Below are 144,179 nucleotides of genomic sequence, written 5' to 3'. Positions count from 1 at the left end.
GAAAATACTAGTCATTAGGTGGTATAGACTTGTCCTTCCCAGAATAGGCAATGAAAACATCATATAGCTTACTCTATTCAGAAGCTAAATTTTATCCTCTCAAGAGAAAAGGAAACCCGACTAATTCCTTTATAGCTGTAGCCCTCTGCTTTATAAATGGGTCCTGACAGCAAGGAGGTTAGAGGGAAAAAGTTTTAGCAAATTTCCTTCAATGAAATGGGATGAGATCATTTCACATGTGTTTTTACTGACTTAAGCTTCTTTGAGGAATAGCTTCATCTACTATCCAGAGAAGAAGCTGAGATTGATCAAGTAAAAACAGGCAAAAACAAACCAGGAGGCCTAATTCAAGCCGTTTGTACTAAACAAATATGACCCACAGTCAAGTAGCATTAAATACAACTCCAACAACACACATAACAGATATTCACTGGACACCTATGTTCTGGCTTTGTGCTAGGGGCTTGCAGCATGGAAGTGAGTAAGACAGACATATTCCTGCACTTTTAAGAGTCTGACCTACTGTGTAGTTCCATGTACTGTATACATCAGTTCAGTTCAGCTGCTCAGTCGTGTCTGACTTTTTGCAACTCCATGGACTGCAGCATGCCCGGCTTCCCTGTTCATCACCAGCTCCCAGAGCTTGCTCAAACTCATGTCCATCGAGTTGGTAATGCCATCCAACCATCTCATCCTCTGTCGTCCCCTTCTCCTCCTGCCTTCAATTTTGCCCAGCATCAGGGTCTTTTCTAATGAGTCAGTTCTTTACATCAGGTGGCCAAAGTATTGGAGCTTCAGCTTCAGCATCACAGTCCTTGCAATGAATATTCAGGACTGATTTCCTTTAGGATTAACTGGTTTGATCTCCTTGCAGTCCAAAGTGCTCTCAAGAGTCTTCTCCAATGCCTCAGTTCAAAAAAGCATTGATTCTTTGGTGCCCAGCTTTCTTTATGGTCCAGCTGTCATATCCATACATGACTACTGGAAAAACCATAGCTTTAACTAGATGGACCTTTGTTGGCAAAGGAATGTCTCTGCTTTTAAATATACTGTCTAGGTTTGTTGTAGCTTTTTTCCCAAGGAGCAAGCATCTTTTAAATTTCATGGCTGCAGTCACCATCTTCAGTGATTTTGGAGCCCAAGAAAATAAATCCTGTCACTGTTTCCATTGTTTCCCCATCTATTTGCCATGAAGTGATGGGACCATATGCCATGCTCTTAGTTTTTTGAATGTAGAGTTTTAAGCAAACTTTTTCACTCCTCTCTTTCACCTTCATCAACAGTCTCTTCAGTTCCTCTTTGCTTTCTGCTATAAGGGTGGTGTCATCTGCATATCTGAAGTTATTGATTTTTCTCTCAGAAATCTTGATTCCAGCTTGTGCTTCATCCAGCCTGGCATTTAGCATGATGTACTCTGCATATAAGTTAAATAAGCAGGGTGACAATATACAGCCTTGACATACTCCTTTCCCGATTTGGAACCAGTCCGTTGTTCCACATCTGGGTCTAACTGTTTCTTTTTGACCTGCATGCAGATTTCTCAGGAGGCAGGTAAAGTGGTCTGGTATTCCCATCTCTTTAAGAATTTTTCACGGTTTATTGTGATCCACACAGTCAAACGCTTTTGGCGTAGTCAATAAAGCAGAAATAGATGTTTTTCTGGAACTCTCTTGCTTTTTTGATGATCCAGTGGATGTTGGTAATATGATCTCTGGTTCCTCTGCCTTTTCTAAGTCCAGCTTGAACATCTAGAAGTACTTGATTCATGTACTGTTGAAGCCTCACTTGGAGAATTTTGAGCACTACTTTGCTAGCATGTGAGATGAGTGTCATTGTGCAGTAGTTTGAACATTCTTTGGCATTGCCTTTCTTTGGGACTGGAATGAAAACTGACTTTTTCTGTATACCTTTTCTTGTATACAACAAGTTGGGATTTGAAGAGGCAGAGGAACCAGAGATAAAATTGCCAACTTTCATTGGATCATGGAGAAAGCAAGGGAATTCAATAAAAACACTTCTTCATTGACTATGCTAAAGCCTTTGACTGTGTGGCTTGCAACACACTGTAGAAAATTCTTAAAGAGATGGGAGTACCAGACCACCTTACCTGTCTCTTGAGAAACCTGTATGTAGGTCAAGAAGTGACAGTTACAGTTGGACATGAAACAACTGACTGGTTCTAAATTAAGAAAGGAGTACGTCAAGGCTGTATATTGTCATCCTGCTTATTTAACTTCTATGCAGAGTACATCATGCATGATGCCAGGCTGGATGAACCACAAGCTACAATCAAGATTGCTGGGAGAAATATCAGTAACCTCAAATATGCAGATAATACCACTCTAATCGTAGAAAATTAAGAGAAACTAAAGTGACTCTTGCTGAGGGTGAAAGAGGAGAGTGAAAAAACTGGTTTGAAACTCAACATTCAAAAAACTAAAATCATGGCATCCAGTCCCATCAATTCATGGCAGATAGAAGGGGAGAAATTAGAAGCAGTGACAGGTTTTCTTTTCTTGGACTCCAGTATCACTGAAGATGGTGACTGTAGCCATGAAATTAAAAGATGCTTGCTTCTTGGAAGGAAAGTTATGACAAACCTAGATGGTGTGTTAAAAGCAGAGATATCACTTTGCCAACAAAGGTCCATCTAGTCAAAGCTATGATTTTTTTAGTAGTCTTGTACAGATGCGAGAGTTGGATATAAAGAAGGCTGAGCACTGAAGAATTGGAGCTTCAAATTGTGGTGCTGGAGCAGACTCTTAAGAGTTGTCTGGACTGCAAGGAGATCAAACCAGTTAATTCTAAAGGAAATAAGTCCTGAATATTCACTGGAAGGACTGATGCTGAAGCTGTAGCTCTAATACTTTGGCCACCTGATGTGAAGAACTGACTCATTGGAAAAGACCCCGATTCTGGGAAAGATTGAAGGCAAAAGGAGAAGAGGGCAGCAGCAGAAGAGATACAATAAAAGACTTAATGGAGATAAATGTGAGCAAATTCCAGGAGACGGTGGAGGATAGAAGAGCCTGAAATGCTACAGTCCTTGGGGTTGCAAAGAGTTGGACATGACTTAGCGACTGAACAGTGTACCTCAATACAAAATAAAAAGTTAAAGAAAAATGAGTCTATAGGAAAGATGGACGTGGAATTCATGTTTATAAGCAAGAGCATCACCAAGGGAAAGGGCACAGGAGCAGGTCAGGAAAGGCCTCTCTAAAACACATTTTTTTTTTTTTGAAGCTGAGACCTGAAGAATGAACAGGGGGAAGAGCCTTCTAGGAATAAAGTTACTATTTAAAGAAGGGGGTAGCATCCTACTGTATTTTATGTGATTTCTTTGTGCCTGTAAAACTCCATGCCCAACTCTGCATGGAGCTTTCTCAAGAGTAAGACACTCATGTTTTGGAGTAGTGGTGGTTTTTGATCACCTTTTTATCCTCTGCAGCAGATGCTGTTGGTGCTGGTACATCAGGCTGCTGTGGGACACCTGCAGACAGCTGCCTGACAGGCTGTGTGACCTTGGGTAGGAAAATTCCATTCTCTGGGCCTCAGTTTCCTTATATAGAAGTGGTGAGTTAGGACTAAGTGGTCTTCAGGGTCAACCTTCTTAGTGCTCTCTGAATGTATTTCATTGGATTCATGGTGGGGAAGTTCTGCTCCAAGGCCTCCCTCTGGGTCAGCCAGGGACAGGGGAAGGAAGGAGAAGTAGGATGGGACTTCATATATATTCATCAAATTGTGCTTGAAGTGCGCTGGGTATCAAGGGCTGTTCCAGGCACTGGGGATAGAGGTGAACAAGGCAGAATGTCAGTTGCCCACTCTGAGTCAGTCAAAGGACCATGAATGAAGGAAAGTTTGGAAGTTATAAAAGGAGAAAACAAGTCTATTCCTCACTTTGTTATCCAGTTGGCACCTATTGATATATGAGTGCAGGTTTTTTTTTTGTTTGTTTGCTTGTTTGTTTAAAATTAGATTACTCATTTGCTCTCTAGCAAGAAACAGAACGCTGTGGGAAAATGATATTTAGGGCAGAGATATTTTAATGAGAAAAACTTGGGACTACGGGTGCTGCCCTGGGGAGTGAGGATAGGATGAATAATTACAGCAGGGTCTGAGGGCAGCCCAAGGATGTGAATGTCTGGCTGTGGGCAGGAAGAAGGGTCAGTTCAGAGGTGGAGGAAGGGCCCTCTATCTTAGGTCTCTCAGTTTTGCCAGTGGCTTGTCCTAAAGTTACCAGTTAGGTCACAATGCTTTTTTTGTAATTGGGGGGTTGAGGTGGGGAAGGGATGAAAATAGAAATAATTTATCTTCCTAAAGCAACAGATCTGGGCATAAGCCCAGTGCTACTGAAAGGGTCCTTTTCATGATGCGTGGGCAACTCTCTCTGCTTCCTAAGTCATCAGAGAGGCGATAGGAATGACTTTCAAACATGGACTCTGTCAAGTGATGCAAAACTCCCATGATTTACAACCAGAAGAAGTTTATCTTGCTCTGGGAAAAAAGAAGACCTTGGAACCAAAGCTTCACATTTAGAAGCCAATACAAACATCTTAAAATAACGCCCCCTCCTCCCTCCTGCTCCATAATGAGAAATGGAGAGATTAAGCAAGAAGTGGAGGTCTGTGGGTAAGACCATTGCAATCACCAGTGATTGAGCTTCAAGGTCCAAGGCCTTTGTTGTGGGCATTGGAATCCTAATGATTTATAATTAACTGCAACAAGAAAACCAAATGCCATGCACTTTCCTAACAGAGCTACAAAAATAACCACATTCACAGTGTTTGTAAAATTGGAAACAAATGTTCTAAGGAACATAAATGCTCCATGCTGTCCTCCACAAGCTTTGGAGGAAGAAAAATATTGGCACTCAGTCACGACCATAAATGATGAGCCAATATCATTTGTCATGGGAAATTCATCTAGGCAAAATCAAATTGCACCATTAGCCCTCAATGACTCTGAGAAATAACCATACTGAAATGCTTCAAATTAAAATCAGTCAAGGACTGGGTCTAACATCCTTTTTCCTCTTCTCTGCTGAATTTTAGAATCTTTATCCTATGTCTTTACATGGAAGCTAGAAGGGGAAAATAATGTCTAACTGTACCCTTGTCCCTGAAATGGCTTAGACCTATGTGGTTCTTTTTTTTTTTTTTTAAATGGGTATGGAAAAGGGTAATAACCATGAAAAGTATAGAGAGACTACAAAGTATCAATAGTACAGAATAGCATGGTGACCTTACTTCACTGGTGAAGGCTGATGGGGAGGGGGGCTCTGGTGATTGGCAACTGGATTAATAACATATAACCTTAGTTTGCAAAATTTTTTTTTTAGGATATATGAATTCTTCATAAATAATCTTAGTTCTTGTGCTAAAGTGGAACATGAAAGTTTGATTATGGAATTTTACTAAGAGAAATTTTCTATCTGTAAGGACTCCTTTGATGCTATTAAACGTCAAAATCATCAGCAGAGGATAGAGGTTATGATGCTAAAACAATAATGAACTAAGTCTAGGCCTCCCTCCTTTAATTTGCACATCTCTATGAAGCAGTCTTCAGCATAATTCCCATTTTACAGGTTGGAAAATAAAGTGTCTGAAATCTTGCCAGATTTCTGTTAGCAGGAAGCAGAGCTGGGATAAGGACCCACTATTATTTGACTCAAAAGCCCAAACTCGAATTCACTCTGTACATTTCCCCCTTTAAGGTTAATGTTTTCCAAATTGTGGTTTATCAGCTCTGAGGGGCAGTAGCAAAATTTCAGATGACCTTGCCTTTCTGTCCCTAATTCTGTATGTCAGAGAGGTAGAGAATAAAACACTTTCAACTCTCCCATCTCATAATCTTGCGTCTGATTCTGTGAAATAAGTAATGTGCCTCCTCTCTGGGGACCCAATACAGTAGTATTAGCTGAGTGAGAAGAAATATAGGTAAATGAACTTTCTAATTGACTAACTTGAAGGTAGCAGGTAGAAAATGTCAACTTGAAAAGTGCCTGAGAATCAACTGTACAGACATAGTCAGTTTATATAAACTTTGAGCAATGAATATGTAAATATCCTACATATTTTCATGCTTATACACTTCTAACAGACATGGTTGTGGCCTCCTGGGAGAACTCTGGTTTAAGCCTTTCTGCAAAAGTCACCTATGAGACTGAGAATTTCCATTGTCTCTGTCCAAAACATGGATTAATTGAAGAAATTCTCACTCCAGGTTTTTTTTTCCTTCAGAGAATTTAATTCTTCCAATGGGAAATTTTTTTTTTTAATGCCCTAAACCAATCTGAACTTTAGGAACTTGAACCTTGCATTGTAGCTGCCTCTAAGGAATGTAATTTATTCAAGCTGTTAAACTGTTGAGAACACAATAAATAGGACATTTTTATAGTGTTCAGTATATGAAGCTAAAGCATATTCGGCTGTGGTGTGTATGTTTATTTGCTCACGTTTAATAACTAGTTAAACATTTCAAATCTCTTTGGATTTATGCAGGGTTATTTATTACGAGGCTCCTGAACTTTTTAGAGGCAACAGTCTTCCGGTGATCTTTATCAGGTTGTTCTCCTACTTGGCTGCTTGTTTGGTTCTTTCTTTTTTCCTTCTCTTTCCTCCTTTCTCTTTTTTCTTTAAAAAAAAAAAAAAAAAAGCTTAGTCTTAACAGGGAAATAAAATGTCAACTACATCAGGAAAAATATCCAATGGTAAAATTTACAAATGGGAGTACAATTGGAAAGCAACACCAATGTTAAGCAGCCAGGTTTTATTATTTTTTCTCTCTCTCTGCTAATTAGGCTGCACGTTTTAAATCTTAAACATGTGCAGAGTTGTGAGGGATCTGGCATGTAGAGAAGGGCTTAATTCCAGCAGCTCTTGATAGCTGAGTGTTCAGTGTTGCAATGCTCACAATAGACACCATCAACAACTCATATTTTTGGATGCCTTTTGCACAAACGATTGTATGGAAGGAAGAATCAGAGAAATTTAGAGCCTGCCTGAATTCCCAGTTGTTTCCATTTTTTTTTTTTTTTTTTTTAAGGTCAGAAAACAAAGAGGATCTTACCTGGAAGCCTGATATATAAAGCAGGTAACCTTGAGTGGCTGTGTATGTGAATGTGGGTGCATGCGTGCCTCCCATTCATTCCTCTGTTAGGACAGAGCATTTGTCAGCTGGCAGCAAGTACACAAAATTCTTAGGATTACAGTTTGAAAGTTACAGATCTTAGACCACCTCTTCTATTCAGAGAAAACCCAAGTTCCAGAAAGCTGCACTGAGTGGTTCAAGGTCACACCACTAGAAAGAGGTGGCAGGGGCACTTGAATGAGATCTTGTTTCTGAGCACCCTGCTGTTTTTTTTTTTTTTCCCACCTGTTACATTTATTATACATTCTTTTACTTCACATTCTCATGTATATTTTAACAAATAAGTTCACATTTGCCTTTCTGTTAGCTTCTTTGGAAGCCACACATTTCAATTTTATTTTCTACTTTGTCTAAAGAAGGACTGAAAAGGTACTGTTTGTATGCTTGTGTAATCTCTTGTCTGTTTATTTTTAGTTTTGTGGAGATTCAGTTGACATATAACTACCCTTTCTTTTTCCATGCATTGTTTCATGAAATGTGGAGAAATTACCCATGTTTGCTAGTGAGAAATTCAGTGAGATATATGTGCAAAGTTAATGTGTACGTGAGGCTAAGTTTAGATACTTTGTAAAGGCTCATTAAGGTGATCTTTAAAACTATGTATATTGCTGTCAAATTTGGAATAAAAGAAATAACTGCAAAAGATTGGTGTAGCAATGTTGTAAAAACCAAGAAGCATTCTTTGTAAATGTCTTCAAGCTGTCAGCACTATTTAAGGGAACCTAAACTGGAGATTGGAGACATCACATTATGAGTTTAGTTTATGAAAAAAAAGAAAATGACCAGTTCCAACCAACAGGCCTATTCTCAGTGAATGAGAATATATGAATGAATGAATAATATACATTTATATGTGTAAAGTTAAAAAATTGTTATCTAAATACTATTATTTGCAGTTATTTATCATTAACTGGCTTAAAAAAATTGTTTGGTCAACTACCAGTCTCAAGTGTATGAAAATGAAGACCTTTTTCTTTAACATAACCCTGCTATATGCCCATATTCAGTGATACCAATGTAAATTTTCTAGCCACTTGAATTATAATTTCTCAAAGTTAACAACATATTGCTTCAAACCCAGAATATGTACTTTCCTGCTGGATTCTAGTATATAATATGCTATATTTATTAAACAAAGCAATATTATCCTCTGTAATTACAACTTAGAGTTACTTTTAACTCCTATGTGATATTAATAATATGATTAAAAGATTTTCCCTTGGAAAATCTCTATGCAAAATATTCAGAATATCTCTGCAACTCCTGTGCCAGCAAATATGGTAGTTTCTGCCTTCACAGAACTCACTATTGAAAATCTCTTCTTATATTATCACCATTTGTTTGGAATTTTGTGTTTTCTTTGTCAAGAAGAGAAATTTATTATGTGTATATATGGATGGTTTTTGAGTTGTCTTGGGTTTCCCACCAAGCAAACACCTGAGGTTTGGGCAAGTGTGAATCTAGTAGGAGATGGAGTAGGCTGGAAGCATAGGTTGTCCAAAATTCAAGAAATCAAGTTGCTAGCAAGAGTAGCAGAACAGAGCCTCATACTCTACCCTGTTTAATCCCTTCACTTAGATGATATTGAGGCTCCTAGGTCTTATTTCTTTAGGCAGAATGGAATCAAGGGATGCTAGGCTAGGCAAATTCTTCCCACGATTAAGGCAGGGGCAGAGATGCTAGAATTTCCTTACTGCCTCCAACTTAAGTCACCTTTGCAATGGACTGACCAATACTACAGAGCCAAAGCATTGATTTGTAGGTAGGATTTGGTTCATTTTCTTAAACTGTCTTTTTTTTTTTGAACATGAACATGTTAGTTGCTCAGTTGTGTCTGACTCTTTGCAACTCCATGGATTGTAGTCTGCCAGGCTCCTCTGTCCATGGGATTCTCCAGTCAAGAATACTGGAGTGGGTTGCCATTTTCTTCTCTTGAGCATCTTCCCGACCCAGGAATCAAACCTGGGTCTCCTGAATTGCAGGCAGATTATTTACCGCTGAGCCACCTGGGAAACCCTAAAACTGAACTATGCAAGGACAGGTAGGCTTCAGGGCTTGGGTGCTCCAGTCTCTAGTCCTTTGTTGAAAGTTCTGCAGCATGCTGGTAATAGCCAAGTTGTCCCGGCAATCATACATACTTCTCCAGGCCTTTGAGAACATGTAGATTTCAGCAAGGATGCCCAAAACCACACACTTTTCCACTTCCTCTGTTACCCTTGCAAATAGAATGAAAGTTCATCCTAGTCAAAATGAATTGGTAGAGCATGGCCTTAAACATCTCATAAGTTCTAAGAAGCCACCCTCCACACTAACAATAAATACCACTTTTTTTCCCTATCATCTCAGGCCTATATTTTTGTTATTAAAAAAATCATTGCCTCTCTGATTTTAAACAAAGCATTTTGGTTTTCTTCAAATGTGGAAAAATCTTGCTTTAACTAGATTATCGCCTTCATGGAAATTACTTCATTTTTTTGATTCTAAGATACATTTTCTCCCACATTTGAACATTCCTGAAGTGCTGAATTAGTGTACAATGTATGTGCTTTATGTGATGTTTCACTTTTATTGAAAAGTTGTTATTAAATTGATGATTCATGGCAAAAGGATGACATTGTAGAATGAGGAGAATACTGTAAACTTTTCAGTTAATTTCTAGTTTTGAATCTGAATTTGTGTAACCGCAAGATCATGGTGGGGATGACAGAAGAGAAAGAAATGTGAAGAGATGGACAGATTCTTGAACTGGGAGAAATACTATGCTAGAGAAACTTTGCTGTCTTATTTTTACTTGGGATTATGGTTTTGACCTCCATTCAGGGGCCTTTCACTGGGCATTTCCCCCTTTGACTGGAGTGGGAAAATTTGGACCTGCTTTATCAATACTATTAAAAGCCATTTATTTACTGTCTGCCTTATAACATTACAAAGAGATATAGAGCACAGCCTTTGAACCTCAAGATATGTTGATTATGGGAAACAGAGGTTTTTGTGGCTTCACTGGTGGGGAAAGTTTTCCATTAAATGTTATTTTTGGTAGCATCTTTATTATAAAATAATTCAGAAACCATATGCAATTCAGTTACTTAAAGTATATAATTTAATGGATTTTAGTATATCCCTCTAGTTGGGTAAACATCACCACAGTCAACTTTAGAACATATTCATCACCCCCCAAAAGTTCCATACTCTTTAGGAGTCATATCTCATCCCTCCCATCTTCCTCAACTCTAGACACCACTATTCCATTTACATTAAAAAAAAAAAAGATTTATTTATTTTTGACTGTGCTGCATCTTTGTTGCTATGTGCGGGCTTTCTCTAGCTGTGGTGGCTGGGGACTACTCTCTAGTTGCGATGCATGGACTTCTCATTGTGGTGGCTTCTCTCGTTATGGAGCATGGGCTGTACGGTGTGCAGGCTTCAGTAGTTGTGGCACATGGCCTTAGTTGCCCCGCAGTATGTAGAATCTTCCCAGACCTGGGGTAGAACATATGTCCCAAGCACTGGCAGGCGGGTTCTTAATCACTGAACCACCAGGGAAGTCCTCCATTTACATTTGAAGAACAAAAATACAGCATGATGGAATGGCTGGATCAGAGTAATGATTTAGGAGTTAGAAGTTTTAAGAAGATTCCAAATTTTGACATTGCTTCTTAGAAATTATACAGTTTCTTTGAGCCACATTTTCTTCATGTGTAAAACTGGTATAATGACACCCACATCACAGGTAGTTATTATTAATGTAGTGGTCGTGAAGATTAACTAAGATAACATATATGAAAGCACCAACATAAGGCATGTCACATGGTAGGTTCAGGATGTGATTTTCTTCATCTTTTCATCTCTCTTCAGGATGGGCCTCAAGTTGAACTGCTGAAAGATGACTGATCTCTCTCCTCCCTTCATGTGAAGACTGAATCCTCTGTAGGGGCCTACTCAGTGTTCCCTCCTGGAAATCCCCTTTTGGAAGTGTTTAAGGCCCTAAACTGTTGCTGAGGACACCTCAATTCAGTAACTGAATTGATAATACAAAACAGAAGGTCTGGTTTCCATCTTTCAAGAAAAGTTGCATCATCCACTTTATTTAGGTATTGAGAAGTCAGTCTAAGCTCTCAAAATTTCTACCAACTAAATGGTTCTCAGATGAATACAGAGTCCAAGGACCCAAAGTGGCCAACAAGGGTGGCAGATGTGGAACAAAAGCTATGATCCTCTTAGTGCCCCTCTGTGAACCTCCATGCAGTATAAGGAAAAAGAGATGAGGGTCATTGGACTCCAAAAATCTATCCCATTGGCTTTTGACTCTGGAAAACCCCACTGAGCACTGCCAAGACTGTTCTTTGAAAAATCTCAGAGAGGTCTGATTCATCTTTAATTATCCACCCTTGAGTAGTAGAGAGGTGAGGGACATTTCTGTCTTAATGTGATAGATGGTGAAATTGAAGTGTTGGGTAATTTCTGTGGTCTGAGGACCTGAAGTCTTCCAAGGAGAACATTTATGATGATCTTCTCATGGTTCTAAACCCTCTGCTCCTGCTTCTGCCAGAATCAGAATGCTCCTGAGAGCTTTGGTTCTTCCTATGTATCTATTAACTTCTGCCAACACAAGCTCCAGGTTATTAGACTGAAAATACCTTAGTAAAAAATAAGTTGATCCACATAACTATTTGGTAAGAGAAAAAACATAAAACAAATATTCTTCAGATATTATTCTTTGATAATTTTGGTCCATGATTGTGGCTACTTTGCACTCTTTATTCACCTTTAAAGAATTTTGCTTATTTAAAATTTAACTTTTTAATTTCTCCCCATATATTTACTATTACTTTTCAAATTCATTTCAAGTCCATTATTCTTATTCTTTGATGTTTACTGAAGTAGAAAGTTGAGATGATAGGATTTAGTTGAAATATTCAGAATATCCAACAATTATGTGGTGGTAAAATAAACACACATGTTCAAACATTTTCTATATATATATATTATATTTATGGTATGATCCTATATTTATACAATTCAGTAATTTATAGAAAAGTATTTGAACAACAATACATCAAGGTTTGAATACTGTTTGCCTGGGTGGAATTATTTTGCTTATTTGTGATTTTTTAATCCATTCAGAATATTTTATTAAGGCCCTACTAAATGTCAGCCATATTCTCTCCATTGGGGAGAAAGCAGTAAAGAAAAAAGACAGAAAGAACTTGCACTCCTGAAGGTACATATCGGTTGGGAGAAAGGGTAGCCAAATAAATTAAGTAAAACAAGTAATAGGTTCAATGGTGAAAAGTACTATGGAGAAAAATGAATCAGGGAAGAGGGAGAGTGTTGGGGAGGGGTCTCAATTTTAAAGAAAGCCATCAGGGAAGGTCTGACTGTGGATGTAAATTTTGAGTAAAAACCTAAAGGAGATGAGGGTGTGAGTCAGGTAGATGTCTGGGGAAAATGTATGCTAACTAAAGGAACAGCAAGTGCAAAAGGCCTGCTGGGGAGCATGCTATGTGTGCATGGGATATGAGATAAAGAAAGTAATCATGAGTCGATCCAGGGTTTTGGCCATGGCAACTGTGAGGATGGAAATGCATTAATTGAGATGAGGAGACCTGCAGGCCGATGGGGTTTTGGAGGCACCATCAGGAGCTTGGTTTTGGACATGTTAGATTTGATTAACATGATTAGATTAGTTATCCAAGATGTTTCTCTAATGAGAATGCATTGTTTTTGAAATGTGGAAAACGACAATAAACGACATTTTAAAAGATATTCTACTGTGGGACTAGGTTGTTTCAGTGAATTCTCTATTGCTACTGTAGATTATTCAGTTAACTAAACTTCTGTGGCCCAATTGTTTTTCAGTCAAACCCTCTGGACCTGGTGTATGCAGGGGCAACTCTGGGTAGCCACCAGCACACTTGATCCTAGGGCTAGCCTCTTAGAAGAAAGCTGAAACAGGCTCTGCAATGCTTTGCTGTCTTGGCTTTCAGGGCTGTTGACTCAGCTGACTTCCTAGATGCTTGTTTTAACCCACCCTTCCCACCAAGTAAGCTCTGCCTGACTTCCTGGACATTTGACTCTTTCATCAGTTTTTCTTACTTGAAGTTTCAAGGGTCTGGGCCCTCAATTCTTCCTGTCATCTGATGGCCTTTGCCTAAACACACTGATCCTGCAACCATCATGCTCTCATAAAGCAATTCACACTACATTTCATGAACACCTGTTTTATACAAAGTACTATACTAAGCATTTTGGGGATGATAAAGAACTTGAGATGTGGCCTTGATAATTAGGAGGTTTCAGTGTTGTGGGGGATGTAAATATATATAATGAGGTGTTGATGACAAACATTTATGAGTGTGGAGGGAAATCTGGGGCTCTGATTTTTGTAATAATGACCTACTTGGTCCCACTAGCTCTGGTCTAGCATTTTATAGATTTTTTTTGTGCTATTCAATATTTAGCCTTTGTTGTTTTTTTCTGATTATGAAGTAATAGATATTCATTGTAGAAAACATGGGAAAAGTAGAAAAAACATAAAGAAGAAAAAAAAACTACTCATAATCTTATCATCTAGAGATGGAATGTTTCTATTAACGTTTGAGTGTATTTTTTCTTATTCTTTAAAAAAAGTTTTATTGTTGGCATTTCCCCACATCATTAATATTCTTTGGAAGAATGTTTTTAAATAGCTGAATGGAATTGCTGTTTCACCATTTATATACTGGCCCCCTAATGTTGAGTCTTTTTCTATTTTAATAGCTAGATTCTTCCTTGCTTGAGCTTCACAGGCCTAGAGTTGAGACTGTTCTAAGATACCTGGGGTAGAGTAGTGTTTCATGAAAATGGATCTGTGCCCACATGGGGTACACTTGGGTGAGAGGGGTGCAACCCCCTGAGACATAAATGACAGCACATAATCTGTGCTCCTCCTCAGCTTGCACATGCATAAGCATAGTAGATACCACACCTAAAAAGTCAAAGAGGCCCTTGTTATATATTTGAAAAGCTGCTTACCATTAGTACTAGACCAAGGAACTTTGAAATATAATTTTAATATAGTGAATCTTTTTTTATGATCATTATCAGTAGTCATATTTGTCAGGAGAGCTGTAAAATAGAAATGACACAGGACCTTTCTTTTCAAAAGTAGAGGATGACCAAAGTAAGATGGAAGAAAGTGGCATTATGGGTCCTCTGATAAGATGAATATTCCTGCTTCAGTGAGATTCCTTCAGGAGAGTGAGCTTAGGAGCAGAGAAAAGAAAAAGAAAAAAGTGGAAGGACAATATTGCATTGATTTAGATTCTGAAAACTGATAATGCTTTCCAAGTCTGGTATGTGAAATTTGCCCTTCTCTTTCAGCTATTGCAGCCGCAGATGAGTATTTTCTTGCCAATGAGAACATTCTTGAGGTGTTTTCCTTTTCTTCACGTGATGTTGGTTGCAATCCCATGCTTGCCATTACTTATAAATTAATTTCTGGCATTGTAGTAAATTCTAGGAAAACCAATAAAACCACAAGTGTGCAGTTAAATCCTTCTGTACTTTAGAAAAAGTACTTTATTTATTTATTTTTGTTTATTTTTTTTCCTGTGGGAAGGACATGAAAGTTAAAAACAAAGTTTCCATAAGTGGATGGGTAGTTTATAGAATACATTTCTAATCTCCTTTATTCTTTAGTCTTTTCATTGCTACAAACTTGTCCTCTCATTTGCTTAAGGCTATTTGATTATCTTCCTTGATAGGAGTAGTAAAGAAATTAACTGTGAGGATCTAGGCTGATGGAAAGAAATTGATGGAGTATCTTTTTCTTTTGACAAGAAGTATCAAAGCTGATAATCAGTACTCCTTTAAATATAGCCAGACCAGGAAGTCAAGCAGAGAACTGGCGACATCAGTAAAACAGTGATAAATGGTGTATTGAGATGATATAAAATGTCAGACTTGATTGTTTTTAAAGTGCACTTTCAGCCTTTTCTGAGAAAGACTTTCTCAAGAATTTTTGGGGAAGTAGTTGTGAATGCTGTAGAATAACGTCTCTCCAGGTGAGTTCTACAGCATGTCAAAGAGTGGAATGACCTCCTGCTATATGCACTCAATATGTTAGCAAATTTGGAAAACTCAGCAGTGGCCACAGAACTGGAAAAGGTCAGTTTTCATTCCAATTCCAAAGAAAGGCAATGCCAAAGAATGCTCAAACTATTGCACAGTTGTACTCATCTCACATGCTAGTAAAGTAAAGTTCAAAATTCTCCAAGCCAGGCTTCAGCAATACATGAACCATGAATTTCCAGATGTTCAGACTGGTTTTAGAAAAGGCAGAGGAACCAGAGATCAAATTGCCAACATCCGCTGGTTCATCGAAAAAGCAAGAGAGTTTCAGAAAAACATCTATTTCTGCTTTATTGACTATGCCAAAGCCTTTGTGTGGATCACAACAAACTGTGGAAAATTCTGAAAGAGATGGGAATACCAGACCACCTGACCTGCCTCTTGAGAAATCTGTATGCAGGTCAGGAAGCAACAGTTAGAACTGGGCATGGAACAACAGACTGGTTCCAAGTAGGAAAAGGAGTGCGTCAAGCCTGTATATTGTCACCCTGCTTATTTAACTTATATGCAGAATACATCATGAGAAATGCTGGGCTGGAAGAAGCACAAGCTGGAATCAAGATTGCTGGGAGAAATATCAATAACCTCAGATATGCAGATGACACCACCCTTAAGGCAGAAGTGAAGAAGAACTAAAGAGCCCTCTTGATGAAAGTGAAAGAGGAGAGTAGAAAGGTCAGCTTAAAGCTCAACATTCAGAAAACTAAGATCATGGCATCTGGTCCCATCACTTCAGGGCAAATAGATGGGCAAACAGTGGAAACAGTGGCTGACTTTATTTTTTTGGGCTCCAAAATCACTGCAGATGGTGATTGCAGCCATGAAATTAAAAGACACTTACTCCTTGGAAGGAAAGTTATGACCAACCTACACAGCATGTTAAAAAGCAGAGACATTACTTTGCCAACAAAGGTCTATCTAGTCAAGGCTGTGGTTTTTCCAGTAGTCATGTATGGATGTGAGAGTTGGACTATAAAAAAAGCTGAGTGCCGAAGAATTGATGCTTTTGAACTGTGGTGTTGGAGAAGATGCTTGAAAGCCCCTTGGACTGCAAGGATATCCAACCAGTCCATCCTAAAGGAGATCAGTCCTGGGTGTTCATTGGAAGGACTGATGTTGAAGCTGAAACTCCAATACTTGGCCACCTGATGCAAAGGGCTGACTCATTTGAAAAGAGCCTGATGCTGGGAAAGATTGAGGGCAGGAGGAAGAGGGGATGACAGAAGATGAGATGGCTGGATGGCATCACTGACTCAATGGACATGAGTTTGGGTAAACTCCGGGAGCTGGTGATAGACAGGGAGGCCTGGCGTGCTGCGGTTCATGGGGTTGCAAAGAGTCGGACATGACTGAGAGACTGAACTGAACTGAACTGATGTGTACCTGCTCTGAAGCTACTTCTGATGGCAACACCCTGACTTGCCTTTGAGGAAATACCCCTTCCCATGTTGGCCTATGTGGTTTTGGTGTGGCTGAGTAGATGTGGGCACATGGCCTACGACTGTTCAGTCAGCACATTCAATCTCACCTGTCTTGAGAATCAGTGCAAAGATGACCATGTGACCAAACACAGTCCAGTGAGATTCATTCTGAATCTTTTTAAGAACTATTGCGAAGGAGAAGCCTCTTTTTGGGGTTGCTGGGAAGAGAGACTTTGAGCTCAGTGCTATGGTCATCCTGCCTTATGGGAAGAGCCTGCTTAAATGAAGTCAACAAAAAGAATGTAGAACCCAGAAATGGAGAGAGCCATGACATTGTCCAAGATCCTGACTCTTGCCAGGCCTGAAGCCAGCCTATCCTTGGACTTAAATAGAGTCATATATTGTTGTTGTTTTAGCCAGTTTGTGCTGGGCATTTCTTACCTGCCACCAAAAAAAAAACTTGGGATATTTGAAAAAAGTTTTATGTGAAGACCGATTTGTCATCAAACAGGTGTGAGAAATCTTGGGCACATTAGTTTGGTTCTCCCAGAAGTAGACTCTGTGATAGGATTTGTGTCCAAGTATTAATAGTTTATTTGGTAAGTGGATAGTAAGGAAGTAAGACAGTGAAGGGAAGGCATCTAATAAATGGTAATTTATCAAGCCAGCCAAACACCATGGATGGCTACAACTTAATCCCATGGGAAAGCTATGGGAATCAGTGCAAAGCCCCTGGCTCATAGCTATCCCAACAGGCAGCAAGGGCACTGGGATGGTTATATCCCAGATCCCATCAGTTATTGTTTAAGGGCAGTTTTTTTGGGGGTGTGTATAGATTTCTTGATATTTCAGTCCTGCTCTGCAAGCAGGCAGAACAGCCTTCTGAGGAGACAGAGAGAGAGAGAGAGACAGAGAGAGAGAAATCAGTCCAGACAAAAAGTTGTAGTTAATGACAATTGAAAAGTCAGCTGGACTCTAGAGATATGGGCTAAACATAACAAAAGTTTCTTTACTTTAAGATTTCCTAGAGTCTTTAAAATACTAATATAGATACTGAATATCCAAAAATCAGGTTATGGTATGCCATGTTTTCAAAATTTATTTTTTTAATTTTAGTTTTTTTTACTTATTTATTATGCTCAAGATCTTTTGGGCTTCTTGAATCGGAAGGTTTACAACTCTTATGGGTTTTGAGGAAATCTGAACCTTTTATCTCTTTAAATGCTGTCTCCCATTTTCTGTTCTCTCTCTGCACACCTTTTAGACTAACACTGGAACTTTCTCTTATTTTTAGTTTTTGTTTTCTTTTTTTTTCATGGATGTGGGATCTTAGTCCCCCCAACCAGGGATCTAACCCATGCCCTTTGTATTGGAAGCTTGGAGTCTTAACCACTGGACTGACAGGGGAGTCACTCAAAACTTACCATAGAATCTTTTCTGTGGGATTGTCTTTGGAACTTACAGTTTATAGCACATGCTTTGGGTAGTGCTGTTTCAAAATATCCTAGATTTCAGGTGTAACCTAACTATGAAAACTTGCATGATTCAATAGAATCCTCTCAAAACTTTGAAGGAATCAATCGATAAAATTGTCAAACTTTTGGTCAATGTTATGGATTGGATGTTTATGTCCCCTCAAAATTCATATATTGAAATCTTAACTCCCTATTAGGAGGTGGGGCTTTTGAAGGTGATTAAATTATGACAGTGGAATGTACATGAATGGAATCGGCATCCTTATGTGAAGAGACATGAGAGAGTTCTCCTTTGTCATTCTTTGCTCTCTGCCATGTGAGGACACAGTGGAAAGACAGCCACCTACAAGCCAGGAAGTGGGCTCTCACTAGACTTTGGATCTGTTAGCGCCTTAATCTTGGACTTCTCAGCCTCCAGAACTATGGGAAATAAACTTATGTTGTTTATAAGCCACTTGGTCTATGGATCTATGGCATTTTTGTTATAGTAACCTGAACTAAGGTTTCCAACAAGTGTTAATTGTTACATTTTTTTAAGCTAGCAAATGACTACTGTAGATGGTTCTACAGTTTCACTATCTTTTGAATGGTGAGGCAACAAAGGCCAAGAGAGTTTTAGTCACTTGCTTAAGGTTGTTAACTAGTTAACTAGTGCAGAGTCAGGACCGGAGTCAAAATTTAGGCTTTTCCTCTCTGTGGATGAAGCATTTTAAGTTAAGACTATGTTGGAAACACATTCTCTCACCATCCAAGTAGGCTGCCAGTCTTCTTTAACCACTTTTCTTTGTAAGTTTTTGCTTTAACAGGTGGCAGAATCTGGGGTTGTTTTTCAGGACAGTTTTACAAATAAAGATCTTGGGCACTGTGTACTATCTTCCAGGGTGCTGCTTGGGGAGGCAGCCTTCATTGTCTCTAGACCTGGGATTTGTTCTCACTTTGTGAAGAAGACTTTGCATTCTTCTACTTGCATTTCTAGGTGGTGCTAATGGTAAGGAACCCACCTGCCAATGCAGGAGACTGAACTCAATCCCTGGGTTGGGAAGATACCCTGGAGGAGAGCATGGCAACCTACTCCAGTATTCTTGCCTGGAGTGTCCCATGGACAGAGGAGCCTGGTGGGCTATGGTCCATAGAGTCGCAAAGAGTTGGACATGACTGAAGTGACTTAGCACACACTTGCATTTCTAGATTATAGTCATAAACGCACTCAAGCTCATGGACACCAATGCATCAGAGAGACTAGTTAGGTCAAGAACTGCAGTCATGACCAGCCTGTGCTATTATTAAGCATGATGAGAAACGGTGGTTATAATGTATAGCTTTATCTCTTATGTAATAATAACATTCTCAAGGTCTTGGCAAATGTACACACAATGGGTAGATACCTACAGAAAGGCTTAGCACACTGACTTCTGACTGCCCAGGATGTTTTGCCAGAGTAAGTGGATTTTTGCATCCAGGAACATGGCCTTCTTCTCAAACTGAGAGAGATGATGGGGAGGTACTTTGCAGAATACAAAGAACAGGAAGTTATTATTTGTTCTTATCCTCTGTTTCTGGAGTGTTAAATGGCAATGAGCAGAGTTTCATGCTGGCTGTTTCTGATCATCAACCTTTTGATGCTGTCAATTATTTTTATTCTTATATATTGGTGTCCACATATTTGAGGTGTAAATCACTGGAGGTCTCTATGGTACAGACAGTAGTAAAAGATCTTCCAATAATCAGTAATATCTTTGTCAAGCATGGCCTCTTCTATCCATTTCTACTCATCCTCCAAGATAAAGGAAAAGATATGTACAGTTAATTAGGTAACAGAGTTGTCAAATAATTCCATTTTTCTTCAAATAGTAATATATATCTTGAGACTTATTTTCATTAAAATTGCTAGGTGGAAATGTCTGCAATATATATTTATTATTATTGGTTGACATGCACTGTGTATAAATACCAAATATTTAACAAGCCATCTTTATCTCTCATTTCTGAGATTTCAAAATTTAGTAGTAGATACTATCTACACAAATATAGTGAAACTGTCTTTTAAACATGCATCTTTCTTATGTAGCTCTGGTTATGCAATTTTTTACATGGTTTAAAATGTGTGTGCTTAAATATAACTCTGTAGAATAAAATCTCAGTACAATGTGATAAGCTCATCAGTGGTTAGTTTATCCTACAATACTGATATTGGGTTGGTCAAAAAGTTTGTTCAGATTTTTCTAAAAGATCTTATGGAAAAACCCATATGAACTTTTGGGTCAACCCAATATTTCAGGTGGAATGACTATTAACATCAGAAGAAATATCCTTCAAGTTTCAGTAATCTCATCTGGGCCCTGAATGATGCTCATTTTATGGTGGATACAAAAGTAAAAGGAAGACATGGTCTCTATGACTAGACATGTATTTGTGATATGTAGAAGATAGTAAATCCCAGCTATCATCAGGTACTAGATTGTGAGAGACTGTGAGAGAAATATACCTTCACAAGAAGGAAGAACCATTATGGCATGAGGAGTTGAAAAGGACTTGCTGGAGGAGGGAAGTGACACTGTCCAGTGTTTTATGCCTCTGGGCCTTGAAATTTGTTGCTGAGTTTCCTCTTTGTTCAACATTTGTGGATCTTCTAGTCCAAGTTATATGTTCTCAAAAGTGGACATGATAGAGCTGATTCCAATGGAATATTCTATTCTCCCTACCAAAGGAAGGACTGTTTCAATTTGACAGTTCAGACAGTATTTTGTATCATCTTTGTATTTTGTAACATCTTTTCATGTTACTTTTGGGTTGACTACTAAAAAGTATGAAGATATGCTCCAAATTTAATTTTTTGATTCAGTCCATTTTCTTCAAATAAAGTGGCCTTCTCTGAGTGCTTTGTGAAGCTGAATAGTGTGATGTAGTGGAACAATGAGATTGGGAATTAGGAAACCTGGATTGAGCCCTGGTGGGCTTCCCGTGTGGCTCAGTTGGTAAAGAATCTGCCTGCAATGTGGGAGACCTGGATTTGATCCCTGGGTTGGGAAGATTCCCCTGGAGAAGGGAAAGGCTACCCACTCCAGTATTCTGGCCTGGAAGATTTCATGAACTGTATAGTTAGTCCATGGTGTCGCAAAGAGTCGGACAGAACTGAGCAACTTTCACTCTCACTTTCAAAATCCTGAGAGATGTTGATCTTCTTTTAGCATCAATTTTCTCTCTCCTAAAAGGGAAAAACATGACATGCTCTATCTACCTCCTATGTTGTAAGGATCAAATGAGATAATGCAAGTAAAATTTTTTTTAAATAATCTGTCGTATGTGATACAAATATGAAATATTATTAATACAGCCTTAACAAAGGCATTAGTTTGCCCATCTGTTAAATGGAGACAGGAATTGTCTATCTCACTGGATTATTTTCAGGAGTAAATGGAATAATACGTGTAAAGCCTTTTAGAATAGTTTGTGGGAAATAATACATACTCAATAAATCTAGAGATTGTAGGATAAATATACTTAAGAAATAAAAAACTCATCTTAAAGCCAAAAAAGGATTTTTGCTTGTAACATATTCATTAGTCAACATTTGCTTTTACCTTCAGTGTTAAAAATGTTATCGTTGCATGAGGTCGATCATTCACAAAATAGTCATTTCCTCTTTTAATCAGTGCTGCTCAGATGGAGCAGGCAAACTAGCCATGTGGTTCTGCCTGGATGGGGCCAGCTGGGAGTGGGAATCAATTATATTAGAGATTCTCAAAGTGTGGTCCAAGGTCTGATCTCTTCTATTATTTATGCTGTAAGATGACAGTGTACATACTTAGTTTCTGGCATAAATTAATAATTTGATATTGCATTAATAATTATCTTATTGAATACAAACTAGACGTCACTTCACTGGTGTCTCATTGAAAGCAGTGAGTATCCCTCCAGGCAATTAGAAAGTTTTCTGAGGATGAAGTGGTTGGACTTGGTGGTGGTGAATATCTCGAAAAAGTGATCCCTGGATCAAAGAGTCTTTATAATCCTTGAATTAGTCCTCCTTGACTGTGGCTTTCTGTGAAGTGACCAATCAAACAGAAATGCTGTGGGCCCAGAGCAGAGAAAGCTATTCAGACTCAAGGGGTGGGGTTTTCAGAGGCCTATGTATTTGCTTGTTTGTTGTTCTCAGACTTTATGTATCCATGGATATATTTTTTTGGGACCAGAGCAGAAAACTCCTAAGGGGAATTTTTTTTTCTGGAAGGTGTATAATTTTTTTCAAATGGAAGATAATTTTTTCAGAAGAATCTATCATAACTGAGAGTACTACCTTTATCTCCTAAAGGTCACACTTCTAATCTGCTAAAGAAAAAAATATTTGTTGATACTTGTTAAAGGTGGTAAGGCAGACTTTATTTTGTTTTAATTTAATTTTTATTTTATATTGGTCTATAATTGATTTACAGTGTTTCATTAGTTTCAGGTATACAGCAAAGTGATTCAGTTATACATATGCATATATCTATTCTTTTTTGGGTTATTTTCCCATATAGGTTATTACAGAATATTGAGCAGAATTCTCTGTACTATATAGTAGGTCCTTGTTTATTATCTGCTTTATATATAGTTGTGTGTATATGTTATCCTAAACTCCTAATTTATCCTTCCCCTACCTTTCTCCTTTGGTAGCTGTAAATTTGTTTTTGAAGTCTGTGAGTCTGTTTCCATTCTGTAAACAAGTTAATTTGTATCATCTTTTTAGATTCCACATATAAGTGATATCATATGATATTTATCTTTCTCTGACTTAAGTCACTTAGTATAATAATCTCTAGGTCCATCCATATTCTTGTAAATGGCATTGTTTCATTCTTTTTCTATGGTTAAGTAATTTTCCATGTGCCACATCTTCTTTATCCATTCCTCTGTCTGTGGACATTTAGGTTGCTTTCATGTCTTGGATATAAGTGAGTAGTGCTGCAATGAACATTGGGGTGCATGTATTAATGTCTTTTCAAATTATGGTTTTCTCTGGATATATGCCCAGGAATGGGATTGTTAAATAATATGGTAGTTCTATTTTTAGTTTTTTTAGGGAAACTCCATACTGTTCTCTGTAGTGGTTGTACCAATGTATATTCCCACCAACAGTGTAGGAGGGTTCCCTTTCTACACACCCTCTCCAGCATTTATTGTTTGTACATTTTTTGATGATGGCCATTCTGACTGGTGTGAAGTGATACCTCGGTGTAGTTTTGATTTGCTTTTCTCTAATAATTAACAATGTTGAACATCTTTTCACGTGCTTTTTGTCCATTTGGATGTCTTCTTTGGAGAAATATCTATTTAGATCATCTAAAGATAGTCAGGCAGACTTTATTCAGGACCATTGTGACAGTATAGGGACCACTGAAACAGTATTTTATAACTGGGGAGAGACATTGGACTCAACTTAGAATACAAATTGGGCAAATGGGAATTGATAGCAAAGGAACAGGGTAGGGGTCAGTGGGTGGAAAATGATAAGAGGAAACACCAGGGATAAGAGTGGTTTTGGCTAAACTGATCTAATATGATTCTTGCTGAAGACAGGCCAGGGTGATCAGACATCACCTGAGGGACCGCGGAATATGAGGAACTTGATCCAATATTGAAGGTGATCAGATATCACAGGTGAGGCTTCTGATTAAACTAACTTAGTGCTCTTGCTAAAACTAGATTTTTCAAGGAAGTACCCATGGGCCTTGGAGAAGGTTCAGGAACCTGAATAAAGTTGGGTCAAGCAAAGAATCTTTGTGAAGTCTCAGAAACAGAAACCCATAGGAAAAGCTGTTAAAGACAACTCCACTCTGGTCAGATGCAGTCATCTGCAGCTGTGGGTCAGTAATAGGCCTGTATGGAGTGTAGTTATCAGTCCTTTAAGTTGTGGGGTGTGGCAGATACTGCTTTCTATACTGTTACTTTGTTACCATGCACACAGCTAAACTACATTATCCAGCCTCCTCTGCAGTTTGGTGGGCATGTGACTGAGTTCTGGCCAATGGCATATCGTTTAAAGTAATGTCATTTCCAAGCCTGGTCCCAAGATCTCTCTTGATTCTGTGTTCCTTCTGTGTGTCCCTGGCTCAGAGGTGAAGCCCAGGGAGCTTTGTCAGCTATGGATTACAGATGACAGAACCCCAGATAGAAGGATCCTGGGTTTCTGAATTGTCTGTTGTAGGAGTGCTGCTCAAATTTTATGTGTAACAACACTTCACTATTTTAAGACTTTGGGATTTTGATGTTTTTGTTACTATGGTTAGTCCACCTGTTCAATATACAGTGGAAGGTTGTCATTGTTAAGCAGAGCATCTTCTTGCTTCCTTAACGGAAATGAATGTCTAGACTCAACTGAAGAGGGCTTTTTAGAAGTGTCACAGTCCTCAGCTTGTAGCCAACATCAGGTGGGTACGGAATCTTCTGGAACAGGACTGTTAACATGTGAGTTGTTTCATAGAAGCATCTCAGGTGACTGTTTGGATGAACTCAGGAAATGTGCATGTGCGTATGCTCAGTTGCACAGTTGTATCCGACTCTTTGTGCCCCATGAACTGTAACCCACCAGGCTCCTCTGTCCATGGGGTTTTCCAGGCAAGAATACTGGAGGGGGTTGCCATTTCCTTCTCCAGAGGATTTTCCCAACACAGGGATTAAACCTGTATCTCCTGCATCTCCTGTACTGGTAGGCAGATTATGTACCCGTTCAAGAGATGACCAGTCCTAAGTAAATTCCAATGACTTGCCGGTATGCTTTTAGGAGTAGACCTCAACTCCCTTCTCAAGTTTCCCAGGGTACTTAAAAATCCTCATTATTAGAATCCTTAACTAGAGGGCTAGAATATTATCTTGGAAGGTTTATGTAAAAAATGCATCTAGTTTATCTAGGACATGTACCAGATTAACCAATCCATACCCACTAAGAGCATCTTGCTTCCCAGATTCTTATATTAAAGGGATGACACCCTGGTTAAATGAATTTTTGATGAGGCAGAGTGGGTGGGGAGCGTGGGGAGAATGAAGGGTGCTTATGAAAGCAAGGAAGGTCTGATTTGGAGACTACAATTCAGGGACTGCTGAGTGCCCGGGAGGGTTGCAAAAAGAGCAAGGAGGGCTCTGTAAACAGGATGGTGGAGATTGAGAATAGGAAGGAAGTAGGCAGACAAACTTTGTCCCCATCATCAGGTTTGTCTTAGTAAAAAAAATAAAGTTCAGAACACTATTCATAAATCTTTTGGGTTTTGTTACAGATTAGAGGTGAACTATTAACTTTTCTGTTACTAATAGCAAGGAAGAGTTCCTTTTTCTTTTAGATGGGATAAGTAAGATATATATTTTCTCTATTCTTAAATTGATCATACCCTTTACTGAAGAAATTCAAAGATATTTAAATTTCTGTTTTGGGTCAGGCCTAAGACTAACTGATGGCATTGGTTCACTAATAACTCAATCAAAAAATGGTGAATCAGAAGAAATTACCATGTAAGAAGCTTTTCCAGAATAGTCTTTATGCCATAGCCAAATATTCTTCCTCATCTTTTTCCTCATCCTCTGGCATTCTCCAACTTGGACAGCTTTAGAAGTTCAAAAATCAAGCTTTAGCTAGTGGAAAACCTCTGTCTCAGCTAAAATAAAAGTAACAACTTATTCCCTTAACATAGAGCTGCTGATTTCAGGCACATATATTGGTTGGGGAGGGGGGCTTGCTTCCCTGGTAGTTCAGCTGGTAAAGAATCTGCCTGCAAGTCAGTAGACCCTAGTTTGATTCCTGGGTCAGGAAGATCCCCTGGGGAAGGGATAGGCTACCCACTCCAGTATTCATGGGCTTCCCTGGTGGCTCAGATGGTAAAGAATCTGCCTACAAATGTGGGAGACCTGGGTTCGATTCCTGGGTTGGGAAGATCCCCTGGAGGAGGACATGGCAACCCACTCCAGTATTCTTGTCTGGAGAATCCCTGTGGATAGAGGAGCCTGGTGGGCTACAGTCCATGGGATCGCAAAGAGTCAGACATGACTGAGCGACTAAGCACACAGACACATAATGGTTGGGAGCCAGTCAATGGTGTGTTTTGCAGTTTTGTGTTTGGCAACTACATGCATGAATCTTTCTCACTTAACTAATGATTGAAGCTTCTATTTTTACATTAACCTCTTCAAGAAACCCACAATCACCTTTCATTAGGAATCTACAGACTGTGAGCTCCTTGAAGACAGAGGCATCTTCAGCTATTCTGTTGTCCTGACAACAGTACTTACACATGACAGGCAGTGAGTAAATATTTATTTCGTGAAACAATCAGTTATGAAGCCTCATCTTTTTTTTTTCCTTCACCCTGAGACAGCCAAGCAACCACCTTCACTAAATGCTTTCCCCCCTCAAATAGATTTTCCTGAAAGCCAAATTTAGTGAATCTGAGAGTCGAGATTGATCATAACACATTGCTCCTAACTCAATTTTCATCGAGTATGTGAGGTGATTTTCACTAGCTGCACTCTGATTTTTTTTTTTCTTTTTTTGAGGGATTTGGCATAGATAAGTGTTTATTTTTCTGGCTAACATACATAATCCTTTGGCATTTGCCATGGAAAAGACCCTACCTAATCTTTAGGCTACAAGGAATCATTCGTTCAGATGGAACTCACTTAAATGTTCTCTGGGTTTCCTAAACCTTGCATTTAAACTTCTGTGATGACTTTGTCCTCACTTCCTTCTCTGTGAACCTTTTCTTATCCATGTTTCTTGAGGTAGACTTGAAGAGTGTGTTAGATCGAATGTTGTCAGCTGCAAGGAAAAAGAAAACCAATGAAATGTGCTGTAAACAATTGGGTATATTTTATGATATCAAATAATAAAAAGTTTGAAGACAGGAAAGTTAAAGAGTTGGTTCATTTGGAGGCTCAACCAAATGAAATTCTTGGTCACTTCCGTCTTTCTGCTTTGCCATCCTCGGAATATTTGTTTATTGGGTTGACATCTTTTTTGTGATCCCAACAAGGTTGCAATAGTTCAAGACATCACCTTCTCACCAGCCATGCTGAGGGAGGAAAATGGACTTCTGTCATCTTGTACATTTGATTTCAGGAGCCAAAAAATCCTTTCTCAGAAATCCTTCTACAGATCTCCCTTTAGTCTTATTGGCTTGAACTGGGTCACATGCCTATTCTTAAACTAATCATTGGAAGGGAATTGGAATTACCACCGCTAGCTTAGATTAATTGGAGAGGAGCCCTATCTTCTTTGAAGTATAAAATTAGGGTTATGCCCTTAAGGAAGAAGGGAGAAAAGGGCTCTCACAAGTAGTAAAAGGGAGATGATTCCAGTCGCTCTAGGAAAGCTTTGACTTCAAGAATGGAAGTGGTGATCATTCAGCTGGAAGCCTCTCTGGGCAGCTCCCAGTGGGACCCCCAATCCTTGTCCTTCCATAGTAGCTTTTCTGCCTTGGACTCAGTGATATTGTGCTGTGGTTTGTCTCACCAGTATATCAACTCTCATTCTGAGCCTCAGGATTTCCCGGTGGGCAATTATAAGATATTTTTTGACCAAACTTTATTAAATATTCAAAAAGAAACAGAAATTCAGAAGTTGGAAATGAAAGAGTCCTGTCTTTTGCCTAGGTTAATATCAATTCTAAGAGGTACCATTGTTTGTTCTTTAAGACCTTATACTGGCAAATTAAAAAAATATACAGCTGTAACATGTTTAAAGGAAGAAGTGAACAATGTTTTTGTAATTAAAGCTACAGCCTGGGCCCTTCTGAGTGACGTTTCTCTGGGTTCTCTAATCCCATACTGTGCAAGTCATCCAGGACCAACCTATAGACATTGGGGATGCCTATTGCTGAACCAGAGGGGATCTTTCTTGGATGTGGCATAATAGCTATTCAACTTCAAAGCGCCAGACAGTGATGATTTTTTCCAGGACATTGCATCCACTTTTTTTTTTTTAAATAAAACATATTACTGTTGTTATAAATCAGTGAACATGGTTCATAATAGCAATAATGCCCTTGGAACCTGTTAATCCTGCCATCAGAGAATGGTATGCCAGAGCATTTGCTGCCCTTGGCTTCACCTTGGGCTATTAACTAACAAATCAGTTATTAGCTGGTGGTAATGACCAATTTTCAAGAGATGATTGCTTAAATATTGCCCACCTTGAAAAGAGAATTATTACTCAACCGAGAACTGAACTCTTATTTTCAACTCAGTAGAGCTAATGATCTTATCTCACTCTGTAGTGTCTCCTTCCCCCAACGGGCCCACCCCCTGCCCCCGCCCGCTGCACTGACCCCCTCACCTCATCTATGGCTATGAGGTGTATAGAGATCACATGGTTACATAACTGCTTCCCTCTCAGCCTCAGTGACTTGAATCCAGGAAAAGTTCCATATTTAATATTTATTCACCAAGCAGCAGTGGATGAAGACAGATGGTAATGAAATCAGTCTTGCTGAAAGTGACCACAATGATAATAGATTCTTTATGATGTCCAGGAATTCTGGACTCTCAGTCTCTGCTTAAATGCATGTTGGCGCCAACTCTGTCGTCTTAAGCTTTAGTGTTCTTGTCATCCTCCTGACCTCTCCTTAGACCAGAGCAGGCAGGCTGTGCTAAAGGCATCAATCTGTCTTTCTCCTCACATAAATGCTTTAAACACCTATAGCCACAAATGACTCGCCAGCAGAGATGTTCCCAAAGAGGAGAAATGAGAAGACAAAGTAAAGGGGCCCCTTCAGAGCCAGTGCAGCAGCTGCTTTTGCTGGGACTCGTGACTGGGCTGGTTTTGCCCGTAGTGCCCTTCACCCGAAGCTAGTTCTTCTGAACGCCCAGGTTACCTAGCTGGGCTTGTTGAGGATTTCAGAATTATTGCAAACTGGGAAAGAGATTGGGGCAAGGAGGATAAAGGGGGAAAAGAAGGTATGTAAAACAAAGCTATATTGGGAAAGAATCAGTGCTCCTGTCAAATGAGTAAACCCAGATTGCTGATTGCACTGGAGATACCAATATCCTGGGTCAGGCAAAGCTTTTTAAAGCAATCTGGCAGCCCTTTTAGTAGTAAGAGGTAAATCATTCTGACGTCCCTTGCTATTCAACGCATTAATCATGTTGAATTCCTTTGTTATTCTGGGGTCCGGATCAAGTATAGTTCTATAGGAATTCCATTGTAATCTAGTATTAATTAATCTCTGTTTTGTGGTGCCAAAAACCTTTCTCTGCATTTGTTTGCTTGTACATCAGTTATTAGCTTTTTTAGTACCTAACTCTAGCTGTGGAACTGCTACTCCCCCTACCCCCGCCCCGCTCTCTCATGTTCTTTTTCGTCTCAATCTTGGAAATTGTCATTTTCTTTGGGTACGGAAGTGTTTTGAGAGGTGGGAGGTGAGGAGGATGAAAGGGCTGATTGCAGTTTCTTTAAGCCAATAAAAACTGAGGCTGAAACTCTAGTCCTGACACTTATTAGCTGTATTACTTTTTTTCTTTTTAAGATTTATTTATTTTAAGGCTGCACTGGGTCTTTGTTGCTGTGCATGGGCTTTCTCAAGATGGCTGCGAACAGGGGCTACTCTTCATTGTGATGCATAGGCTTCTCATTACAGTGATTTTCTTGTTGTGGAGCATGGGCTCTAGTAGTTATTGCACGTGTGCTTGGTAGTTGTGGCTCGTGGGCTCTAGGGCTCTGACTCAGTGGTTGTGACACATGGACTTAGTTGTCCTCTGTTACGTGGGATCTCCCTGGACCAGGGATCAAATCTGTGTCCCCTGAATTGGCAGGTATGTATTCTTAACCACTAGACCACCAAGGAAGCCCAGCTATATTGCTTTTGAGCACATTAAAAAACCAGTGGACATAAGAATCCTTATTTCCCAGGATTTTTGTGAAAATTAAACAACAACCAGTTCTCTCTCCAGTGATGACAAAGGCAGCTCAGGGTGGGGACAGATTCTCTAAACCCATGATGGGACTGTCTTCAGCCAGTGACAATGCAGCAAGAGCCTTTCTTCCAGGATGTATGATGTTGGGGTAGATTATTGCTAGTGTCAGTTTCAACTTGAGAATTTAGAGTGTCTGTATAGAAACCATGTGTTACTGGCTCCAGGAAACACCTGCCTGCCTCTTGGCCCTTCCCAGAATATGCCTAAGCAACAATGGAGGGTCAGAGGCTGAGATTCTTGGCTTTCCAGTGGTAAATAATGAATGTTGCCCCAGCTGCTAGCAGACTCTGAAACCTGTTTTGAGATGCAGAAGGAGAGAAAAAAATATCCAATATGCAATTTATCTGGCCCATCATCTTTAAATAGCTCTCTTCAGATTTCAAAAGGGGTAACTCTATCCTCTTTCCTGGCTGGCTTTCTGCATCCTGCTGCAAAACAGGACTACTGGCCCTAGATTTTTGACCTGGTATAAAAAGCAGTATATTTTTATGACCTGGTAACAGTCACATTTCTACACCATAAAATATTAAAGCAGGCATGACAGTGTCTTTAAGATCTTTGAGGCAGGTGCTATCAAAATGTGCCCCTTTATTATTTATTTATTTGACTCTTTCTGTATAGTGAAACTTTAATGCTTCTTAGGCCAAATAATTAAATTCCATTATGGAAAGTGGGGATTGTTGGCGAAATGAGCTCACTCTGGCTATTAGACCCTTGAGTCCCGAGGGGGACACCATGGAGGGGAGTATAAAATCTGGCTTATGCTTGTATGTAAGATATGCAGTATGACCTATATTGGGCCCATAGGAGTGATGCTATATAAGAAAATAAACAGGGAGGGAGCTGTTAGAGATCCTGCTCTTCTAGCCAGCATCCTTTTAGAGCAGGGATCTCTCTGCTGTGGCCCTTGGACCAAACACTACCTCTTTTTCTATATTCTATGGGCTGAAAATGGTTTTTGCATTTGTAAACTGGTTGAAAAAAATCAAAATAAGAATATTTTATGGCATGGAAAATTATGTGAAATTAAAATCTTATTGTCCGTAAAATTTTGGGGGAGGACACAGTGACGCCCATTTGCTTACATATTTCTGGCAGTTTTTGCTTTCTAAAAGTTGAGTGGTTGCAATAGACACTGTACCTGCAAAGCTGAAAATACTCTCTGGCCATTTGCAGGAAAAGTATATGGACTCCTGTCCTGGAGGAATTTGGACTTGGACTCTGAAAAGGATAAAATTGGTAGTACAAGAGTTCAGAGTGCTTTATGCTGTTGGCACATTTGGATATTGACTTTCAATGTTCGTTAACATTATTTTCTGAAATGGCAGGTTAAGGGAAGAAGATAGGGATTTTAAAAAGTAGTTTTTGGATCCCATAACTGTCTTCCCTAAATGCAGCTCCCAGGGTGGCATACCAGGGGACATCCTTTCCCTCCCTTTCCAGTGCTTCCTTAAGTCTTCTGCTTATCATTTCCAGTGCTGCTACCCGAATCAAAGTCATGACCATTCTTCTTGGTCTTTGACCCCTTAAATTGTCCATTTCCATACTTGTTCAATAACAGTTCACTCTCCACGTAACAGCTGTAGTGATTTTTAAAAGACAAAAATCAGATTATTTAATGTCTTTCAGGTTTTTGTATGAATATTCCCTCCTTAATTTAAGTCTCTGTTCCAGTGACACTCTCTGAGAAAGGCTTTCCCTATCTGCTCTTTCTAGAGTAGTCTCCATCTCATTCCACTATCATTTATTTTATTACCCTTTTATTACTCTCTTAGTATTTGTCACTGTCTTACATTATCTGGGTTGGCTTACTGAATTATGTGTGGTTTCTTCCATCAGAATTGAAGCTTCATGAGGGTAGGTATGTCGACTATCTTATTCATTAGAGTATTTCTAATACTCATACATTTCTCACATAAGTACTCAAGAAAAGTTTCTTGTGTGAATAAATGGATCAGTCCTTCTGGTAGAAGCTCCGTGCAGCATTGGTATCACACCCCGCCTGTTTGTTGCTCCAGGGGCATGATGATTTTCTTAATTTCTTCTTGGTCTCTTGCCTATCAGTATATCAGGAAGCAACATATTGACTAGAGAATTGCACTGAGGGTCAATTTATGAGAGTTTAGTCCTGTGGTTTGTACCTTAGATCACCCGAATAATCTGATTTCTTTCTGGATCCTTTTCATCATCAGGAACATTATGAAGGTGGTTGGAATGTCCAGATGTTGATATTAGCTTCATCTTTCAGAGCTTGGGCCATGGAATTAGACTGACTAGGCTTAAATCCTTAATTTCTTTGTGACTTAGAACCGGTCATTCAAGCTGTCAGTGCCTCAGTGTCTTCATCTCTAAAGGAGCCTTAATAAAAGCACTGACATTATAGTTTGTTGTAAAGTTCAAATGACACTGTAAATATAATACAGGTGCTGAGCATGGTGCCTGCCATATGGCAAATACTCAATAAATGTCATTATTGCCATTATTATTGTCAGCTGAAGATTTCCTACTTAATTATTCTTTCATTTATCTAACAAATTTTTTTAAAAAAAATTGTTTGCTGGACTTTGCTAGATTCTGAGGATGAAATGGTTAAAACAGACATGTCCCATCCTCAAGAAGACAAAAACAAAAACTTACTCAAATTTTTGTTTTTTAGTGTCCAGTTCTGGGATAGTATCCAGAGCTTGAGTGATGCAAGGCACATGTAATGCATACTTCTTTCCTTTGAATCACTGCCATAGACTGAGTGCGTGTGTCCCCCACACATTCATATGTTGAAATCTAATCCCCAGTGTGATGGTAGTTGAAGGTGGGACTCTGGGAGATGACTAGGTTTTAAGAGTGGAATCTTCGTGAATGGTATTAATGCCCTGCTTCCCTGGTGGCTCAGATGGTAAAGTGCCTGCCTGCAATGCGGGAGACCCAGGATTGATCCCTGGGTCGGGAAGATGCCCTGGAGAAGGAAATGGCAACCCACTTCAGTACTCTTGCCTGGAAAATTCCAAGGAACCGAGGAGCCTGGAAGGCTACAGTCCATGGGGTCGCAAAGAGTCAGACACGACTGAGCGACTTCACTTTCTTTCTTTCTTTCAAAAGAGACCACAGAGAGCCTTGTGAGGACACAGAGAGAAGACAACTGTCTATGAACTAGGAAGTGGGCTCTTTCTGCTGCTGCCGCTGCTGCTGCTAAGTTGCTTCAGTCGTGTCCGACTCTGTGCGACCCCATAGATGGCAGCCCACGAGGCTCCCCTGTCCCTGGGATTCTCAAGGCAAGAACATTGGAGTGGGTTGCCATTACCTTCTGCAATGCATGAAATTGAAAAGTGAAAGTGAAGTCGCTCAGTTGTGTCCGACCCCATGGACTGCAGCTTACCAGGCTCCTCCATCCGTGGGATTTTCCAGGCAAGAGTACTGGAGTGGCATGCCATTGCCTTCTCTGAAGTGGGCTCTTACCAGACACCAAATCTGTGGGCATTTTGATCTTGGACTTCCCAGCCTCTCTAACTGTGAAAAACAAATATTTGTTGTTTAGGTTACCCAGTCTATGGTATTTTTGTTATAGCAGGCTGATTGAACCCAGATAGGCACTTACTGTCTGTTTGGGCAGGTCAGATCAATACAGGTGGGGTTAGTCTTTGGCATCAGTGGGTAGTACTGACCACAGGTTACACAGGAGAGAGTATGAACATTACAGAAGAATTAGGATCTAAACAGAGTCTTAAAGCTTTGGATAGGTGGAGGAGTAGCAAAGGACAAATCTAGAAGCAATAATGATATGACAGTGGTAAGGAAGAGTCTCTTAGACCTTGGAACAAAGTAGCCTACTGGAATGGTGAGAGAAAACATAACAGACTCTCAGTAAAACTTGCTCTGATTTCATCTTAAAATAGCATTATTGCTTCTTCATCATGTTGACATAATTCCTCTCGTTGATTCATTGAAGCAATTTTCTCATAAGTCATACAGTTATGAGTGGAATTTTATTTTTTTGTCTTCAACATTAGCTTCAAATTATTTTAGAACATTTTTTATTTGAAAAACAGTTTATAATTATTTTTGTGAAAGCTTCCAAATATACATGTTGACCAGGACAGTTAGCCTCATTTTATGGATGATGTATCAAAGGTGAAGTGTCAAAAAGACAAAGATTCTCACACATGAAAAATGACTTGAGAAGGATGTGAAACAAAGACCCCCCACAGAGTTGGATAATGACAAACACTGGGCTGCTAAGGCTTCGCACCTGGCTTTAAACTTTACTATGAGACCAAGGCAACTTAATGAACCTATCTGAGTCTCAGTTAAATCATATGAAAAGTGAAGATAAAAATACTCATCAAGGTCCCTATGGAAATCAAGTCGAACGGTATTTACAAAGTGCTTGCTGCAGTGTTTGGCATAGGTTAACTGCTTGATACCTGGTAGTTGTAAATGTTATCACTGAGTTTCTTGGTTGCCTTTTGATAGCCATGAGTCTCCCTCACTGGACACATTTTTATTTCACCTAATTTCTAAGTGCAAGAATTGTTAAATTGTGAAATAATAGAATCAACACTTGAGCAAGAAGGAAACTTGATTTCCCAAACATTAGTGTTCTGACAGAAAAGTCTAGATATCTGGACCAGAAGAGTCTTATGGTCAAGCAAATGACAGTTTAGCTGTTAAGTTTGTAAAGGCAGGGCTTTTAGTTTGTTAATGGGGACTTTCAAGAGGAAACTGCAGTGCTCTCTAAACTTTCTGTCTGCAGAACCCTTTGCCACAAACACCTATCAATAGCTCATTAAACTCTAGTGTTTCTTGCAGTAGGCTTTGGAAAGTCCTAATCTGGTCAACTGCAGATGGTGACTGCAAACATGAAATTAAAAGATGCTTGCTCCTTGGAAGAAAAGCTATGACCAACCTATATAGTGTATCCAAAAGCAGAGACATCACTTTGCCAACAAACGTCCTTCTAGTCAAAGCTATGGTTTTCCCAGTAGTCATGTATGGATGTGAGAGTGGGACTATAAAGAAAGCAGAGCGCTGAAGAATTGATGCTTTTGAACTGTGGTGTTGGAGAAGACTCTTGAGAGTCTCTTGGACTGCAAGAAGATCCAACCAGTCAAACCAAAAGGAAATCAGTCCTGAATATTCATTGGAAGGACTGATGCTAAAGCTGAAACTCCAATACTTTGGCCACCTGATGCGAAGAACTGGCTCATTGGAAAAGACCCTGATGCTGGGAAAGATTGAAGGCAGGAGAAGGGGATGACAGAGGGTGAAATGGTTGGATGGCATCACCGACTTGATGGACATGAGTTTGAGTAAGCTCCGGGAGTTGGTGATGGACAGGGGAGCCTGGTGTGCTGCAGTCCATGGGGTCTCAAAAGGGTTGGACACGACTGAGTGACTGGACTGAATCTGGTCAACCTTCATTTTACCAAAGATAAAGCTGAGATGATGAGAGGGAAAATGGCTTGTCCAGAGCCCAGTGAGGTTGCTGGGGTCGAACTAGACCCCCATTTTGGTCTAGTGCCCTTCCCTCTGGTCTTTTCTCCCTCCTTTGCACTGCTCAGTAGCTGTTTCCACAGACGTACGAATGTTATCGGGATGCACCTTGTCCTTCCGCCTCCCTCCCTTACTTAGTCTTCTCCTTTGGCTCCCAATGTTTTTGACTGCAACCCTGCCCCCTCATAGAGCCCTACTTCATTTTACCCAGTAGTATCCTGTCACTTAACTTTCTTGTCATCTCCACCCTCCCTCCTGGATCTTGTCCTCTTCTAAGGTAGCCATTTTGCCCTAAACCACTGAAGGCTGAGAAAAGCTTCATGCATGTAGCAGATGCTTTCATGCTCTGTCAGATCCTCTTAGACCCTTTTCATATAACTTCCTCTGGTGCTTTTTTTTATGACCTGTCCTTGTGATTTTGTGTCTTTGAGGGACACTCTTGTTCTATAGGGGTGGCTTCACCCAAATTCTCAGAGTGATAGAAGTACCTGGGGTTTATTTGCCCAGGGCTGCTCTTGGCCAACAGCTGATTTGTGTGGGAGTGTGAAAGCCCAACTTTCTTGTCTCAAATTGAGGCAAATTCTGAGGTATGTGACTTACATTCCAGAATTCCCTGTGGGATTGGGATGAATGTACTCTTCATTCAGACTTGCCAGAAAGCAAACCTTGGCTTAGCCTTCTTGGCCCTCTCCTCATCCTGCCTTTCTCTTGGGATTTCTTCTGGGAGCATTTCTTTAACAAATCGCTTGCCCGTGAACCCTCCTCCCAAGATCTGAGTCTAAGGAGTCTCACCTATCACACTATGTTTCCACATCTTAGAGAGATTTGATATGAAGGGAGGATATAATGGAAATATCAGCCACTGTGACAAAGCCAGAGTTTAATACATTTTTGAGGTGAATAGGTAGGATGGAGGATAAGTCAGGAGGGCTTTAATGAGCCCTGCAAACTGAGCCATAGGGGTGACTTCCATTTTGTTGTGTTAGACTTAGTAACAGAAGGGGAAGACAAAACTAGGAATGTCCTTATTTGGGCAAATATATGTAAGCATATATTTGGTTTTATGGATTGGAGCAGGGGTCATGGAGGGAAAAAGGATGCTCTTTATTTTGCATTTCAGTTCAGTTCAGTTCAGTTGCTCAGTCGTGTCTGACTCTTTGCAACCCCATGAGTCACAGCACGCCAGGCCTCCCTGTCCATCACAAACTTCCGGAGTTTACTCAACTCATGCCCATCAAGTCGGTGATGCCATCCAGCCATCTCATCCTCTGTCGTCCCCTCCTCCTCCTGCCCCCAATCCCTCCCAGAATCAGGGTCTTTTCCAATGAGTCAACTCTTCGCATGGGGTGGCCAAAGTACTGGTGAGTTTCAGCTTCAGCATCAGTCCTTCCAATGAACTCGCAGGACTGATCTCCTTTAGGATGGACTGGTTGGATCTCCTTGCAGTCCAAGGGACTCTCAAGAGTCTTCTCCAACACCACAGTTCAAAAGCATCAATTTTTCTGCGCTCAGCTTTCTTCACAGCCCAACTCTCACATCCATACATGACTACTGGAAAAACCATAACCTTGACCAGATGGACCTTTGTTAGCAAAGCAATGTCTCTGTTTTTTAATATGCTATCTAGGTTGGTCATAACTTTCCTTCCAAGGAGTAATCGTCTTTTAATTTCATGGCTGCAGTCACCATCTGCAGTGATTTCGGAGCCCAAGGAAGTTCTATTTCAGGATTGGTTCTCAGATGTGCTAAGTTCTCCTGTAGCCATCACCAACATGCCACCAATTCTTCTTTGTACTGCACATGCTGGCAGCATATTTAAAATTGCCATGCCCAAATGACATGGTTTTTATCCTCCAGCAGATGGTTCAATTAGTCAAGATTCTGAAAAAGCCAATTGGAACATTTGTTTGGTCCCATCTATTCAAGTCAGCCAACTCTTCCAAGCTGAGTGGCGATTCTGAGAGCAGCAAATGTACCCAGCTCTAAGGCATCAGGGTTATCACTTTTTGATGGGCTCCTGGAAGCATGGAGTAGGTCACCAATATGGTTTATATATTGAACAATGCCAACACCAGAAGAAAATGGAAAGGAGAGCTTTCTTTTTCTTGGACTATTTGGAATGAACATGTTAAGGAGCTGTGGTGAAAGAACCCATTTCTTGTTCTTCTGCCATGACACACTCAAAGTCAATGCAATCATGCATCATCCTCTAGTATCTTGGTGCTACCTGAATCCCCTTACTTGAAAGATATAGGGAATCATTATTACATATTTCTTCTCTCAAACTTAACATATTAATATGGCAGATTGATAACGCTAGAAGGAGGAATGCTTGAACACACAGACAGACTTCTTCTGAGTGTTCCAACTAGTAGCCTCTTTTTCAGAGTGAATTTCAGTGCATTGGCACCAAGTCACAGGATTTAAAATGTGAAAGGCATTGTCTACTTCAACCTCCTTCTTTTTCCCCGAGGAAAACTAAGTTTTAAATAGATAACAAAATCTGACTCAAGGGAAGTGTGTTGGGCCCATAAACTAGAGATGGATTGAATGAAACAATTTTCTATTGCAATCACTTATTTTAAGAAAGCAGCTTGATGGTGATAGGAGAAATGAGAAGAATCTGTATTGTGTAGTCAGTAGACCTGGGTTCAGATCTTGAGTTTACTACTAGATGTAACTTGGGTAAAAATGCTTAAATTCCCTGAGTTTTAGTTTCTTTACTCTTAAAAACAGAACAGAAATAGCTTCTTGGCAGGGGAATTAAACAGAAAAAATCTTTAGAATGTGTTTAGTCCAGAGTTGGCCTGTAGCAAGAGCTACACAAATATTCTCATGCCTTTCTTTTCCTCCCAAGACACAGAGCTGATGCTTGGCAAATCTGGCTTTTCAGTTCTTCTGACTTTTGGTTTGTTATTCCTTCTACCCTACCTTCATTCATCCCTTGACTCTTACTTAGTATGAACAATTTTCTTCTTGTGACTGGGTTGGTGAATAACTTGGTCTAACTGAACATTTTAGAAAATTAGCAATTGTAAGATGGGGAGTAAAAAAAAGACTTGCAGAATGGAAGGGTTTATTCTAGATACAGAGTGGCAAGCATGGCTGATAATGGAGGAAGTGATATTGATTGATTAATTCATGAACTCAGTAAATATTTATTGAGCACATGCAATGATGTATAACTCAGAGGTGAGGGAAGCAGAATAGGTGGTCTCTGTGCTCACCAAGTCACTCAGGGCAGGGTCTTAGAGAATTTGTTCACTACGGAGATCCTGACTGATCTTTACTCCCTTTGAGCTTGTGAAAGATACAGCAGAATATAGATTGAATAAAAGGACTCCAGAGTAGGCACAGTTTGTGATCAGAATGTGGAACTCACAAGAGATAGCAAAAGCAAAAAATGTGACTTTTAAAAATATTTAGGAAAAAACTGATGAGAGTTGAATAACTTGCTGTAAAGGGAAAGAAGGACATTTTGGAGATATTCCAACCTTAGAGATTGATGCAGATAGACAGAACTGTCTCCATACCTCATTTTTTTAGCAATAAAATGCAGTTATTAATATGATAGCTTCCAGCAGTGAGCACTTATTAAGCACCAGGCATTGGGCTGTGTGTTTTAAATGTGTTATCTCATATAATCTTCGTAGAATGGGCTAGCAGGTTATAATATTATTTTTGTTTTTATAGATAAAGGATTTGGGATACTAGAAAAGTTTGATGAAATGACTCAGGGTCCAATTCATGGTTCAGACTCAGGCAGTCTGAACACTTGAGCAATTATTGAATATCTCTGCAGTTCCATCTCCTTGTCTGTAAAATGTCCCTATCCCAGGGTTCTGCTGAAAATTAAGTGAGATAACATTAATGCAAGTGTGTGATTCATCTGCCAAACAGATAGGTGACCAGCTTTCCTGGTTTTATTGGGATTGTCCCATCTTTAGCACTGAAAGTCTGCTTCCTTGGCAGTTTCTCAGTTCCAGGCAAATCTAGACAGTCAATTGTCTCCATGAACGTATCATATTCTAACCCAAAGACTATTTGGACAGGACAGAGAAGACTGACGGGCTACAGTCCATGGGGTTGCAAAAAGTTGGACATGACTTGTCCATGCACGCTTACTAATAGATTGGGGGAACAGGAAGCAGTTCAAGGAGGCAAATGAATTTTCAGCTGATGTTCTAAGCCTCTGTCAACTCTTGTGGGCTGAAAGACTTCAGGGACAGTCTTGCTGATAAAGCCTATGAGAAAAGTGGGGGAGTTAGAGCAGAGTTTGAGAAACAGGATGCTTGTCAAGTCATGGTGCTAATGCTTCTAATCTGTTAGCCTCCCATGCACAGCCTGTCAAGGGTTCAGAGCCCAGAGGTAAGTTACTGATTACGAAGATTAGAGGGGGTGGTTATGGTGGGGAATTCAGATGGCAAACTCTGCTACCTTTGGCATCTGTAGATACAGACTTCTCCCTTCACCCATTCAGAGAACATGGATCTTGAATTTGAATTTGATTTTTCCATTGACTAATTATGTGATATTGGGTAAGCTATTTCATCTTTTTAATCTTTAATTACTGCATCCATAAAATGGAAATGGTGATAATCCTAACCTCCTGTGATATGGTTAGAATAGAGTAAGACATTATGCCTGACATGAAAGAAATACTCAGTGATTGTTAGTTACTGCTATTGTTACTACTCTTCCTATTTATACTATTATTATTAATTGTTTTATTAGGGTAGGGTTGCCAGACTTTGCAAATAAAAACTTAGGATGCCCGGTTAAATCTGAATTTCAGATACCAACAAATAATTCTCAGGACATACTTATACTAAAAAATTCATTGTTTGTCTGAAATTCAAATTTAATTGAACATTCTTAATTTTATCCAGAAACCCTATATTAGAGTAAACGACAACCCTGGTCTTCTTAGGCCTGAAGGATTTCCCAGGACCTAATAATATAACTTTCAATCTAAAATTGGGACTTAGGTATGATTAGTCACCCCATTAAGAGAGCAATCTGGCTGCTTTTTAGAAGGTCATATTTGAAACTCAAATGGTGGTTACAACCACTCTTCCTTTAAAACACATACACATCCACATGAATGCAATGTTTTATATATATTTTCAGGAATTTCTTGAATGTTTGAACCCTATCCCTGAATTCCTGGTTAAGAATACAGGCTCTGAAAAATCATTCAGACTAAAAAGTTCTTTCCTTATTCTTTTGGCAAAAATCATGAAGATCTTTTGAGGAGATTCAGGAAATAGGTATTGAGGGAGCCGTGGCCCTCTAGTCACTCTGAAAATGAATTTTTGGTACACTAGAACATTGATCAATAGAATGAAAACTAGTACATATGTGTATATAGCAAAAAAACTGAGGTGGTCTCTCTGTTGAGATTCATCCACTTAGTTAATCCAAGGCTTTAGTCTAAATCCACGTTGAGGTCACACTGATGTATTTTGATGACCAATATTGAATGAATTGATTCAAGTTACTTATTTACTGTTTCATTGTAGGGATGAAGCAGGTTATGGTCCCATCAGAATTGGGAGGTATCACACAGAAGATATGAAAGAGGCATATGCTCACCTGGCTCTTGATCCTTTTTCTTTGCAGGACTTGTGAGTTTTTTACTCTTTTAGAAAATATAGTGAAATATGCACATAAATGGCTGAATATAGCAAGATGGACAGTGTAAAGAGTGATGATAAATAAACAACCACATACCCACCATCCAGCCTGAGAAGTAGAACATCTTCAATCTTTGATGACACCTGTGTGCCCTTCATTTTCACTGTTAACCAGTGTTCCAGTGGATAAATATATTTCAACCTATTTAATCCATGATACTTTTGAGGGGGCATTTGGGTTGTTTCAAGTTTTGTTTTTATTTTCCTGTTATAGACAATGCTGTCAACATTTTCACACATGTCTTCCTAGTACAAAAAGACAAGTGTTTCTCTACTGTGTACATTTAAGAATGGAACTGTTGGATTGGAGAATAGATGTGTTTTCTACTTTATGCTCAGTGTTTTCTCAGATGTTTATAGAAGTTGCTGTTCCACCAGCAATGTGTGGGAATTCCACCCCTGCAATGCTTGCTATTGTCAGACTTACTAGTTTTTGCCTAAGATGTGAAATCATATCTTATTGAAATTAATACATTGTTTTCTTATTACTTATAAGACTGAACATCTTGTATGTTTATTGCTATTCATTGTTTCCCTTTATGTGAAATGTCTGTTCATGTCTTTTGCTAATTTTCTATTTTTATTTCTTATATTTGTCACAAATATCTCTTCCGGTTGGTTTTCTTACCATTGTCTTTGAAGAGTGGTTTGTTATCTTGTCATGTGTATAATTGTTTCCCAGGTGGTTCAGTGGTAAAGAATCTCCTTGTCAATGCAGGAGACGCAGGTTTGGTCCCTGGGTTTGGAAGATCTCCTGGAGAAGGAAATGGCAACCCACTCCAGTATTCTTGCCTGGGAAATCCTGTGGATGAGGAAACTGGCAGGCCATAGTCCATGGGTCTGCAAAGAGTCAGACACAACTGAGCAACTAACACGTTCATGTTCCCCCAAAAAAGGCAATTTAAGAACACGAACCATGATGGGGGAGGATATTTGAAATTATAGGGGCAGCTGGGTATTGGGTAGAAAAAGGACTAGGTAAGGGGACACTCAGAACTTTGAAAATATCCCTGTGAACTGTGAATTTTAAAGACTGGCAGGAGTTCTCTAATCTGATATAACAGGAACAGTCACACAGTTAATTAAAAAATAGTTGAATCAGGGTATCATTAAAAAACACATTTATACATTTTATTTTAACTTAAGACACATAATATATTCAGTGAGTCATCATTTGATGTCTGGCCAAGGTCTTTGTTTTCTGGCCAAGTGGCTGCTTTTGGAGTTCCTTGCTTTTCTTGCGCCAGGCACGCCAAATGCATCACCTGTGAATTCCATTTTTAAAAAAATTGTGTCTTATCAACTTAAAAGAAACTTGGGAAGTAATCTCAGCATGGAGTCCTTCCAGAGGTTTACTACTATTCCCTGTCTTATAGTGATCTTTTTTCTCAAAGATTGAACCTGACAATAATTTCTCTATAAGAACACCTTTATCAAGCCTATACAAAACATTTAACTTAGTTTTTTAAAAATTTATTAAAAAAAAATTATTTTTAATTTGAGGATAATTGCTTAACAATGCTGTGTTGGCTTCTGCCATACAGCAACGTGAATCAGACATAAGTATACATATATTCCCTCCCTCTTGAGACTCCTCCCTACCCCCACCCCGTGCCACCCCTCTAGGTTGTCACAGACTATGGGTTGAACTCCGTATTTTGTACAGTAAAGGAAACTATAAACAAGATGAAAAGACAGCCTGCAGAGTGAGAGAAAATAATTGCAAAGGAAACAACTGACAAAGAATGAATCTCCAAAATATATAAGGAGCTTATGCAGCTCAATACCAGAAAAACAAACAACCCACTCAAAAAGTGGGTGGAAGACCTAAACAGATGTTTCTCCAAAGAACACATGCAGATAGCCAAGAAAAACATGAAAAGATGCTAAACATCACTCATTATTAGAGAAATTGAAATAGAAGCTACAATGAGGTATCATCTCACACCGTCAGAATGATCATCATCAAAAAATCTACAAACAGTAAATGCTGGAGAGGGTGTGGAGAAAAAGGAGCCCGCCTACATTGTTGGTGGGAATGTAAATTGATATAGCCACTATGGAGAACAGTACTGGAGATTCCTTAACTTAGTTTTGATAGAAATGAAAACTGTGTTTTCATACTTACATTTTGTCTGTTTGTTTATATTGAATTAAATCACTTGATTACAATAGCAGCACAACTGCCACAAACAACGTTGGGCATAACAATGTTTGGGCATTAGTTATGAGTGGTAGAAAGGTCATGGGAAGCTTGGATCCATCTAATGGACAGTCAGATAGGGGTCATTTAATGTGGTTTCTAATGTAGCTCACTGGAGGGTATGTGCTGTCTTTTTTTCTGAAATGTTCTGAAAAATCCTCATTGTTCATCCCTAGCTCTCTGTGGGTAGATCATTGGAGGAAGCCCAAGGAACGATTGAACTTCACTTTGGAGTTTCTTCAGTGGAAAACAGAGATGGTCCCCCGGACATGGGAGTAAGGGAATAAGAGGCAATTGAGTATTGAGGAAATTACAGGTCTCTTAGCTGTAGAGCTTCCCCCACACTGCAGAATAGGGATTTTGAGGTAATCCTATTTAGATTTCAAGGGTGTGAGAAGATCCAGATGACATGATAAAGAAATAAATGCATTCCAGGAGCTCAAATGTAAATTCAAAACAAAATTCTCTGATATCTTTTCATAGACATTTGTATATTTTGAGAGCACCAGACAGAGGTGATTTTAAAAGTGTCTTTTTCTGTGGGCCATGAATTCTCTCCACAGAAGATCTGCATATTATGCCACCGTTGCCATCCTTGCAGTCTCTTATTTGCCTGGGGCTTAGCCTGGCTGAGAGATTGAGGTGGGAGGAAGGAGGAAGGAAGAAGGAGGCTTTGCCTATACAGGAAGGGGTATCACCTTAGTAGGGACTTCCCAGGTAATGCTAGCTGTAGAAGAACCTGCCTGCCAATTCAGGAACCATAAGACATGGGTTTGATTGCTGGGTCAGAAAGATCCCCCGGAGAAGGGCATGGCAACCCATTCCAGTAATCTTGTCTGGAGAATCGCCATGGATAGGGGAGCCTGGCAGGCTACAGTTTGTAGAATTGCAAAGAATCACCTTCCTGCCTTGGTTTAAGAAAAAGTGCCTAGACAGTAATGCTCATCCCTTGTCTTGTTTATGGAGCACCTTACAGTTCATAACTGAACTTTAATTCCAGTCCTGGCTGCTCCACACCATGTCTTAGTTACTCTTGGGAGTAGACTTAATGCTTGTCTTGGCATGGTTAAGAGCATATAAAAATGCAGATTTCATAAAAATGGTAGTGAAGGAAACCTCTATTCTTTCATAATACTTTTAAATAAATTAGTTTTTTGGATTAGTGGAAAGAGAATACTTGTTTCAAAGGAACATGTGAAAGTTTTTGAGCAGGGGGTATGTTTCCTAAATATTCAGAGTACATAAGAGTACTTGAGAGAGAAATTTAGCTTACTTGGAGACCCTAGGCATTAAAGGCAACATGAAACATTAGGTTCCTAATTGGAAGGATTCATTCTAATATACCAAAAAGGAGAGTAATGGATGAATAAAACCTTGCTTTTCTTAACAGTTTTGTCTGATGTCTCTGGTCCTGATTATTTGGCTCCACTGACTGATCTTGGTTCCTTTCTGTTCTCTGGAATAGCTGACAATTGACCTTGTGAAATTCCTTTCTCATATACCTTGTATGTATCAGCTTCCATTTTCCTTGAGCACACGGAAGCTCTGGTTCTTCCCCTGTGCATAGTGAGGGGCTGATAAGTATTTATCTTGCATTTAGCAGAGGTTTGAGTGGCCATGTGCTGGTACTGCGTCCTACAATTTCTGTAGTGCATATTCAAGAATGAAATCACTAGGCATATGTTAGGTCAGCAGGTTTTATTATCTAGGCTCTGAATTCTCAGAAAACCTGGACTGTTTTTCATTAATAGCAATAATTTTTTAAACTAATTAAAAATTGAAATATAATTGACATACACCATTATGTTAGTTTCGTGTGTACAACATAATGATTTGATGTTTGTATGTATTATGAGAGGATCACAATAAGTCTAGTTAACATCCATCATCATACATAATTATAGATTTTTTTTCTTGTGATGGGAATTTTAAGATCTATTCTCTTAGCAGCTTTCAATGAAGTTACTCTTTTTAATAGCTAATCCTTAGTTGAGTTTTTACTGTGAACAGATATTGAACTAGATACTTTCTATCCATTATCTCATTGAACTTTCCCAACAAAACTGTGGGATGAGTACTGTTGTTTTGAAGAAATTGAGGCTGCCTAAGGAAAAACAAAAAAGCTGGTGAGTGACAGAGCCACGATTTGAATTTGATTTCTCTGACTTTAAATCTGATGCTCTTAATGGGAAGTGTTACTTGCTCAGTCGTGTCTGACTCTTTGCGATCCCGTGGACTGTTGCCACCAGGCTTCTCTGCCCATGGGACTTTCCAGGTAACAATACTGGAGTGGGTTGCCATTTTCTTCTCCAGGGATCTTCCAAACCCAGGGACTGAACCCAGGTCTCCAGCATTGCAGATGGATTCTTTACCACCTGAGCTTCCAGAGAACTGACCCTGTGGAATTATTGCCTCCTGTACAACCAGAGAAGGCTCCACTTTTCTTCTCAGCTTTATAGAGACCACAGGGAGAGTCTTATCACCCCATTCTGCAGACTTGCCTGAGCTGAACTCTATTGTTAGGTAAAAAACTATCCACTTGGATTCTTCTAGTATGTGAGGAATCTGGAAATTGCTGCTCCATCTCAGGATCACAGTGTTCAGGTCAGAGCAACAGAAACTTCCAAACATCTTGGGGCTAATGGCACTATAAAACCCAAGCATTTGTAGGCTGAGGCTAGGGGAGCTCTAGGAACAGGGCAAATAAGAAGGGCCATCTGAGAAACCCAGCCAGATGTATGGGAAAAAAAACCCCCAAAAACAGAACAACAGAGCAAAATCAAGGGATGAAAGAATTTGGGTGGGTATGTTTGTGACTTTCTGGGCCACTTGGAACTTGTAGCAATTCTCAATCTCATATGCTCAAGAACTACTGCACTTCTCTTTCCTTGAAAACAATGGTCCCCAGTCTTTTTGGCACCAGAGACTAGTTCCATGGAAGACCATTTTTTCCATAGACCGGGGGTCAGGGGGAGGCATGGTTTTGGGTTGATTCAAGCATATTGCATTTATTGTGTCCTGTAAATGGCAAACCACTGCAGTATTCTTGCCTGGGACATCCCATGGGCAGAGGAGCCCGACACAAAAAGTCAGACCCGCTTGAAGTGACTTAGCACATATTTCTATTACTATTGAACTTCCCTGGTAGCTCAGACAGTAAAAGCATCTGCCTACAGTGGGGGAGACCCGGGTTCGAACCCTGGGTCAGTAAGATCTCCTGGAGAAGGAAATGGCAACCCACTCCAGTACTCTTGCCTGGAAAATCCCATGGATGGAGGAGCTGGGTAGGCTACAGTCCATGGGGTCGCCAAGAGTCGGACACAACTGAGCGACTTCACTTTCACTTTCTATTAGTATTACATCAGCTCCACCTCAGATCATCAGGCATAGATCCCAGAGATTGGGGACTCTTACTTTAAAACAACTGAGGTTCTCTCTCCTTGGGTTAGAAATTCAACCTTACTTGGTCCTGTGGACATCTCTTGGGGAGGGTCCTGGGTCATTGGCCCTCAGTGTGCCTTGGTTGCTGAGAACCATGAATCCAGTCCACGTGGTATGATTCTTGCCCTGCTGCCTTTAATCCACAAATGGAACAAGATCATCTTTGTTAAAGCAGAGAACTACACAGCCAGTCTTTGCTGAAATCTTGCTATTTTTCCAGAACATTACTAGTCAGCCCCCTCAAGTCTCTGCTGCTCATTGAGAGAATGCAACTCTTTGTCTTCCTCTTCAACTTTTGAAAATATCTTTAATTTTTAGAGAAATTATTTTTATTCTTGTTTTTATCAGAGGAATTCCCTTTAATCTCCAACTCTATTTTCCCATCCCTTTAGGACTCCTGGCATGCGCTCTTTTGCAGATTTAGACCAGGAATCGCAAACTCAAGTGACTGCAGAGGCCGGAAAAGAATGGAGGTGAGTAAAATACCTTGGTAGGTCTGTCTAGAGGGGCTGCTGCCCAGTTCTGGCTTGCTGTCATCACTCATGTTGCCCTGTGTTGCTGAATCTTCTGATTTTTCAAGAAAATCTAGAAATCTAGACTTTTATGAGCAATCTCTTTCCTGTCAAGTGTTGCCTCAGGCATTTAAAATTTTTCTGTGTAGGCCAAAGTAAAATGTCCATGGGCCACCAGGTTGCCATGGCCACTGCAGGCTTTTGAGAACAAAAACCAAGGAAGAAAGGTGTTTTATAGTCACAGACCTTCCCTGGGGCAGGGAAGCACAGACTTTGGTACCTGACTGGATGCAAGGAAAAGAACGGATGAAAAGATGGGAAGGAAAAGAACATAAATGAATTTCTCAAACGATTGTCCTACTACAAAAAAATGCTGCTTTTACTCTCAGTGTCTGCTTTCCTGAAAAGGAAACTTCTTTGGGTTTTAGGCTTTGTTTTTTTCAAATCAGTTATTCGGGAATTGTAACTTAACTTACTTTTGGTTCAGCCTAATCTTAACTTACTTGTCACACACACAGGTCTGGGTTTTGAGTGATCTTGTTTTATGAACATAGAGTTTATACTTGTTGGATGGTGAAGCCAATATTATGTTTTACATTGTTGGAGTTAAGGTTTAGTGAAATTTATTTGGTTCATTTCTAGTTTTTGAGGCAGATTTTGCTCATTTTAGTTTTTCAAAACCATTTCTAACTCTGGAGAGACATTTCACAAGGCTGTGCCAATGATTCAAAGGATGAAAAGTGTGAAAGAATTTATAGAGTCAGTTGCTTCTCTTATACTACTGTTAATGAATGAATTTATATTTATGGAGCCCTCTAGTTAGTCCAGATTAATTTGACTGAAAGTAACACACATCCAGTTCAAACTGGCTTAAGTAGAGAAGGGATTTCCATGGAAGAGTGAAAAATTATTTCACTTTAGTGGTATGCTTCAGGAATCTCATGGCTCAAGGGTGCCACTGATGTCATGAAGACTTGATTTCTCTCCATTTCTCATTCTCTGCCTCATGCCTTATTCACTTCATTCCGAGGTTCCCTGTGATGGCCATGGAAGCTCCAGACTCAGATTCTCCTTACTGCTAGCAGACCCAGAGGAGAACATGATGCCTTCTCCCCATTAGTTCCATGAAAATCCTCTCTGGCTCTAATTTGGTTACAAGTCAACCTCCACCACAGCCCCCAAAGCAATTGCTTGATGGAGAAGTCAGGTTTTTGATTGACTAAGCCTGAGTTAATATCAGTCCCACCTCTATCTCCCATCAATGCCAGTTGGAGCCTGAAATGGAATCAGTTCTCCCCAAAGCATAAGGACTGAGAGCTGGAGATGGGGCCTCTAGAGCAAGGTTGAGATGCTATTACTTGAAGAAGGATCTATGGATGTTAGGAAAAATAATAGATGTCTATGCTGAGTACTTAGAATAGTAAATATACGCTTTTCATCATCATATTTCCAATACATCATCTTCAGAAATCCTAACAAATGTGCCAATGGTGAGTAGTGTTAACTTCATGTAATAGAGATATTATTTGGGGAAGTCAAATATGAGGGGGAATGTTGAATATTGTACATGGAGGACTCTGGTTATATTTGGGAGAATTTAGAGATGGGGTAATAACTCATCAAGTGCCTGTGTCTTTTTTAAACAATGACTCTAAAAGCTCTCTGAAGATGAGATTCATGACTTGTCCTGCTTGGTCTTTTCTCACAGGCCCTGGCTTCATAAAGGTAAGCATATGAGAAATAATGGTTTGAACTACTGAGGAATCAATGACATGAAATAACAGCTACCACTTATGGAATGTTATTTCCTAGGCTGTATAAGACTTGATTTAAAATCCTGACTATGCCAGCAAGTGACTCAATTATCTCAAACATTGTCTATAAGATGGGCTTCCCTGGTGGCTCAGATGGTAAAGAATCTGCTTGCAATGTGGGAGACCTAGGTTCGATCCCTGGGTTGGGAAGATCCCCTGGAGGAGGCATGGCAATCCACTCCAGTATTCTTGCCTGGAGAATCCCCATGGACAGAGGTGCCTGGTGGGCTATAGTCCATGGGGTCGCAAAGAGTCAGACAAGACTGAACGACTAAGCATAGCATAGCACAGCTATAAAATGGAACTAATAGCAATACTTATTCTGGATTCTTTTGAGGCATAAATCTGACATAGAAAGACCTTGGCGTGGTTAGCTAACTCACCAAGTGCTGGCTTTTATTATTTTTATGTTAGTTTTTAATGATTAACACTTGTTAATCATTAAAACATTATCATGCTTTATTCTTCCAAAAAAAAGATTTATCAGGAAAATACTATTTTTATCTCCCATTTACCTGCAAGAAAGCAGGCTCAGAAAGTTGGAGCTACTCAGTCAGGGTCATATGTAAGGAAAGGGTGAAGCTGGGATTGAATACAGTTTTGCCTGCCTCCAGATTCCATGTCCTAAATTACTATTCTATTGTGCCTTCCTATCCTTTAGTACACCAACAGAGAAGTTACTCAATCCCTGAATTCCTGTTTCCTTGTGGGTGGGCGAGGCAAACCACTGGTAATGGGGAAAGAAACCAAATAACTTTTTGCCTTAATTTTTTTCCCACATAGAGTAGTTCTGTAGAGTCCCTACACTTAGGCTTTTGTGTTTGTGACAAGTTCAAGTGAATGTGCAATATAAGACCCTTCTTCAGTTAGACCAGAGCCTCTGATGAATGCTGTGGCCTCAGACACCTAGATGGCAACCCACGCATGGTTCATTTCAAAGCCGTGATTGTTGCTGCAGGGATGACATTGGCTGTGAAGCCCCCTTCCTGTTACTCATGGACAGTCAACAGGAGGTTTCACTGAGCAGCCAAGAAGTGCCTACTCAGTTTGGGGCATTGTTCTGAGCACTTAAAAACTATTATCTCATTGAATCTTCTCAAGAACCCTTTGAGGTAAACCATCACCTGTGCTTTCATTCTGAGTCAAAAATACAATGCTTACTCGGTGCCAGACTCTGTTCTAATTGCTTTGTATATACTGGGTGACCTTGTTTAATCCTCATGAACAACCCTATGAGGTAAGATACTATTATTATCTTCTCTATCCAACTGTTAAGGAAATGAAGTGTGGGAAGATGAAACCTGCCCAAGGTCATACATTTGGTAATTGGTGGCTCTTGGGATTTGAACCCAAGCAATCTGGCCTCAGAAAGCACACTTACCTACTAACTACCCTGGGCAGTCACCTCCCATCCCCCCAATAGCTTAAAGGAATTAACTATTTTATTTTATTTTTTGCTCCTGAAACTTTAATCACATAAACACAGCAGTTCTGCCTAAGGTGACCATTGTTGATCCTCAACATAAACCCAGTGACTGAATTTTCTAGAATATTTAGGTAATTAGAAAAGTAGGAAACTGTGAAGGGTGTTGGCCTTGTACTTAGATATTAGTCATTTATTGGCTGTATGGCCTTGGACAAGTTACTTGCATCTTAGAGCTTCAATTTATTCATCAGTAAAATGGGGTAATAATACGTTTGTCCCATGGGGAGTAGTGAAGATTCTGAGGAAACCATATGAAGACCTCATATAATGCCTGAAATGAGGGAAGACTCCAGTAAGTAGTAGATATTTTTTATTGTTATAGACAGATATTTTGCCATTATAGGGACTGACTTTGTGTAGGTACTCTTTTAAACCTGCCTTATGAACATCATTTAAAATTTGTAATTAATCACTTGACGGTATTGTCAAATGAATCTAATGAGTGTCAGTTTCTCTTCCTGAGCTATAAACTGCACTGGACTGTAACTTTCATGTATATCTTCATGTTGTCCTCTCTTGGTGCATGGCCTTACTGGGGGCCTGGGCATGCAGAAGGAACATCTTGTGTCCAGTGACTTGAACAAGATTTGGCCATTTGTAGAATAAAGCATTTAAGGACAGCTCTGGATATAGGGACATAAGTTTAGAAAATCCAGTCGAGGATTTATTCTGTGCCATTTGGGTCCAGCGTCATCTAATGAGCAGTTTTCTGTTCCAAGTATGGTTCAAGACTGACTTTATGCAAGTTTGGGTTTAGGCCAGTGTCCCCTGGAACATACCTTCTATGTATTTGCAGTGACCTTTCCCTTTGGGGGCACTCCACTGTTGCACCCTACTTAAAATATTCTCCCCCAAAGTGGCCTATCCCTTGCTTCACTTAATAATTATCTGTATTTGGAAGGAAAACATTTATGTGTTGACAGTTTTTCTCTGAGGGTATGAAGTACATAGCATAGATCTTGGCTTAGTTTTTGTTAAAAAAAAAAAAAAAAAAAAAGCAAAAGAGAAGAAACCTAAAGAAGGAGCTAGACTTTTACTTGAAACTGAAAAGATATCCTCTCTCTCTCTTCCCCTCATAAACATTATATATATATATTAAAGTGACATTTTTAGTCCACTTTGAAATGTATTGATTTGTTTCCTGTGAGTCATTGTCTGTTTCTTCTCTGTTAAAAAACATACTAAATATCAGTGTGATGATATAAATATATATGTGTGGGTGGATGGGAGGGTGAAGGGAATTTTCCTTTAGATTCTAAGAAGGGAAATAGCTTTCTTCTAGGTTCCCACATCATCAATCAACTCATCACATCCTCAATCTACTTCATTTTCTCCCTCAAAACAAAACCGAATAGTCACATCCGGCTTTAAAGCTTGAGAAAAACATTTCAGAAAGTTCTGAGATGGTCCATTATTTGGTGGGATCATAGATATTTTTGTAGCCCAATTCTGGACTCAAGAGATGTCCAGGTGCTATTTCCATTTTGGGCAGTAGAGGGCAGACGTCTCCAGGCCTGCCTTCCTTAAGATTACCCTGGCGACATTATGTTTATGCAAACAGCCTTTGACATAATAGCTTTGAAACAGCTGAAAATTGAATTGTGCCTTGAGGCCAAACATCTAGACCACCACCTTTGTTATATTCATCTGCCACAGTAAATTGGGTTCACCATTGGCTCCGGGAGCTGCTTTTTCCTGGATTCCAGTCCCACAATAACTTTGCGTAGGAGAAAGACAAATGTGACTTCCTTACACAAAATGTTGGCTGGGTTTCATTTCGCAAATTCTTATCTGAGGGACTGGAGATTGCAGTGTGGATTTCTCCAGCCATCTGAAGAAAAGAAAATAAAAGGAAAACTGGAAACCTAAACCAAATCCATCTAATACTGGAATCTCTCTGTGTGTTTCCATAGTTTTTTAGCTTCCCCACTTAATCTAATTAGGGCTTTGCCTCCCGAAATAAATACCTAATAAAGAATGAACCTATTAAAAGACTAAATTTACTACACACCCGTTTGTGCAAGCGCTCTGCATGTTTCCTTGAAGCGGTAATGCCGATGAAATTGAACGTTGTTTGACTGGATAATGGTCTCCCGCTGTAAGACGGATTATAGAAAATAAACGTCGAGGGGGGGAAAGCCAGTCACTTTATTGAATTCCATCGATGATAATGCCATCACCTGAAATAGCTGCCTGAAAAGAGTGTAAATGGGAGTGAAGCAGCAGCATCTAGAGCCAATTTTCAACTGGGGAACAGTTCATTTTCTTGGAAGTAATTTTATCTTGTTTTGGGTTCACTGCCCTGGTTTGGGGGGGTTGACAAAAAGTAGATTTTTAAATGAAACCTGTTTGTGGGTCTATCAAATGCTTTTCATAGGAGAGCATTTAGACTTTGACTAATTGAATCATTCATTCAACAGTAAATATTTCATGAGGACCTATTGTGTGCTAGACACTATTTGGGAGCTGAGGGGATGCTAATGACCAAAACAGATGTGTTATTTCTCTCATGAAACTTACAGTCTAGTGGAGGATGTAGAATCCATTAGCAAATATTTATTAAACACCTACTTTGCAGCAAGATCATGATCACAAAATAACTATAAAATTGCAACCCAGATGAGTATTGTGAAGGCAAGGTAGTGAGGATGCTGGACCAGGATGTATGCCATTCTTTTGAAGAAAAATTTTGTGGCTTATCATGTAGTAATCAAAGAGACTCCCACGTCACTGTGGAGATTGGCCTATTAGAGAGTTTGTTAATATGCTTATAAATTTGACTAACGGGTTCATAATCACTCACTGAAGTTTTCTGGGATTCATGTTTCCTTTTCTTGATAGAAATCTATAGTAATTCCCATCTGATTTGCCTTATAGGATGGATATGTGAGAAAAATAAGAGAATATGCCCCAAAGTGCTTTGTAGTTAATGAAAACAACAGATTAATATGGGCTGATGCTTTCCTAGGGCATACCCATATGGGTCTTGCAGAATTCTTCAGGAGACAAGAGGAATGTAGGTTGATTAACAGTGAGCATTTCAAGCAGTTTATAGATAAGTGATGAAGTATATAGCAGAGATGGTAAGATATACTGGGAGAAGTCAGGGAAAAGGTAAGCCTTGAAGAATAAGTGGGGTTTAGAGAGAGGAGAGTGAAAAAGTTGGCTTAAAGCTCAACATTCAGAAAACTAAGATCATGGCATCTGGTCCCATCACTTCATGGGAAATAGATGGGGAAACAATGGAAGCAGTGTCAGACTTTATTTTTTGGGGCTCCATAATCACTGCAGATGGTGATTGCAGCCATGAAATTAAAAGACGCTTACTCCTTGGAAGGCAAGTTATAACCAACCTAGATAGCATATTAAAAAGCAGAGACATTGCTTTGTCAACAAAGGTCCGTCTAGTCAAGGCTATGGTTTTTCCAGTGGTCACGTATGGATATGAGAGTGGGACTGTGAAGAAAGCTGAGCACTGAAAAATTGATGCTGTGGTGTTGGAGAAGACTCTTGAGAGTCCCTTGGACTGCAAGGAGATCCAACCAGTCCATCCTAAAGGAGATCAGTCCTGGATGTTCATTGGAAGGACTGATGCTGAAGCTGAAACTCCAATACTTTGGCCACCTGTTGGGAAGAGCTGACTCATTGGGAAAGACCCTGATGCTGGGAGGGATTGGGGGCAGGAGGAGAAGGGGACGACAGAGGATGAGATGGCTGGATGGCATCACCAACTTGATGAACATGAGTTTGAGTAAACTCCAGGAGTTGATGATGGACAGGGAGGCCTGGCGTGCTGCGATTCATGGGGTCACAAAGAGTCAGACACGACTGAGCGACTGAACGGAACTGAACTGAACTGAGAGAGAGGAGAGCAGGAAGCCCAGGCTAGTCAACGTTTTGGGCTTATGGAATGCTGGTACAGACATTGGCAGTAGAAACACAGTGGGTAGGAGTGGGAGGCTGTCCTAGTAGATGCAGCTCAAGTTCTGGGTGGTGCCACAGGATCCTTACGGACCATTTGTAAGGCTGACACCTGACATTATGTTAGATGGTACTTCAGAGGCTTTTTGCAAGGTCCTCCTCTGCTCATTGGCATCTACCCTTCTCTTGCTCAGTGTCCTGTTCCTCATGTCTCACCCAGCTATTCCATATTCTCTACCACCCCTCCTCCAGGCCTTCCGTGCTCTTCCAGAACCCTGCTTTCCGAAGGTGTGTCTGGTTGTTAATTGGTGCAAAGACACTGATGGGAGAGCATGGGAACATTCACATTTGATTTCACTTTCCTGAAAAGGCAGTGTTTAAAACCACAGCTTCTTAAACATGTGTAATGTATGAACCCCTCTTAAAGGAGAAAAGTTCTCTGAACTGTAGAGAAAACAACCCCTATTTGGGAAATTCTGACCTAGTAAACTTTTGACTGCAAATTGTCACTGCAAAAGAGAAGTTTTGGTCTTGGAGTTGGTAGACACTTTTTTTTTTCTTTTGAAATTATCATTGAAATGAAAACATATGATTGAAAAATGTTTTTGAAACCCTTAGGCCCTTGAGAAAATAGGCCTTCCCTTGCCCATTAAATGAAGCACTGCAGGGGACTCCCTATACCACCACGGCCACAGTGCCCCATCACTTGCCCCATTTTTTCATTATATGTCTTATGACAGCCAAGTGGCATTTCTTTGATGATTAATGATGGTGGGGTTTCTCACCAGTGCCCATACTACCTCTTTGTGAGGACCCAAGAAGGACCAGTTCCCTGAACTCCTGTTCAAAAGTACTGTTGCAGTCAGGGTCATTTCCACAGGCCAGTTCCACATTTAGCTGATGGAGAACTAGCCCTCTCTAGAAGTTTCTTATAAAGTCTCAGAGATTTAGCTTCATCATCTCCCTCAGTGTTCATGTCTTCTTCAGGCCTCATGGAGAAATCTGGCCATTTGGAGAAAATGTCTTAGATTTTGGGGCATGATTTTTGTAAGCTCAAGAGAGCATCTTCATCTTTGAATGATTCCGATCAAGCCAAATCATCCTTGCTTGTGCCTTTGTTATGTATACATTTTGGGCAGCAGGAAAGGAAAATGAGATTGGAAAAAAGGCAAAGATAGAGCATAAGAAACAAAGGAGTGGGACTTCCTTGGTGGTTCAGTGGCTAAGACTCTGTGCTCCTAATGCAGGGGGCATGGTTCGACCCCTTGTTGGGGGAACTAGATCCCACATGCCACAACTAAGAGTTTGCCTGCCCCAGCTAAAGATCCTGCATGCTGCAATGAGGACCTATGGCAGGCAAATAAATAAATAAATAAAATGTTAAAATAAAAAACCAGTGGAGAATTTGAGGGACAAAAAAAGAGAAAAGAAAGATGTTTCCTCATAGTAACATCAAAAGGACATTAGGCAGTGGGACTAATGTATTGAATGTCTTCTATACACCAGGTGATTTACACTGCATCCTGCTATATAGTGTGGAGGAATCTCCACCTACAAAATCAGATATGTGATGTGTGTGTGTGTCTGTGTGTGACAGTTGCTCAGTTGTGTCTGACTCTTTGTGACTCCATGGACTGTGGCCCACTAGGCTCCTGTGTCCATGGAATTCTCCAGGCAAGAATACTGGAGTGGGTAGCCATTCCCTTCTCCTAAGGGATTTTCTTGACCTAGGAATTGAATCTCAGTCTTCCGCATTGCAGGCAGATTCTTTCCCGTCTGAGTCACCAGCCTTGCATCCTGACGGTTGGAGGGAAATCCAGCTTGAATCACTGTGGGAGTTCCTTTAAACCTTTCCTGCTGCTCCCTGACCCCTACCTAGATGTCTATTTGCTAAGGTTCTAGGCTTTTCCTTAATGCAAGATAGTCATGGTGCATTCGATCTGCCTTCAAGACCCCTTTAGAATATGATGAGAGGGTTTGGACATCTATCTAATTTTCTCTCAGCTTTTTAAAAATATCTTTTAAATAGGTAGTACTTGCCCATGGTTCAGAATTCAAATATATATCTTGAAAAGCCACTTCCCCACCCTTATTTCCCAACCACCCAGTTCTCCCCAGAGGCAACCACTATTATCTGTTTCTTTTGTTACCGGCTAGAAATATTCTGTGCATGTATAATCATTGTCTTTGTGGTTGTTTGGTCACTAAGTCAGGTCCAGCTCTTTGCGACTCCATGAACGGTAGCCCATTAGGTTCCTCTGTCCTTGGGGTTTTCCAGGCAAGAATACTGGAGTGCTTTGCCATTTCTTTTTCCAGGGGATCTTCCTGACCCAGGGATCAAACCTGCATCTCCTGCATCTCCTGCATTAGCAGGCAGATTCTTTACCACTGAGCCACTAGGGAAGCCCTATCATATATGAATACAATATGCTATTTTACCCCTTTTGCTTAGTATATATTTGATCTATTCACATAATTATATAAGGTTACTTCTTTAATTTTAGTCACTTCATACTATATTTTACTTTATGCATTTACCATAATTCCTTTTACTAGCCCTCTTTTGACAGACATTCAGAATGTTCCCATTTTTTTCCATTATAAACAATGATACTGTAACAATCTTGGGTATTGTGTACAAGTTGAGGTAAATTTCATGATAAATCATTAGACTTTAATTATTAAGTTGAAGGCTGTGTGTATTTAAAATTTTGGTAAACATTACCAAATTTCCTTTTCAGAGGTTAAGTCAGTTCCCTTTCCCATCAATAAGGTGTTAAAAGCATCTATTTTCCTACCTTCAATGTAAGTAGTATAGTTCCTTTTTCTCTTTGTGAATCTGAAAGGTAAAAGATGGTTTCTCAGTATAGTTTTTAGTGTTCATTTCTCTTATTATGAGGAAGTTGAATATGCTTAAAATTGCTTTAGCTTATTTTCTATGAACTGTATAGTCTTTGCCTATTTTTCCTTTGGTAGTTGGATTTTTCTTATTGATTTCTAAAGACTCTTTTTGTATTAATGATAATAGCTTTGGGCCTATGATATGCATTACAATCTAGTTTTCCTCCAGTTTGTCATTTATCTTTGATTGTTCCCCCCTGACATTTTTTTTCATGCAAAATTTTGTGGAGTAAAATTCATCCATACATCTTTTTGGCATCTGAACTTTACATAGAAATTAAAATTATAACATAAATTATTACATTTTCCCAGTGTTTTCTTCTAGAATCATTATGGTTTCATATTTTGCACTTTAATCTTTGGTTCATCTTTGGAAATGCATATTGGTGTGAGTTAGGAATCAAAAATCATTTATTTTCCTAGCTGATTATTTTGTTTTCAACTACAGTTTTACTCATTTTCAGTTCTTTAACAAAACAAATTAGAATTCTTTGAAATATATGCTGTTTCTGAATTCTGCTTGCAGAATCTGAATAGGAATAGTTGGCAGATAGCTTGATACCCCAAGTACACAAATAATGAATAACTGCCATTGAAAAGTCAGGAAATGAGTCCCAGAGGCAGGAGTTGGGGAGAAGTCTACCTTCATTCCTTAACCCCTTTCAGGGACATTTATAGCCTTGAGAAGAAAGGGTTAGCTTTAGCGTTAATACTCTTGGGGCCAAACCTTGGCAGCAAGTGAAAACCTACTTAGAATTGATAGTAAATAAGGTATAATGAGCCCATGTTAAAAATATACTTTGCTATCATGTAGGAAGGTTATTTGGTTTATAATGGCTTTTTTCCTACTATAAATTATTTCCCAATATTTCTAAGGAATTTTTTCCACAAAAATAGAAAGGTGATTTTTATCTCTAGAGGCACTGTTTCCTTTTTGTTTTTCCCCATAGAGTGATTTACTGTACTGGTTGCATTTTTTCCATAGTAAATTCCGTTATACTGAATTTCTTTGTCCTATGTCACAGTCACAAATCATTTATCTTGGTTATTTTTGGGTAAAGATACTTTCCAATAAGAGATATAGTCATTCCATCACGTATTCCCCTCCAACTGTCCTTGTCTCTCTCTGGGCCAATGTCTCCATGAGATTCTTGTATCATCAGTCAATTTTTGACTGGCCAATTCATTGAAGGAAAGCATTATCCAGTACTTTTGGTTGAGTTGACAGGACATTTGGCATAGTATGGATGCAGTAAAAGTATCTTTCAATAGATAGAACTCAAATCTTCATTGAGAATACATTGATCTTAACATCTTTCAGTGGAAAATACATGTGACAAGGGAGTCATCTGAGGTAAATACTAATCAGGAATTCTCACTTGGGAAAAGATCATATTCTCTAGGTCAGTTCTAAAAATTAGTGGGTGTAAAAAGTACCTGGCGAGTTTGTTAACCATGCAGATTCCTGAACCGCCCCCCCCCCCCACCTCCTCCCTGCACAGGGTTCATGATTTAAGTCTAAGATGATTCCTGGGAATTTATTTGTTAGCAAACTCCTCAGGTGATTCTGATGTAAGCTGCCCATAGAAAACACTTTGAAGTTCTTAACCAAAATACAACTGACTCTTGAACACATAGGGGATTATGGGTACTGACATTCCACACAGTCAACAACCTCTGTATAACTTAAAGTTGCCCTTTGCTACACATGGTTTTCTCCAGCTGTGGTTCCTCTGTATCTGAGATTCCACATCTGTGGTTTCAACCATCTGTGGATCATGCAGTATTTACTAGTGAGAAAATTTCACTTAGAAGTAGACCCAACAGATCAAACTTACATTTATTAGGTAGTGCTGGTTTCCAGCACAGTAGGTGGGAGACCAGATTTGACTTTGGACTTCCTCCTTCATGTTTTCTCCATGCTTTTCTCCTCTTGGTCTGCACTCTTCTGTCATCTTCAATTCCACCTCACCCCAAGTGCTCTAGGCCACTTGGCAGTATGTCTTTGGGTCTCATCGCTTGCCAGAGGGTAAAGAATCCACCTGCAATGCAGGAGACACAGGAGACATGGGTTTGATCCCTGGGTCAGGAAGATTCCCTGGAGAAGGAAATGGCAACTCACTCCAGTATTCTTGCCTGAGAAATCCCATGGACAGAGGAGCCTGGTGGGGTATAGTCCCTGGGTTTGCATGAGTCAGACAAGACTGAGTCACTAAGCATGGCATAATGTGGTAATAAAATTTTATTTACAAAAATAGTCTCTGGTCTATAGGGTATGGGCAAGCAATCAATGACATGATTTTATACTGAAATAGAGACTAGGGCCAGGGTTAGCAGTTGTGCTTCATCTCAGGAGTCAGCTCTGGTCAGTTGGTAGTGACTGCCTAGAGCATTCTGTTCATTCATTCCTGCACTCAACAAATATTTACTTATTTAATGCCCTATGCCAGGTTTAGTGGAACAAACAGCTATTATTTATTAACTGTATTTTCCATGGGTAGGGGAGTTGCAGCACTGGGGCTGTGTATTTGCTATCCATGTGCTATGTCTTAAGAATATAGAAATGAATAAGGAATATTCCACATGTATAAGCCTATAGATTCAATGAACTCACAGTTGCACTAATGTAGTAAAGTACCATTATACTCCTTTTACAGAAGTTAAAGGGATGCTAAGAAATGTACTCAAGATCACCAAGCTAGGGAGCTATGGAAAAGCATTTTAGCCCATGTCTCCTGCTCATAAATTCAAGAACTTTATAACTACATCCAAGCTGTTTTTAATAACAATGATTTATAGTACAGAGTTCATGGTTTGAACTGTAGTGTAAACCAGAGGTCAATGACCTTTTAAGAAGTGGCTTGCCAAAATTCCGGTCCCTTTCCTTCTGACGTGCCTAGACAAGGTCAGCACTGGAACAGTTCTTGACCACCTTGTTCTCAAGGGGTATGAGAAACAGGGTTGTTGAGCTTTTGCTATTCCTCTCTGTGTGTGTTTATGGGTATATACACTATAGTGTGTATATAGTCCAGTCTCAGAGTTCTGTTGTAAAGAACTTAGTAACAATAACAACAAAACCCCAAACAACTTAAGTTTCTTATTTAAATTGCTCAAACATTAAGAAGGGGATACATATACCACAAAAGCGCTCTTAAAGATACAGTCTTATCTACTCATCTAATTACCTCAAGCCTTTTGACCTCTCCTTTTCTATAATTTTATAAAATTCCCAGAAAATCTTTACTTCCATTTCTAGCCTCTGTGCCTTTTGTTGATCTAGCCTTCCCCACTTCTATCACAGAATCTAAAGAACTAGCCTGATGAAAGCAGAATGTGTCTTAAAGAGCTGGGGAGTAAAAGAAATGAAGTGAGCAAAGCCAGACATTTTTGGGGGCAAAGGGGATGGAAAAGCCTGGAAATATTAGAACATGCATGTGTACCCATATCAATACCTGTACATATTTCTATTTCTTTCTGCCATCTATCTCTCTACTGATCTCTCTCTACCTCTCTGTGTCTCTGTCTCTACTGAGAGGCTTGAGAATCAAAGGAGAATAGAGTTGGAGCCCTAAAGGTATCATATGCAAGTCCTGCATCACATCTGAATTTCCACTTTTGTTAGCCAGTAAAATTTCTTATTGTTCAAGCCTGTTGGAATTAGATGTGTTACTTGTGGTTAAAAAGATTCTAACTATTTTGAACTGTAGTCAAATGTCAGGTGTCACATTTTACCTCTTTTCTCTACCCATATTTCTCAGTCTACTCCCTATTTATAACTCTTCTGTGGTCGTCCCTTTTCTTCTCTCTTTGCAATATCTTATTTTCTGGACTTGCTTTCTTCCTATTTTTAGAAACTGCCTTCATCTGAGAAAAAAATGTAAAGTGCGGATTCAGTGAACATTCCCATGACAGACATGCAATGTCTTTCCTCACGTATTTCAGTACGGCTGGTTTATGCTCAGCAGGCAGGTCCAGAGAAAGCCTTCCTGAGCACTCGGTGTAGAGTTGTCCTTCCCCAAGTCTTCCTATTCTATTGCTTGGTTTTCTTCAGAGCCAAATAACATTTTCATCATTAACAAATCATAGCACCAATAGTTTGCTTACAAATCTGTTGTCCATCTCTCTGTCAATCCTCTCCTACACGGTAGACTGTGAGTTTAAAGAGAGCCTTCTTATTTACCCTATTGACTAGAATATAATATGTGCTCAATAAACATTTGTTGGAAAAATGAATGGAAAAATGAATGAAAAAATGGGAGAAAAAATGTTATAATTCTCAGAGCTGCTAATAGTTTTACAGGTAATAATGCCTTGTTACAAAGGAATTTCTAATCATGAGAGGTCTATGCAGAAGATATTTTTGTCATGAGACGTTTTTGGTGAGCCTTTAATCAAATAGGCAGATAGGTGGAGGATATTACTAGTGGTGTTCTGTGGATATTAATATTACAGTTTGTTGTACCTCTGCAAATCTCAGGAGGCTTTGGACCACCCTGCAGTTGTGTATTAAACACATATGTATTTCACATATGTGCTGTCCCTTGGAGGAAGTTTGGAGGTTTCAGCAGATAGTTAGTGGGATTCATGGTGTTCCATGTATTCAAAACTGCAGCTTTCCAGAGCCTTATACTTATATCTAGAATCTTTTATTAACATTCTGCAGGATTCTCATCTTTCAGGGTTTTCAGAGGAGTCAGAAAAAGGATAGCTGAAATCGTAGGAGGATGACTCTTTTCTTTCCTCTTTGTTTTCGCAAGTTGTCCATAATGTGCTCACAGTGCTTGCATCTCGTTTTTTAAAAAAAGAAATCTTTAAAGTGTTTATAATAATGATATATATGTGCTATTAAATAAAACCCTGCAGTGTGGCAAGTATAAATTGAAATTCTCCTAATCCCATACTTCAGAGGTTTACTCCTAGTACTTTGGTGTATATCCTTTCCAACACTGACTACAAATGTTAATAAACTTGTGTTATAATTTTTATAATGCAAGATAATAAAAATGGACAAGGGAGAATTTGCCTGTTGAATGAGTGAATGGAATAATGCTTATTTTTGTGGTCACTTCTGATTTCCAATTCCAAATGCCTTCAGCTAGGATCATGGCAACTACAACTGCAGCAATATGTGTCATTGCTTACTGATGTTTTACTCAGTGCTTTGCAGGCCTAGTTTTAAGCATCACAAGAATCATGTGATTCTATTATAATTTAAAAAATTTTATTGTTAAAATTTTTCATTTTATGATTTTTTTTTATTGAGGTGAAGTTGACGTTCTAATTTTTTATTAACAGGTTAGGAAACTGAGGTGCAGAGAAAAGAATGAACCTGCTTGAGTTAAGCCTCAGATTCAAGGCTTGCCGGCGGCAGGGTCCACCCTCTTAGTTTTTCATCCCAACTCTTGCAGGGTATCAAGATGATACAGGAACGGTATTTGAGAAGAAAAAGGCAATATTTGGCTCTCCCTGAGTTCTTTCCTGGTGTGAGGTCATGAAGTACAGTCCTCTTAACCTCTGACCTTGTCCCTATGCCCTGTAGTTTGAAGAAGGAATGGATTGAACTTGATGCAAATGATATTAATCCAGCTTCCTCCAAACGATAGTCCAGAAAACCCGAAAGGTATAAAATTGAACTGTGCATCTCTGAAATTCTCATATCAAATTACTCTTAAAATAGCTATGTTAATGGCTTCCACAACACAGGAACTTTCCAAGCTGAAGTGGGACCTGCAGCTAGGTCAGGGAGAAGGAAGTTAATGATGCGATATGGTAGTCATGGAAGCTGGGACTTCTATTCTGATTATTCATGATAATAATAATGATGATGATAAATGAAGTATGTTTGTTGGATTTCAGTGAAGTCTTAATTACAGGATGAACATGAAAGAAGACATCCTCTTTCTAACAAAGCCGTTAGTATATGAATGGTGATCACTGAATACCTGTTCATTGACTACATTCTGAACAGATATTTACTCAGGTCTGAGTAAACAGAGGGAGCTTCTCAGTTATGCTCTGTGAAGGCTGGTGAGCAGGTCAGTTCCAGGGTGAGAACCTTATGAATTAGAGGTACTGTTTCAAAATGCCACTCTTAGGCAGTTAAAGTCTTGGGAGTTCATGTATCAGGAATCTGAGAATTTCATAGCATGTAGGGCCCTTTGAAAGTATCTTGTTCAGATCCTTCATTTACAGATAAGTAATCTGAGGCCAAATGGGAAGATATTACTTGCCCAAGCTCATATAGTTACAGGGTCTATATGCCAAATATCCAGACCTCCATCATGTACCTTTTCATCTATTCTGGGCTGCCTCCCTAGGATTTGGTCTGTAAATTGTCTTGCTTCAATGGAAAATACATTGTTTATTGTACATCCTTCCTGGCTGATTGATTCTCACCTTTCGCTGCCCTGGAAATATTTTATTACTTTGAAAATTATAGATAACAGGTAGTGAAGCAAAATGATTCATATTTTCTTGATATGCAAATAAATTCTATCCAGTGGAGGGAGAAGCCTCTCCCGTACACCTCACACCATGAAAAAGTCAGTTTTGTATCTATTTCTACCTTTACTTTAGCATTTTTTAAAATAACACAAATTTGTGCTTCTTCAAGTTTTCCTTTGAACTGGTTATATCATCTACCTTGTTTGCTCACTTAAGTAATGAGTTAAATAAATAAAAATTAACATGTCTTATTTTATGTGTACATGGGTCATAATTTTACCTTTTTTGCTGGAAACTATCTGTAAATACAATCTTTATAGTTTGGTACATATCTGAGAAACATTGTTTACTAAATGTCTTTCTTGAAATTAATTCACTTTAAAATAATCTATTTTAGAAAGACATTGGTATTGATGCTATAAATGGAAACCATTTGACATAAATAGAAGTTAAATATAAAAATGAATACAATGAAAGAGAAGCAATATTTGAGTTCTAGTTAGAAACTGTGATTTGTGAAAGACTCTGAACCCAAACCTGTTTTATCTCTGTTATAAAGGGATATTAGTAAGAATTAAGGACACACTAGCATGAAAGTGAGTCCTTCCCCTTATGCTGGCTTTGTTAGGAGAATGGAAAGAAAATGAGAATGAAATAAACTTACTTACAGAGACAGTCAATGTTATTTAGTCCCATGCTTATGTACCATCTAAAATCATCTCCCACATCACCTAAAAGCATTCTGAGTCCACAGGAGGGCTACGTGTTTACATTTTAGGAAACACTGCTTTAGATAATTAGCTTTTTTGCTAATCTTATAGATGGAGACAAAGAATGCTTGTTTCATCCACAGTTGCATATGATAAAAAAATTTGCTTGTAGTTAAGAACTAGAATGCATTTTATAGTAGCATCCTTTTATGTTAGCTAGCAAAAGCATAGCCATAAAAATGAAAGTGAAAACGATTTCTAAGTTTCTGTGACAAAGGCTCGTTATTTTATTCTGCAGAACTAGCTACATTCATGCTTTTACACAGATATAGTAAATATGAAATAAAGGAAGATTAAAAGCCGGTGCCATTAACATCACGGTGACAACGAAAGTCAAATGGACAGTCCTGTGTAAACAGAGTGGTCTGGACCATTGAGTGCAGGAGTAGACAACACTACACACATCAACTAATTCCTTACATCTTGTCCATGTTACAGAAGTCTAGAATGTATAGAATTCAGAAATCTTTAGCTCCAATTCAGAGTTCTTTCGCCAGCTCCTTCTCCACATTTTCCATAACCTGGGAGACAGCCTCACTGTGGGTATCCCACAGATGTCTAAAACCCAAGAGGTTTAGAAACCAGCTATTTACCTTCTATCTCAATCATGTTCTTTTTCTAAATTCCTTAGTGAATGGCATGTCTATCCTTCCTGTTCCTCTAGCCAGGCAACTGAGGTCATTTTCTGATCCCTACTCCCCTTTCATCATAGTCAAATGATTATCAGGTTCTTTGGAGCACATTGCTTTAAAATTTTGCAACTTATTTCTTTTCCTATTGCCATTATTTATGCTAGTAAGTATCTTCTCCTATCTGGACATCTTCAACATCTTCCCAACTGGTCTCTCTCCCTTTCCGTTCTCTTGTCCACCTCAAATCTGTTCTACATATTCCCGGGAATAAGTTTTATAAAATGAAAGTCTGCCTAAAGTTTAATATTGCTCTACATTGTACTCAGAATGAGGTCTGGATCACTTATGAAAGTTATATGGTCCTTCATGGTCTGATCCTCCTTCCTTCTCTAGTCTTTATTTATTGACAGCTCCTCTCTCCCCCAGCACTTTTATGTTCCCCATCCACCAACATCTGCATTGCTATACTCTGTCTTGGGTCTGTTATGACACAATGAGCTACTCATGTTTCTATCTTCACATGTGCCCTCACCCCACCCCCTCTTTTCTACTCAGAGACATTATTTCAGCAATTGCCCCCTCTTTTACCTGCAGCCTCAGTCTCTTTTCCTTGTACTGGGTCACTCCCAGCAGCATTTAACTATGTTGTTATTTTTTTACATCTTAAAAAAAATCTTTTCTTGATTCCATGTTTCATGCTAATTGTGACTTTCTTTCTTTGCTCCTTTGTGCTTCATTTTTCTCTTCTCCCTTTCTCTCTTGCCCCTATATCTCCATCAAAATAGTTTTTGTTAAGGTATCCAAGCTACCTCCATACTGCTTAATTGAGTGGTTATATTTTCAGAGCTTGTGTTATGTGGCCTATCAGCAGCTTTAATGTAGCTAACCACTTTAACTCGATATAACTGGATACTTCCCTCTTCTGGATACACTGTCTTCCTTTGGCTTCCAGAACACCAAACACTTGCTTGGTTTTCCTCCTACTTCACTGGTTGCTAAGTCTAAATCTCCTTTCTTATTTCTCCTCTTCCTGACCTCTAAATGTTGGAGTGCCCCCAGGGACTTGTCCTTCGTCGTCCTCTTTTTTCCATCTTCATTTATTCACTTGGAGAGTTTGGCTATTGCATGGCTTTAAATACCATCTCTATGCTGATGACTTTCCAATGTATATTTTGAGCCAGAGTTCTTCCCTGAACCCCAGATTCATCCGTTCTACAGCCTACTTAATTTTGGTTATATGATGGGCATCTTACACTCAACTTATCCAAAACTGAATTCCTGATTTCCTTTTCTTCATCCCAAACCAGCTTCATGTGCTAGCATCCCCATCCTTCCATGTGCTCAAGCCCAAAGCTTGGAGACGTACTTGAATACTTTTGTCTCTCACATTCCACAATGAATCTGTCAGGAAATGTTGTGGACTTGGCCTTCCAAATATATCCAGAATTCAGTCACTTGTCCCTGCTCCTGTTGCTGCGGCTCTAGCCACTATTGTCCCTAGCTTGGATACTCAGTAACTTCCTAACAGGTCTCTCCAACCCTTTCCCTTTGGGGCCTTTGCTGTTCACTCTGTCTAGAATACCTGTTGCTCAGATAACAGCATGACAATGTGCTTTGTCTCCTTTAGGTCTTCGCTCAGATGTCATCTTCGTCATGATGCTCACCCTGACCACACTAGGTGAAGCTATTTCTTTTTCCCTTCCTTCCCCTTCATAAGAACCACTCTTTATCCCAGTTACTTTACTCTATTTTCCTTTCCTTGACTATATGGACCTTTGTCAGCAAAGTGATATCCCTACTTTTTAATACACTAAGTTTGTCACAGTTTTCTTTCCAATGTCTTAATTTTATGACTGTAGTCACTGTCCACAGTGATTTTGGAGCTCAAGAAAATAAAATCTGTCACTGCTTTTGAGAGTTCCTTGGACTGAAAAAGAATCAAACAAGTCAACCCTAAAGGAAATCAACTCTGAATATTCTTTGACTGATGCTGAAGCTGAAGCTTCAGTACTTTTCCACCTCATGTGAAGAGCCGACTCATTGGAAAAGACCCTGATGCTGAGAAAAATTGAAGGCAAAAGGAGAAGGGGATGGCAGAAGATGAGATGGTTAGATAGCATCACAGACAGACATGAATTTGAGCAAACTCTGGAAGATGGTGGGGGACAGAGGAGCCTGTGTGCTGCAGTCCATGGGGTCACAGAGTCAGACTCAACTGACAACAACAACAACAATTTTCTTTTCCTTAGAACTTAGCCCTTTCATGCATACTGTACATTAACTATCTATTATATTTATTTTTTATTCTTAGTCACCCCCCATCGGGAGAATTGCCAATAATGGAGCACAGTGCAGGATATATACACTCTAACTCTGCTTGCCCGGACTCTCAGAGGGGATGCCATGCTCATGGACAATGGATTAGTGGGCTTGGACTTAGGTTCCTCTTACCTTCCAGACCATGGTCCCAGGATTGTAGGAATGCTAGATCCCTGAAAATGGGTCAGGGTAGTAAGGCTAGGAATCCATGTTCTTCTTGGACTTATGTCCTTGAACAAATTCTTTGACTTCTTAGTCCTTGTTTTTCCAGCTTAGGAATTCTCTCTTAGACACAAATCTCTCTAAAGTTTTCAAGTCTAAACATTCCTTCAGTTCTTATGTTGATAAACAAATTGAAGAAGTATATCATATCAAGAAACTTATATAGCATAGCAGATAGAAGTATAGGCTCTGGTATTTGGCTGCTTGAATTCTAATCTGGGTACTAGCACTTATAAGTTGTGTGGCTTTGAACTTCATCCCTCTGTCCCATTGAACTCCATCCCTTCTGTCCCTTCTATAAAATAAGCCCAATAACAATACCTATTACCAGAGATAGATCATCTTAATTTGATGTTTAAAGATTGGGAGTGGGAGATATGGGTGGAGACATTGAGGAAAGACCCCAAGAAAGGACTCTTTCCTGACCAGAAGTGTCTGTATCTGTGGGAAAGTAAGAAGAACTGCCATCTGTTGATTAAATGAGTTAGCTTGGGATTGACTAATTGGACCCTGCTCAGCAAATGCTACTTCAATAAACTGCTGAATGAACATATCTAGAAAATAATTCTGTACCTGCATCCTAGGACTCTGTGAAATTGAATTAGATATCTAGGTAGGAAAGCAATTTGAACTGATATAGCCCTTTCTCTCTCAGTATATCAAAGTACATACAGTCAGTTCTGGTTTATATGTGTGTGGTTAGCTATGGTAGGTTTTAAATGTCCTGCTGTCTTTGCAGTGCATGTCAGTTTGGTTTTGGGCTACCCTCTTTGTTCTCAGTTTGGGGGTAGGGTTGAAGACACAGTAAGGCAATGCAAACTCATTTAGTAATAGTTTAAAAGTAATGATGAAGATAAAAAAGATATGAAAATATATCCGGAGTGTTCCAAAGCAAAATGAAAATGAGTTTTGTATTATCTGTTCTTTTACACTGTTTATATACCTTCTTCACCCTTTCACAGTGTGAATAATTACTGTGGGGAAGTGGAAGGAACATGGGATTTAGACTAGGGATACATCTAGGTTGGAGCCGAAGTTCCTCTATAGCTGTGTGCTCTTGCTTGCGCACATGCTGAGTCACTTCAGTCATATCTGACTCTATGCGACCCTATGGACTGCCACCTGCTAGGCTCCTCTGTCCATGGGATTCTCCAGGCACCGGAGTAGGTAGCCATGCCCTCCTACAGGGGATCTTGCCCATCCAGGGACTGAACCTCTGGCTTCTGTAGCTCCTACATTGCAGGCAGATTCTTTACCCCTGAGCCACCAGGGAAGCCCCTGTGTGCTCTTAGCAAGTCCATTAAATTCTTTGCACCTCAGTTTCCTAATCACGAAATATAGATGTTATTCATAGGTTGAAACTCTAATCTTTAATCGGACTTTATTTGAAGATAGGTCCTTTAAATAGGTAATTAAGGATAATTGAAGTCATAAGGATGGGGACCTTATCCAATAGCACTGGTGTCTTTATAAGAAGAGGATGAGATATCAAGGTGTGCACATTCTGAGGAAAGGCGTGTGAGGAATTTTACATCTGTCATGTAAAATTGCAGAAGGCTGCTATCTGCAAGCCAAGGAGAGAGACCTCACCAGAAACCAACTCTGCTGGCACCTTGAATCTTGAAGTTGGAGCCTCCAGAGCTGTAAGAAAATAAATTTCTGTTGTTTAAGCCAGCAAAGCTGTTTTATTCTGTCATGGTAGCCTGGTCAAGCTAACGCAGTAAGTAATAATGTTACTGCTGCTGCTTGTGATAAGAGTCATAATGATGCCATCTTTAGCAGAAGCATAGTGTAAGGATTAAGAGTGAAGTTTCTCAAGGCAGGCTTAGATGGACTCATCATATCTCTGACTCCTACTGCCTCTATAATTAGATTTTCAACCTGTCTGAACCTCAGTTTCCTTGTCCATAAAATAAACATCATAATAACATTGATCTCAGATATCATGAGACATCATTAAATGAATTATTATATGTAAAAGGTTTAGCACGTTGTGTATGCCATGCAGCAGGGTATATGCTTCATATATACCAGTATTTAAAAATACCACATGTACTACTCACACTATAGAGTTTTCGAGAGGATGAAATCAGACATTGCAAGTGAAGGTGCCATGTAAAATTAAGCAGTCTCACTGTTATACTTGAGACATGGAAATTTTGGATATATTGTTGTAAAAATAATTATTTATTTGAAAAAAATTAGTGTGTTTGTGTTATATGCAAATTTTAATTAATTAACTTTCAGTGTATGTCATTTATCTTCAAGTTTGTCAGATGAGTATATGTGTATTCCAGAGTTAGGTGACTGTGCAGTTGGTCAAACTACAACCACCTCAAAGCCATATCCTTTGACTGACTTTCAGCATTCTATTGTTTTCCATGACCCAAGGCTGGAAAGAACTGGTTGCTGATGAAGCAAAATCATTATTTTTGAGTATAGAATTCATGAAGAATAAAAATCAATGATAGAAAGAAGTTCAAATCCATAATCCCTGCAGAGTATCATGCATTTAAGCTTCAGGTTATCTTTTGCTTTTCAATCATGCCTGGGTTTATTTAAAATAGTTTTAAAAATATAGGTCTTGATCTTTTCTGTTGAGTTATTGTTAGGAATTTTATATTTTTATTTCTTGTAAATGGGATCTTTCTTCACTATGAAAATTTCTGATGGATGTTAGCAGGTGTATACAAAAGCTACTAATTTCTCTCTTGCATCTTATGTCAACTTGAAGTCCTTTACTAGTTTAGTTTTTAAGTTAATTCCCTTGGATTTTCTAGGAAGAAATCATTATTACAAATAATAATTTTGTCTTTTCCTTTACAGTGTTTATTCAACATTTATTTTTCTTGTCGTACTGCATTTGCTAAGACTTCCAGAACAAATCTCATTAACAGTGATAGTAACATTTTTGCTTGTTCCTGATTTTAATAGAGGCATCCTTAGTATGTCACTGTTATGCATTATGCATGTTTGCTGTAGTGTCTGATATATACTTTATTTTATTTTTTTAAAATTTATTTCTAATTGAGGGAAATTTGCTTTAGAGTGTTGTGTTTGTTGTTTTTTGTGGTACAGCAGTGCAAGTCAGCTATAACTGGAGATCATATTTATACTTTATTTTTAAATAGAAGTATTTAAATACTATATATATATTTATTTTTATTTTTGGCTGCGCTGGGTCTTCATTGCTGCATGTGAGCTTTCTCTAGTTGTGGCAAGTGGGGGCTACTGGTGTTCTGGCTTCTCATTGCAGTGTCTTCTGACTTGCTCTGGAGCACAGGCTCTAGGGTGGATGGTTTCAGTAGCTGTGGTACACGGGCTTAGCTGCCCTGTGGCATGTGGGATCTTCCTGGTCCAGGGATTGAACTCATGTCTCCTGCGTTGAAAGGTGGATACTTAACCACTGGACCACCAGAGAAGCCCTGATATATACTTTAAATATATATTAAGAAAGTTAAAAGTTTATAGTGTGATTTGTTTGTTCCCTTTATTAGAAGTCAGATAACTCAGTTGGTAAAGAATCTTTCTGCAATTCAGGAGACCCTGGTTCAATTCCTGGGTCAGGCAGATCCACTGGAAAAGGGACAAGCTACCCACTCCAGCATTCTTGGGCTTCCCTTGTGGCTCAGTTGGTAAAGAATCTGCCTGCAATGCAGGAGACCTGGGTTCAATCCCTGGGTTGGGAAGACACCCTGGAGAAGGGAAAGGCTACCTACTCCAGTATTCTGGCCTAGAGAATTCCATGGGATTCCATATAGTCCATGGGATCTCAAAGAGTCAGACACAGCTGAGTGACTTTCACTTTATTAGACGTCACTGTCTCATTTATTCAGATTGGGGCCATCTTTGCCTTTCCCCTGGCCCCATAAACCCAGGCCTAGAAGGAATAATTGAGAAGTTTGGGTGAGTCATAAGCAACCACAGTACCTCATTGTATAGATTCTTCTGGGTTAGGCCAGTTACAGGAACTTGAACTAATTAACTGAATCACTAAAAAAATGAATACTAATTTTTTGAACTCTCAAACCAAACCCAAATGTTATTTTTTAATTGAGTGATGAGTCAAAGAAAAAGTCTTTTTTCTCTTTTTTAAAACTCCCTAGGAAATTAGTTCAAAGCAGCACCAAAGCTATATATTTTTGAATACTGTTGAAATGGAACAAAGGGAGAACTTCAAATGTCTCTAAATTCAATCTGCTGTGGACAAAGCCTTTATCCATGCAAAATCTCTGGTAACATGAGGCATAATGCTTGGGGGCCTGGGGTTGGAGTGGGGGTGGCCAGACTCCAGAAATGGCAGCAGGACTTTAGCTTTTGCTTCTAATGTTGTAGTAAGTAACCTGGTGAATCCCTCACCCCAGCATTACCCCAGGACTTAAGCAGAGTATGAATATGAACCTCAGTCAACTTGGTACTATGAATCCAGCTCAAGCCACTTCCCAGGATATATTCACTTCCCAGGATATATTCTCTTAGGAGGAATAAGCACATATGTGTAATCCACCCATAATCCCTTCTGTCATTATGACAAAACAAATGGCATTAGCGGCTTTTCCTTTTCCATGTAGGAGCTTTCCTATGGAAAAGTTGTGAAACAGGCAAAATTTGTCTTCAGTTCTAAGTTTTGCATTTCTCTTCCCTTCTTTGTTTTTAATTGAGGACAGGTCTCATTTACTTACCCCAGAAGGACCCAGCTAAGTAACGAGTACTAAAGTGATCCCACAGTTTAAAATTTTAATTTTTCTGGGAAAACTTCTTTGACTGCTGACCTGCCCCAGTGTAGGTCAATTTAAATCTTCTGATCTGTTCATATTACGTACTGTATTCACATTATTAGCACAACTGAAATGAAATCATTTTTATATTTTTGTTCATTTCTTGGCTTAATATCTGTCTTCACAACTGGAGAGTAAATGCCACGAGGGCACTTATTTGAAACATTATTTGTGAATAGTATGTGCCCAATATATATTGAATTGATGAATGGTTGGATGGATGGCCCGGAGGACCTGAGTGTGAGAACTCTAATATTGCCTTTGCTATAGCAATGGTTGCCAGCCTTTTGGAATATGACTGTAATCAGCTCTCTCTTTTTTTAATATTCCTCAATTTATGATGTCCTCCCATGACTATAATTATAACCATGTTGGATGTACTTTTGGGTTACGTCCCCCTTGTGATTAATCTGCAGTGCCAAGTGTTGAGATCAATTGGTCTAACAGATGAAATGAAACTGTTTTCAAAAAAAATTTCAATTCAAACTCCATCCAGTCTGGTTTCACTTTTACATCTCACTATTTCCCTGAGGTAAGAAAACACTTTGTACTTCCCGCCCAAGTTTCTTTTCTCTAAAAATCTTTGTTTCCTCAGCTATGTAATGCTAACAATTATTCCAGATCCAGTTTAAATGTCACCTCCTCCAGAAATCCTTCTTTTACTACTCAATCCTTTTCTTTATCCAAATAGTCCCTTTAGCACTTACTCTCTAGTGTTCTTACTTGGTTGACAGCATGCATAGTGTTGAATTTAGCTCTGTCACAGTTGCATTCTCTGGGAAGCAGACTCTGAGGTGGAGTTGAGTTGGATAGAATCTTTATTAGGGAGTACCCTTTGGAGCAACATCAGTGGAAGGGAGAAAAACAAAAGAGGAGTGGGCAGAGGGAGAAATTGACTTGAGATGTAGACCTTACTAGAACTTCTACTGACAAGGGAAGCTGTTAACTGGTCAGAGATGTCTGGCACTGACTGAAGTGATCAGGCTGTTACACCCATACAGTGATCAGTCATCAGACGTCGCCTCCCTGGGCAGGAAGTGAGTGAGCCTGGGTGAAGCAGCTTTCTGTAGTTGATGTAATCCCTGGAGTGGCAGATAGCGGAAGGCTCTCCACAGACAGCACTCTCCGCTGGCAGCCAAATTATTTCTCGAAAGGCAATCTGTGTCTACCATAAGCTTCTTGAGACACAGACCATATCTTATTTATCTGTGAAAGCTCCAAAATGCCTAACCCCATGCTTGATCCGTAATCAATAATCAGTACATCAACAGATGCTAAATGAATTGCTAGTTGTTTTTAGCCTAAATGCTTATTTCTGACCATTTGACTTCTCTGAGGTCAAGAACATTTTGCTCCTCTGGAACTTACTACTAGACTTTTCACAAAAAATGGGGTGTTTGATATGGCTGCGCCTTAGAGCTGGCAACCCACTCCAGTATTCTTGCCTGGAGAATGTCATGGACAGAGGAGCCTGGCGGGCTATGGTCCACGGGGTCGCAAAGAGTTGGACATGGCTGAACGTCTAACACACATACACATAGAGCTAATGAACAGGTACATGTTTCATAGTTGGATATGTATTGATTTGGGGTTGGTTTTGTATATCTAGGCACCCATGTCAGGGCAGGTGTATGTGTTGTGGTTAGTGTGGGTTGTGGCTGAGGGAATGGGGGTGTGCTTGTTATAATTATTTCTGTTGCTGTAGCAGATTGTGCATGTTGAGTTTTTGTGGTGCCTGTCTTAGTTGGTACATGTCTTGTCATGAGTTGGTCTACATATACTGTAGTTTAGTATATGTGGATCATGGATTGCATGCATGTCTGTGGTGGTTGAACTTGAGTAAGATGATTGAGAGATGAGGGACATGAAGTGCTCTGTGTGTGTGTGTGTGTGTGTGTGTATGCATGCACAAGAGTGTGCTTGTCTATGCTTGAGCATGTGGTGGCCAGAGTACATCTGCCCTGGCTGGGATATGGTTCCTGGTGTAGGTAGTTGGCAGCGGTTGGGATCACAGACTTAAAGCTATAGGCCCCTCTCCTCTGGCCTTGCAAAGGCTCAGCACACCCCATCTCCAGTCCTAGCAGCGTGAAGTCCCTCCACTTTGAATAGACAGCAGTATCAGCCATAATTAAAGCTAATTATTCCATGGTGCTCTGCATGTGTGTTGGCCTCCAAAGTACCCTACAATGAGCAAGGAGGCAGCAGGGCTATTTTTCTTCATAAAAACTTATGAGGAGCTCTGGGCAGATTAACAGCTTTAATGACAAAAATTACCGCTTACAACACTGACTTCAAATCAAAGAACAATATCCGCAGACAGATATTTTCATGGTTTTCATAACAATTCATTATAGGTGGCACCAAGGGATTACATTTTTATTTCCCCTGTGTCATCTTTCTCAGACTCAGGTTCATTTCTCTTAATGAGGCAGCAGAAGATAAAGGGCAGAGACAGTGCGTCCACGGTGGCTGCCACGAGAGAGGCATTTAGGGTCACAGAGCCGTCAGAACTTGGAGGGGAGGGGCTGAGGAGGGAGAGTGATGGGAGTAAGAGGCTTCCTGCCATAATGAACTAAAATTAAGACATAAATTCTCCCACCTTTGTTCCGACAGCCCCAACTTGGGGATTCAGCTTTTTAATGAGGAATGGATCAGAAGCAAAAATTATTAGCTAATTAATTGTACAGAGGAAATAAAAACTTGCTAGAAGGATTGGGAATGGGGTGCTGTCCCATCGTCACAGCCCTTCAGAAGCAGACCAAAGGGAAAGTTCTCCTATTGGAGTAGTGGTGTTGGGACATGGGGACGTAGTGTGTGGGGGGCTGGTTCCTTTTGGTCAGGTCTGGCTTGGTTAGGATGGAACACAGTGAAGAGCCCGAGGGCTTACTGGGAGGAACCTTTCATAATCCTATTGACTGCCTTCCTCCAGACTCTTTACTAAATGGCATTCTGATTCAGCCAAACAGAGTAGAACAAGAGTCACCTGGAAGCTTGGGAAAGTGCAGCTTCCTAAGGATTTGCCACCTCCAGGCTGGGACCTAGGAATCTGCGTTTAAAGCAAGAATGCCGGTGGCTTTCCTGTCCACCAAAGGTTAAGAGCCCCTGGTCTGTGTTCAGAATCAGGAATTCTATTCCCTTTCCTATTCTTCTCATATTCTGCATGTGACTTTGGACTGTTTACTTCCCCATTCTGTGTCTTGATTTCCTTCTCAGTGCACCGAGGATGATAATATCAGTTGAGAAATTACTTTGAGATGAATGCCTCATTTGCGTTCACTGCTTGTAAAACCCAAATTAAATCTCGAAATCCTGGCATAGTCTTTACAATCCATTCAGATCTCTAACAGGTTTATAAATAGAAAAATAAATTGCTTGTCATCAGCTTTTCATTTTGGATTTTGTCTCTACTTTCTTGGTTGTTATTTTTCTGGGTGTTGGAAGGGTAAAGATTAAAAAAAAATTTTTTTTAAATTGTGGGAATCCAGAAACAGGGATAACAAAATCATTGTGGCAGTAATATGAGAAAAGGCAGATAGGTCTATGGTGCATTTAGAGTGCAGCAGACAACATCTGAGTGTCTTGATTAAAATTCATCAAACTGCGTATCTCCTACAATTTCAATAGGTCAAGGGACATTAACATTGCAACTATCTGTGAGGGGCTTATTCAGTTGCATGTGATTATCTTCATGTATTAGGCAACAAAGGGATCCTGCATCAAAGAATTCTGATTTCAGCTTGTGTGCTGGACATTGTTCTATGTATCGATAGTATGGAGATAAATAAGGCACACTCCTTGCTAGTAAGAAGCTCATAGTCTAGAAGAAAATAGGTAGAAGAGCAGATAATTATAACATTGCATGCTCATGCGTGTTGGGTACCATGGAGGTAGAGAGGGAGGACACATCACTCTTGGTGGGAGGCAGAGAGAGGTGCTGTGGAAGGTTTGGGAGAATGTCACAGCATTGGAAGGCAATGAAAGGAAATTCTTACTGGCAGGAACAACACTTGGCACAATAGTCAAATGGATAAAGACTATCTCTGGCACATTGTCCATCTCTGATTTTAATGATTTTCTTTCCACTTCATGTGTCTCTAGACCCCAGGGGGACTAGATACCCCAATGACTCAGATACCCAGGGATTCTTCTGTGGTCCAACATGACTAGAACATGCCCTTCTCAACACTCTCATTTGCAATGAACATTTCCTAACCACCAACACTTCATTGTGCTGTGTTCTAATCTGTTGTTTTTCCCTCATGATGCCTTGTAACAATTTTAGCTTTTCTCTTTATTCTTTTGCTTATGATATTAAACAGTCACGAAGACCCATTGCTTTTCTATCTGAAATGTCTCTTGGTGCCTTCCTCTTGAATTTTTCATCACCCAACCTTAAATTCTCATCATCTCTCAACCTGGATTTCTAATAACAACCTTAAGGTAGCCTTTTTGCCCCTGATTTTCCTGCCATTTGGTATATTCTCTGCATAGCCACATATAATGCTATTTAAAAATAGAAATATGGAAAGATACTCCTTTTTTAATATTCATTGGATAAATGTAGTCACTTCTATGTGGCCTTAAAGGCCCTGCCTACTTTGAATTAATTCCAAACTTTCTAGGGTCATCTTCTGCTATATTCTGTCTTCAATCATGTGAAAGGCTGCAGTATCATCTCCAGTGAGCTTTTTGTCATCCTTTGAGCACACACTATACTTCCATGCTTGGCTAACATGATTCCTTCTGCCTGGAGTGCCTTTCAGAGAAATTTATACCCTAACCCCTTCCTAAAAGATTTAAGATTGGATAATTGAAATGATTGAATGATTGAAATAATAACTAGTATCTCCTCTATCATGAGTTCGTGTGATAGATGAAGTGAAGTCTATATGGCTACATATAATCCTTGGTCTTAATATTTCAACACATCAAGCAGAGCTTCACTGCTTTATTCTAACCATGTTCCCCTGATCCCATGTTCAAATAATATATTGAGAAATGTTGAATATTTATAGTTGATTCTGTGAAGTATTTGGTTCCTTGGGGGTCTTTTCTGTCATGTTGTTGGAATTTAATAAGTTTTTTTAAGACTTTAGTTCTCAGCTTCATTTTTCACCTGTTACAAATTATAATGCTAAACATTTATTGAGTACTGCTACCGTGTCAGTGAAAAGTGAAAGTGAAAGTCACTCAGTTGGGTACTACTCTTTGCTACTATATGGGCCATGGAATTCTCCAGGCCAGAATACTGGAGTGGGTAGCCTTTCCCTTCTCTAGGGGGTCTTCCCAACCCAGGGATTGAACCCAGGTCTCCCACATTGCAGGCGGATTCTTTACCGACTGAGCCACAAAGGAAGCCCAAGAATACTGGAGTGGGTAGCCTAGCCCTTCTCCAGTGGATCTTCCCAACCTGGGAATCGAACTGGGGTCTCCTGCATTGCAGGTGGATTCTTTACCAACTGAGCTATCAGGAAAGCCCTAATGTGCCAGGTATAGTTCTAAATTACTTACGTGAAATTAACTCAAGAAATTCTCACATGAAAGTCCTATGTGGTAGGTTTTATTATCATCACCATTTTAATGATGGAGAAATTGGACCTGTAGAGAGGTTAAATAATTTGTCTAGGAAGTAGCAACCCTCTGGCTCCAGAACCTACCTTCATATATGCTGAACTGGTAATTGTGTTCAAGTGGATAGAGAACTATTGAGTGGAGGTGTTATTATGTAGGCATCCGTATGCTGTCTCTTCTCAGCTACTCCCTCCTAATCCCAGCAAGTTTCCCAAAAGATACGTGCCCCTAACAAGGCCAGATAAAGGGACACCTAATTACCAGCTTGTGTTTTAAGCTTCTGCCTAACTGTAGAACCCCCGGGGTCATATGGAAGACACATTTTTCCTGAAACAGAAGGAGATCCAGTCCTAGATGTAAGATGGTCTAATGGCCTCCTTTGCTCCCTTCTCTAATCTCGTGATTCTCTTTATCTTATCGCTATTGGTGAGGACAGTTAGTCACGGGAGGAACAAGTCAGACAGCAAAAATAGCAAAAACAAGTGTTAGTCTTGCTCCTAGAGCAGAACTGATTGACGCCACTTGGAGATGGGAATATCCAGAGGGCATTTATGTATAGTACAAATGCATATTCTTCTTATTCTTAAAGATATTAGTATGTATATCATATCTATCTTTGGTATTAGACTAGAGAGCAATGCTGTGTTCATGAGGAGTCTCAATAAATTTTTATAGAAATGAATTCATGATTCTGAATGTAGAGAATGCTTTGCACCCATTACAATGTTTTTTTTTTTTTTCCAAATTGCAAGTCCTTTTAGAGGAAGTAAGAATTTTGAATGATGTAATATAAGTGAAAAAGCAGGATGCAAGATTATTATACAAAATGGTCTCAGCTATATAAAAATAGGCATTAATAGTCATTAAAAAAAGAAAATTATCTATACTTGCTTCTTCAGGATATATTGTTAAATGCTAAAGCAAGAACAGAATAGAGTCTATAGAGTGATACCATTTTATGTTAAAAAATACATATATAAACCTTGAAGTCCACACAAAAAACTGTTACTTTGGGGAATAAATCTGGGGGTGGTAGTGGCTAGAGTGGAAAAGTAACTTAATTTTTATTATACCAATTTTTATGCCTTGCATTTTTTACTGTGTCCATTCCACACATTTTTCTATGATAAAAGTTTCCTTTTTATAATATATATATATGGTGCATGGTACTCAGTCACTCAATTGTGTCTGGCTCTTTGTGACCCCAGGGACTGTAGCCCACCAGGCTCCTCTGTCCATGAGATTTCTCAGGCAAGAATACTGGAATGGGTTGTCATGTCCTTCTCCAGGGGATCTTCCTGACCCGAGGACTGAACCCATGTCTCCTGGGTCTCCTGCCTTGGCAGGCTGATTCTTTATCACTGAGCCATCTGGGAAGCTATACATATACATATGATGTATACATATTATATATACATATGTATATATATTATATATAATATACATATTATGTATATATAATAGCTATCTATATCTGTATGTTCTAGTTAGCAATGATAGGAGTATGTATGGGCAATATAATTTTTCTTTTATTGAGTTTCTGAATGTTCTACAATGAGTATATCTTATTTTTATAATTAGAAAGTATTAAACCTGATTTGCTTCCCTGGTGGCTCAGTGGTAAAGAATTTGTCTGCAATGTAGGAGCTGAAGGAGACATGGGTTTGATCCCTGGGTTGGGAAGATTCCCTGGAGGAGGGCATGGCAACCCACTCCAGTATTCTTGCCTGGAGAATTCCATGGACAGAGGAGCCTGGTGGGCTGCAGTCCATGGGGTCGTGAAGAGTCCAACACGACTGAAGCAACTTAGCAGCAGTAGCAGCAGCAAATCTGATTTGGGACAAGCTGAAAACCTGGAATGGAGATCAGGGACAGAATTATGAGAAGTATCTGTGTTTTCTTATGGGAAACTCAAGCATTTTTTAGGCATCTGCTTAGAGATTGTCTTCACAGAGATACCTTCTCCTGAGTGCTTGATACTAGGTGTTGTTCAGTTGTTCAAAGAGTCATGTCTGACTCTTTGTGACCCCATGAACTGCAGCATACCTGGCTCCCCTGTCCTTCACTATTTCCTGGAGTTTGCTCAAACTCATGTCCACTGAATCAGTAATGCCATCCAACCATATTGAGTTTCCCTTACAATTCTCTCTGTAGCACCCTATTTGGTTTCCTTCATTTTCACTATTCCTTGCATTTTCACCATTATTTATTTGTTGGTGTGCTTGTCAGTTTAATACTTGCGTATCCTTCTGGGCTGTAGACTCACATCTGGTGGTTCACTACACTCCAGAACACAACCCAGTGCCTATTGCATAGTAGTCACTCAATAAATATTTGTTGAGTTACTAAATTTGTTGAGTTTCACTGGGTGCATGAGACCTGGTCACATAGCCTTTGGCATGAGCTCTCTTGGAGGAGGTTGCCATTAACCCCACCATAAAGCTGCCGAGCAAACAACCCACAAAATGCAGAACAGTTACACCAAGAAATTCTCACACTGTTAAGAAAGTTCTAGGATCCACAACAGATTTCTCAACCTGGAGACCTGGCACAGAGACTGAGAATCCCCAGGGTATTTGACTTTGGAGGTCAGTGGGATCTGATTACAGAACTTACACAGGACTGGGAAACAGACTCTTGGAGGGCACAAACAAAACTTTGTGCACACCAGGACCCAGGAGAAAGGAGCAGTGACCCCACACGAGACTGACCCAGACTTGCCTGTGAGTGTCCAGGAGTCTCTGGTGGAGGTATGGGTTGGTGGTTGCCTGCTGCAGGGTCAGGGGCATTGAGTGGGGCAGTGCATGCATGGCACCTTTTGAAGCAGGTCACCATTATCTTCATTATCTCCACCATAGTTTGGTCTCAGATCAAACAACAGGGAGGGAACATAGCCCTGCCTATCAACAGAAAATTGGATTAAAGATTTATGGAGCATGGCCCCGCCCATCTGAACAAGACCCAGTTTCCCCCACAGTCAGTCTCTCCTAACAGGAAGCTTCCATAAGCCTCTTATCCTTATCCATCAGAGGTCAGACAGAATGAAAACCACAATCACAGAAAACTAATCAAACTGATCACATGGACCACAGACTTGCCTAACTCAATGAAACTATGAGCCATGCCATGCTGGGCCACCCAAGATGGACAGGTCATGGTGGAGAGTTCTGACAAAACGTGGTCCACTGAAGAAGGGAATGGCAAACCACTTCGGTATTCTTGTCTTGAGAAGCCCATGAACAGTATGAAAGGCAAAAAGATAGGACACAAAAAGATGAACTCCCTAGGTTGGTAGGTGCCCAATATGCTACTGGAGAAGAGTGGAGAAATGACTCCAGAAAGAATGAAGAGTCTGAGCCAAAGCAAAAACAATGGCTAGTTGTGGATGTGACTGGTGATGGAAGTTAACTCCGATGCTGTAAAGAGCAATATTGCATAGGAACCTGGAATGTTAGGTCCGTGAATCAAGGCAAATTAGACATGGTCAAACAGGAGATGGCAAGAGTGAACAGCAACATTTTAAGAATCAATGAACTAAAAATGGACTGGAATGGGTGAATTTAATTCAGATGACCATTATATCTACTACTGTGGGCAAGAATCCCTTGGAAGAAATGGAGTAGCCATCATAGTCAAAAAAAGAGTCCAAAATGCAGTAACTGGGTGCAATCTCAAAAATGATAGAATGATTTCTGTTCGTCTGCAAAACAAGCCATTCAATATCACAGCTATCCAAGTCTATGCCCTGACCAGCAATGCTGAAGAAACTGAAGTTAAATGGTTCTATGAAGACCTAAAGACCTTCTAGAACTAACACCCAAAAGAGATATCCTTTTCATCATAGGAGACTGGAATGCAAAAGTAGGAAGTCAAGAAATACCTGTACTAACAGGCAAATTTGGCCTTGGAGTACAAAATGAAGCAGGGAAAAGGCTAACAGAGTTTTGCCAAGAGAACGCACTGGTCATAGCAAACACCTTCTTCCAACAACACAAGAGAAGACTCTACACATGGACATCATCAGATGGTCAATACTGAAATCAAACTAATAATATTCTTTGCAGTCGGAGATGGAGAAGCTCTATACAGTCAGTGAAAACAGGACCCGGGGCTAACTGTGGCTCAGATCATGAACTCCTTATTGTCAAATTCAGACTTAAATTGAAGAAAGTAGGGAAAACCACTAGGCCATTCAGGTATGACCTAAATCAAATCCCTTATGATATTATACAGTGGAAGTGACAAGTAGATATACCAATTTGAATGCAGAGTTCCAAAGAATAGCAAGGAGAAATAAGAAAGCCTTTCTCAGTGATCAGTGCAAAGAATTAGAGGAAAACAATAGAATGGGAAAGAATAGAGATCTCTTCAAGAGAACTAGAGATACCAAGGAAACATTTCATGCAAAGATGGGCACAATAAAGGACAGAAATGGTATGGACCTAAGAGAAGGAGAAGATATTAAGAAGAGGTGGCAAGAATACACAGAAGAACTATACTAAAAAGATCTTCATGACCCAGATAACCACAATGGTGTGATCACTGGACTAGAGCCAGACATTCTGGAATGTGAAGTCAAGTGGGCCTTAGGAAGCATCACTACAAACACAGCTAGTGGAGGTGATGGAATTCCAGTGGAGCTATTTCAAATTCTAAAAGATGATGCTGTGAAAGTGCTGCACTCAATATGTCAGCAAATTTGGCAAACTCAGCAGTGGCCACAGGACTGGAAAGGCTCAGTTTTCATTCCAATCCCAAAGAAAGGCAATGCCAAAGAATGTTCAAACTACTGCACAATTGCACTCATCTCACACACTAGTAAAGTAATGCTCAAAATTCTCCAAGCCAGGCTTCAACAGTACGTGAACCATGAACTTCCAGATGTTCAAGCTGGATTTAGCAAAGGCAGAGGAACCGGAGATCAAATTGCCAACATCCACTGGATCATAGAAAAAGCAAAAAAAATACCAGAAAAACATCTACTTCTGTTTTATTGATTTCGCCAAAGCCTTTGACTGTGTGGATCACAACAAACTATGGAAGATTCTTCAAGAGATGGGAATACCAGATGCCCTTACCTGCCTCCCAAGAAATCTGTATGCAGATCAAGACACAACAGTGAGAACTGGACATGAAACAACAGACTGGTTCCAAATCGGGAAAGCAGTACGTCTAGGCTGTATATTGTCACTCTGCTTATTTAACTTATATGCAAAATACATCATGCGAAATGCCAGGCTGGATGAAGCACAAGCCGGAATCAAGATTGCAGGGAGAAATATTAATAACCTCAGATATTCAGATGACACCACCCTTATGGCAGAAAGCGAAGAAGAACTAAAGAGCCTCTTGATGAAAGTGAAAGAGGAGAATGAAAAAGTTGGCTTAAAACTCAACATTCAAAAAACAACGTTCATGGCATCTGGTTCCAGCACTTCATGGTAAGTAGATGGGGAAACAGAGACAGACTTTATTTTCTTGGTCTCCAAAATCACTGCAGATGGTGACTGCAGCCATGAAATTAAAAGACGCTTGCTCCTTAGAAGAAAAGCTAGGACCAACCTAGGTAGCATATTAAGAAGCAGAGACATTACTTGGCCAACAAAGGTCCATCTAGTCAAAGCTATGGTTTTTCCAGTGGTCATGTATGGATGTGAGAGTTGGACCATAAAGAAAGCTGAGCACTGAAGAATTGATGCTTTTGAACTGTGGTGTTGAAGAAAATTCTTGAGAGTCCTTTGTACTGCAAAGAGATCAAACCGGTCAATCCTAAAGGAAATCAGTCCTGAATATTCATTGGAAGGACTGATGCTGAAGCTGAAACTCCAATACTTTCGCCATCTGATGTGAAGAACTGACTCCTTGGAAAAGACCCTGATTTTGGGAAATATTGAATGCAGGAGAAGGGGACAACAGAGGATGAGATGGTTGGATGGCATCATCAATTCAATGAACATGAGTTTGAGCAAGCTCTGGGAGTTGGTGATGGATGGGGAAGCCTTGTGTGTTGCAGTCCATGGGGTCGCAAAGAGTTGCACACAACTGAGATACTGAACTGAACTGAGTTACTAAATGAATAAATGAACACTCATCTTCTTTGTGGCCCTTATATCACAAAACCTGGTGATATTTATCTTATCTATAGATAAGAGGATAAACTTGCACAGTGGACTTGTACTTTAGTATGATGATTAAGCATGGTCCCAAGAGGGTAACAAGAGGGCAAGGATAGGCTGCAAAAATAGGGTGGGAGTAAGAGAGGGATGCCCTCTACTTAGGAAAATATGTTATGCTTGAAAATGGGTCATCTCATGGGTGGCAGTTGTCAGCTTATTATATTTGTGGTGAAGGCTCCTCTGTGGCCACATGGGCACATACATTGGGAACAAGGGATGGAAGGTGAAATGGTACCATTAACCCTGGTGAAAGCCCACACTGTATTTGAAAGAAAGACTATAACACTAGGAGTGACAGCACAAAATGGTAGCAAAGAATTTGGATAGCTGGATTTTTCTAGACTTGGCTGGGCTGGGACCTGGTTGTGTGTGTTTGTTGTAGTCACTTCACCTCTGAGTCTTGTTTTCTCATTCATAAAAGGAGGGCACTGAGTGATGATCTCTGAGGGTCCTTGGGGGGGGGTACCATTGAATGATTATGTAAAATAAGGGGTTTTCGGGGGTTGGGTGGAGAAATTCTTCCATATGGTTTACAGTCACTTTAGTAGGTCCCAACTGAAGGCATAGTGCAAATATGATATGTGAGCCTGGTCACGGGTAAAGGGCTAATGTAATGTGATAAAAGGTCATTCAACATCACATCTCTTCATAGAAAAGAACTGAAGTCTTTAGTGACTCCAACCAGTAAGGTGCATGAAATGGATCATGTATGTGCACAGATAAGTTTTGACTCTGCCATCTACTATTTAAGTTACCTTGGGCACATTTCTAAGACCCAGTTTCCTATAAAATGAAGATTATAATAACAATACTTATTTTTAAAGGATTTATCTAAGGATTTTTCTAGTAAGAGGATGCTTGAAAAATACCTAGAGTGGTTCCTGGTCCATGGTATGTCTCAATAACCAAAAGCCTTTATCATTTAATGTATTATTATCTATAACTGCAAAGTACAGAGCATATGCAGTGGTTACATTGATTCTTCAAGGCTCTGTTTAAACCCTGAATAAAGAAAACACGGTTTTATTTTTGGGACTATTTCCTGCTCTAGAGAAAGTCCCCTACTCAAAGATGAACATACTATTAATAAAAGCCACCACTTTCACCTTCCAGGTGCCTGATCTACGTCAGCTTCTTTTAGTCTTGTGAGATCAGTCTTCTCTCTAGTCTGCCTGAGTTTCAGCAAGGTTACCTACCTGAGTGAGAGTCAGTGCTAAGATGAGAACCAAAGTCTATCTGACTCCAAAGCCCAGGCATTGAACTCCTGGGCTGCATAGCCTTTGGCCACTCTTCTTTGTGCTTTCTCTGGGCTATACTTTCCTGCAAGGTCCCTCTCACCCCTCCTTTCCTGTAGCAGGCTCATGGCTCACATCCGGTGGGAGTCAGTTTTCTGCATTCCTATGAGTTCCCTGGGCTCATCTTCCATCTGTTCCAGTATTCGCTGTAAACTGTATGCACGGTCTTCAACTCTAGGTTCTCCTGATGCTTCCAGATGAGAGAAGGTAATCCTGAGCTCAGGCCAGCCAGGGCTGTCCACAAAGCGTGGGAAAATTATCAGCAGGGACCAAAAAAAAAAAAAAAAAAAAATTCTCCCTCAAGAGTTGTTTTTGTAGGGCTGCATTTTCTGATGTGAAGAGCACATTTTTTGTTAATCTGCTCTCAGTTGCAGAAACAGGGAGAGTGGGAACAGGGCTATTTTATCTACCCAAAACAGTTCATCAAACAAACTCAGGGGATCTGAGATAGTCTCTGACAAATAAAAGTTAACAGTATTCCCTTTGTCTCCAGCCACACATACAAACTGTTTCTTTTAAAGGTAGAGGAGGTCATCTTGATGTTCTTTGGATGTCTGCAGGCAACATATGCTTTTCTTTACTCCTTCCTGATCCCCAGGGTGACTGCAGATCTTAAAGCCTGTTTGGGGAAGAGAGTGGGAAATATGTGAATGGCAAGGAAAGGCAGAACTTGGTTGTGGTAGAGAATTTTGGCTTCTGTGGGGAAGAGCTGGCTAAGCCTCTGAGGAGGCACTGAAATGTGGAGACACAGTTGCCCTTGTGGAAGACCCCTCTCCGGAACATGGTACCTTTCCCTCTGCTTGAGATAGGAAAGGTGAATATTCCAGCTAATATTGCCTAAGCACCTTCAGAGTGCTGGGTATGAGGCTAAAGACCTTTGCAGACTATGTCATTTCATCTTCATAGCAGTCCAGACAGGAAAAATTATTATTCTGTTTCTGAATTGACAGCTGAAGTTCAGAGAGGTTAAGTCACTTGCCTGAGATCACACAACTTTATAGCAGGGAGCAGAATTTGGACATGGGCATTTTGATTCTAGTCCCACACTCTCAGGTCCACAGAAGCTGTGACTTGCTTAAAATCTCAAGCCAGCTAGGGGGCAGAACTAGGATTAGAATTTAGGCCTTCTGATGTTCAGTTTTTCTAATTGTATCACTCTTTTTTGATTTGAATTGTTGTAAGAATAATATTTCAAAGGAGCAAATTTAAGACATTATTCAATTTACTCAAATTAGTCTCACAAATGAGGGGACAAGCTTGGAGGTCTTCCCTGAAGAGTGTTAAAGAGCAATGAAGGTGAATTTTTTAAAAAAATTAAACTCTCTTAAAATTATTTCTTTACTGAGTATAAAAGTAATACAAGCCTGTTGCAGAAAATTTGGAAAATATAATAAAGTAAAATTTAAAAAATGACTAATAATCCAACCACTCAGAGATAACTTTAGCATTTTTGAAAAGCATTTCAAAAATTTATTTCATGATATATATGTGTAAATATATATATATATATATATATATATATATATATATATAATATCCAACTTAGGTTCTGAGTCCTTGGTATTGTGATGAACTCATGATGATTGCTATTGGTTCATGGTTGAGGATTGCATCAGGAAAATAATTTCTTTGGTCATACTTTCATCATGGTTGCATCAAGGCTGCATTACATTTGAAAACATTTTGATGCCAGTTTTACTTCCAGGAACAATGAGGTTGGGACAACCTAAGGGCTTACTCTTAGATATTAATGAAGTTTGTCTGATGGCCTTGATTAAAGCCAGGATTTCCCTTGCTGTTGATACTTCATGTGATGAAAGAATCTGGGCCATCCCTCTTTTTAAAAAAATTAATTAATTTTTTTATTGAAGATAATTGCTTTACATAATTTTGCTGTTTTCTGTCAAACCTCAGTATGAATCAGCCATAGGTATACATATATCCCCCTCCCTTCTGAAGCTCTCTCCCATCTCCCTCCCTGTCCTACCCCTCTAGGTTGATACAGAGCACCTGTTTGAGTTTCCTGAGCCATACAGCGAATTCCCATTGGCTATCTATTTTACATATGGTAATATAAGTTGCCATGTTACTCTTTCTATACATCTCACCCTCTCCTCCCCTCTCCCCACATCCATAAGTCTATTCTCTATATCTGTTTCTCCACTATTGCCCTGTAAGTAAATTCTTCAGTACCATTTCCCTAGATTCCATATATATGTGTTAGAATACAGTATTTATCTTTCTCTTTCTGACTCACTTCACTCTGTATAATAGGTTTTATATTCATCCACCTCATTAGAACTGACTCAAATGCATTCCTTTTTATGGCTGAGCAATATTCCTTTGTGTATATATACCACAACTTCTTTATCCACTCATCTGTCAATGGACATCCAGGTTGCTTTCCTATTCTAGCTATTGTAAATAGTGCTGCAATGAACAATGTGATACATGTTTCTCTTTCAGTTTTGGTTTCCTCAGGGTATATGCCTAGGAGTGGGATTGCTAGGTCATATGGTGATTTTATTACTAGTTTTTTAAGGAATCTTCTTAACCATATTCCATAGTGGCTGTTTCAATTTACATTCCCACCAACAGTGGCAAGAACATTCCCTTTTCTTCACACCCTTTTCAGCATTTATTGTTTGTAGACTTTTTGATGATGGCCATTCTGACTGGTGTGAGGTGATATCTCATTGTAGTTTTGATTTGCATTTCTCTAATAATGAGCAATGCTGAGCATCTTTTCATGTGTTTGTTAGCCATCTGTATGTCTTCTTTGAAGAAATGTCTGTTTAGGTCTTTTTCCCACTTTTTGATGGGGTTGTTTGTTTTTCTGGTATTGAGTTGTATGAGCTGCTTGTATATTTTGAAAATTAATCCTTTGTCAGTTGTTTCATATGCTATTATTATCTCCCATTCTGAGGGTTGTCTTTTCACCTTGCTTATAGTTTCCTTTGCTGTACAAAAGCTTTTAAGTTTAATCAGGTCCCACTTGTTTAATTTTGTTTTTATTTCTACTACTCTAAGAGGTGGGTCATAGAGGATCTTACTTTGATTTATGTCATTGAGTGTTCTGCCTGTGTTTTCCTCTAAGAGTTTTATAGTTTCTGGTCTTACATTTAGGTCTTTAATCCATTTTGAGTTTATCTTTGTGTATGGTGTTGAGAAGTGTTCTAATTTCATTCTTTTACATGCAGCTGTCCAGTTTTCCCAGCACCATTTTTGAAGAGGCCGTCTTTGCTCCATTGTATATTCTTGCCTCCTTTGTCAAAAATAAGGTACACATAGGTGCATGGCTTTATTTCTGGGCTTCCTATCTTGTTCCATTGGTCTATATTTCTGTTTTTGTGCCAGTACCATACTGTCTTGATGACTGTAGCTTTGTAGTATAACCTGAAGTCAGGAAGCTTGATTCCACTAGCTCCATTCTTCTTTCTCAAGACTGTTTTGGCTATTCAGGGTCTTTTGTGTTCCCATATGAATTGTAAAATTTTTTGTTCTAGTTCTGTGAAAAATTTCATTGGTAATTTGATAGGGATTGCATTGAATTTCTAGATTGCATTTGGTAGTATATTCATTTTCACAATATTGGTTCTTCCTACCCAGGAACATGAAATATCTCTCCATCCACTTATGTCATCTTTCATTTCTTTCATTAGTGTCTCATAATTTTCTGTGTACAGTTCTTTAGTCCCCATAGGTAAGTTTATTCCTAGATATTTAATTCATTTTGTTGCAGTGTGAATGGGATTGATTCCTTAAATTCTCTTTCTGATTTTTCATTGTTAGTATAAAGAAATGCAAGTGATTTCTGTGTATTGATTTTGTATCCTGCAACTTTGCTAAATTCACTGATTAGCTCTAGTAATTTTCTGATACTATCTTTAGGGGTTTCTATGTACAGTATCATGTCATCTGCAAAAGTGAGAGCTTTATTTCTTCTTTTCCAACCTGGATTCCTTTTATTTCTTTTTCTTCTCTGATTGTTGTATCTAGGACTTCCAGGACTATGTGAATAATAGTGGCAAAAGTAGACACCCTTGTCTTGTTCCTGATCTTAGGGGGAATGTTTTCAGTTTTTCACCATTGAGAATAATGTTTGCTGTAGGCTTATCATATATGGCCTTTACTATGTTGAGGTAGGTTCCTTTTATGCCCATTTTTGGAAGAGTTTTAATCATAAATAGGTGCTGAATTTTGTCAAAGGCTTTTTCTACATGTATTGAGATGATCATATGGTTTTTATCTTTTGATTGTTAATATAGTGTATCACATTGATTGATTTCCATATGTTGAAGAATCTCTGCATCCTGGAATAAACCCAACTTGATCATGTTGTATGAGCTTTTTGATGTGTTGCTGAATTCTGTTTGCTAAAATATTTTTGAGGATTTTTGCATCTATGTTCATCAGTGATATTGGCCTGTAGTTTTCTTTTTTGTGTTGTCTTTGTCTGGTTTTGGTATCAGGGTGATGGTAGCCTCATAGAATGAGTTTGGAAGTGTTCTTTCCTCTGCACTTTTCTGAAAGAGTTTTAGAAGGATAGGCATTAGTTCTTCTGTAAATGTTTGATAGAATTCTCCTGTGAAGCCTACTGGTCCTGGGCTTTTGTATTTTAGGAGATTTTTGATCATAGCTTCAATTTCAGTGCTTGTAATTGGGTTGTTCATAATTTCTATTTCTTCCTTGTTTAGTCTTGGAAGATTGAACTTTTCTAAGAATCTGTCCATTTCTTCCAGGTTATCCATTTTATTGCCATATAGTTGTTCTAATAGTCTCTTATAATCCTTTGTATTTCTGCATTGTCTGTTGTAACCTCTCCTTTTTCATTTCTAATTTTATTGATTTGACTCTTTTCTCTCTCTCTTTTTTGTTTGTTTTTTTTTTTTTGATGAGTCGGGCTAAGGGGTTTGTCAGTTTTGTTTATGTTCCCAAAGAACTAGCTTTTAGTTTTATTAATCTTTACTATCATTTCTTTCATTTATTTTTCATTTATTTCTCCTCAGATCTTAATGATTTCTGGGCCATCTCTTGATTGGCAGGTGAAGGTCCTTATCTCTGGGATAGAGGGACTGACTATAGGGTTATCTACTGCCTTCATAAACTTAACCCATGACTCTGCCATCCTGAGGATGAAATAACATGCCTTGCAGAATTTGTCAGCTTCACCCTACTCCACCCCTTGTTTGTCTGGATGCTTGTTTGTCATCTTGCAAATGCCTTTCTGCAATCAAAGAGTAGAAATGAACAATTGTCCGATGTCAGTCCTTCTCTGTTACTAGTCATATCTTGTTGAATCACTGAAATAGCTGTCACTAGAAACGTAGGGCTGGAAGGGACCTTCAGTTGCATTCCAAAGCCCTTATCTTACAGAGGAGGCCAACAGGTTTCACACAGTGTTACACAGGCCAGCTTGAAGTCAAGTTCTCCTGATGTGTGTTCATTTCTTCTCTTTCCTTGTAGATTTGCTTTTAAACTTTATGACATTATATTTTTAGAAGGAGAAAAAGACAATGATGAACGGATTTGGAGTCTTACAGAAATGATATGCATATAGAGAAGAGCATTATTGAGTCATTTACATTTTACATCTTCCAGTTATCTGCGTGTGTGGTGACTGATTTCCAAACCAAAATTTAGATCATGTGGTCAAAGAATTACGAGTTATTTTACTTGTGTATTTATTTATTAAAAAATTTTTTTGGCTGCATGTGAAACTTCCCCAACCAGGGGGACTAAGGATCAAATCTGTACCTCCTGCAGTGGAAGCACAGTCTTAACCACTGAACAACCAGGGGAGTCCTTGAATTTATTTTTAACAAAGGTTTTACAAAGGTTTAAAAAGAAAATCATGTTTATATATTTAGTGATTTATTTATTGAAGAAATACTGTTTCAAGGTTTCTACATGACTTTTCTCCTTTAGTTTTCCCACACAATCTTGTTATGTAAGTATTAGGAGTATGTTCTACAGATGAGGAAAACAAGACTTAGAGAAGTTTAACTAGACTTAACCATGGTCAAAGCTTATAAATGACTCACAGATCTGTTAGCATAGTCACTTATATCATTCTGTTTCCCATTCTATTTCATGTTTGTATATATATTAGATACAATTTGGGACTTAGTTGATTTACTGAAAATAAATGAACTACATGAAATCACTTAAGTCTGGGGTATGAGGTCACCATCCCTATGACTGAAAGTATTTGATTATTTGTCCTGATTTACTGGCACCTGGTGGCAGGTCCCCCAAAGTCAGTTTAGATATGTTTTAGTGGGAAATCTTGATGCCATTTAGTTCTGTCATAGTGAACTGACTCAGATTGATATTTGAGCTTTCCAATGTTCAGACTCTCATATCCAAGCCAGAGTCTCCATTGGTGAGCAATGGACTTCAGAACCGACTGAATTCATAGGAGAAAAAGGGCTTCCCTGGTAGTTCAGCTGGTTAAGAATCTGTCTTCAATGCAGGAGACCCTGGTTCGATTCCTAGGTCAGGAGGATACCCTGGAGAAAGGATAGGCGACCCACTCCAGTATTCTTGGGCTTCCCTCGTGGCTTAGATGGTAAAGAATCCACCTGCAATGCGGGAGACCTGAATTTGATCCCTGGGTTGGGAAGATCCCCTGGAGGAGGGCATGGCAACCTACTGCAGTATTCTTGGCTGAAGAATTCCCATGGACACAGGAGTCTGGCAGGCTGCAGTCCGTGGGGTCACAAAGAGTCGGACACGACTGAGAGACTAAGCACAGCACACACTGGGGAGAAAAGGTAAAGGAGAGGGGACACAGGGTTAACTTATTTCACAGTCCTGCTTATGAGTTTGGGACTGTGTCCCTCTTGAGGTTCTAACTTTCTCTCATCAAAGCCCTCGTAACTTAATTATTAAAATGCACTCACTCACCCTTCAAAAGACAGAAGTTTCATCACATTACTTTTAGGCTGTCTCTACTTGGTGACTGAATGTCTGGGCTGTGTCATAACACGGCCAATTAAAAAGAAAAAAAGTGCACAAAGTCAAGGCACATCCCCTACCCTCTGAATCAGGTTCATATCCCTCTCAGGATTTGTAAATCCTCTGCTGTTCTGGAGCTCACAGCTGCTCCTCTGGAGCCAGTTGTGCAGTTTTATTGCTGGCACTGACCTCATGATGTCACTGGGTCATCAGAGAAGGTGGTATGGGGTTAAGAAAGACTAGCTCCTAAGAAGCTGGCCCAAAGCTCAGGAGGGTGAGGGGCATCCTAGAAACAGCCCTAAGGAGCCAGGGAAAGGAGCCATGGAGGTATTCCAAGGCAGGATTTCTACCATCTGCAGCGAGAAGACCCATCTTACTTTACTTGGGCAGGTGGACATGGTGGTTATCACTCAGCCAGCTGTTTGCTCCTGAGCATGAGATCTGGGTCCAAAGCTATGGGAAAAAAGAGACCCAAACCAACATAGAAGCAGTTCTGCTAAACAGTAGACTGTTAAAACAGTACTTAACCAATGTCGACTCCCATTTTGCTGAATGAAGCCAGTAGATTTCCTTTGAGCCTGGTCAGATAGCTCTGGTTCTAAGAATGCTGGGAAATTTATTTGTCTTAGGGCCTTGTTTATCATTATCAAGTCAACTTTTTTCTTTTTTTAAGATTTCTTTAAAAATAATAAATACTAATACTAGGGAGTTTGAAATTCTGGAGGGCTAGGGAAGAAATGTTTGTCTTGACTAGGAGCACTATTAGTAAAATGATTGTCTATAGAAAAAGCCCTGGATCGGGAGTCTGAACACTGAGTTCTCAAGTCTGGCTCAGCATTTATTTGTGGGGGCCACTGGACAGATCCTTTAGCCACTGTGACTCAATTTCCTTTCCAAAAAGTGAGGTTTAGGCTACCTAATTCTTTGAGTTACATGTTGCTTGAAGATACCAAGCATTGATTTCTTTAACCTCTTTATGATGTAATTAAATAACCCTTTCCAGCTCTTGAGACCAGTGGGAAACACTCTCTGAAAATATGTATTTATCCAGCCCCTAACTCACTGAATTATTGTAAGCTAGACTCCAGGGGTCACTGAGAGCCACATTTTCAGATTAGCATCGATATAGAGATCCAGAGGCTGACAGGAATTAGGGTGAGAGTAACAACAAATAGTAAAGCAGACTGGAAGCCAGTGAGACTTGAATCATTTTTGATAATATCAATAGATGGACCTTTCCCAAACACCTTAATTAATCCTTATGATATTTTCTTCTATGGATAATTTTTTATTTATTTAATAAGTGAAACCTGGCTAAAGTTTGTTGAAAACAGAGTTTCTTTGAAATATTTTCTAATCTTAAAATCATCCCCTAAACAACAACTGAAAATCTACATGTGATATACACTGAGAAGGGGAGAGCTTTTGGGGACTACTACCTGTATTTGCAAACATATTTGAATGTCTTCAAGTTAGAAAACAAAATCAAAGCAAGATGAGACCAAAGAAAACCAAGTAAAAATAACAACAAAGTACTTTAACTTTGCCTATTCCCAATACCACTGCTCCCTGGTAGGCTTCCCTGGTGGCTCAGGTGGTAGAGAGTCTGCCTGCAGTGCAGGAGACCAGGTTCGATCCTTGGGTTGGGAAGATCCCTTGGAGAAGGGAATGGCAACCCACTCTAGTATTCTTGCCTGGAGAATCCTGTGGACAGAGGAGCCTGATGGGCTACAATCTATGGGATTGGAAAGAGTTGTACACAACTGAGCGACTAACACATACTGCTGCTCAGTTTCTCGACTTTGTTTCCACTTGCTCTTCAGAAGAATAGATGTTAAATGTTGCGTTTCTTTCAGTTTTGTGCTTCCAGGGAGATTTCAAGTCTGCCCCCAGGACTGACTGATGCCACTACTGGGCCATTTCATTTCTGCAGTTCCCTGTCTCTTGTTCACCGTTAGTCCTTGTCCTACTTGCTCTCTGTAAAGCATCCTACATTATTGAGAAAATTGCCTCTTTATACCGCTTCCCTTCATGCAACTTTAAGGCTTTAAAACCAGTTATTATTACTAAAAACATAATCTTGTTTCATTTTAGAAAATTTAGTAACTGAAAAACAAGCAAAAAGATATATAGAAATTACCCATAAACCATGGACCCGAAGAGAGCCATTATTAAAATGTTAGTGCATTTTCTGGCATTCATGGAGAGAAGAGAGTGAGGACAAAACAGTGCACAATGAGGCCAGAGAGAGGGGTACCAGACACACTAACACTTGTAGCCAGTGCTAGGGAGTTGAAACGTTATTCTAAGTACAATGAGGAAATGAGGACGAATTTCAGTAGGATCAAGAAAAGATCATATGTGTGTTTTAGGAAGAATACTGTGACTAGCATGTGGAGACCAGACTAAGGGCAAGAGACAAGTTAAAAAACCAGGTAGGAAATAGTTTGTGCTGTTCTCAGTACCTCATCTCCGTCTTCTGGAGTATTCTTCTTTCTCCCTACATCCATCCAAACTCTACCTCTCCTTCAAACAACTTGAAGTATCTAGCTATTCAAACCTTTCCTGAGTTCCCTCTCCTTCAAAGTTCTACGCAATTATGGGACCACATTTGATCAGCTGTGAATACAATCCACAGTTGCTCTGAACCAGGGCAGTCTTCTGGGGCTGGACATAAAGCTTTTCATTCTTCAGTTTCTCATTGTTCTTATTTGCATTATCTCTTGAAGGATTTTTATCAGACCTGATAAATTGATTTAAAATGTACATGAAACAGACCCTAATACCTCTCGCAAGACAATAACTTTTTAAAAACTTCAAACCTGTACAAAAGTGGCAGGAATAGTGTATCGAGCTCCTGAATGCCACCAGCCAACCTTTGCAGTAATCAACTTAAGGAAAATCTTGGTTCTTTTATACTTTCAACTACTCCATCCTACCTTAGCCTCAGACATCTTATGTGGCTCACTGCATTGTAATCAGTTCAGTTCAGTTGCTCAGTCATGTACAACTGTTTGCGACTCCATGGACTGCAGTACTCCAGGCTTCCCTGTCCAACACCAACTCCCAGAGCTCATATCAACTCAACACCAACTCAAACTCATATCTATTGAGTCAGTGATGCCATCCAACCATCTTGTCCTCTGTCATCCCCATCTCCTCCCGCCTTCAATCTTTCCCAGCATCAGGATCTTTTCCAGTGAGTCAGTTCTTTGTATCAGGTGGCCAAAATATTGGAGCTTCAGCTTCAGCATCAGTCCTTCCAGTGAATATTCAGGACTGATCTCCTTTAGAATTGACTGGTTGGATCTCCTTGCAGTCTAAGGGACTCTCAAGAGTCTTCTCCAACACCACAGTTCAAAAGCATTGATTCTTTGGTGTTCGGCTGTCTTTATGGTCCAACTCTCACATCTATACATGACTACTGGAAAAACCATAATTTTGACTATACGGATCTTTGTTGGCAAAGTAATGTCTCTGCATTGTAAGAGACAAAATAAATTAACCCTAAAGGATGCATTTTAAGGAGGAATTACTGGTGATTTATCATATAGTTGGGGAAGAGCAATTTCCACAGGTGCCCCTTTGAGCAATCATGTAACATTAAAGAGTTTAGTTCTTGCATTGAGTGTCTAGGACACTCAATGTTTATACAAATACACATACACACACACATATATAAAGGAAGATGAAACACATAATAGTTTTGGGAAGGGAAATATTACCATATGATCTAGCACAATTTTCTGGGGGATTTAAAATAGTGTGTTAAATAGAGATGAAACTACTCTTTTAGGAGAGAAGCCTGGTAAAGGAAAGTGTGCCAAGCAGAATGACCTTCCATCTTCCACCCTCAAAGACATTTGAAGTCAGGAAATGTGTTGGAAGAATTAGCTTCCTAAAGAACCCCTGAATCCAAAAAACTTAGAGTGGTGCTGGGCAATTGTACTCGAGAAAACACTCTTTTTTTTTTTTTTTTAAGCAACATAATTAAATGATGACAGTAACATGTAGCAGTTTTATGAAACAATAATCCAGTTCCCAAATGGGTGAACTATAAATCTGATGGCCAAGTCATCTATCCCAATGAAGGAGCCTGATTATTGAGGGGGGATGCCCAGGATTGCCCTGTTATAATGATTTTGCTACAAAGGTCTGTCTAGTCAAGGCTATGGTTTTCCCAGTGGTCATGTATGGATGTAAGAATTGGACTATAAAGAAAGCTGAGTGCCAAAGAATTGATGCTTTTGAACTGTGGTGTTGGAGAAGACTCTTGAGGGTCCCTTGGACTGCAAGGAGATCCAACCAGTCCATCCTAAAGGAGATCAGTCCTGAATATTCACTGGAAGGACTGATGCTAAAGCTGAAACTCCAATACTTTGGCCACCCCATGCGAAGAGTTGACTCATTGGAAAAGACCCTGATGCTGGGAGGGATTGGGGGCAGGAGGAAAAGGGGATGACAGAGGATGAGATGGTTGGATGGCATCACCGACTCAATGGACATGGGTTTGGGTGGACTCTGGGAGTTGGTGAGGGACAGGGAGGCCTGGCGTGCTGCAGTTCATGGGGTCACAAAGAGTCGGACACGACTGAGCAACTGAACGGAACTGAACTGAACACCAGTTTAAATAAGTCTAAGACGTTCGGTGTAGATCCTTATCCTGAATAGGGAAGCTGAAGCTTTAAATCTGGGAGGAAGATGAAGGTGAGTGGGGGTTGACTGGGGAATGTGTTTGGAGTGAGCATGGTGGGTGGTGAGACTTTGCAAGGGAAGAAGGTGGATGGAGTGGGTGAATTCAGTAAAGTTAGAGCTTTGGAAAAAAAAATCAGACCATAGTTCCTTACAATAAACAGTTCTTTGTTCAGAAAGCAAGAAACTATTTTCCAAAAAAAAAAAAAAATGAAGACGAGAAAGAAGTATTAGTTTTGGGTCTCCAACAACCATATAACCAGTGTCTCTATAGATCTTATCTCATTTAATCCTTACTGCAACCCTAAGAAGTATGGATTACCCTTCCTATTCTATAATTGAGGAAAATGAGGCTCAGAGAAGATAAGTCATTTGCCTGGGAACAGAGAACTCATGGGTTGAAGCCAGGATTCAAGGTTTTTCCTTCCACCACTATAGTTTGTCTCACCAGGAGAATTAGAAGGAAGAGCCACCACTGAAACCTGACCTGGTACTGGATGGATTGGAAAACTCAGCAGTGGCCACAGGACTGGAAAAGATCAGTTTTCATTCCAATCCCAAAGAAAGACAATGACAAAAATGTTTAAACTAGTGCACAATTGTACTCATCTCGCATGCTAGCAAAGTAATTCTCAAAATTTTCCAAGCGAGTCTTCAACAGTACGTGAACCAAGAACTTCCAGATGTTTAAGCTGGATTTGGAAAAGGCAGAGGAACCAGAGATCAAATTGCCAGCATCCATTGGATCATTGGAAAAGCAAGAGAGTTCCAGAAGAACATCTAATTCTGCTTCAGTGACTATGCTAAAGCATTTGACTGTAAGGATCACAGCAAACTGTTGAAAATTCTTAAAGAGATAGGATTACCAGATCACCTTACCTGCCTCCTGAGAAATCTGTATGCTGGTCAAGAAGCAATAGGTAGAACCACACATGGAACAACAGACTTGTTCCAAATTGAGAAAGGAGTATGTCAAGGCTGTATATTATCACCCTGCTTATTTAACTTATATGCAGAGTACATCATGCAAAATGCTGGACTGGATGAAGCATAAGCTGGAATCAAGATTGCTGGGAGAAATAGCAATAATATCAGATATGCAGATGACAACACTCTTAAGGCAGAAAGCGAAGAGAAACTAAAGAGACTCTCAATGAAAGTGAAAGAGGAGATTGAAAAGGCTGGTTTAAAACTCAACATTAAAAAAACGAAGATCATGGCATTTGGTCCCATTACTTCATGGCAAATAGATGGGGAGACAATGGAGGCAGTGACAGACTTTATTTTCTTGGGCTTCAAAATCACTGCAGATGGTGACTGCAGCCATGAAATTAAAAAACACTTGCTTCTTGGAAGAAAAGCTATGACCAACCTAGACAGCATATTCAAAAGCAGAGACATTACTTTGCTGACAAATGTTCATCTAGTCAAAGCTATGGTTTTTCCAGTAGTCATAAATGGATGTGAGAGTTGGACCATAAAGAAAGTTGAGCACCAAAGAACTGATGCTTTTGAACTGTGCTATTGGAGAAGACTCTTGAGAGTCCCCTGTAATTCAAGAAGATCCAACCAGTCAATCCTAAAGGAGATCAGTCCTGAATATTCACTGGAAGGACTGATGCTGAAGCTGAAGCTCCAATACTTTGGCCATCTGATGAGAAGAACTGACTCAATAGAAAAGACCCTGATGCTGGGAAAGATTGAAGGCAGGAGGAGAAGGGGATGACAGAGGACAAGATGGTTGGATGGCATCACTGACTCTATAGACATGAGTTTGAGTGAGCTCTGGGATTTGGTGATGGACAGGGAAGCCTGGCGTCCTAGAGTCCATGGGGTTGCAAAGTGTCGGACACAACTGAGTGACTGAACTGAACTGTCTGGATGGATGTTCTCCAGGGTCCACTTAGTGGTTCCTGAGTACAAAATGTTCTTATACTCTGGGCCATAAAGAAATAATGCTGAGCACATTTTCTCCTAATGGGATCTTTGGAGCCAGGAAGGCAGCCTCCTGTTCTTTACAGAGCCCACATCTGTCCTCTTCCATGGCCATTTGATTTTCCTCTACAAAATGCTTATTTTAGGCTGTCAAACACCCAGCAAATTGCCAGACATATGATAAGACATCAATAAATACTGTGCAGTAAATATACAAATGAACAGAAACATCATCTATACATATATCCCTGCACAACCCGGAGTATTTTACTGTATTGACATAACCCTTTTAAGATTAAGTTCAGATATTCTCTCCTCTTTACTTCTCCATCTTTCTAAAGACAACAGCTTTTTTTTTTTTCATCTTCCTAGAGCAGCTATTGTTCATATAATTCGTGTTGCTGAGAACTCACATGTTGTAGTTTTTGCTCTTGGTTTGGTATAATATGTGAGAATCTTGCCTCTCCTTGTAGGGTAAAGCAACTTAAGGATATGGACTGTTTTTGTTTTCTTGTGTCCCCCATGGCACCTACCATGGCACTCCATTAGAAGGTGCCTGGTGAATCTTAGTTGACTTGAAGAGTCTAGATAAAGTTGAGGAGTCAGAAGACATAGTAGTTAAGATCATGGGCTTCAGAGGGAAACAAAACTATACAAGAAATATAACTCTGCTAGTTGCTAGCCTTGAAAAAAAGTTTTCCTTCTGAATGTCGCCTTCCTCCTCTGTGGATATGCATGCTTATATGTTGGATGTTAAGGTTAAAAGAAACAGCATGGCAACTTGGCCTATACCTGATGCACTAATAAGTGGTAGGAAATAGGAAAAGGAGAATGTAGGTAGCAGAGAGCTGGCCCCAGTTTTCTTACAACAGAAAGGGGTATGGCTATGGAGGAGTGGATATGGGGAGATACTAACTAGGTCCAGTAGTGCTAATGCCCAGATGTGTGGATCACTTGTAGAGGTAGCTAGTTCTAGAGAGTATAGATAGCCGTTGCAATTGACTCTCCTCCTGTGACTTTGAGATGCTGTTAGGTACCTCTGTCTTCTGTTCCTCATTTGGGGATAACAGGTGAGACATACATCTGGTACATCTGTGCTGCTTTCAAGTCTCTGAGAAACTACAACTAATTCTTCCTCAAGATTAAGAAATCTCATCTGAAAATATCCATTCACCCCCAAAGAAAGAAGGACACTGGGCAACAGGAAAAAAAGGAAATCAATATTTATTGAGTGCCTCCCATATACCAAAAATTTATTGAAAATGTAGTGTACTTCATTTTGTGAACAAAAGTGGGACTTTCTAGTCTGAAAAAGCGGGTAATAGAGGTATAAATATTATGTTTAATACCAGGTAGATAATTACTATGAAGTGGAAAATAAAGTTGGGTAAGGGAATAGTAGGATCTTCCCAGATGGCTCAATGGGTAAAAAATCCACCTGCAATTCAGGAGACCCAGGTTTGATCCCCGGTTTGGGAAAATACTGTGGAGAAGGAAATGGCAACCCTTTCCAGTATGCTTGTCTGGAGAGCCCCATGGACTGAGGAGCCTGGTGGGCTACACCTAAGGGGTTGCGAAGAGTCAGACAGGACTGAAGTGACTGAGCACGCATGCATGAAAGGGTAGATGATAAAAGTACTGCTATACATAATGTGGTCTGAGAAGGCCTCTTTGATAAGGTGGCATTTGAGCAGAGACATGAGGTCCTGAGGGAGTGAGTTGCACCAGTATCCAGAGAAAGGACATTCCAGTTGGAGACAGAAAATCCTCTGAAGCATTAAATGTGGATGTCATGGTCAAGGAACTACAAGAAAGCAAATCTCATTGAATCTGCATGATTGAGGAAGAGAATGACAGGAAATGGGGTGGAAAGGTACCCAGGAACCAGATCTTATAGGACTTGGTATTACCCTCACCCACAGGTGAACGCATTAAAGGGTCCTGAACACCACAGTTACAAGTAAGCAAATCATGTTAACAAACACATAGGCCTCTATTCCTTGTGATTCAGTGCTGTGTTGACACAGAGCAACTCAGACACTAAACATCCACCCTTGTAACTAATAAAATTGAGGCTTGAGAGGAAAACTTGCCCTGTGTCCTCAAAGCAAAAGGTCACTGCATCCAAAAGCTGTAGAGGTTTGATTGAAGGTTGGACTGTTGCTGACCTTGGAAATAGACACTGATTTGGAGTTTGGAAAAGATTTGAGTAAATGAAGTATTTGAATAAAAGACAAATTGATTTGATCAATTCTTCCTCCAAGATATCTCAGATATCAAAAATTTTTGCATAATGAAGTGCAAAATTATTTCCTAGTAGTGTCAAGCATCTATTTTCTTGCTTCATATTCCAAAATGTGCTTCTGAAAGTACTCATGAATACAGTTGCATATTATGGCTGAAGAATGTTTTGCAATGTAAAAAATTTCTATTATTCTTCCATTGTATATATATATATATTTACCAACAGCTAGTGGTACAAAGTATGAAGTGTGATGTGATACTGAATCTTTACATTGGCAACTAGATGAACCTTCAGTCTAGAATTACAAATAGTTTTGCTTTTATAAAATATTTAATAAGATTTCATTAAATTTTCAAAAGTAAATAAATTTCAGCCTTATTTAAATAATTTGATTTAAAATATTGACATTCATTAATATAAATAACCTTTTGCCTTTTAATGCTAGTAGATAATTTGGAATATTTTAGAATAAAAATAGCATTTTTGCAAACATGAGAATAATTTTAAGCATTTTGATTTTAAGTTTATATTAACTAAAATTTTTCATGAAAGTTTATTGAAATATTATATACTTTGAATAAAATTATGTTTTAGTACTTTAGATCATTTCTGTTAAAAGAACACACATTTTTGTTAATAGAATGCAAACTATATGAAAATCTTGATTGTAATAATACAATTACTAATTTTCCTGAAATCAAGATGAGAAAATATTTATAGATTATAGTTTTTCAATTATTTACATATTTATTTACTATTTGTCCAATATAACAAGTCCATCAAGAAAACACCCAAAATGCATAATAATGGAATGAACAGTTTCTGATATTTTGCCAATTTTCAGGTACTTAAAAACCATAGATTTATATTTTTAGTCATTTAAAAATAGATTTATACATTTTTTAGGTTTCATTATTCATATATTTATGAAGTAGATAAGCAGAAAATTTCAGTTTGTTATCTTGATTTGAAATTTAAAAAATTTAGAACATGGTATGTGGACCTTCCCTTGAACTCTTGCCCTGGACCCTGCAAAAGTTAGAAGAGACAGACCTATAAGCTGTGGTTCAAAATGCATTTTACTGTGTGTGGTGGACAGTCGTTGGAGAGTTTTTAGCAGGGAAGAGATATGACTTATGTTCTTAAAATGTTTGCTCGGTCTGCTGGTGGAGAACACATGATACTGAGGGCCATGGTTACTACAGGCAACTGCAGGGGTTCAGGCAGGTTGGTGAGATCAGGGTGGTAGAGATAGAATCGGTGAGAAATGGTCTGAATCTCTTTTTTAAGGTAAAACCAAGAAGATTTGCTTATGGATTGGTATAGAATGTGAAGGTAAAGATTCAGGAATGACTTCCAGGTTTTTGACCTGAACAACTGGCAAGTGACAGCACTCTTTACTTCTTGCCTCTTAGGGTTGTTGTGAGGGTTATTTAACTGAAATGCCACATGTAAAATGTCTAGCATGGTGTCTGGTGCATGGTGATTGCTCAGTGCATGGTAGTTGTGAGTATTTTATTATTGTATTCTCATTTGTTTATCTCCAGAGTCAAGTCAGATGCTGATTTTATAATTTTTTGGAGGAGGGCAGGAAAAGAAATTGATCAAGAAGTTGAATGACTTGGTCAAGGCCATACAGATAATGAATTAATAAAAGCCAGCTTAGAACTAGAGATTTCTCTCTGTGAGGAGAATGCAGAAAACCTTTGATGGCAGCTAGACCAGGATGAGAATTGGTATTTGCCAAGTGTGGACTGCGAGTTTAGAACGAAAACTTTGTTTATGGAAAAGGAGCAGGTAAAAATGCCTTTTCATGGAGGCATACCCCTTGAACTCCAGTCCAAGCCTCTTCCCCTGTCCCAGGCTAAAAGGAGTTGTTGCTTGTCTATTGGAGGCTTTGGCTTGTGTGAGGAAAGGACCCCAGATCTGGGCATGGTGCCTGATTTTAGTTTGGTGGTTTTGAAATTATGGCTTCTTATATCTTTTCAATCTTATTTTATGAATCCTGTTGGGGGAACTTGTTCACAGTTTTCTGCTTGGTTTCCCCGTGTAATCAACAGCAGACTCATGCAAATAAGTCAATACCAAAAGTTTTTCTTTCAACACTAGAATGGAAGAGATTTTGATGGACTTAGGATGCACCTCCCCCTTTTCTTCTTCTCACTATAAAACTATAAAAAACAGAGATGACCAGCATTAAGGAGATGGAGTAAGTCCTTTTCAAAATTGTCCCTCCAGAAATGAAAGTCTCACATGTCAGCCTTGACCTCATGGGCTTAAGAAGATTATTCCAGTGCTTAAAGTACAGGAGAACAAGGCAGGAAGATGGCTTGGAAAGAGTAGGAATGGACTGGGACAAAATAGTGGGGACAAACCTGATAGATATGGTCTCTCACCTTCAGTGAATTTACAAATTCCCTGCCTCAGTATCTTCACATGAGAAGTTCTTGCAAGAGTCAATGAGTTATTTCCTAAATATTATTCTTAAATAATTTATACATTGTTTAGAAGGGAAACAAACAATCCTTGCTTTCTCCAACACCACCCCACTCCAAACTACACTAGTTTCTTGCTGAGTCCTCTTGCCATTCTTTCCTTTAATAGTGGTGAAATTCAAGAAACTAATATCTGAGGTAGACTCTGTAAAATATTTTCCATTTGTTTTTGGATTTTTAGAACACCAAAAAGGATTAAACACAAAAAGGGTCAATGTTTCTGAGAAGGGAATAATTTGCCCTACCAGAGTTTCCAGGAGTTAAGGGGAAAAATGCTTTTTAGCCACTTGCAATGTCTAACAAAAGGTCCACTCTTAGAGCCTCGCTCTCAATGAGCCAAGTCGAGATGGTGTTGTGTCTTATCTAGGTAAACGGCAGTCCCTGTCCAGTTAGATTTGGTGTTCAGTTGCTCAGTCATGTCTGACTCTTTGTGACCCAGTGGACTGCAGCAGGCCAGCCTTCCCTGTTCTTCATTATTTCCTGGAGTTTGTTAAAACTCATGTCCATTGAGTCAATGATGCCATCCAACTATCTCATCCTCTGTTGCTGTCTTCTCCTGCCCTTAATCTTTTTCACCATCAGGGTCTTTTCCAATGAGTCTGCTCTTGCCATCAAGTGACCAAAGTATTGGAGCTTCAAGCTTCAGCATCAGTCCTTCCAGTGAATATTCAGGGTTGATTTCCTTTAGGATTGTCTGGTTTGATCTCCTTGCAGTCCATGGGACTCTCGAGCATTTTCTCCAGCACCACAGTTAGAAAGCATCAATTCTTTGGCTGTCAGCCTTCTTTATGGCCCAGCTGTCACATTGTACATGACTACTGCAAAAACCACAGCTTTGACCATACAGACTTTTTTTGGCAAAGTGATGTCTCTGCTTTTTAATACAATTAGATATTTCACTTTAAATAAAAATGCTGGAGCTTCACATTTGCTTTCTAAAGCCCCAGTGGGTGTGATTGCTTTCTGGGGACATAAGATGGGGCTAAAAACTCTCCAAAGCTGCTATTCTAGGTGTCTAAACTCACTAGCTAAGATCACAGCAGGGACCGCAGACATCACACCTGGAATCTGGAATGAGCGTTATAAAATTGGCAAGGCTGAAAAGGCATTAGTAAACATTATTAAGAATTCCTTGCAGGCAATTAGACTCCAACAATATCTTTGGAGAGGGTGTTTTTTCTTTTCCTTCTTCCTTTTTTTTTCATCTTTATTTCTATCTTGCTAATGAGAGAGTAATGAGCCACATACTTGTTACCTAGAAGGAATATCTCGGCAAAGCTTCAGTGAACTTAAAAACAGTATTTACAAACTGATTATTGTTCGCATTCATTATAATTTTCAAATTAGAAGGAATTGTAATAGAGAGAGCCAGGAAATGAGTTGTCCCTCATTCAGAGGTTTCATGGGCCCTTAAACAGTGAAAATGCTAAGATTTCTGCCACTGAAGAATTGGTCATGGGAGATACTCTTGGACTCTGTAAAAGAATGTGTTCCACAGCTCTGGGTTTGTTTATTCTTCTTGTTTGTTTTCTACAATGTGATTGTCTTAAGTCACATGCAAGGAAGTGATATCTAGTATGTAGGCTCAAAGATTTGTTTTCCATTGAAAGCACACTCATATATTTCACATACTCTTCACAAACTTACACCACATCATCCTTACCTCTGTTTACTTATTCATTTCTTTCTTTAACTCTGTCCACCAAAGAGGAAGAAATTTCCATTAAGAGGAACAAGCTCTTGACCTTAGCTGAGACACTCCCCTCCTTGCCTGCAGGCCTCATGCTTCCCACTGACTTGCAGGGATGCGGAGACAAACATGTCAACCCAGAGATCTGGCCTCTCTGCAGAGGCTCTGTTTCAAGTCCCAGTATCACTTAGAAGGGCTAGGAAAAGATGAGCTTCATGTCCTTTTATTCTTCCCTGCTCTTTAATTTCACATATGCGATTTTTCCTTTGGCTGTTACAGCTAAGTTAGAGAACTACAGCTCTGCCATCCATGATCACTCTCCCCTACACTTTGGCTTGATTTATGTATTCTTACTCTTTTTGTTTTGATTTAGCATCTGTGTGTACTTCTTAACTACCTGTAATGGTCGGTCTGGGCTAAGTAATTTACTTTCATTATTTTATTTGATATTCATGACAACTCAGGAAACAGAGGCTTAGAGAGGTCAAAAAAATTGATGAAGCAAGGATTTTTAACCTAGGAGGTCAGCCTTCAGCACACTTGCTTGTGTCAATTGAATTGAAGTAAACACTCTTAAATGCAAATACTGTATGTCATTCCTCTAACAGGAGTGACTTTGTTATCTTCCAACACTTAAGGAATGTACTGATGGGCAGAAGAAGTACTGAAATGGGCACTAGGGTCTAAAATGGAAGACAGTGGTTTCTAAATATCTGGAAGGAAGATCAGCCCTATTGAGTGAAAATAAATGACAGTGTGTTTCTCTTTTATGTGGAAGACCAAGTTGCATTCAGTTGCCTTCTTTCAGGTGTACTAAGGTGCCTTCTTATTCTGTGATCTTTGATAGCAGCTGTGCTCCCTGCATTGGTGATCAGGAAACTGACATTTCATAGGACCTTCAATTAAGTCACCAGCTGACACAGAGAGTGTGCATAGGTTGTTCTATATGTGGTTCCTCACTGAAAATATGCTTGATCTGGGAGTCAGGACAGGACACTGTTGGAGATTACAGGAAACTCCTGGTGAATCCAGAAGAATTGGAAAGCCTTCTTTCATTCCAGAGCATAAAAATTCTCTCATATTGTGGAGAATAGCATACTAACTAAGAGCATAATGTTTTGGAAACATACATAAGATCTGATTTAAACCTTTACTTTGCCCCTTAACATGTATGATTTTAGGCACATTCTTGACCTTGGTTCATCCACCCATTAAATGGAAACAAAAATTACAGAAATCTCGCAGAGATATTGTGAGGATTAAATGAGATACTACATGTAAGATGCTTAACTCAGTGCAATAAATATAGTAAATGTTCAAGTAGCATAGCTATGACTATGTGACTGTTTCCCATGGACATAGTGGAAATTTTTTGTTGCTGATACAGGAATGATAGGAAAGGCAATTTCAAGCTTCAAAAGAATGCATATGAGGCCAATTTGAAGGGCAGTGGGACTCAATGGGAGGGACATAGGGACAAGTGAGGGAGTTATAGGATGCAGGGAGAGAGGATGCTTCATAAAGAATTTCTATCAGCAAGATAGTACCTCACCTCTGGCTCTAGCACAGCAATGGCCTCAAGTCATTTCCAAATTTGAAAGGAGCTAGGAGTGGGGGCACCAGGAATATCTGCAGTGTTTTATAAACCATAAAAAACTATACAAATGTGAAGTCTTACTTTACTGTGCCTGTGTGTGTAATGCCCACCTCTATTTAGGGAGTCTGAAATTCAGGTGACTATAAGTAACAAGTCAGAAACCAGACAGAAGCAGAGATGAATACATCACACACACACACACACAGTAAAATAAGACTTCATATTTGTATGGTTTGTAGGTGATATTCATTACCAGTCTGCAGAGCGTGGCAGGCCATGAGTCATTATTTGGGTAAGTAGACACCTGGCAAGCTGGAGAGAAATCTGGGCCTTTTTGGTACTAGTTGTTCAGTTGCTCAGTTGTGTCTGACTCTTTGTGACTCCATGGACTGCAGCATGCCAGCCTTCCCTGTCCTTCACCATCTCTTGGAGCTTGCTCAAATTCATATCCACTGAGCCAATGATTCCATACAACCATCTTGTCCTCTGTCATCCCCTTCTCCTCCTGCCTTCAATTTTTCCCAACATCAGGGTCTTTTGTAATGAGTCGGCTCTTCACATCAGGTAGCCAAAGTTTTGGGGCTTCAGCTTCAGCATCAGTCCTTCCAGTGAATATTCAGGATTGATTTCCTTTAGGATTGATTTGTTTGATCTCCATGCAGTCCAAGGGATTCTCAAGAGTCTTCTCCAACATCACAGTTTAAAAGCATCAATTCTTTTGTTCTCAGCCTTCTTTATGGTCGAACTCTTACATCCACACATGACTATTGGAAAAACCATAGCTTTGACTAGACAGATTTTGTTGACAAAGTAATATCTCTGCTTTTGAATATGGTGTCTAGGTTGGTCAGAGCTTTTCTTCCAAAGAGCAAGTGTCTTTCGATTTCATGGCGGCAGGCACCATCTGCAGTGATTTTCAGTTGAGTCACTCAGTCGTGTCTGACTCTACGACCCCATGGGCTGCAGCAGCCAGGCTTCCCTGTCCATCACCAGTTCCCAGAGCTTACTCAAACTCATGTCCATTGAGTTGGTGATGCCATCCAACCATCTCATCCTCTGTCATCCCCTTCTCCTCCCACCTCCAATCTTTCCCAGCATCAGGGTCTTTTCAAATGAGTCAGTTCTTCACATCAGAAGGCCAAAGTATTGAAGTTTCAGCTTCAGCATCAGTCCTTCCAATGAATATTCAGGACTGATTTCCTTTAGGATGGACTGGTTTGATTTCCTTACTGTCCAAGGGACTCTCAAGAGTCTTCTCCAACACCACAGTTCAAAAGCATCAATTCTTCGGTGCTCAGCTTTCTTTATAGTCACCATACTAAATTAAATTATATGCAGAGTACATCATGCAAAATGCCAGACTGGATGATGCACAGGCAGGAATCAAGATTGCTGGGAGAAATATCAATAACCTCAGATATGCAGATGACACCACCCTTATGGCAGAAAGCAAAGAGGAACTAAAGAGCCTCTTGAGGAAAGTGAAAGAGGAGAGTGCATGGGGAAACAATGCAAACAGTAACAAACTACTTTCTTGCAGCCCAAGAAAGTAGTCTGTCACTGTTTCCATTGTTTCCCCATCTATTTGCCATGAAGTGATGGGCCCAGATACCATGATCTTCATTTTTTTGAATGCTGAGTTTTAAGCCAGCTTTTTCACTCTCCTCTTTCCCTTTCATTGAGAGGCTCTTTAGTTCCTCTTTACTTTCTGCCATAGGGGTGGTGTCATCTGCATATCTGAGGTTATTGATACTTCTCCTGGCAATCTTGATTCTGGCTTGTGCTTCATCGAGTCTGGCATTTCGCATGACGTACTTTGCATATAATTTAATTTAGCAGGGTGACAATATACAGCCTTGAGGTGCTCCTTTCTCAATTTTGAACCAGTTCATTGTTCCATGTCCAGTTCTAACTGTTTTTTCTTGACCTGCATGCAGGTTTCTATGGGGCAAGTAAGGTGGTCTGGTGTTTCCATCTCTTTAAGAATTTTCCACACTTTGTTGTGATCCACACAGTCAAATACTTTAGCGTAGTCAATGAAGCCAAAGTAGATGTTTTTATGGAATTCTCTCACTTTTTCTATGATCCAACAGATGTTGGCAATTTGATACCTGATTTCTCTGCCTTTTCTAAATCCAGTTTAAGCATCTGGAAGTTCTTGGTTCATGTACTGTTGAAGCCTCACTTGAAGAATTTTGAGCATTACTTTGTTACAGTGTGTTCCATAAAACAAGAGACAAGCAGGGAAGGTGGTGGACCAAATGTGAAACCTCAAGTATCAACAAGGTTATCTCTAATCAAATGATGTAATTTTGCTGAGCCTCATTTTCTTTATCTGCTAAATGGGAATAATTATGGTGTTGGCCTGACTAGGTTGCCATTAATGTTGGGTAAAGCAATAAATGCAAAATGCTTAATGCTCTTAAGTACTTACATGGTCGTGAACTGGTCAAAGGTGAGGAATGTCTGGGATGTTTAGTGAGGAAATGTGCCTGGAAACAGATTCTGAACACAGTGAAGAGAAGAGAAAGTGGGGAAAGGAAGTGACATAAAGAATTGTCCTACTTGCTACTTTGGGTCTGATTTTGGAGTTAGCAAAGCTAGGAGCAAGAATCCCCACCCGGTGTTCTTTCTCCTGAATTAGACCCAATTTCTAATTACTAGGCCTAAATAAGAGACCTCTGTCCTCCCATAGACTGTACCTGGCACACTAGTCATCTGTCTGGCCTCATTTTGTCTCAGTGTGTTCCTAATCAAGACACCATGTTCTTGGTGTGAGATCTCAGGCCTCCACAGAGGATTAAGCTGAAACATCCTGTCCCTCTGGTTCAGAAAGCAGGACATCTTTCGACACATTTCTAAAGAAGTTGGCAGTGCTTGTTGGAAATACTGATGAGTGGTCAAAGATTCGGCCAGGCCTAGGAGTACTGTCTGTAAATTCACTTGGGGAATAAGAGCTTGTGCATGCTTCTAGGCCTTACCAGGTCTCTAGTAAAGTATCTCTGTGCCTTAGTTAGGAGATAACATTTGTTAGCAGTGTTTGTGATCATCATCAGGGTACCCAGGCTACCACTTTACCACTCCCATCTCTAGGACTCTCCTCCTTGAGTTCAGATTTCATCAATTGTCTTCTTAACTCATTGCCTTTCCATCTATCTATCCATTCATCCATCTGTTTAACCTCAGTGCTTACTTCATACTAGACTTTGTGCCTGGCTATAAAAAATTATCACCTGTGGCGTCCATTGCTAACCTACAGACTTACCAGCTTCTCTGATCTTTTGATATCTTCAAACCTTTTTCAATTTAGCAGATTTCTGGATCTCATCAACATGGTCTTCTCATGTCTCATGATTATATAAGCTGATAGTCTAACCCCAGCACCCTTAATTTTCAGAGGTGAGTTTTGAGGCTTAAATGAAATACTGAGTTTTGGAGAATATTGAATTTTTTCTTAATTTTAAGTGAAGGAATTGAAGGGGTTAGTTGTCTAGTCTTGAGAATGGGATCGAGCAGTTGGGGCTTGGATGGCTTAGTATTTGTTATTAATTGGCAGGTAAGGGAAAAAAATGTACCAAAAACTTCTTCCTAATGGCACATTTCTGAGCCCCTTCCTATAATCCCCAAATTATAATACCCTCTTCAAAGAGGTTAGTTTCTTTTGTTTCAAAAACAAAGTAATCAAAATGCTGAAAAATTCAGTCATTCTGGTTAATTCATTAAAAAATTTTAAATGTCTGTAGAGTTGGTGCTAAAGAGTTTTCATATCCATGACTCTTCAAATCACTGATGCTGTCATGAGGGACCAGGGAGAAATTTTGATCTCTTGATGTACAAATCACTTTTTGTGTGGGTGAACTGTAAGAGTCAACCTTTATCTGTATGCAGGTACCTGTTAATATGTAGGTAGAAATGAGATTGTTAGCCATCTCTCCTTGTCTCGTCCCTAGTGCCCTATATTAAAAAATCCCTACTATATGGTCACATTAAGGAGATGTCTAATTTGGGGAAACTTCATTTTGATGCATATTTGGCACTACCACTGAGTCTTAGCAACATCTAGGCTTTTGTAGACCATAAAGTCTCTTATGATACAAAGTGATCCAGTTCTGGTCTGATCACCACCTCTTGACAGGGCTTGCACCCAAACCCCTGTGTAGCCTTCCCACCTGTTCCCTGGTTTTCCTGCTCCATTTGTGGTTCTCATAAAGACGGTAAGCAATTAGGCTGTTCTGTTGTGGCACATGGTAGTGTAAAATTATGGAATTTAGGATTTTAATGAGTTCAGGTGCCATACAAAAGAACCCCCCCTACTTTACCCACACCCCTTGTCCATAAAATTATATGACCTTAGAATTGGGGCTTTATGTGGCCTGGACTAAGCCATTTTATTTAAAGAAAAAAAATTGACCATGAAAAAAAAGAACCAACACAATTATATGCAGATTTGTTCATAAATCAGGCACCGCAGCAGCTGTGCAGCACATGTTGGCAATCCTGAGTTTGTTGCTGGAACTTGAAAGATAAACATGAACCTGTTTCAACAGAAGAAAATCTGTTCACAGCAAGACGCTGACCCTGTTCTTTAAACAAGGAGGATAGTGTGGCAGCCTGCTGTGCCCTGCTCTGTGTGGCTGTTTGGTGGTGAGGGTCACATAAAGAAGAGACCCAAGAAGGAGAAGAGATTTACCTGGGGCAAAAGGGATCAGCAACAGACCCCAAACAGTAGGCAGAACTTGGCTCTTCCACCCAACATTCTTGGGCCCAATTAGCTAGGTCACTGGAGCAGGTCAGATTTCTTATATGAATTTTCAGAGGTGAAAGATCTTTTGCCCTAGAACTAAATAATGTAGGAAAAAAAGGATGCAATTTATTATAACAGAGTAGTTCTGAGACTTATGTCCTTTTAAATATATGTGCATGTCCCTAGAGCTCCTGCCTAGCCCTGTGCTTGCCCTAGGTGTGTGGAGAAGGGGAGAACAAGCAGAGGGCATCCATCTGTTTTAGGAGTCACTGCAAGGCTGATTGCTTTTGCTCTGGCCTAGTGCCAATAGGAACTCATTGCAAGGTCCAGCTGTTTCCAGCCATTTTCCTTGGTCCAGATATTCCTTGGGGGCTGGACTGTAGCATAAAATATCTCTTGGCTTGATTTTTGTGGGAATGGGTATCCTGGGTTGACCTGTCTGGGTTTGCTTTCAAATGGAAGCAGGTAATGGTGACAGCCACTTTGTGACAGTATGGCAGAGATTGATGCTTAACATCTGTGGGGTCAGTTAATTATTGAGACTAATGATGATGTAAACTGCCCAGAGTAGACATGACTAGCCTCCTTCCTCCTTCTACTAAATAAGAGAATTTTGGAGTGAATCTGATTATCTTCTTTCCCCTCTGTTTTTTCCCTAGAACTCCCTGTCTTGGTGCTTCATTGACAAGAGTTAATAGTAAGGAAGACCCCCTTGAGTAAATCTTATAAAGGCATTGAGTGGTTCTGTGCCTTTCAAGAACTTCATCTCAGGACAGTTCTCTATCAGGCACTGGCCAAGTGAAAAGATCTATCAGCACTATACGGTTTTCTTAACCTGGAAAAATGTTAATTATCTCAGAGGCATGATTTTCTTTTGTCTTTTCAGATGACTAGTTCAATCTGTCACCCCAAGAGTCTAAAAAAAAACTCATATACTGAACACACACACACACACACAAACGTGATGATGCATCATTATTAATAAATGAATGGAGCTATTTGTTATTTATTATTTAAACCTTCAATACTGGCTGGCCTGAGTGATACATGAAATATAGGCAAGTAATTTATTTATTAGAGAAAATAATGATTTTTTTCCCCACAGCATAACCCCCTGTGACCCCAAACAGCAAGAGCTTTATCAAATACAAATACGATGGCTTGTAATTTTAGAGTCTTCCAGAGCATTGTAACTGACAACCTTTTTAACATAAGTACATTGAACAAATAATTTATAGACATATTCTGGGAATATTTTAGGGTATTTTATTGCTACTTCTGAAAGCTATGGCATGTTATCGATTTTGGTATATTAATATAACCTAAAAGGGAGGGCACACTCTCAGCTTCTAATCCACATCAGCTTTGATGGCAAACGATATATTTTACTGAAGGGAGCCCTGAGCCAAAGCAGCAGAGGTTAACAATTACACCTCATAGCCAAAAGTTTAAGATAATGAATTTCACTCATTACAGAACTTCCACTTTGGGAACTGAATCAAATTTTCTTTACTTGGTATTTCATCCCAATTTCTCACCTACCATTTGTCAGCATGATTTCCCTTTCCTTCAGCCCCTTCCTCTCTTGCTGCTTCCTTGGGGTTCAGCCTTCTGCTGAAAGGATCACCTTTTCCCAAAACGTATTTTCAGATTTGGTTTTGAGGGTTTGTTTAAAAGAGGTGATTACGATCCTCCTTGCATTACTTGCTTCTCTTAGGTGGTTTCTAGATAATTAATGCTTGTGGCATCAATATCTTGTTAATAGTTGATATTTTAAAATAACTCATCTCTTTGGACATTATTGTCCAAATTTCTGACCCCAGCATTTAGTCTTCTCCTTAAATTATTCTCACTGTCTTCAGCCCTCAGTACGAAGTCAGTGCTTAAGCCAAGCTGGTCTCTTACTGCTTCTGAAACTCACATCATCATTCCTGCCTTTATGCCTTTGATGTTGCTGCTCCTTTCTCTCTCTCTCTGTTTTGTTGTTTTTTTTTTTACCATCCCATCATTTTTTGTATGGAAGATTTTCCTGACACCTCCAATTTGTAATTATCTTCTTTAAACCTCAGTACAATCCAGCATCTCTGCCTTGTAGTTTAGTACCTCATCATGTGTGGCCTTGAATTAGTCCTAATTTCTCTTTCACATATATCATTTATCCTTGATTTCATCAGTTCAGTTGCTCAGTCATGTCTGACTTCGACCCCATGGACTGCAGCACCCCAGGCTTCCCTGTCCATTACCAACTCTTGGAGTTTACTCAAACTCATGTCTATCGAGTTGATGATGCCATCCAACCATCTCATCCTCTGTCATCCCCTTTTCCTCCTGCCTTCAATCTTTCCCAGCATCAGTGTCTTTTCTAATGAGTCAGTTCTTTGCATCAGGTGGCCAAAATACTGGAGCTTCAGCTTCAGCCTCAGTCCTTCCAGTGATTATTAAGGATTGATTTCCTTTAGGATTGACTGGTTTATCTTGATTGACTGTGAGTAATTTGATGAAAGGAATCATATAGCTTAAATTTTTCTTGTAACCTCGTCTCACTTAGGATATAGCTGAACAGATAATGGCAATTTAGTAAATTCAGTATACACCCAGTATTAGTTATAATGAAATCTAAGGAGAATCAGCAACAGTTTTCAAAGTATGGCTTAGCCTGGATCCCTTTAATGATTTAAAAATTGCAATATGATCAGAAATTCTATGAAATTCTGTTGGCTGTAATTGTTGGGGATGAGCTTTATTTACCTTTATTATTATTTTTACATGTAAAAAAATTAACATTATAAATGCGAGATAGGCTCCTTTTAGAAAGACCTGAAAATCTGCAAAAGCAAAAATAAGAAAATAAAACAGTCCCCCATAATCCCTTCCCACATAGTGAGCACCCATAATACCTTAGTATATACCCTTCCAGACTATTTTGTGTGCATTTGTGTAAGTTTATATATGCACACACTTTTACATACATCACTATTTCTGCCTTCATTAATTTCTTAGGATAAATTGTCAGAAAGAATTTGCTGGGATAGAAGGGTGTATATAACATAAAAAGATAAGAATGTGTGCACATGTATGTGTGTGTGTCTTTTAAAAATATTTTACAGTATGCACTCTTTTGTAACCTGTTTTTCACATGCCAATAATGTGCCTTTAATGGTTGCATATTAAGTCATCGTACCTTTATTTACGTAACCAGCTAATTATTTTTTAACATTTGAAGTTTTCAACTTTTCACTCCTACAAACAGTGCCAAAAAGTGAGGTTTCCTGTAGGTAAATATTTGTGCACATTTTTCATGACTTCCTCAGGATAGAGTCCTAGAAGTGGAATTTCCAGGGCAAAAGGGCATGTATATTTTAAGGTACTTAAGGCATATTGCCAAACTACTTTAGAAAGGTGGCATGCGTTTATAGTACTAAAAGTGGTAAATGAGATTGCTGTTTCCCCACCCTACCCCTGTCACTCCAGAATTATTCCACTGGAACTTGAAGAACCAGGTTGGGAGAGCATAACTGAGTTTACAATGAGGGAAAGGAACAATCACCAATGTGCTGCCATAGCAACTTCCTAAAAGACAGACCTGATATGTCACTCGCTGCTTACAGTCGCTGTTTGCCTCTGATGCCCAGGGAACTGATTTTCCTACTCCTTGACTAGGCCTTTTGTAATCTGTCCTCTATGTATGGCTGAACTCCACTGACCTTAATTCCCCTCCAACCATGCAATTTAAGCTCCTCCTAGGCCAAGAATCTCACCTTGTCCAGAACATGCCATGTACTCCTATCCTTTTCAGTTTTGCACCCAGGGACAATGCTCATCTATATAAAAGCACTTGTTAGAACCATGGATTAATCAAATAATTATAGCCACTGAATTGTCAGAAAAAAGAACTGAATCAGTGAAAAACACTATGTTTTCAAGTCTCAACTGCTTATTGTGACATAAAACAGCAGCTAATATTCCCCCTGTGCCAAGTAATGTGTCATGTACTTTCCTTGGATTGTCGTTTGTAGCTATGTTATTGTCCCCATATTATAGGTGAGGAACTTGAGATTCCGAAAGTTTAAGTGACTTGTCCAAGAACATGACTAGAAAGTGCGTAGACTTGGGATTTAAAATATAGGAAATATAGACAATAATACTCTAACCACAGCACACCATGTCGTCTACCAGAGGTCCCTGGGCTCTTGGCAGCCTTCTGGGTTCATTCCAGGCGCTCTCCACAGGATGAAGGAGTTTCTGCTGATTTAAAGAAGGCAAGGGGCCTGATGTATTTTTGGAATCCAAGATTAACATGCATAGTTCAGGCATAAAGTAAAAAGTTAAAATGTCTAGTTGTGACATTAAGTTTGCCTTAACCATGCAGTTCAGGGTTTCTTAATCATGGCACTGTGTGTGGACTAGAGCATTCTTTGTTGCGGTGCACTGTGCTGTGTGTCCCCTGCCCCTAGTTGTAGCAACCAGAAATGTCTCTGGACATTGTAAATGTTTCTCTATGTGGGCAGGCAAAATCATTCCCAGAGAACCAGCAGTCTAACTGAAAAGATGCAGTGGACTTCTGTCATTGTTTTTGGCTGGTAGCAGTTGAACACTTTTCCTGTTATTTTGGAATCCTCACTGAAAGACATTTCTGATTGTCAGAACTGGGGCAGTGAGTTCTACTCGCATCCAGTGGGTTGAGGTCAGGAATGATGCTACACATCCTATAATGCTCATGACAGTCCCCCATGACAAAGAATGCTCCAGTCCAACATGTCAGCAGTTCTTTTAGGTTTCTGAGCTATTCCAGTGCCTTAATGACAAATTCCGTTATTCTTGACTTAGGCTAGTTCAGTAACTTGAAACTGACAAAGAATCTCATGGCATGGACTTTTCAGAGTCTGATAATATCCAGAAGCCCTCTAAGAATGGCTTTGCACCTGGCAATGTTTGTTTAATCATGCAATAAATAGTTATTAAGCCTCTGCTGTGTGCTAAGTGCTGGGGATAGAGTAGTCAGCTTGCCGTACAGAATTCCTGCTCCTCTGGTGATTTCAGCCTGACAGGACAGACAGCTGAGCGTGAGAGGGAAAGCATGGTGTAAGGGATCAGAATCCCCAGAGGAAAAGATATTTAACCTGAAGCCTGAAAAAGGAGTAGGAGTCACATAGGAAAGAGAATGAGAAAGGATGTTGTGTACAGAGAGAACAAAATTGGGGGGGAGAGAGGAGGAGAAAGGAGGGGAGATCGGGGAGAGCTTTGAGGGTTAGACAGAAAGGGAGAGGGAGAGAGAGCCAAGAGGAAAGAAGGGGTGAGAGGAGGAGAAGGGAGGGAGAAACAGAGCTAGAGAGAGGAAGAGGGAGAGAAAAGAGGGAGAGAGGCAGAAACAGACTTCCAAGGAAAGAGCTGAAGTCAGGGGTGTCTGGAGCTGAATTTCAGTGCATTTTCTCTACAGCTCCTGAACCAGCCAAGGGAGGTCTCTGAGTTACAATTCCCACAGACTATTCTTAGGACCCTCCAGTAACCTGCCTTGGGGGGCCACCAGTCCCCTGCTGTGACACTGCAATTTGGGAATAAGGTCTGGAGATCAAGGTTGAGAAGGGAGGGGGGAGATTAAAATAGACATTTATTTTACTCATTTTGCATTTAGCTTGGTGTGGTCTGACTGCTTTTCAGGATCTGATTATTCCCTCCCTGAGGGTCCTGTGGTCAGACACCAGCTGTGAGGATCTGTTACCATGGGTGACATTTTCATCCAATGAGGGCCTGCACTGCTTGTTTGCAGAGTGGCAGATGGAGCAGCTAATCGATACAGTCTGGGAGGTGGTGGGCGTCTCCACTCTCAGTGGCCCCACCACACAATGACTGCTGAGCCCCAGGGACTTGTGGAACACAGGCGAGTGACTGGGTCTTTGATTGAAAAAGACCTCGCTCACTAGGGGTTCTGGCCCTAAACAATGCCCTGTTCTTTACTAAGGTGGCCTTGGCACTTCCAGGATTTTTATAGCTCCTGCCTCAGGCAACACTCCTGGGAAAATCTGCTGCCAAACCCTTTTCAGCTCTGTGTGGATGATACTGAGTATTCTCTTCTAGTAAGACTCAGCAGGCACTTTTTTTTTTTTTTTTTTTTAAAGCATCATCTGTGTTCAAGCAATACACTGAGTGGGGGAAAAGAGCTAGGTAATATCCTGCCCTCCAGTACCTTATGAGGTAGTTATGAGCTTTCAGTCTGGTCATGGACCAGCCAGAGCCACTCAGTCATACCTCCTAAAGCTCCATTGTATTCTGAGTTGGGGATACAGAGATGATTAAGGTGTGGTTGTTGTTGTTCAGTCTTGAAGTTGTGTCTGACTCTTCTGTGAGTTCACGGACTGTAGCCCATCAGGCTCTGATGCTGAAGCTGAAGCTCCAGTACTCTGGCCACCTGATGGGAAGAGCCAACTCATTGGAAAAGATCCTGATGCTGGGAAAGATTGATGGCAGAAGGAGAAGGGGGTGACAGAGAATGAGATCGTTGGATGGCATCACTGACTCAATGAACATGAATTTGAGCAAACTCTGGGAGATAGTGAAGGACAGGGAAGCCTGGCTTGCTGCAGTCCATGGGGCTGCAAAGAGTCAGACATGACTGAGTGACTAAACAACAACAAAAGATGTGGTTGGTGCTCCCAGTATCATATCTAACTTTATATGCCACTGAACATAGGAATAGCTAGGACTTCCTGGGTTCTTTCTTTGCACTATCTCATTCAATGTTTGCAACTTTAAAAAAGATGGATACCAATATTGTTTCCATTTTTGAATGAGGAAACAAGTCTAGATTAGAGCAGTGACTTGTACTGATCTACAGTTCAGTACTATTTCCACCCACTGATATCTCAAGCATTTTAGTGTTTCACACATACACACAGAGTACGTGTGTATATGGTCAAAAACACTGAATGCCAAATAACACATTTATTGTTACAAAACAAAGTTGAGCTGAGTAAAATTTGAAGATCTTCTTGGCTTTCTTCAACAATTCTCTAGCAGATAGAAAGGAACTCTGAGGAACTACGCAAAATGAAAGACTTTTATAAGCAGAAGGGAGCAGGAACAAGGAAGTTATATTAGACAAAAAATCAGATTGGTTACTGCAGTTACTTTCTTTTAGGGGATGACAGAGGTCTGGCAGGCAGATGACTGACTAATGCTGATCATGTGATTCCTGTTGACAAGTTAAAGATTCCATTTCTGAGCTAGCCAAAACCATCATTAAGTTAAATCTCGATTTGGTGACTTGGGGTTTAACATAAACAACTCTATTTGGGACTGTTATCTTGCTTTTAGGGCTTCGCTTATAGCTCAGTTGGTAAATCATCTGCCTGCAATGCAGGAGACCCGGGTTCGATTCCTGGGTCGGGAAGATCCCCTGGAGAAGGAAATGGCAACCCACTCTAGTATTCTTGCCTGGAGAATCCCTACCAGACGAGCCTGGCAGGCTACAGTTCACGGGATCACAAGAGTTGGACATGACTTAGTGACTAAACCATTACCAGGTGGCACTAGTGGTAAAGAATCTGCCTGCCAGTGCAGGAGATGTAAGAGGTGTGGGTATGATCCCTGGGTTGGGAAGATCCCCTGGAGTAGGAAACGACAACCCACTCCAGTCAGTATTCTTGCCTGGAGAATCCCATGGACAGAGGACCCTGCTGAGCTAAGATCCATAGGGCCGCAAAGAATCGGACACAACACGAGCAACTTAGCACACACATGTGCATCTTGTTTTTAACAGTTATTCTGGATTGCTTAAGATCAGAGGGTGAGAAAAAATTTATTCCTTGATGCCTTAATCCCAGTGGATTAAGAGTCAGGAAACCTGGAACCTCATCCTTTCCAGTGATGTGGGGCTAGGCTGTTCATCAAACTAAACCTCAACTTTCTCTTCCTTAAGGTGGAATATTAAGTTTGGGCTTGTGTCCACATTATAGGAGTTTTATGATAACCAAATGGAAATCATGTAAACATGTAGTTCATGAATTCAATATGATAGTACATATAAAAATCAGTTATCTTCTGGGCTTTATGGAATTGTTGTGTATTTCCCTAGCCATCATTGCCATTGTTATTTCTGCTGTTTCAGTTGGGGAGGCTCGTAGATAAGAAGTTTTCCTAGAATTGGGAGGATAGTTCACTAAATAAACAAGAAGATGGCTTTCCCCCTTTCTTGCTTTGCCATTAAAACATGCTAAAACACAGCCAAGTTTTCATCATCTCCCTCCTTCCTCTGTTCTTCCTCTCCCTTCTTCCCCAAATTGGTAATTTATTTCTTAAGCTACTACTCATATAAGCATCACTATTTTAATTAGAGAGAAGCAAATAGAAGAAAGAAGCTAGAAGGTACAGCAAGAGAGCCCACCACGTGCATGCTTTAATTATTCATTGAGGTAAATAAAATTAAATATTTTCCCAGCAATCCAGAGCAGGATCTGAAGTAATTACACTGTCAAATTCATCAAAAATTCTCTCATCAAAATAAAAACCTTGATGTCATTTAATAATTTATAATACAAACACACAGAAATTGTACAATATTATAAATAGAAAACTGCAGGGTAAGTGAGCATGAATTAGTTAGGGGCTATGTTCTAGAAAGAGGCTGTCATGCGCTGTATAAATTTTTAATCAGAAATATTTCTGAGGCCTAATTTAGAGTATGGAATATACCAAGAACTTTAGAATACAAAGAACACAACAAAACAGCAACAACAAATTCCTACTGCCTGGAGATTTATAAACGCTCTTTTTGAGAAAAACAGGACTCAGAATGATTTCAGGCAGAAAGAAAGAATGTTGTCTTTGATGTTATATATGTTCCAGATCATCTGTGACACCTTACATGTTGTCCATGCAGGTTACAAATGAATTAATTAGCCTTCATGTAAAGACCCCAAGTAACAAATGGGAAAAGTCTGGTTCATTTCTACCAACAGAGTAAGGTGGTTTTAGTCACTGAACCTTGTAAAACAATGTGTGATTCTGGAAACCATATGGTTTCATCCCAGTTTGAAATGGTTTTGATGCTGAGTTTCAGTATGGAAAAAGCCTAAAGCAAAAAGAGGAAACCAGATTTTTCTTCTCTTCACTCTCTGAGACATGTTCTCATACATACATGTCATGCTTTGCCTTAGGAAGCATCTCCGGGTCTCCCACTCCCAAGTTATAGACAGGTAAAGAGTAAGCAAAGTTTTGTTTTGCAAGGATGAGTCAGGGGGCAGAAGCTCCACTGGCCAGGAAGGGAGTTCAGAAATGAAACATGGGCTTTCAAGATGACTAATTAGAAAAGAAGCAGAGATGACTTTTTTTTTTTTAATTTGATTTATTGTGTCATTTCAAGGATCTAAGAGGTTAGCAGGGATGGTGATATGGTAATTTTTTATAAAAATAGGTAAGACAGATCGTGTTTACACTTAAAACCTTTCAAAAGCTTCCTCTTCTGCTTAGGATGATGTCAAAGGTCCTTCATACATAAGTTTTTCAAGGCCTTGAGGATTCCAGCTGTTTTCCAGGCTAACAACTCATCCCTCTGCCCCTCACCCTCTGTGCTTTGAGTGTGAAGCTCTTCTCTCTGTTCCTCCAGCCTTCTTGGACACATACTTTCCTCTCTGCTTGGTACTTTCTTCTCTCCTTCTTTGCTGGGCAAACTCTTCGTATCCTACAGGGCTCAGCTTAGATGGTCTCTCTTCTAGGAAACATTCCCAGATTATCAGATGCCATTGAGTTTTCCTCTTGTATTTCCCATGGCACCTTGTTCCCCGCCTCCTTATATATACATCACATTTGTTACATTCAGAGTAAATTACTTGTAATAATTTACAAGTAAATTATTTGTGACCCAGATAACCACAATGGTGTAATCACTCTTCTAGAGCCAGACATCTTGGAGTGCAAAGTTAAGTGGGCCTTAGGAAGCATCACTACACACCAAGCTAGTGGAGGTGATAGAATTCCAGCTGAGCTATTTCAAGTCCTAAAGGATGATTTTGTGAAAGTGCTGCATTCAGTATGTCAGTATGGAAAACTCAGCATTGGCCACAGGACTGGAAAGGGTCAGTTTTCATTCCAATCCCAAAGAAGGGCAATGCCAAAGAATGTTCAAACTACTGCATAATTGCACTCATCTCACATGCTAGCAAAGTAATGCTCAAAATTCTCCAAGCTAGGCTTCAATAGCACATGAACCAAGAACTTTCAGATGTTCAAGCTGGTTTTAGAAAAGACAGAGGAACCAGAGATCAAATTACCAATATTAATTGGATCATAAAAAAGCAAGAGAATCCCAGAAAATCATCTACTTCTGCTTCATTGACTATGCTAAAGCATTTGATTGTGTGGATCACAACAAACTGTGGAAAATTCTTAAAGAGATGGAAACACCAGACCACCTGACCTGCCTCCTGAGATATCTGTATGCAGGTCAAGAAGCAACCGTTAGAACCGGACATAGAACAACAAACTGGTTTCAAATTGGGAAAGGAGTATGTCAAGGTTGTATATTGTCACCCTACTTATTTAACTTGTATGCAGAGTACATCATGTGAAATGCCAGACTGGATGAAGCACAAGCCAGAATCAAGATTGCCAGGAGAAATATCAATAATCTCAGATATGCAGATGACACCACCCCTATGGCAGAAAGCAAAGAAGAACTAAAGAGCCTCCAGATGAAAGTGAAAAAAGAGAGTGAAAAAGCTGGCCTAAAACTAAGCATTCAAAAAATGAAGATCATAGCATCTGGTCCCATCAATTCATGGAAAATAGATGGGGAAACAATGGAAGCAGTGACAAACTTTATATTCTTGAGTTCCATATCACTGCAGATGGTGACTGCAGCCATGAAATTAAGATGTTTGCTTCTTGGAAGAAAAGCTATGACCAAACTAGACAGCATATTCAAAAGCAGAGACATTACTTTGCTGACAAAGGTCTGTATAGTCAATGTAATTGTTTTCCAGTAGTCTTGTATGGATGTGAGAATTAGACCATAAAGAAGGCTGAGAGCTGAAGAACTGATGCTTTTGAACTGTGGTGTTGGAGAAGACTCTTGGGAGTCCCTTGGACTGCAAGGAGATCAAACCAGTCAATCCTAAAGGAAATCAGTCCTGAATATTCATTGGAAGGACTGATGCTGAAGCTGAAGCCTCAATACTTTGGCCACCTGATGTGAAGAGCCGACTCATTGGAAAAGACCCTGATGTTGGGAAAGATTGAAGGCAGGAGGAGAAGGGGATGAGATGGTTGGATGTCATCCCCGACTCAGTGAACATGAGTTTGAGCAAGCTCCAGGAGAACGTGATGGACAGGGAAGCCTGGTGTGTAGCAGTCCATGGGTCGCAAAGAGTCGGACATGACTAAGCAACTGAACAACAACAACGAGACCCTTTATTATCTGTAACCCCCACCCCATCCCCATGTCTATCCTCTTCCTCTACTTGTTTCCCAGTGTGTCCACTTAGATCTACGTCTTCACAGCTCTTGCCCTGCTCCTGCCCCAGGACCTCTCTCAGGAAGGTGCTTCGTCATGACATGCTTCTTTACCTCCTTCAGGTCTTTGTCACATGTCAACTCCCAAGTAGAGTTTTCCCTTTTAAAAATTTCTATCCACCCCAGACCTGCTGACACTCTCCATTCCCCTTTCCTGCTTTTTGGGATCTTCTTAGCATTTAGCCCTTGGCCCTCTATGCACTTACATATTTGCCTTGCTTCTTGTCTGTGTCATTCCCTCAAAATCAGGCAGAGATTTTGCCTATATTCTTCAGTGTTGTATTCTGAGTCATTAGAACATAACAAGACACATAGTGAACACTCACTAAATATTTGTTTGAATAATGAATGAAGTTACTACCTCTAGGTGGGAGGAAAACAGATGGAGAGCTAATATTTTCATGGGAAACCCTTTTATAAGAATGTGGGGGTTTGGAGGAGTGGATGCTGTGGGGGGGTAAGGGTAAGGGCATGAGAAGAGGTGAATTAGCCTTTCCCTCCCTTCCCAGTGTGGACTATTCAGGTCTGTATGAGGTCCCAATGTCCATAGCTTCTTCTGAAAAAGGCTATAGTTGCTGAAGTAATTGGTGGGAGGGAATATCTGATGAGGGAATGGCTAATTTGTTGTTGTGAATCAGAAATGACAGATGGACTTCGATGCCAGTGCCAGTTCCATTTGATTGGTAGTGAGTGCTTGGAAGTCTGTGCTGAAAAGCATTCTGAACCTATTTCTAGGTCTGACTGAAAAGGATGTTGTGAACAAATGTGTCTTGGGCTTGGGAAGGGGGATGTGCAGCATTTTTATCCTTCATTTGTATCCTATCCCCTAAGCTTGGAGTTGGTTCTGGTTTTTCAATGGAAATCCAGGCTTACAGAAGAATGGATGATATCCACGTTAGTTTGTTTGTTTTAAGATTCTATAAAAGCTAAGATTAAGGTACTTAGGAGGGCCATAAGAATCCAGACCCTTTAGGGAATTGGATATATCCTTTGGGTTGATTTTTTTCCCTCCTGAGGATGAAATGGTTGAGCTATATTAATAGTTAGGGACTCTAACATGCAGGGCAGAAATCTTCTAGTCTCACTTCTATGGACTGGTAGTTCATTCAGAAAGTAAAAGTGAAAGTGTTAGTTGCTCAGTCATGTCCGACTCTGCAACCTTATGGAATATAGCCTCCCAGGCTCCTCTGTCCACAGAATCCCCTATTGCTAAGACAGTCTGCAGAAAATGACCCAAGGCAGACTGTTCTGTAAAATCTTGGCTTGAAGAAGAGACTGACCCTAACGTGACTGGCTCAGCCCACCAGCTCTGTGAGCTCACTGGCCCATAAATGCCATTGCTTCTGCTTCCAATGCTGCCATCAGCCTGATCTCAGATCCCTCTTCTACCAATTGTAATTAATGATTCTGTTCCTTTTCAGCAAGGCTCCCCAGTCCCTACACTGATATCCTTCCTTGCTCTGAGCATTCCCTTTGCAGAGCTTCTTCCTTGCAGCTATCTCAGCATGCAGCTAATCCAGTTTGTTATGCTAAGTGTTTATGTATTTTTAGTATTTTGATGTTTTTTCTCTCTCCCTCACTAGTTTTAAGCTTGTTAAGAGGGACCATTATAAATATGTTCAGTATCTTTTTTTACTGACTGCATATCAGGATCTCAGCACATATTTTTGTCTAAAAGTATCTCTGTCCAGTACACCGTTGACTGGATTCAGTGGGTCACCAGTTCAGTGGTATAATTATTATAATCTTTTTTTTAGGGCTATATGGCATCATCTAAGAAATACTTGAATATGTATGCCTTTTCCCCTAGCGATTCTACTTCTTGGTATTTATCCTACGGAAATACTATAGAAGTTTGCAGCTATATATATCTATATGTAAAAGAATGATCAGTACAGAATCATTTGTGATGCTGAAAATGAGAATAACTTAAATGTCCATCCTGGGAGAGATTGTGATAAAAATTATTTAATATACACATAATGGGATACTATGTAATTATCAATAAGAAAAGTACTATATATTTTTAGGCAAAAAATGTCCAAAATACTGTGTATAATTGTGTAAAATGGTGTTTTTCCAATAAACCATAACTACATGTACAAATGTACATGTGCATATAGGCATGTGAATATATATAGTACATAAGAAAGGACTGAAGGACATACCCCAAATTATTAGTGATTTATATGGGGTGGGTAGGAGTGGGAAAGCTAGGTTTTTTTTAACTTTTACTAATTTGGAAATTAAAAATGCTTTTTATTTCCCCCCACTTTATTGAGGTATTGTTGTTGTTGTATAGTCGCTAAGTCGTGTCTGACACTTTGTGACCCCGTGAACTGCAGCATGCCAGGTTTTCCTGTCCTTCACTATCTCCAGTTTGCTCAAACTCATATCCATTGACTCAGTGTTGCCATCCAACCATCTAACCCCCTGTCGCACTCTTTTCCTCTTGCCCTCAGTCTTTCCCAGTATCAGAGTCTTTTCCAATGAGTCAGCTCTTCTCATCAGGTGGCCAAGGTATTGGAGAGTCAGCTTCAGCATCAGTTCTTCCAATGACTAGTTAGGGTTAGATTTCCTTTAAGGTTGACCTGGTTTCATCTCCTTGCATTCTAAGGGACTCTAAAGAGTCTTCTCCAGCACCACAATTCAAAAGCATTAATTCTTTTGCTCTCAGTCTTCTTTATGTCTAACTATCACATCCATACATGACTACTGGAAAAACCATAGCTTTGACTATATGGACCTTTGTTGGCAAAGTGAAATCTTTGCTTTTTCATATGCTGTCTAGTTTTGTCATAGATTCTCTTCCAAGAAGCAAGTGTCTTATTGAGGTATAATTGACATATATAATAACATTTTGTAAATGTAAGGTGCATGATGATTGATACATTTATATATTTCAAACAGATTACCACCATAACGTTAGCTAATACCGCCATCCCATCACAAAATTACCACTTGATATTTATGGTGAGAATATTTAAGGTCTACTCTTGTAGAAACATTCAAGTATGTAACACAGTTTGGAAAAAAATTTTAATGGACATGTGATCATTCTAAGATGAAAATATATTTTAAAGAAGAGTTTATTATAAACAAGGAATGGTCATTGTGTTTTCTAAAATACCCTAAAATTTAGAGATGTTTTCAAATCAATTTGGTAGGGAATTCCCTGGTGGTCCAGTGGTTTGGACTCAGTGGTCTCACTGCCTTGGCCACAGGTTTGATCCCTGGTTGGGGAAGTGAGATCCTGCAAGCTATCTCGTGGCCTCAGGGTAAAACAAACAAACAAACAGTTCATCAGCCATCTTAGTAATCCAGGATGCTTCAATATTTCTTAGAAGTGTTAAATACAGATTAAATGTGGTGTTTTATAAATAAATTTTCCTTTTCTCCCTTCTCACTGATACCAAGCTAGCCTATATAACTTGCTCTGGTTAATGAAATGTGAGTGAAAGTGATATGTGTAATTTCTGAACAGAAGTTTTAAGAGCCAGTTCAGGGTTTGCCATGTTCTCTTTTGTTCTTTGTCACAAGACCAGTAATATTCCAGAAAAGAATTTTTCCATTAGCCTTGGAGCAGAACTTCAGCCAACCTTGATGGACATGTTACAAAACAAGAAAGAGAAATTTGCTGTTGTAAGCCACTGAGATTTGGGGGTTGTTTCTTACTGCAACATAACCTAGACTGAAGCAGCTATTCACACACTTCATCAGTTCCTTAAGGAGAAAACTTCCACTAGCCTGGAAATCATGACAACTGGTTCTAATCCTAGTTCTGCCATAAACTTTCTGTGATTGTATTAGCTAGGATGCTTCAGACTGCAAGAAATTGAGAGTACAATAAGAAAAAAAGAAAGTAGCTTCAACAGGGATTCTTACTATCGTGCATAACAGGAAGTCCAGAGTGGCAGTTCATGATATCATTGAGGATGTAGAGTCTGCCATCTTTGTGCTTGCCCTTCCTCTCATGGTGTACAGTGGCTATAGAAGTTTCAGGTGTCATATGCAGACATTATAGTATCCCATGAAGAAGAAAAGGAGTATTTTTCTTTTTCTTCTTACTTGTTTTTACTTGAGGAATGTATTTCTTAAGAATTCCTCAATAGACTGTCTCAAGATTCTAGTGGTCAGGATTGGTCATATGACTGTGCCATCCCTGTCACTGCTAAGGGCAATAGGCTATGACTGGCTTTCACCAGTCATAGCTCATGACCCCTCAGGAGTCAGCAGTGGGCCACTTTTCTGAGCACATGGCTGTATGGCAAATAATTACCCAAACAAAAATGGGAAGAAGGGGAGGATGTAATTAGTGTTTACTTCAATGACCTTAAGCAAGTATCCCTCCTTAGACTTTAGTTCCCCCATCAATAAACTGAGGATATTGGACAAACTGGCTTCTAATACAAGGATTCTTATCACAGAGTCCATAGACTGTCCACTGAAGAAATGGAGTCCAAACTTCCTTACAGGGGCTTGGGTGTGGCAGAGCTATTGTCTCTGGTTCCAGGGTGCCACTGACTGAGGTAATCAAAAGTCTTGTTTCATCAGCTTCCTGATAGGCAGACACAGCATGACTTTCAGCTCCCATAAAACATTGCATTTTGAATTTTACATGCTCTGTGTGAATGCAGTCTAGGTATGGGATATACATGTGCAGTTTTGTTAGCTTTCAGTTACATATCAGATTGACTTTAAAAGCACTTTGAAAGCTTATAAAGTGCTTTGTGCTTAGAGATTTCTTTCCAATAGCTCCCTCTTCTCCCATGTCCCATACTCTCAAATCTCTGCATTCCCTTACAATTTGCCTTGACTCAAGACACTTTATTGGTCAATTTAATATAAGCCAGTCTCAAGTGTTCTTGAGCCATGAACTTCAAAAATAATTTATCATCATCATTATTAAAAATAATGGTCAGAAATGATTTGGGGGCAGGGAGCTGCAAAAACAAGTGGGTAGACCTCATGATACTGAAGCTGAGGTCTTCACTTTTGCTTTCAAGGCACTAATTTTCTTGTATCTAGGCATTGGCTGCAAACTGCCTAAGAATGAGATGGGCTCATCTAAAGAAGGTGCCAGAGCTCTTTTTGGTCAAGTAGACACATATGCAGCCAAAGCCTGCTTGAGCAGTGGAAGGGGGCTGGATAAGGATCTGTAAAAACTGATACAATTGAAGTCATCCTATCTCCTCTGTCCTTTAGGATTCTTTTAGCAACTACCTCCCCAACCCTACTGCATGCCCTGGAAAGCTTTTATGAACTATTTGTAGCTTTGCTACTTTTTACTGAAAGAAGGAATTCTAAATGGTGTATAATTTCTTGACTAGCTTTGAGGAGATCATTTTTTTTCATCTTGGTAATGTACTAGGATGCTGATGTCACTGTCCTTTTCCAACAGACACGCTGCCACCACACTCTGGTCCATAGGAAGGAAGACTCTTAAAGACAGTAACTTCAGCCATCTCAAACTCCTATTTGTCACCACTAAGATACAAAGCCTAGTAGATCTCCTGGGGTGGCTTTGTATTCCTGGAGGCATTCTAAGAAATGTTGCTTTTGAGCCAAAAGAGAGTAACCATAAGAGCTGTCAGTCAAGGATAGACCAAAATCAGCAAATTAGAATGGACATAGCCCATCATGTGGTAGTACCGAACTATTTTGACATGGGGCAGTGACTGATGGCTGAGTTTCTTATGGAGGGTTAGATGCTTTCCTGAGGCCCAAGTACCCATAAAACAAAACCAAAGAGAAAGAGGAAGAGTAAATTACTCATTCTGCAAGTCTTTTATTGTTAAAGCAAACAGATAAAAAGAAACACAAAATAGGTATATAGTTTAATGAGTTAGAAGGAGCACCCTTCTAACCACCACAGAAATCAAGAGATAAAAGTGTGTTAGTTATCACAGAAAGCTCTCTGTGTACCCCATCTGATCTTACTGCTTTCCCCAAAGTAACTACTATCCTGAACTTTTATAGTAATCTCTTCCTTGTGTCCTTTATAGTTTTACCATGAAAGTGAGCATCCTTAGACACTCTAGTTTTTCTGATTACAAAAGAATCAATGTCTTTCAAGCCTCTCCTAATCTACAGATTTCTCATACATTCCTTTCTTTTTATTCCAACTGACCTTTTCATCTGTAGAGTTTTCCTATAATACAAATGTTGCCGATTATATATTCATTGTACAGTTCCTAGGTTTTCTGTATTTTCTAAAGTTGGGAACTATATTCAGAGACCCCACTAGATTCAGGTTCAATCCATTTGGTAGGTGTCACTGAGTTCTTTCACCAGGAGGCACATGAAGTCTGATATGTGCATGTTTTTAGATGCTAACATTAGCCAATGCTCAATGCCCGAGAATTGCTAAATGGGAATGTCTAATTCTATCATCCCCCTTTCATTTATTAGCTAGAAAATTTATAAACAGATGCTTCCCCTCATCTTTTCTTTGATTACCAAATGGCATGGTTCATATAGGAGATGCTTGATTCTTTCTCTTTATTTACCATAAAGATAATGAATTGGTTCATAACATCCTCTGAATGTAACTAATTTGCTTTTTTTTTTAAAAAAAATCATTATTAATTTAAGAACTTGAGCATCAATTGCTAGATTCCTAGATTGCACTTTTATTTTATTTTTTCATTTATTAGTTGGAGGCTAATTATTTTACAGTATTGTAGTGGTTTTTGCCATACATTGACATGACTCAGCCATGGGTTTACATGTGTTCCCCATCCCGATCCCCCCTCCCATCTCCCTCCCCATCCCATCCCTCTGGGTCTTCCCAGTGCACCAGCCCTGAGCACTTGTCTCATGTATCCAACCTGGGCTGGTGATCTGTTTCACCCTTGATAGTATACTTGTTTCAATGCTAATCTCTCAGAACATCCCACCCTTGCCTTCTCCCACAGAGTCCCAAAGTCTGTTCTGTACATCTGTGTCTCTTTTTCTGTTTTGCATATAGGGTTATCGTTACCATCTTTTTAAATTCCATATATATGAGTTAGTATACTGTATTAGTCTTTATCTTTCTGGCTTACTTCACTCTGTATAATGGGCTCCAGTTTCATCCATCTCATTAGAACTGATTCAAATGGATTCTTTTTAATGGCTGAGTAATATTCCATTGTGTATATGTACCATAGCTTCCTTATCCATTCGTCTGCTAATGGGCATCTAGGTTGCTTCCATGTCCCGGCAATTATAAACAGTGCTGTGATGAACATTGGGGTGCACGTGTCTCTTTCAGATCTGGTTTCCTCGGTGTGTATGCCCAGAAGTGGGATTGCTGGGTCATATGGCAGTTCTATTTCCAGTTTTTTAAGGAATCTCCACACTGTTCTCCATAGTGGCTGTACTAGTTTGCATTCCCACCAACAGTGTAAGAGGGTTCCCGTTTCTCCACACCCTCTCCAGCATTTATTGCTTGTAGACTTTTGGATAGCAGCCATCCTGACTGGTGTGTAATGGTACCTCATTGTGGTTTTTATTTGCATTTCTCTAATAATGAGTGATGTTGAGCATCTTTTCATGTGTTTGTTAGCCATCTGTATGTCTTCTTTGGAGAAATGTCTGTTTAGTTCTTTGGCCCATTTTTTGATTGGGTCATTATTTTTCTGGAATTGAGCTGCAGGAGTTGCTTGTATATTTTTGAGATTAATCCTTTGTCTGTTTCTTCATTTGCTATTATTTTCTCCCAATCTGAGGGCTGTCTTTTCACCTTGCTTATAGTTTCCTTTGTTGTGCAAAAGCTTTTAAGTTTCATTAGGTCCCATTTGTGTATTTTTGCTTTTATTTCCAATATTCTGGGAGGTGGGTCATAGAGGATCCTGCTGTGATTTATGTCGGAGAGTGTTTTGCCTACGTTCTCCTCTAGGAGTTTTATAGTTTCTGGTCTTACATTTAGATCTTTAATCCATTTTGAGTTTATTTTTGTGTATGGTGTTAGATAGTGTTCTAGTTTCATTCTTTTACAAGTGGTTGACCAGTTTTCCCAGCACCACTTGTTAAAGAGGTTGTCTTTTTTCCATTGTATATCCTTGCCTCCTTTGTCAAAGATAAGGTGTCCATAGGTATGTGGATTTATCTCTGGGCTTTCTATTCTGTTCCATTGATCTATATTTCTGTCTTTGTGCCAGTACCATACTGTCTTGATGACTGTGGCTTTGTAGTATAGTCTGAAGTCAGGCAGGTTGATTCCTCCCGTTCCATTCTTCTTTCTCAAGATTGCTTTGGCTATTCGAGGTTTTTTATATTTCCATACAAATTGTGACATTATTTGTTCTAGTTCTGTGAAGAATACCATTGGTAGCTTGATAGGAATTGCATTGAATCTATAGATTGCTTTGGGTAGTATAGTCATTTTCACAATATTGATTCTTCCAATCCATGAACCCGGTATATTTCTCCATCTATTTGTGTCCTCTTTGATTTTAGATTGCACTTTTAATCTATATCACTTGTGTCCACTGGAGAAAGGATAGGTTACCCACTCCAGTATTCTTGGGCTTCCTTTGTGGCTCAACCAGTAAAGAACCCATGTGCAATGCACAACATCTGGGTTTGATCCCTGGGTTGAGAAGATCTCCTGGAGAAGGGAAAGGCTACCCAACCCAGTATTCCAGCCTGGAGAATTCCATGGACTGTATAGTCCATGGGGTCACAAAGAGTCGGACACGACTGAATGACTTTCACTTTCACTACTTTCTTGTGTCTTTAATATTCTGAATACATGGATTTGTGCTTATGCTTGTGAGACTTGGTTATTTTCTGCCTCTAAATCAGCCAGAAAGGAAGACACTAAACTCGCCATGGACTGCTCAAAGACCAGTGGGAGATGCTTGATTTTAGTTTTGTGTTTCTTTATTCTTTGTTCTAGTGGCTAGAGCTCATGTGGCAATGAATGTAAGGAGTTTGAGCTGAAGGACTTTGACAAGGTATGATCCATTTGGCAAGATCTTTGTCACTGTCAGATGGAGGTCATTAAAGATCCCATTTATGCAGCCTTATGATTTCATGAGCTTCAAGTCCCCTTCTGATCCTCAAGTTTGACTTTCCATGTGGCTTGACAGCAGGAAGAACGTACTCAATCATACTGGCACAATGATTTTCTTTTTGCTTACTAGTCAAGTTTTTCACAAGAAATGGATAAACTGGCATTTTGTTGTCAAAGTTATGTTTATATTTTTCTCCAAGGAAATGTGAGCCCTGAAAATACTTTCCTTATAATCTTGCTTCTTTCCAATTGACTTTGTCCAGTTTTTGAGGGTAACTCTGTACTAGATTGTTCTTTATTTTCAGGTTTTGTTCAAGACAAAGACATATTTATTCTAGGTAACTTGAAGGAAAGCACATCCTTTTCAAGCTGAGTCCACTCACCCACATGGCCCTGAGGCAGGCCATTGATTTCTCTCATTCTCTCTTTCTAACCAGCAATGAGGTACTACTGTTAGAAACCAGGTACCTTTCCTTGGTAATAGCAGCTGCTAACTAACAAGTAGGTCATTAACTAAGGGTAATGATGGATACAACCAGATTGCCTTGCTGGTCTTTAAAACTGTTTTCCCTTTAGAATGAAAGAGAATGTCATTTTGATACTTGAGCCTGTAAATCAGCATTTAGAATCAACAGATGAACTAAAACACATTCTTATTCTATCTCTCTATGCATGGAAAAAGGCAAAATTTGTCTTTCACCTTCTTGCTCTTCTTTGTTTGATTGTGGCATACCTAGGCCTGATTGATGACATTGCTCACTCCTGAAAATGAATCGAATGTTTTCTGTTATCAATGGAGAATTGGTTTGTAAAATTTCAAAGCCCTATTCTCCTTGACTATCTGAATCATATGGAAAATAAAAAATTAATAAAAAATAGTAATTAATACCAATTTTCTACAGCCTACTAGGCAAAGTCTATATTAGATGACTTCACTTAAAGCTTTGGTGGCAAAGACCTAATTAATGAAAAACGCCAGGCTTAAACAATTGGCCATCCATCTTTAAGCATAAGCGAAGGACAGAATCCATATGACATTTCACTGAGGATAAAAAATGAACAATTGCATGGGTCCTGGATAATCCTGATTTGACAGGGCACCCTGGAGACTTTTAAATACCCCCCTTTTCCTGTGACATATGGATTCTACACCATTGTCATATTTAATCTGAGAAACTGGGTTCCCATGAATTCTGTTTGTTTGTTTCCTTGCCTGAGGCCTGTGGTGGGGGCCTCATGAATTTGTTGCAACTGGAGTGAGCTTTTTTTCCAGCCTGTAAGATGAAAACCATAAACATGCTACAAAACACCAGAATATAAAGGGGATTATTGGTGCCATAATTAGAGAACTAGGAGGTTGTTATTCTAGTTGTCCCTCCACCCTCCCAACCATACACATGTCTGCTAGACCAGGAACAAAAGAGATTTAAAAATCAGACAGCCTTGAGTTTATTTTAATGGGAGCCCTCTTAAGTCTGGGCATAGTTGGAGGCCATTTAGTTGACAAATAAAGAATGCTTGCTCTGTCTTGGTGCCTCAGAAATCAGAGAATCATCAAAATAAATCAACCCCAGATAACCAAAGAATCTGAGCCTCTTGTTGTGCAAACTTGTAGGTTATGTGAGAAAACACAACTTCCTATGTGCATATTTCCCCAGTTATTTGAATGTTCAGGTCGCCCTTCAACTCTCATTTCAGAAGAATGACAGTTGGAGGGAACTGCTTTCTCCAGATCAAGTGAGTTGTCCTTTACAGGAGGTGTTTAACTGGAGATCCAAGGGCCATCTCTCAGGCCCAGTACACTGAGGATTCACTCATAACAGAGGGTAGATGTTTGAACAAGATAGTTGAAGATATTTTCCAACTCTGAGAAGTTATGTGTTAGAATGCAAATTTAAAGCGAAATTAACTTTTGAAAAAACCATAGCAAAGAAATATTTTCTCAAAGGGGTGAGTGCTTTTGGAGACGAGGACGAAACAAAACTTGAAGCAAGTATGGTCTTAATGGGAATCAGTTGCCCATTGAATTAAATTTTAATGTTTCTGTGTACCTCTTGTTCCTACATGTTTCTCTTCCTGTACATTGTGGCCGTTTGATGGAGCAACCTCATTTGACCTTCAGTGCAAATGAAATATCTGTATAAAAAAATATATATACATATATATATACACACACACACACATACATATAGATATACACAAACCTGTATTATTTAGTCTTGACTCCCAGGGAAGAGGGAGACAGGAAATGCAAGTGTGCAGTATATAGACAAATGTTGATTTTTCTACCCTTTCTAAGTCTCTTCACTTAGTCAATTAGTTATTCAAAGAGTTGTGATATCTCTTTGAGACATCTCAAATTCTTTCAGGACACTGCAGTATCTCATAAATTGCTTTATATGATACATTGGGAACTGGTTTAAAACTATCCAACTAAGGTATCAGCTCAGTTCAGTTCAGTCGCTCAGTCATGTCCGACTCTTTGTAACCCCATGAACCGCAGCACGCCAGGCCTCCCTGTCCATCACCAACTCCTGGAGTCTACCCAAACCCATGTCCATCAAGTCGGTGATGCCCTTCAACCATCTCATCCTCTGTCATCCCCTTTTCCTCCTACCCTCAATCTTTCCCAGCATCAGGCTCTTTTCAAATGAGTCAGCTCTTCGCATCAGGTGGCCAAAGTATTGGAGTTTCAGCTTCAGCATCAGTCCTTCCAATGAACACCCAGGACTGATCTCCTTTAGGATGGACTGGTTGGATATCCTTGCAGTCCAAGGGACTCTCAAGAGTCTTCTCCAATACCACAGTTCAAAAGCATCAATTCTTTGGTACTCAGCTTCTTTATAGTCCAACTCTCACATCCATACATGACCACTGGAAAAACCATAACCTCGACTAGACGGACCTTTGTGGGCAAAGTAATGTCTCTTCTTCTTAATATGCTGTATAGGTTGGTCATAACTTTCCTTCCAAGGAGTAAGCGTCTTTTAATTTCATGGCTGAAATCATCATCTGCAGTGATTTTGGAGCCCAGAAAAATAAAGTCAGCCATTGTTTCCACTGTTTCCCCATCTATTTCCCATGAGGTGATGGGACCACATGCCATGATCTTAGTTTTCTGAACGTTGAGCTTTAAGCCAACTTTTTCACTCTCCTCTTTCACTTTCGTCAAGAGGCTCTTTAGTTCTTCTTCACTTCCTGCCATAAGGGTGGTGTCATCTGCATATCCGAGGTTATTGATATTTCTCCCAGCAATCTTGATTCCAGCTTGTGCTTACTCCAGCCCAGCGTTTCTCATGATGTACTGTGCATATAAGTTAAATAAGCAGGGTGACAATATACAGCCTTGACATACTCCTTTTCCTACTTGGAACCAGTCTGTTGTTCCATGTCCAGTTCTAACTGTTGCTTCCTGACCTGCATACAGGTTTCTCAGGAGGCAGGTCAGGTGGTCTGGTATTCCCATATCTTTCAGAATTTTCCACAGTTTATTGTGATCCACACAGTCAAAGGCGCTGGCATAGTCAATAAAGCAGGACTCTCTTGCTTTTTCAATGATCCAGCAGATGTTGGCTATTTGATCTCTGGTTCCTCTGCCTTTTCTAAAACCAGCTTGGACATCTGGAAGTTCATGGTTCATGTATTGCCGGAGCCTGGCTTGGAGAATTTTGAGCATTACTTTACTAGCGTGTGAGATGAGTGCAATTGTGTGGTAGTTTGAGCATTCTTTGGCATTGCCTTTCTTTGGGATTGGAATGAAAACTGACCTTTTCCAGTCCTGTGGCCACTGCTGAGTTTTCCAAATTTGCTGGCATATTGAGTGCAGCACTTTCACAGTGTCATCTTTCAGGATTTAAAATAGCTCCACTGGAATTCCATAACCTCCACTAGCTTTTTTCGTAGTGATGCTTCCTAAGGCCCACTTGACTTCACATTCCAGGATGTCTGGCTGTAGTCCAGTGATCACACCATCGTGGTTATCTGGGTTGTGAAGATCTTTTTTGTACAGTTCTGTGTATTCTTGCCATCTATATAATTTAGTAAAACACCCTTTTATACTCAAGAACATATGGATGTTGAGAAACCAAAAGTTTATTGGAACAATATAAAATTAACCATTAATGAGTGCCTCAAATGGATGATAGCATAAAAAGGTATATAGAAAATATGGAATGAGTCACTATATATTCTGGAACAGAATAGTAAATATGTGGCATAAATACCACAGTTTTCCTATCATGTAGTCATGGCAGACACTGCCAATTGAATACAGCCGTCCTTGAAGTTGGGCTTAACTTCAGAGTCTTAGACCAGAACTCCAGATAGTTCTATTATTTAGAATTACCCAGAACTCCAGATAATTCTATTATTCAACTGGAGTTCCCTTCTGCCATTCTTTTGTGAACTCTTCCAAAGGCTTTTGTCCTCACCACTGACAAAAACAGTTCTTGTCAAAGTTGCCAGTAATTAAGTTCCATGTTGCCAAGTCCAAATGTCAATTCTTAGGATGCATGTTGCTCAATCTATTAGCAGTTGATTGTTCCCTTTTTCATAATGTACTTCCTTTACCTGGCTTCCAGGACACCATACTTGATTTTTTCCTACCTTATTATTGTTCCTTCTCAGTATCCTTTCTTGGTTCCTTCTTACTACCTAGATTTGTAAATACTGGAGTACTCTTGGGCCCTGAATTCTCCTTGATGACCTCATCAGGCTCACAGCTTTAAATACCATGTATCTATGGTGAAACAGGTCACCAGCCCAGGTTGGATGCATGAGACAAGTGCTCGGGCCTGGTGCACTGGGAAGACCCAGAGGAATCGGGTGGAGAGGGAGGTGGGAGGGGGGATCGGGATGGGGAATACGTGTAAATCTATGGCTGATTCATGTCAATGTATGACAAAACCCACTGAAAAAATAAATAAATAAATAAATAAATACCATGTATGCCAATAACAACCAAATTCATATCTTCAGCTTGGATCTTTCTTTTTAACTTCAGAGTCCCAATTCCTTATTCAAAGCTTCATTTAAGTATCTAAAGGTGACTCAAACTTAACAGGCTTAAAATTTAACAATTTCATTTTATCTTTTAGTTGCTCAGACTAAATCTCAAAGTTATTGTTTACTCTCTCCCTCCTTCCCTCTCTCTCTCCCCCTTTCCTGTCCCCCTTCCTCCTTCTTTCTTTCCTTTTTTCTGTCCTTCTTTCCTTCCTTTCCAAAACCATATCTAATCCATCAGCAAATCTACCTTAAGTATTTTGTATATCTGGAGTCAGATTACTTCTTAGCACCTTTGTAACTATTATGTCCTTGGGTCTCTTGTTAAATACCTGCTGTGATGGATAACTCATTTCTGGAGAAAGTAGTTTCCTCTGACAGTCTTCTGAAATGAGGGTTGTAGGGTGTAATATTGTTATTTATAATAAAAAATATATATTTGGTCTTTGTCCCCCTTTCTGTCACAGAGCTTCTAAACCTTTGGAATTTCCTATGTGAAAAGAACATAAAGTTGTCTTTTGTTAGGCTAATGAGGTGACTTTTGGAATCCAGTTAAGAATGGGGGCTGGTTGCTAATGAAGTCAAGCATGTGATTAGATAATTCAAACTTTCATTCTCCTACTTCCCTCCCAACTCCTGTCCCCTGACCTCTGGGGATAGAAGAGGGGCTTGAAATGGAGTTCAACACCAATCACCATTGACTTAATCAATCATGCCTATGTGATCAAGCCCTATAAAACCCCAAAGGACAGGGTTCAGAGAGCTTGTGGGTTGGTGAACACACGGATATTTGGGGAGAGTAGCGTGGATGTTCCATGACCTTTCCACATACTTTGTCTTATGCATCTCTTCCATCTGGGCATTCATTTGTATTCTGAATTATATACTTTTTAAAGTAAACTGGTAATCTAGTAAGCAAAATGTTTCTCTGAGTTCTCTGAGCCACTCTGGTGAATTAACTGAACCCAAAGAAGGGCATCACTGGAACCTCAGATTTATAACCAGTTTGTCAAAAGCACAGGTCAGTCAGAAGCATCTGGGCTTGTGAATAGTCTCTAAAGAGGTGGGCAGCCCTGTGGGCCTGAACTCATAACCTAAGGAATCTGATGCTGAATTCAGATAGATAGTACCAGGATTGAATTGAATTGTAGAATACCTAACTGGTGCTAGAGAATTGCTTGGATGTATGGAGGACTGTTTCTCCCCCTTCCAATCTAATACACACACAAAAATACACATTCGAATTGGTGACTAGAACCTTTAAAAGGTACCCTGAACCTTTAACTAATTGGGGGGCATATACACAGGTGGGTGTGTTATCTAGCATAACTCACAGATTTGCATGAAGAAGATGCTCATATTCTTTGATTATCTGGGACTGGCTATCTCTTATCTGAGTATTATATTAACCTCCTAACTGGTCTTTCTACTGTCACCCTTGCGTCCTTTCCCAATCTCATTTTCACATAGCAGCCAGAAGAATTACTTAAAAACATAAAATACAACTTGTTCTCCCCTTCTTTCACTCTGTCCAGCCACTCAGGTTTTCTCACTATTCTGCAAATACACTAAACACATCTCCTCAGGCCCTTTGCACTTGCCCTTGCCTCTGCCTGAAATATTCTTTCAGATTCTGACATGCTTCACTCATTTCATTCAGGTCTCTGCTCAAATGCCCCTTATCAAGGAGGAGTACTCTAATGAGACTATTGAAAATAGCATCCCCTTCATTTTTCATTCTCCTTATTTTGTTTCATTTGTTTTCATAATATTTATCCCTGTTTGATATATTTTTATTTATCTCCTTTTCTCATTCCTTCCCCCTTCCTTCACCTCTAGTGTTGTCTATGAGAATTCTGGGCTATTCATTGCTGTATCTCTGACACTTAAAACAACTCTATTTTAGGTCAGACTTCCTGGAAATGAATTCTGTAACTAGTGTGCAGGAGATTTTCTAGGACTTCTTCACAGGAGTAGCAAGTGAAATGAAGAAGTGCGATGGGATAGAGGTAGACATAGAACTGATTGGTGATTGCAGCAGTGTCTGCGGCCTCAGATCTGGGGTGGCCCTTGGGTTGCCGTGAATTAAGGCAAGGAGGTTAGACCTCAGAAATGAGCAGTCTTTGGAGGTGGGTTGCTACTGGAGAAGGAACAAAATGCTGGGCAAGGCCTCTTCTTTCTGCGAAATTCTCTGAGCAATTCTCAGGGAGGGACTCCGCTTAAAGCTCTAAGTAGCCAGTATTCTCAAGCAGCTCGTGGTCCTGAAGAAGGAGGAGAGTTGGTGTCCCATGGCACCCTCTCCACGTGCTGAATACCTGGGTATTGAAAGCCTGAATATCATGCTGGCTGTGACACTACTCTCCGTCTGAGGTGTCTTCTGTTCTGTTCCAGTGCTGTCAACCGTGAGAACTCAGTTCACCCTGTGACCCCTGCTTACTACCAAGCAGCCACTTGCAGCAGCTTCCCAAGGTCAGGAGATGGAGAGGGTCTGCTGAGGCCTAGTCTCAGAAGTCAGAGCTGGCCTTTCAACTTTGGAAAGCTGATATCAGGCCTGAAAGTGAGAGGTATGTCTGCTCTGTGTCCTTGGGGACAAAAGCAAGAAAAGAATATTTACTAAGATAATCCATTTCTTTGGGGCAAATCTTTCCCAGGTATTTGTAAGAATGAATAAATGAAAACCATTACATTTGATACAAAACAACTGAAAAGTCTATGATTTTAAGTCATATCACACCATAAACTGATTTTCAATGTCTCAAATATCAAAAATGTGTGCCTCCTGGAATACTCAAAGCAACAAAGTTCTTATTCACTCATTCATTCACTAAGTCATCCATCTGTTCAGTAACTCATTCACTCAACAATCTTTTTTTAAATGTCAAGATGCATTCTAGGTGGATGGTGAATATACAAAACTAAAATATTAACTTCCTTAAAAATTCTTACATTTTGTGCTAAGATAAGTTTGTTTATCACATGAATTATCTCAGTTTATTGTACAATAATTCTATGAAGTGGATATTATGGCACATATTATTTTTCTCACTTTTTTGAATTAGAGTGATTAAATCATTTGCTCAAGATCATACAACTAGTAAGTGGTAGTGGCATCCAATCAAGATGTTTGGGGTTTGCAAAAGTCTCAATAAATAGTATACTCTCTCTCCAAACAGGAAATTAGACTCTTAAGAAGCTGACAGTTCAATAGAGAGACAGATAAAACAATAAATGAAGTTGCACCACTGAGGGAGTTAAGATGTGCCTCCAAGATCCAAGTATCAGGTCCATGTTCATTCTTCTCTACTTGTTATATACTTCGAGAATGGAAGATTGTAGTATTCCTAGCAATTTAATCACAATGCTTCGGCTGCATGTAACAGAATATCCAATGAAAATGGGTTTAAATGATAGAGTAATTGCACACAGGAAGAATTCTAGAAGTAGGTAATGCCTAAGTTGATTGATTTGGTAGCTCAGTGAGGTCAGGCTCTGGGTCAACTTGGCCATGACAACACTTGCCCCAGCTCTATACTAAGCCATTATGAAGAATAGAGCTCTGGGCTCCATAGACTTTGGTGAGGTACATGAAGGGCAGCAGAAAGGACCCCACACCAAAGATCTTATATATGCAGTTGCCTCAGTAAATTTTACATTTTACCTGAAACCTCTTCTCTTCAAAAATATTGCCTGAACTTTAGACGGTTGGAGTCTTCAGGCCACTGGACCTAGGCTCAGATTCCCTGGGATGCGTTGGGAGTGACCCAAGGGCTGCAGAGCAATCCTAAGGTGAGTACCTGGAGTAAGGCCAGACTGAGAGCCAAGCAGAGAATCTGACCAGAGTCACAACCTAGGGAGCCAAGGGACAATGATAAGGGCAGAAATTAGAGAGACTGGAGCTGAGCAAACAAGTGTGGAGTAGAATCAGGAAGTCGTGCCTGGGGTCATTTCTGAAAGTGGGACCTCTTTGAGGCAGCTCCCTTCAACATCTTGGGAAAAGAGCTGCACTAGTTCAGACACAAATGGAATAAGTAAATGGGAGAACAAATGACAAAGATGTCTTCACTTCCCATTTCTAAACAGCTGGTCTTGAGGACCAAAGCAGGAGAGATGAGGCTACCTGGGTTTGGCTTTTTAAAATGTTCAGAAATGTAACAGATTGTGCACTGCTGAGACATACTATTTTTATTTATTTATTTCTTTACCCACCATACAGACTGTGGGATCCTAGTTCCCCAAACAGAGATCGAACCTGCACACACAGGCAATGAAAGCACAGTCTTAACCACTGGACTGCCAGGGTATTCTGACACACTACTTTAAATAAGAAAATATTTTTGATTGAAATCTAGGGTGATATGTAGTATTAAAAGTTTCTTTTGTTTATGAGGGTCTTGATGGAGTACACAAAGCATTCACCCATTAGTCCTGGAGTTGCTGACATGCTGTTTCTAGTACATACTGAAGGAAGTTGCCTCTGTTTCTTTTTCCTGGAATAAAATGTTACTTACCACTGTGAACATCTTTCACTATGTTCATGAACAATGTAGTGGAAATGAGTAATAAACAGAATGCTGTCAAATATATATCTTCCCATAATAGATCCTATACCTTAAAATGCCTACAGGGAATCACTTTTTAAAGTCTGTAACATGCAGTAGTTTTGATACGACTGGTTGAGCCATGCAGAAATGATTAAAAAAAAGAGTTATAAATTCAGATTTTACACCAGGCACTGAGCATTAAGCCAAAATGAAACTACCATACTCAAATCTTCTGCAGCTTAGAGCTAATTAGACCTACATTTCCGGATGGCATGAGCATCATGCAATGCAGCAATTGTTATAATAACTATATTCTCCTTGAGTGCCGTGTGGTGATTTACACCAGCGATGCCTGTCAGGGCTAATGGACTTTCTAGGAGGAAGTCTCTGGGTGCTCTGGAGCAGAAATGGGAGCTTTGCCCTGGGGCATCTCTCCCTATTGGATTCCAGATGATTGTGCCGAGTGTTTGGCAGGGCAGAGGTATAGCCCAGGGGGCAGTAATGTCCCTGTGCATTTTAGTTACCAGTGAAACACACTATTTCAGATAATGACAGGGTTTTATATAGATTTGAAGAGAAGTGATAGTTTGTACTACCACTGAGGGTTGTTGGGAGGATAAAGTATGACTATGTCTATCAAGTTCTTAGCGTACTGCCTAGCACATAGTAAGCACTCAATAAATAGGTGCTCTTTTAAAAAGTAAATGCTCCATCTATGGCTTAGAATATATGGTTTATCACAGATTGAATTTTAGCTCTAAAATGAGGTACTGTGTCAACTGATGCTGTGTGGTTAGTGATTTTAATACCCTGGATTTCCCCAGAAAATTACATAAGCAAGGGTAATCCAGGGTCTCTGTTGATCCTGGCTGATGTTTCACACATATAAGTGTGCTAAGCTCCAACCTGAGACATACAGGCTTGATTCAGTGGAAAGCATGTCTGAACTCTCCAGCCCCCACACCTATTCAGTGAAGAGAGTCTATTGTGATGGTAGGGAGATTTCCAAATTACCAGCCAAAAGGGTGGTGAAAAGGCAGAGCATTTACTGGGAGGTCATGCTAGGGGCCAAGTGGGAAGGGAATAGGGGATTCCTTGCAAAAGCTATACAGGCATGATCCAAGGAGGATTGATATGGACTGTCTTCCAGGAAAACCAGATTGCCACACGGTGATGACAAGGAAATGATAATGTTGTTAGTACTTCCTGAGCTCTTTTCAAATCCTTCATTCATATCTTAAAATAAAACTCAGATATACTGAATGCTTCATCTCTTTCTAGATCTGGACCAAGTCTTTTATATGTTTGATTTTTTTTCTAATCCTCTCAATGACATGCAATGTGGATATTGTTAGTGCCATTCCTTTTGGACAGGGAAACTGAAGTTTGGTGTGGTTACATGACTTGGCCATAACATGACCCAATTAATAGGTGTACTGGAGTTTAACCCAGTTTAGTCGAACTCAGAAAGTCATGATCCTGCCCCTGTCCCCACGTTCCCTGCTGAGAAGGTTGTGGGATTGCATTTGTTCATTGTCCCCAGATGCTCTCAGTTTGTAGTACATGACCTCATGCTTTTTGGCTACCAGTCAGGGAATGAATTCAGCCTTCTACCAGCCTTGATTGACCCCCTGCCTCATGCTCAGCACCACACTAGTTAGAGTGGGATAGAAATAAAAAGTATGGTTTCAAGGGAAGAGCACACATGGGGCGTTTAGTGAACAGTCCAACACGTTGTACGATCAAGGATTAGCATGGCAGGCATCACAGCCACCTGCCAAGTATGTCACAGCACTTACTTTGTGCGCCCCGTGCCACAAACTCTAGTTCTTGTGGCACTCTTTCCTGCTGATTCTGGACCAGGTCTTGGTTTCAGAATCCCTTTCAATGCAGGACCCCATGTGGACATAGCCATTGGATCTAGTCACCATCTCCCTGTAGGTGTTGTCACTCAGAGGAGCAGGAGATTGGAGATCTGGAGGGTCTTGACAAAGGCTTACTGGGGGTCGTG

At 39.7% G+C, this 144,179-nt stretch overlaps 1 long non-coding RNA gene across 1 annotated transcript; it reads left to right on the top strand.

The window, feature by feature from the left end:
• Positions 1 to 41,120: 41,120 nt before the first annotated feature.
• LOC122439627 lies at positions 41,121 to 140,165 on the top strand. Its single transcript, XR_006268944.1, has 4 exons — positions 41,121 to 41,208; positions 47,314 to 47,394; positions 49,142 to 49,158; positions 140,019 to 140,165. It is a non-coding gene; the product is annotated as an uncharacterized LOC122439627 (long non-coding RNA).
• Positions 140,166 to 144,179: the final 4,014 nt, after the last annotated feature.

Source organism: Cervus canadensis, chromosome 4, assembly GCF_019320065.1.
Source record: "Cervus canadensis isolate Bull #8, Minnesota chromosome 4, ASM1932006v1, whole genome shotgun sequence".
Taxonomy (NCBI): domain Eukaryota; kingdom Metazoa; phylum Chordata; class Mammalia; order Artiodactyla; family Cervidae; genus Cervus; species Cervus canadensis.
The sequence above is the reverse complement of the archived record's forward strand: the minus strand, read 5'-3'. Positions and strand labels throughout refer to the sequence as shown.